The 144,179-nt window shown below is 43.6% G+C and overlaps 3 protein-coding genes across 7 annotated transcripts in view; all 3 read left to right on the top strand.

The window, feature by feature from the left end:
• LOC126544277 (uncharacterized) overlaps positions 1-15,321 on the top strand; it is an 18,439-nt gene extending 3,118 nt beyond the window's left edge. Inside the window, exons 3-8 of one of the 3 annotated variants that reach the window (XM_055078504.2) lie at positions 706-818; positions 2,376-2,444; positions 3,766-3,801; positions 6,415-6,480; positions 11,002-11,130; positions 15,134-15,321. In XM_055078504.2, coding sequence (XP_054934479.1) covers positions 706-818; positions 2,376-2,444; positions 3,766-3,801; positions 6,415-6,480; positions 11,002-11,109 — 392 coding nt within the window. In that variant the 3' untranslated portion in view covers positions 11,110-11,130; positions 15,134-15,321. Of the gene's footprint in view, positions 1-705; positions 819-2,375; positions 2,445-3,765; positions 3,802-6,414; positions 6,481-11,001; positions 11,131-15,117 lie in introns of all 3 variants that reach the window. The other 2 variants (XM_055078505.2, XR_008615325.2) reach the window with 2 other exon arrangements.
• Positions 15,322-51,125: 35,804 nt separating this feature from the next.
• LOC129380125 (uncharacterized) lies at positions 51,126-69,549 on the top strand. The gene is made up of 8 exons (XM_055062510.1): positions 51,126-51,294; positions 52,301-52,414; positions 54,956-55,068; positions 56,626-56,694; positions 58,016-58,051; positions 60,665-60,730; positions 65,249-65,377; positions 69,382-69,549. Exons 1-7 carry the CDS (start codon positions 51,126-51,128, stop codon positions 65,354-65,356), a joined length of 675 nt encoding a protein of 224 aa, XP_054918485.1. The 3' UTR covers positions 65,357-65,377; positions 69,382-69,549.
• A 30,949-nt stretch (positions 69,550-100,498) lies between these two features.
• Positions 100,499-120,836, top strand: LOC126543521 (uncharacterized). 3 transcript variants are annotated; one of them, XM_055078503.2, is made up of 7 exons: positions 100,499-100,607; positions 103,157-103,269; positions 104,828-104,896; positions 106,219-106,254; positions 108,856-108,921; positions 112,435-112,563; positions 120,572-120,836. In XM_055078503.2, exons 1-6 carry the CDS (start codon positions 100,511-100,513, stop codon positions 112,540-112,542), a joined length of 489 nt encoding a protein of 162 aa, XP_054934478.1. In that variant the 5' UTR covers positions 100,499-100,510; the 3' UTR covers positions 112,543-112,563; positions 120,572-120,836. The 3 variants fall into 3 exon arrangements, 2 of the variants coding, with proteins under 2 accessions (XP_054934478.1, XP_054934477.1); XM_055078502.2 differs by lacking the exon at positions 120,572-120,836 and adding an exon at positions 116,537-116,691; XR_008615324.2 differs by lacking the exons at positions 104,828-104,896; positions 120,572-120,836 and adding an exon at positions 116,537-116,691.
• The last annotated feature ends 23,343 nt before the right edge of the window (positions 120,837-144,179 follow it).

Raw genomic sequence — 144,179 nt, 5'->3', positions numbered from 1 at the left:
TGATTGCAAGAGCTTTCAGCGTAAAAATATAAATATAATGTTCTCTTCGATTGGCCGTATTGCTGTAAGCATATAGGTCAGAGAAAAATCCGCAAGCAAAAAAGGTATATCTACCCTGGGAAATAATTTTTATACTGCTACGGACCCTGCACGAAAGTGTTAAATTGTTGCGTAGTTGTAGAGAAGATCTGTGTAGTATCTTTAAATTTCCTTTCCAGGAATTCCCTAGAATTCCTTGCTCTGTTTGTTTATGAAATGTTTGTTTTGAACACACACCTTGTTGCATCTGATACGATAAATTATATGGCAAAATCATATGTATTGGGTGTGGCGGCGCCTGCCTTGCAATCCGTAGTTTCTTCTACGTTTTTGTTATTTCTGTAAAAGATCACGCATCTTTTCTACGGAATAAATGTAGTTTATTATATTTGAAGAGAGCGAGGTGAAACTTCATTGCATGTACTCAGGGCACATGGCGGTGACCATGTTTTCACTTATTAGGTAAAAGCCAGAATTATGTAATGTATTTCATTGAGTTACGTTTGCACTGTTAGAGAATATTACATTTCAACAGAGCTCTGCTGATAATGATCATTCCTACATTGGAAATTTATTCTTCTGCCGTGTCATTTTCTTTTAACCTGCAATGCGTATGCCGCAATGACCTAATTTCATGATTTTGTGCACATTGCATCGTCCGTACAGCTTTTGGGCCACGTCTATTGCGAGCGAAAGCTATGTTCGGAGATGTTGCGCGGTCGTGCGCAAAAGAGATATTAGCGTACGTCAAGAATATTCGATCAGACATGCTACGAAAGGTGTGTATGTACTCATTACGAAATTGCTTTTCTAAATATACTCGTCAAGTCACCTTTCCTCACGTTGCGGCTCGGATTCGCTTGATGATAGTTCGTTCTAGTGTTGAAATTACCCTAAAAGGGATTTTTAATATGTGGGTTCCAGCATTTTTGCAAATTCATTATGAGTGCTAATTTGGTCAACAAATCTAATTGTAGCAGGTTATGCAATAACAACAGCAGACCAAGGACCCCAATTTGGTATACCTGAGATGCATTTTACACAGGCTAACAATAATAATGTTGTAAGTGTAAATTTCGTTTCATATACTTGTAGGGAGGTTTATTTTTTCCTGATCGAGACTTTACAAAAAAGTTGCATATCAAGACATTGTGCATATGTTTAAAAGTTTCAATAACTTTGTAGCTTGAATCGAAGTCGTTAGCTTTTCGACAAGCTTACGTGGAGTGTACAATGTATCCCAATGACCTCCTCTGAAAGCATGTGGTATTTGTTCAATGCTCCTGTACAGAAAGCACGTAACATGGCTGTGCTACAGTCTGCCTCTCTTGTCAGTTTACTATTATATGTAAAAACATTGTAAGTGAATTAAGCAATAGATTTAAGATGTATTTACTTTACCTTATCAACTTCCCTGTGTATAGGCCCATCATCGCAATGCCCACACGCTTATTCTACTCATGTATTTGATTACGTTACATTAAATGTGGAAGCATTGGCTTGTCCTCCTGCCGCACCTCGCTCGCAATATTTGCTTATACAGGACGTTTTTCAGCTGCACCAAATATAGACATATTCTGGGACAGACAGCGAAAATTTAACGCATGTCGTAAAAAACTTATTGTGACGGTCTTCACGTACGGTCATTACTTGGATAGTTACTTAATTTACGGCTCTAATGCCAATCTAGAAAGTGTAGCGCCAGCATTCAAGGCAAATATACTTAATACATATTCTCAAGATTATACCACTTTTGCATTATTCATCTTTACTGTGTCCGACGACATGCATTGGTGTTCCAGTTTCATTCATGGTTGAATGCATAAAACAGCGGTTAAAAAAAGATAATTACAACAATATCGCATATTACAGCAAGTTTGACGGCACAATTATCGTAGTTGCTGCCCGCCAGAGAATTAGTTCCAAGGTTATATGCCTTGCATATCCACTACCTCATATTCAGATTGAAATGTGGGCCGCGAATAACTAAATAAGCTTAATTACAGCAATTCTGAGTTATAACCAATTATGACTTTTATTTCTCGTAGAAGTAATGACCAGCTCATCGAGTATTTGACATCAAGGGTTAGAATTGTGCCATCTTCCACAGGCTCTTTTTAAAAATTTGGAGCACCTACCAAAAAGTACCCTACGTAATGCCGTACAATACCTGTGCGTGGGTGTGTGTCGTTCAACTTTATGCTGTGAAACACCGTAGCGCTGCATTTATACTCACTAACTAAGAATAGCGTCGACACACAATGTCACAGCGTGTTGCCTAAAGAAATTCGCTGCAATCTAGAGACCTGAACACGTGTGTGATCATTGCTCTGCAGCTTATCGCCCTCACCTGCAACCACTACAACTCATGCAGGCACACAGCCCTGGATGGTAACGTTCAGCCGGTATGGCCCTCATTTTCAAACATTGTTCATTCGCGTTACAAAATTCCGACGGCGCCAAATATGGCGCAAAATTTAGCATACGAGTCTCCCTTACTATAATACCAGTAAGAAAACGCGATAATCCTCTTTAGAGAAGTGTTGCCCAGAACCTTGTATTGAATTCTTAATTCAAGAATATTTTGTGTGATGTAATAAGTCACGTTGCGGAGGTGGTGATGTGCGAAACCGTAGCAACCCTGTGACCAAAGTCTTCATTGGGTGAGCATGTACCCAGAAATATGCGAGCAATAATCTAGCACAGCACTAATGGCAATCACAGTCGTAGATCGTCGAAGTCAGACTGGCGGGTGAAGCACCCAGGTTATTTCTACTGGGCTCGTCTGAAATTGTGGTACAATCGTTCGTGCTCGATTGCGTTCTAGAAAGTATGTCACTATTCGATCCGAGTATGCAGTACGTTTACGCAAGGTTCAGCGAGTACACAAACAGTAAGAATCGGCGACCATATTCGAGAAAATTTCGATACACGAAGGCTCGTATTTAAATGAGTGAACATTTTGTAACATATTTTCGCCGATGGGAGACAGTCACGTGAAACACACAAATAAGTACGCAAATATTTCCACAACTTATATAAATGTAAACTAAAGCATTTTGGAGACTGAATGAATCGCGAAGATGAGCGCGTCTTACGCAGGTGAAGGCTGTAAATTTCATTAGGGTATGGATTTAGCAAGTGCGCCAGTACCGTCAAAAAACAAACTAAGCTAGTTGTGTGAAAGCGATCTCCAATAAAAAATAGGGCAAGGAGGCACGTCATACCAAATCGACGCTGGAGTGCACATGGTTATCGTGCAGTACAAAGCAATGGTATGGTCGCAAAGCATGGCGGAAGGCGCTCTTTTCACTATGTTGAGTTCTCCATTATACGTGGTAAGCAAAATACACCTGTAATACCTCAGAAACACTGATGCTTTCGTTCCATATAAAATCAGGAATTAACATGTGCCTTTATGGAAATACTTTAAAATAGAAATACGAAGTCCGGTAGAGAACAGTCTTTTTCGGAGTAATTTCCTGAAAATTGTTTATCCACCTTTAATAAACCTTAAGAAAGCTTCCCGGACAAAAAAGTGCCATCGTGTAAAAAAATTATATTTGTTAGTAATTTATGAGGCTGCAGAATCAAACATTGCTCTTTTGTATTATTGTAACTTTGGGTGAAATTTCTGCCTTGTCGTAAAGCATGACTCCGATCTCTAAAAATTTTAAAATTTCGTTGATTTCCAACTTGATACCGCAAATTATCGTTTCTTTCCAGGTTCTCGAGTGCTTTATCACCGGATTTGATAATAAGGTAAAATTTATGTTTCCAAATATGAAAAAAAAAGAAATGTCTGCAGTTGAAAATTTACACTCCGCACATAGGAATCAAAGTGTGAAGAACACCATTCAGAAAAAAATTTACGCTGGTGAAGTAACCTGGGTAAACTTCAAGTTTTCACACAAAAATGAATTTGCTTAAACTTTGTTCGAAAGAATAGTACGTGCTGATCTAGGCATATAAGAGAGGAAAACTACAAAATGTATAACGCGTCTTGCGCGTAATCATTCAAGGATGCAAAACCACGCCACTACTACTATAAATGACAAGATATGTGTAGGACCAAAAGAAAGCGTATGAGCAGGAGAAGATCGTAGAAGATCCAAATAGCGAAAGAATAAACAAATAACAACGCAGTAGGTGTTTCTTTGTTTTGTTTGTTATTAATGTTATTTGTTATAATAGAAGGGGTTACACTTAATAGACAAAGCCTGGTAACGATTTACGAAACGGTGAACCCTATGTAATGTCATAAGCGACGAACTACGAAATCAATGCGCACCAATGCGCGTAAGATAATTGACGCTAATCGGACATGTCATGTGCCTTATTACATACAATATCTGGTGACGCAATATGTGTGACAAATTCAAGGCAATTTATCTAGCTATATTTAGCCTTGTTTATCAATGTAATCGGCAATACCATCACAAATTTATTGGATCTTCTACGGGATGCACAGGCCAGGTACATCCTATCCCTGCGAAGTTCAACCTCCTTACACGAGCCATGACTGCGCTGTTTTCGACCAGACTTCCATTTTTATTGGTCGCACACCACACTAAATATTTTAACACTTTTATGGATGTATAAAGGATGCTTGGCTTGTCCAATGGATAACCGCCTGACTCTTAGGAGACAATTGGAACACTTTGATAACCGCACTGGAGCCTTTTTTATTACCTTTTTGTCGAAACTAAACATTATGATGGCTGCGACAGACGACACTAAAACAGCATTTATTAGACTTTGATAGCTTTCGCTTTCAAAAGCTTCGGTGAAATAACGAGTTACTTTTTAGTTACTGCCTCTCGCATCGATAGGTGTAGATTTGGGTCGCTGTCACATACATTAACATTTTTATAACTATAATAGTAAAACATTATCCATGGCACAGACCAGCAAACTGAAGGACGCAATCATATTTAACGTGATAGCGTCAAGGGCCCCGTGCCGGATAAAATCCGGCGTTGGCGTCGGTATCCGGCGTCCCGCGTCCAGCGTCAACCATTGTTTCTGGAATAATAATTCCGAACCACGCATATCCCACCACACAGGTCCTCCGTGTAGCGCAAGAATTAGTGAAATATTTGATGTTCTTTAAGCAAAACGCGTCAGAAGAAAAATGAAGTGCGACTTACAGAAAACCTACAGATATGGTAGCGTCGGATTCTAGCTTGAATACGAGAAAACATAAGTCTGTTACGCGGTAGCTCAAACAAAAAAAAAAACCTTTTAACGCGATAGCGTTTTCCAGCTGCGTTTGCATTGGCGCGGAAAATTCGGTTTGTTACGCACGATCAAAAAAATAAAGAAAGTATCCGCAAAGATTTGCTTCGTGCACAGCGTTTGCCGCCAGCGTTTCCTGGTAAACATTAGGGTTACATAAGCTGCAGTTGCCGGGAAGCGTGAGAAGCACTCAGGGATCTTTCAATGCTGACGGGTTTCGCCCTTGAAGGCGAAGCTTAAGCGTCCTCCAAAGTGAAGTTCACTTAAGTGCATGAATCGATAATTTGGCTTATAGCAACACCAATAAAATGACAGTTCGTCTCTACAACCATCCGACAAGCAACTTTATGTATTAGGATAGTAAAGTTGAGCGAATAAGTGTTCATTAATGGTAACGGGTCATGCGAACAGCGAGAACCAAGAGCTCTCTGCATGGTTCTTTCTTGGTCATGGTTGTTTGCCCTGCGCTTTAACATGGAAGACATTGGAGTGCTCAGGAACCCGTATCAGGAGTACGAAATCGCCGTAGAATAAGAAGTGGCTGATCACAAGTGCGATATGCAATTCGATGAGTGCTTTCATAATTAGTATTAAAATCAGCGAAATCGTTTCGGCGTTTTTATGACAGGAGGAGCCAAGTGGCATTTGGTTCTTGCTGCATTACAATTGGCACTGATTAAACGAGCTGCATCTGCGACACTGGCCCTGGGCGAGTGCAAATGACGCCAGTCAGAGAAAGCAATTTTAATCAGTCGGAAGCACTTTCGACAGGCTATCACGCAGAATAATTCAGCAGACCACCATCGATCTTGCTTCCTGTACAGAAAAGAACGTCTACACCCTGTTAGGAATTTGCCATTCTTCCTTACATTTTGTAGTAATTATCTGACACTTTCAGAAAAGCAACGCTATGGAAATCCTCGGCATGCCCCTTATTTGGCCTCTTATTCAATTAAAAATTTTAGTTTCCTTGCCGTTTTGAGTAGGTGCAAAAAGTGACCTGAAAATATATTGTTCAACGTCAAGAAGGTTTTCTCTTGGCGAGTGTCATTGTGTTTTTGCTGTTGAAACAATGTAACGCTGCTGTTCTCTTTGCGTAAAATATATAACAGTGCTGATTGCATTATTTCATTCCAGAGTTCACTCTTTTACAAACACGTCAACGTTACTGATGCCCTCCGTGTTACTGCAGAAGAACTAGTTGTAAGTACCGACATTTCACAAAAGTCAAAGATCTTTTTTTTTTTATTCTGCCACAGACAGTTCATTCAACATCACGTGGCACGATTGCTGTAAATTATTATTCGCAGGTGGTTCACTGACAAAGCTTTGTTCATTTTTTGCGTTGAAGAAAGTGACAAAGGTGACTCCAGCACACGACTAGTAAAATACAGTCGCCGTTGCTTGGTTGACAAGTCCGTCTCAAAACAATAGACGAAAGCATACACGTGTGCGACACAACTTTTTATGGGATATATTGACCTAATTGTGGCGTACGAACATGAAACTTCGCTGAGGACATCACCTAATTGCCGCCGTGATGGCTGACGGATTGATGCTACAGCAGACTGTACTTACGGTCATCTCGTCCTTTTCGTAGGACTTGGGAACATGTTGCGCCATGGATGCCTAGACATTGAGGACTTGCTTTCTGTGTTAGTGTGGAACCACAACAGGTAGAATAAAGCTACTAAAGCAGCGATGCTTGCGAATGCCATAGCCTATATTGAAGGAATGGTGCGGAATGGTAGGAAGCACATAGTGATGACATAACTAGGTGGGACGTCTGTAAAGGGAAACAGCGAGACTTGCCGGGTAGACCTGCCGACGACAGCGATTCACAAGGCATTAGGTTGCCAGAAAACACCCAACGCACAGCCCTCGTCCTCGGACATGGACCGACATGATATGGAATAACAAAAACCAATAATGAGGATTATGTCCTCCTTCAGAGCACCGAAGAAACTTAGGAACAGCCGAACACTGCCCTGCTATCGCATTTCCATTTATCTCAATCTTTTGTACGCTGGTTATTGCATTGTCTCTGCTTGTCAATCTGTTTACTGTTTCCAATGTCTTTTTTACATTAGTTTGAAGGCGAAGAAACTAACTTTCATAATAATTATCTTTTGCTTTCTTTAGATCTGAAGTTAGGTTATTTCGAAGCTTCTTGAACTTCTTAAATTGGTTTACATCGCGCGTACTAACAAAAGTGTGATAAATCTTGTTTTTTCTCTTAATCTTCTGTATAGTGCAGGGTTAATCCAAGGTTTTCTTATTGCTTTCATATTCTTTCGGCCACATTGTAAAGGAAACGCGTCATCATGACTTACTTTTAAGTTCTTGTAAAATTCCTCGTAAGCATCATTAGGATCACTGCAATCATACACGCTAGTCCAATTTATTGCCTCCACTAGCGAAAAAAATTTTTCAAGCGATTTGCCATTTTTCACTCGACATTTGCTAACTTCATGATGTCTGCGTGTGAAGTGATCAGTAACACAAAACAAGGGTAGATGATCGCTTATGTCGCTAACTATCACTGCACGAAACTATTGAATTCGAATTTTAAAATAATACAGCCTGAATATTGACAATAATGATTAGTATTCATTTAATATAATTTCTAAATTACCAAATTATATCTAAGTATTCTTCCCTTCTTAACTACTGCCGCTCGATTCAAGGTCGATCCCCGTAGAGGGTTACCAAACCAAACCAAAACCGGTGAACGCGTGTTGTCACCATTTCTCCTTTGCACTATCAATTTCGGCAGTTACCCTTTTATTCATAACTGAGAAAAGGTACATCAAAAACTAAAGCTCCAGCAACAATTTGATACGAATTTCCGGTAATTGCTCGAACGTTCTTTCCAAAATTTTCAAAAGGACGTACATAGCTAATATGCATTCCCCGGAACTATGCAAATTTTAATTTGGCTTCAATTAGTAGTTGTTATGAAGGAACGCTTAAACCGAAGGGATTTATTTAGCCTGCCATACACCCTTGAGGGGCATGATGCAACATTGATCAAAACCTTCGCATACAGGCACATCAGAGAAAGAGGAGAGCAAAGAGAACACACAGGAATGGACAATGCCACAGTTGATGCACCGATAACGAATCAAGAAATGTAGGCCGCCGTTTAGCATTGAAACGTCGCTCAACGCGAGACGAGGAGCATTACTATATGAAGGATCAGCGACTAGACTGACTAACCGGATACTGAAATGAGGAAATCTGGCAACCGGGAGAATTTCCTAAGCAATAGAAAGAAATGACTATCATCGTAATACCTAAACCGGGGAAAGAAGGAACACTGCAGAATGTCATGCCGGTATCTCTAATCTTCCGCTTACGCATACTTATCAAAAAAGGTTCTTCTTATCAGTCATATTAACTATATCGGAGGACAGGAAGTCCTCCCGCTCAGCATGTACGACTTCAGACAACATCTTTTTTACAAGACATATTCATGAGACTACGAAATGACGGGCTGCAAAACATCCCTACAGGGGGAGAGAACATTCGGGAGAGAACGCTCGACTTAAAAAGCGCTTTTGACACAATCTCTCGCACCCCCATAATTGAAGAGTTCAAAGGAATGGGCTGTGGAATTAAGATACATAATTAAATCAGCTCTATACTCACTGGCTGTGATGTCCCAATATGTATGGAAAACATGCGATCGCCCAAACTCCTAATGCCTAACAGAGGCACATCACAGTGTGCCATCCTCTCGCCACTTCTATTCAATGTCGCAATGAACCGCTTCTCGTGAGAGCTAAAGAAAACGGACGACCTGAACTTCGCGTTTTACTCAGACATAACCTCATGAGCCCCCAATAGATTGTTAGGGCAAAATTAACTGATGGTTCCCCAAGCCCATGCCACACGAAAAAAAAAGACATTACACAGTAGGAAGGCAAGCAAGAGCTTAGCCTCTTCAGAAAAGCTTCGACAATAATCAAGACGTAACGTATACAGACGTAGCTAGATTTAGTACAATTTAGTACAAGACATGCAATAGTGTCAGTTCAAACTTTACGCCAGAGAAAACTTCATACGTCAGCCTCGATACCTACTAGATGCACTGCTACAGCGGAAGCAGTGGCACCCGCAATCACTGCCGCATACAAGGAAAAGTAAGACAGCTGAGCTTGAATAATGTCCGGTTCACAAGTGGCATGTAGAATGTATCTACAAGGCAGCATACCACAAGTCGCCCTTAAGCACATAGATCACACATTGAAAGAAGATCATGCAATTTTATGGCGTCCTGGCCACGAGCGTATCTCGGCAAACGACCAGGCAAACACTGTAGTTCGAGGCTTTATTAACTGAGGTGGAGGTACGCACAACGATGAAAAAGACGTTCCCGAATTTGTCAGAGATATACTTGAGCACCAGCAAACAACCCGACAACAGTGTGCCCCACCGTACAAACTAGATGTAGAGGAGCCGCAGAAATATAGAATACAGACACATGACTGCCTATAATTAGTAAGGTACCATCAATTAAAACCAACATTGTGCAATAACTACTGCTCATAGTGCGGGCACGGGCCTTCATTACTTCACGTAATTACTTGGGAGTGCGGGAAAAGACCTTCATAATATGAATCTACCTTTGGTACTTGAATGGACCAGACGTCAGCAGTCCTATTGCCAACAAGGAAAAAGCCAGCTTTATTTTTATGCCCCAGGCAACAGGGTAAGGAGAAGGGAACACGGGGAGGGAAAATCGATAGCCACCAGATACTGCGTGATAGCCGCCGCGCGCTGCACGCATGGTGTCGTCAGAACAACCTTCTTCCCCACCCCCTCTATAAGGGGAAAACCGCTGAGCAGGCCTTCGCATCCGAGTGGACCACCTCAGAAGGCGAGTGACATCTAATGTCGGTATGCGTGTAGATGCAGGCGACCTTGATGCAGGTGCGTCATCTGGTTCTGGACTGCTCGTGGTGCTTTCCGACCGGATTTCGGTGGGAAGCCGGACGGATGAATTGGGCAACTAAATCTGAGAATGTCGCAATTTCACTTGCTCCAAGTGACGGCGCACGCTCTCCCCCGTAGCGCCCTCTGCCGTTACGAAACGGGCGCCTTGTGTTTCCCGGATCGTGGCCGGTGTGCAGGGCTCTCCGTGTTCAATGTTACGTACCCTCACAGGATCTTCTGTCTACAAGAAGCGGGTGCACATGAGCATGGCTTACGTTCGACCGGAGCAAGAGGTACCACAGAATCGTCTAATCTAGAATGCGGCTGGAAGCCCAGCAGCCGCATTGCAGGTGTTTCTGTGCAGGCCAACGGGATCCTTTGGTAACTCTCCAAGTTTCTTGCCAAACAGGTTTGTAACGACACTTGCCGCGTTTTCTTCAATCCCTGCTTGAGGGTTGGCACAGCCCGTTCTGCCAGCCCATTTGAGTACGAGGTTACGGTGCGGTGCGCAAGTGTACGACGTTATTCAGCTGTACGAAGACGGCGAACTCTTTAGCCGTCTAGATATATGACTTAGGTCGACCTTCTAATAAATGTATGCGGTTTTCGTCCGTATACATTCCCGTGTGAAGTATATGTGTTGTAAAGTACACGATGTAAGTCTTATATTTCAGTTAAAGGTATCATTATGTTTGAATTCAAGCAGTATGTTGGTCGAACCTAAACTGTTGGATTGTGCTATGTGTTGCTGTTTTCGTTTCATTTTTTATCACTTCGGGCATTTAGAACTGCACATGGAAGACTGGCTTCTCTTCAAGAACAATTACGGTCCAAGCCTTGGATGATTTCTTTACCGTCGCAAGACACGGGATACTGTCATATGGCTGGAATTGAAATCAGTCTCAAAGATATCAAGTGAGTGAACATGTACGAATTAGTAAAGCTTCGTCTAACAGGGTCCAGTATCCCACCCGGCTTCCAAAAGAGGCATGATTCAGAGGCCAGCTTTAATGACACTTACAATGAATACATTTAGACAGCCAGATAGTCTAGATTGACGACGCTATCGGTGCATTTCAGTGGTGTCTAAAGGTGCGCTAGAAATAAAAATGGACTTTGGCTTTAAAACAAAGCAGCTCCTTATTTCAAATGATACATAGTTCTTGTCGGTCCTAAGTCCTCGTAGAAAATTGCGTTATGAGAGCGGTGCTGAAGTAAGCGAAGAAGATGAATATGCGCTTGAATATGCATGGAGTACCATGGCAATTGTATGTGCTAGCATGAGGGCGAAGAAGCCAACGGTAGGTGCTGTCTACAGATTAATACGACTACGTGCAGCGGCACATAACGCACAAGTAAACAAGATCCCAAACAGTTCAGTTAAACAATTATTTCGCGCTATTAGTGGCTCTAATCTCTGCGTCGCCCCTTCGTAGCTACAGTGTCGACGCTGCCGAACACACCGACGTTAGAGGGGGTGATAGACGACTACACGCATGCTAGCAATACGAAAGTATTGCCAAAGCAAGGTCATAGCCCCCCTTGTGACTTAAGACAGAATAGCTTACTACAGGAAGGTGAAACAAACTACTGAACGTTGCTTCATTGCGTTCAGGACAAAGTATCGACGTGAATGAAACAGACTTGCTTCTTAGTAATACTTATAGCGTCATCATCTCTCTATCTATCTACGTACCTACCCCCTTACACCAAAGCAGTAACCCAAGTTTTCTACAAGATTGGACCACTAGGCATGCGGTCGTGGTGTTGATGCAGCCGTCGCCGTTCTGTGGTCGTCATGTCAGCTTCGTCATCGCATTCTCGTCATGCCGCCATCGTCAACCGTTCTACACCGAGAGCAAGGGGCCGAGTTGCATAACACCTTCGGCAACAGTCGTAGTCATGCCATCGCGGTCTTTCCGTCGTCGTGAACTTATTGGACATCTGGGTCTTGTAATGCCATGATAAGGAAGCCGTCCTGGTTACGCAGCCATCATTATACTATGGTTATGATGCCATCATTGTCATGCGGTCGTTTTATCTTTGAAATCAGGGCAGAAACGTCATTCCGCTGTCGTCATGCCGTCGTAGTGATACTGCCATTGTTGTTCTATGGAAGGTGTTTTTTCTTTGTCATTCTAACTTAATTGTGCTGTCGTCCTTTAATCGTGATTGCGCAGTCGTCGTCGTGCCGTCGTCGTCATTTATCGCCGTCAGGCTGTCGTTGCCGCACATACGTTGTCGTCGACATACTGTCTGTCCCGGCATCATTATTCCAGTTCCTCACCCGGTTTTCATCATAACGTTCATCGTCACACTATCGTCGTCATGCCTTTGTCCTGATGCCGTAATCGCCGCGCTGTCGTCGTTACATAACTGTCAGCAATTCAGAATTTCCCTTTCATTGTCCTCATAATATCCTCGTCATATTTATTAAGATCAGTGAACATCGCAAAATCGCCGAAGTTGTCCTTTAAAGAGCATCTCAGGAGATCTTTTGATGTCGACCGATCTTAACGAAATTTTGAATATATGTTCTCTTTTGCGCTGTGATTATCAGTAGCAAACTATAAGGCGTCAAGTACCTGATTTTTTTCTTAAAATAAATTTTGAACATTGGTTGCTTTTCCGACTCATGACTTTCTACTGACCACATTGTGTTTGTGACGCGAAAGATTACACCACCACTGTCACTCAAATCGTCGCATAAGTCGCCGCTGTCTAGTTCGGAAACTCTCCAAAAGCTCCCTGTGTCGTCAGGAAGCATCATGAGCTTCGCTTCTTTGGCGTTATCGCTACGTGCACTGCGTTTTCAGCGCGCGTTAAACGTGTTTACATTAAGGTAGTGCAGGACTCAGCATGACTTCATGTCGTGAAGCCACCCATTTCGGTTTCTCTATCCCGTTTATTGCCAATTTAAAATTTTTCATGAATTTCTAAGCCAATTTCACCACCCTATCGGTGACAGGACTATCAATGCCATTTGAAATTGGCAATATATTAACATGTGTAAAAGAACGTGGGAGTAGCTCTATAAAGCATATGAACTATGCATTTGCGGACAGATTTCTCGTTCTGCAGGCATAGAAATGGTTAGGCATTCAATGACTGAGGTGATACGAGATTATGTGTGCCTACTTATTGTTACGATGACCACCGATCAGGACAATAAATACGTTCGTACCTTTGTTCAAAATTCTGTGTAAGCTCTGTGTCGTGTGCTAAATAGGTTCGCTGCTCACCCACCTTCACAGAGTGGAAAGGCTCATGATGTTTATATTATGTCCCTGGTCATGGTAGCAATCATAGGTCTGTCCAGTTTCTATGGATAATAGTTTATTGTGTTTTTAACGTTAGAACGCTAAGGGCTCCGTGTGACAGAAAATGCGGCGTCCACAGCATTCTGCTAAAACACGTTATCCCAAACCACAACAACGCAGGCCATCAAATGGAGTTAATTAAAACCTTCAATTTCTCAACGTAAAATGCGTCAGAAATTTGTAAAGTACTTACACACAACGTACAGTCATGACAACGTCGAATTGTAATTTGATTTTACTAGAAAACAACTTGAACATACGAGAAAACTCCTTTGCTGCACTGAAACCCAAACACAAATGCCTTTTTCCTTGCTTGCAATAGTGTGAGCCATTGATGAGTAACCTCATTTAGACTCTGCATTACGGGGTTATGGGCCATTCATCTGGCCTGGGCTGCCGCCGGGATTGACCGGCCATTGTATATTGTTGGGCCCCGAGTCACAGAATATGCAGTGTCAGCGTAAACGGGATGTGATAACGCTATTGCAGTCCACTTTCAAAGGTGGAGCTTAAGCATCCTCCCATTTTTTACTAATTAAAAAACAAACAAGCGGCTGCTCTTTTTACATTAAGATTTCCGATTGTGTTTGTAGATAACTGGGACGAGGTGCTGCATGCTGCTATTTTTACATAGGAGGCTGGTGCGATTGGCTTAGAAAATGTAATTCGGTTTTTCACTAATAGCTTTTATGTCAATAACATGTATGATCAACTGCAATAGTGGCAGAATGCTTTCTTGTGGCAGTCCTATGGCAAAGTAGGAATTTGTTTCCCTACTGGTACAAAATGACAACTATAGTGTAGGTAAGTTTTTAGGGTGTGAGCTGTCATTCTCCGAATGCCACATAATTCCAAATTTCTCAGCAGTGTTTTGTGGTTGATGCAGCCTAACGCCTTTCAATAACTTCTAAATGCAATTTGGAAGGCATCAATGATTCTTTGGTTTTGTTTTAGCAGACCAGTTTCTGTGGACCTATTTGATAAAAAGCCAAACTGCGGTGGACTAATCACCTCTAACATAATGCAAAACATCATCAGCCATTTGTTATTAACTTTCATGAAGCTTTCAGAAAAAACTTGAAAAAAATTTCGCCTCCGAATGGTCATGTCCTATTTGTCACTACTTTTAAATTGCATGCTGACCTTAGCTATTTCCATTACTTTTTGGAAACAAGCTCTCCATAGTGAAGGCCATACATGTAGGCAACAGATGATGCTAAATTTAATTACATGTTTAGCCAGTGCAATTTCAATCTCCTGAATATCCTGTGCTTTGCTGTTTCTGAATGAATTGAATATAGCACGTAGTGCCGCCTCGAAAATGTTCGTTAGAAGTACCTGCTGAGGGGATTTTATTCTGTAGCTTATTTGGCAAAACTGGGATTTTGCGCCATCTTCATATCTTGAAGAAACTCACTAAATTCATCTGAAAGTTGAGATTTCACACACGTGGTGGCCTAGAAAAATTAGCTCCATGAGTGCCGGTAAGAATGGTGTGTCGTTACGCAATGCGCTGAGTTTATGCCACAGCTGCGCACTGCCCTTACATTGATTTTTACTAAAAGTGTCATTCAAAAAGAAGCGTTTTTCATTTTCAGAAATGTGTTCCTGATTTCATGTTTCCTGGTTTGATGGCCTCCGCTGGATACCCATCGGCAAAAGAAAATTTTCACCATGCTTTAGCCACGCACATGGTTTTCCAGCTGCGTGTATGATTTGCGTGAACCTCCATTCTTGATGCGGAAGAAATAAATGTAAACAACTGATCACACAATTTACGAGAGTATGCCCGGCGGTCAAGTGCTGTAATTTCAAATGAGCCCAAGTTTGAGTCCGAAGCATTGAGTTGTGCTAAGCAGCAGAGGAAATCCACGCCCAGGAGCATAGTTTTACATATTTTACTGGTCGGCAACTGACGGCAGTGGCAGTAGGCCACCTACAGCTGCGACATATAGTCTCACCAAAGGTCTTACGTGGTTGCACAAAGTATGCGGAGGCTCCAGTGATAAATTTAGGGACGCCTTCCAGCATGCGAAACCTTGTCATGAAGTCGTGATCGATGGCACAAGACATCGCTATGCACTAAAAACAAAGTAACAGCCGCTTGGTTTGTAGTAGGGCAGAGGAAGCAGACAACCACACATTCACTGGAGAAGCATGCCGTCCTACCCTCAATGCCCTCCCTGTATCCCGTTTTTTTCTGAGGAGAAGACTCTTTCAATTATGGTGGCCATCAACTAGGCGTAGACGTATAGGGTCAAGAGTTATTGCTATTCTTAACGAGTAGTCTGTAGTCATGCGGCATCAATGTTTGGGTGTTTCGACAGAAAATGGATTTGTCTAGATGCTCCGTGCTCCATTTTTTTTCCGTTACGGGTGCTTTTTGGAACACCTTAACAGAGATTTTAAAGATCATGTATGACCCATGTAGCCCTATTCTACTACTTAAGCTAGAATACTTCAACGGCGGACGATGTTTGGACAATAACTTCAAAATGAATATCTCGCCAATCTACAACATTTTTCTAAATTAGATTGTTCATTGAGCCAGTGACATCAAAAGTCATATCCACATAGAGCGAATGCTGAGGATAACACAAAATTGAAGATATGCGTTTGCAAAATTTATGGCAAACGGCATGGGTATCCCAGTAATTTTGGGCTGCAGTGCACAAAACGGCCTTTGGTAAAGCGAAAAACTAGAACAACAGTTCAACTTTGAGTATGCCAAACTCAAAACTTGTTCAGAGTTCACAATTCCTCGTAAGAGGATATGCTTTCTGAAAAGACTTGGTTCTATTTGTGCATTGCAACTTCTGCGCTAATAAAATTAGCCAAACAGGTTATTCTTGAGTTTGATCTGAAATATTGAAACATGCATCTTTATTTCCAGTGTAGGTATTGTCGGCAATATTGCACAATCTAGCTCAATACCTACATTCATGCTATAAGAAATAGGCAATTTTCAAAAATTCTGTTAGGATTAAAAAAAAACACCCTTTGTATGTAAGCCTACTTTGACTAGCCGCGGCCAGTTAGAATTACTATTTGGTGTCCTTTGTGCGGTGCATCGGGCGTTAAGAGGAGGCACTAGCCCGGGACGGCGGGTAGCCACTGTGTATTTACGCAGTCGCGTGGCCCCAGGGAATAACCTATACCGCTGGATCTGTTGTCTAGGCTTGTAGTCAGGAATAGGTATGCTAGAAATCTTTCTCCTTGTGAACGCCTGGCGGGTTTGTTATGGACGAAGACCCAAACGGAGGGCGACAGTCACACGAAAACAATTTATTCTTAACTAAATATGGCGACGGCCCATAGAAATGGGCAGGTGGATTATCTGGGCAACAATGTTGTGGCGGTGTCAACAATGTTGGCCGCTGATACCACAGAACACCTATACAAACTTAGAGAAGGGAAACTGTACCTTCCACAGTGCTACGGAAATAAGCGTAGCGGTGGCGTCCTGAACTAAACTATGTGACCACAGGTGGCGCTGTACAACAGGAAACGGAAACGGGGTTTTGCACACGCTTTACTAGGTGTTCTGTGGCTTTACTGTGTTTCTGGCTGCTGCGCCTCGATCGTGCTCCCGCCAGTTTAGTTGCTGTGTGGCAAACGCAGCGCCTACATAATGTAATCATCATGTACAATGTACATAATCAAACTGGCGGGAGCACGATCGAGGCACAGCAGAATACATGTAGCGCTGAGTCATATCGAGCTAAGGCACACTCTGAACCGACTTTTAAGGGCATCCCGAGCGGTTTTTCCTTTATTACGCAGCCGTTACGCCGAGTTGTGCCGCCGCGCTCCAGCTGTTGCATTTTGTGTAGGGCTACTGACAGAATGCGGTTTCCAGGTGGCACGATGGCCTCGACTGGAATAAACGCACACGACACCAAAGATTGAGTAAGCCTGAAAATATTTTATTTGCATTTTACAAGTACAACAAAAAGCACACGTCTACGCATCCACACAAACGCGGTTACATAGTCAAGAACAATGTCAAGAAATGGCTCATTAATAAGGGTAGCACAAGCGCACAAGAAAGAAGACCTAAGCTACAAAACGTACGGTCGGCTGCTAAGTATAATGATTTCCCTGTCACCGCGTGTCACTTTTGTACAGCATCTTTACAGCACAACCAGGCCGGGTAGTTTGGCGGAAAGAACGCAACAGCCTACGGCCGTCAGCTGCCTCTTCCTTACGGGTGTCATAATTATCCTAATCTCCGCATCAACGTCGTGCAAGTCCGCATACAGGCATCTGTATCTGAACCATATGTGCCAGCTTAATACATGTGTAGTAAAATTATGATAACCACTGCGTCTTATCAAACGTATTGCTTTTGCAAATGCGCATTACAGCTGACGGAACGACATACTGTAAGTGAAGCACAAGAGAACAAGGACAAAAGGAGGATACAACACTTGAAGCAATGAAGAATTAGTAGGCGTACAGCAAACAAGCGATGACGGAGAACACACAATGATGCATAGGGTGTTCTGTGACATCGGTTTGCGTACTTACGGTGTTATGGAGATCAGTGGGCTCGGCAGCAGCACATCGGACACAATGGTCAACCCATTCTGCTTTGTCGTGCAGGTTCTAGCTTCCTTGCTACAAATGCAAGCACCGCGTACCTGCGCAGAAGAAGGAATTGCCATGCAGCGCCTGGTCATCGACGTATCTGCACGAGACATTGATTGCCCCGTAGACAACATCTTCCAGCCACTCATTGTGGCTACTACGCCTGCGCCGGCATCAGTGACGTCGCATCATAGGCTTCCACCAGCGGGTATAAGAAGCAGCAGCCTGGCGTTCGGAATCAGTGGGCTCGGCAGCAGCACATCGGACACAATGGTCAACCCATTCTGCTTTGTCGTGCAGGTTCTAGCTTCCTTGCTACAAATGCAAGCACCGCGTACTTGCGCAGAAGAAGGAATTGCCATGCAGGACCTGGTCATCGACGTATCTGCACGAGACATTGATTGCCCCGTAGACAACATCTTCCAGCCACTCATTGTGGCTACTACGCCTGCGCCGGCATCAGTGACGTCGCATCATAGGCTTCCACCAGCGGGTATAAGAAGCAGCAGCCTGGCGTTCGGAATCAGTGGGCTCGGCAGCAGCACATCGGACACAATGGTCAACCCATTCTGCTTTGTCGTGCAGGTTCTAGCTTCCTTGCTACAAATGCAAGCACCGCGTACCTGCGCAGAAGAAGGAATTGCCATGCAGCGCCTGGTCATCGACGTATCTGCACGAGACATTGATTGCCCCGTAGACAACATCTTCCAGCCACTCATTGTGGCTACTACGCCTGCGCCGGCATCAGTGACGTCGCATCATAGGCTTCCACCAGCGGGTATAAGAAGCAGCAGCCTGGCGTTCGGAATCAGTGGGCTCGGCAGCAGCACATCGGACACAATGGTCAACCCATTCTGCTTTGTCGTGCAGGTTCTAGCTTCCTTGCTACAAATGCAAGCACCGCGTACTTGCGCAGAAGAAGGAATTGCCATGCAGGACCTGGTCATCGACGTATCTGCACGAGACATTGATTGCCCCGTAGACAACATCTTCCAGCCACTCATTGTGGCTACTACGCCTGCGCCGGCATCAGTGACGTCGCATCATAGGCTTCCACCAGCGGGTATAAGAAGCAGCAGCCTGGCGTTCGGAATCAGTGGGCTCGGCAGCAGCACATCGGACACAATGGTCAACCCATTCTGCTTTGTCGTGCAGGTTCTAGCTTCCTTGCTACAAATGCAAGCACCGCGTACTTGCGCAGAAGAAGGAATTGCCATGCAGGACCTGGTCATCGACGTATCTGCACGAGACATTGATTGCCCCGTAGACAACATCTTCCAGCCACTCATTGTGGCTACTACGCCTGCGCCGGCATCAGTGACGTCGCATCATAGGCTTCCACCAGCGGGTATAAGAAGCAGCAGCCTGGCGTTCGGAATCAGTGGGCTCGGCAGCAGCACATCGGACACAATGGTCAACCCATTCTGCTTTGTCGTGCAGGTTCTAGCTTCCTTGCTACAAATGCAAGCACCGCGTACTTGCGCAGAAGAAGGAATTGCCATGCAGGACCTGGTCATCGACGTATCTGCACGAGACATTGATTGCCCCGTAGACAACATCTTCCAGCCACTCATTGTGGCTACTACGCCTGCGCCGGCATCAGTGACGTCGCATCATAGGCTTCCACCAGCGGGTATAAGAAGCAGCAGCCTGGCGTTCGGAATCAGTGGGCTCGGCAGCAGCACATCGGACACAATGGTCAACCCATTCTGCTTTGTCGTGCAGGTTCTAGCTTCCTTGCTACAAATGCAAGCACCGCGTACTTGCGCAGAAGAAGGAATTGCCATGCAGGACCTGGTCATCGACGTATCTGCACGAGACATTGATTGCCCCGTAGACAACATCTTCCAGCCACTCATTGTGGCTACTACGCCTGCGCCGGCATCAGTGACGTCGCATCATAGGCTTCCACCAGCGGGTATAAGAAGCAGCAGCCTGGCGTTCGGAATCAGTGGGCTCGGCAGCAGCACATCGGACACAATGGTCAACCCATTCTGCTTTGTCGTGCAGGTTAGTGCATACTTACATGCCAAATGTTATCGCAGTGATGACCGTTTCCTACTGCTGCTACCTTGCCCACTTAGTATAAGAAATTTACTTTCGGATGTGTGTTCATTTAGGAAGAGCCTTTTGAACTGTGGCGACATCGAGTCAAATCCAGGTCCTACTGGTACGGAAATGTTGGAGATGATTCTTTCGGGCCAGAGTAATATGACAGCTTCCATCAGCAACATTTTGACAAATCAAGGAAAGATTGAAGCAGATATCGCAGGACTGAACGAAAAGATGAAGTTGTTAGAGGTTCAGATGGCGTCCTTGAATGAACTAAAAGAGCGAATTTGCGAGTTAAAATCAACAACGACTGAGCTGGAAGATAAAGTGACATACCTGCAAGACAAGGTTGATGAACTAGAAAACAGGAGCCGGAGGAATAACTTGATTATTTTCGGAATAAAAGAAGAGAGCAATGAAACTGCTGAATCTCTTATCACGAAGGTGAACGAGAGGCTGTTCCAAGAACAACTAGATGTTACTGTTAAAGGCATAGAGAGATGCCACAGGCTTGGAAGAAAGAGCAAGAATGGTCGCCCAGTAATCATTAAGTTTTTAGACTACCGCGAAAAGGGTTCCGTCCTAAAAGCTTGCTATAAGCTCAAGGGAACAGAATTTTCGATCACGGAAGACTTTTCTTTCGCCGTTCGAAATATTAGAAAGAAGTTGTGGGAAAGCTCAGCGGAAGAGAGATCGAACGGAGCTAAGGTCAAGCTTTTTTTTAACAAGCTGTGTGTAGATGGTACGATGTTTGCTTGGGACTCGGCGAACAATGCTCGCTACAAAATTTCTGAACGAAAGAAATGACCACAAAAGGAAAATAGGAGGACATTAACAATAATTAGTATTAATTGTCGTAGCGTTGTGAACAAAGTCTCCCATCTGGAAGGTATGCTGTTAACGCATAATCCGAACATAGCTGTGCTAACAGAGACATGGTTAGATGAAGAAATATTTGATTCCGAGTTTGTGCCAAGAAACTATAAAGTCTTTCGGAAAGACCGCGACAGAAGAGGTGGCGGAGTGGCTATACTGTTCAAAAGCACATTTCAGATTTTAAAACTGCCTGATGTTGCTACAGTTGAAGCTGTCTTTTGTAAAGTATATGCTAACAATTTCCGATATATCCTTGGTGCTATTTATAGGCCTCCCGGTTCCTCTGTAGCTGTCTTAGATGAAGTTAAGAAATATCTTTATTGCTACACGAAACCAGACGATAAGTTAATTTTAGCTGGAGATTTTAACTTGCCAAACATAAACTGGGATGCTTTTTCTGTTCAATCTCCCCACGCTGTAGGAGATGCTCTGCTTGATATCATGTTTCATTTCGATCTCTTACAAATTGTGAAGAACCCTACTAGAATCCAACAAGATTCTTCATCAATATTGGATTTATTCTTGGTACGAGGCAATATCAAAGAAAACCTTTCATGTAATGTAGTGGCCGGTATTTCTGATCATCAAGCCGTAATCTTGGTAATAGAAGACATATTATTGGAACGAAGGGGTGATATCCGACACTTTCCGAATTTTGCCCGTGCTGACAATGAATCGATTATTGATATCTTAGATCTTCATTATTATAATTTTCTGCACAGCACTTGTAGCGTGCATGACCTGTGGCTTGTTTTCAAAAACATTGTTCGTGACTGCATTCAGCGTTTTGTACCAGTGATATGCAAGAAGTCAGACAATCACAATCCTTGGATTACGCGAGAAACTTTGCAATTGCAGCGCAAGCTAAAGCGATTAAAGAAAAGAATAAAAACATCAAGCTCAGCCTTTTTAGAGGCAAAAATTCATGAAGTTTCAGAGGAATTAAAACAGTGCATTCTGAAAGATAAAGAAAAATACTACAATAAACAACTTCCGGATTTTATAAAAACTGCACCTGAAAAGTTTTGGCGGTCAATTGCACCAGTTTCTCGTTCTACCGATGCATTCATTATAAATGGACAACATGTAAGTGACAATGTCCAGGTTTCAGCAGCATTTAATAACACCTTTAAGAAAGTTTTCACGAAAGATGACGGGCGTCTCCCACCCTTTAGCATGTCCCTTCCTTCCATGCCTGATGTTATAATTTCTGAAGAGGGTGTTTTTAATCTATTATTAAAACTGGATATTAAGAAATCACCTGGACCAGATGATATACCGAATGCCTTCCTTAAACAGTATGCAGAGTGGTGTTCAAAGTATTTGTGCGTCCTATTCACTCGATCATTAAAAGAAGGTGTTCTACCGTGTGATTGGAAAACTGCTAGGATTAAGCCTTTGCATAAAAGTGGAGAGAAGACGTGTATTGAAAATTATCGCCCTATTTCATTAACTTCGACAACGTGCAAATTATTGGAACACATCATTCATAAGCATCTAACTAATTTCCTCGACGAGCATAATGTACTGGCAGCTGTTCAACACGGGTTCAGGCGAGGGTATTCCACATGCACTCAACTGGTCGAAACAATCCATGATTTTGCGACAGCAATCAACGAAGGAAAACAAACTGATGTTATCTTTATGGACTTTCGAAAAGCTTTCGATAAGGTTTCGCACAAGAAACTACTTCACAAACTCAGTTTTATTATAAATAATAAACAGATATTAACAAGGATACAATCGTACCTATCTGATCGCCGTCAGTTTGTCGAACTGCATAGAACTTGCTCCAATTACGTTCCTGTCGATTCTGGTGTTCCCCAGGGATCCGTCCTTGGCCCCCTACTGTTTTTAATATTTATTAATGAGATTGTTAAAAACCTGTCAGTACGTGTTAAGTTATATGCGGACGACTGCGTGCTGTATGAGAAAATAAGTTCGACTGATGATCAAATTAGGCTGAATAATGATTTTGCAAAAATAGTTTCTTGGTGTGAGAAGTGGCAAATGTCAATTAACTTTGAAAAAACCGTATTTATGAGGATAACACTTAAAAATATCCCTCTTCTATATTACTACACTGCTAATAATAATTTTCTTCATGAAGTCACAGAATATAAGTATCTAGGTCTATGGATCTCTGATAACCTTTCTTGGACCAGGCATGTCGACTATGTTTCAGCAACCGCTCTCCGAAAGCTTTTTTTCTTACGACGCTCGCTTAAGCTAGCGACCCCTGCTACACGCCTCCTTGCCTACAACACTATTATTAGACCAATCTTAGAATATGCAGTAATTATCTGGGACCCTTTTACAAAGGTAAACATAAATAAACTTGAAAGAATCTAAAAGAAAGGAGTAAGGTTTATATATAACACTTACGGGCGAGCATCAGTCAGTGACCTCCTCAAAAAAAGTGGTTTACCCTCTATTCCTAACAGAAATCGCATATGTCGCTTAAAGTTTTTCTATCAATTAATTATTAATAATCTCAAAGTTGACACCTCCAATATCCTTACCTATTCCTCGGGGTACCAAACTAGAAATCGCCATTCTCTTTCTATAACACCATTAAATCCGCGAGTTAATTGTTTTAAATATTCCTTTTTTCCAAGGACCATCAGTGATTGGAATAACCTCACGGATGATGTTGTCAGACAGACATCATTACATTCATTTCAAGAGCATTTGAATTGATTGTTGTTAATTGACCTTGTCGCTGTATTCTCTTGTTGAAATTCTATGTGCAATTTTGTTTTCTTTGTGTCTGAAATTCTGTATCTTAACACAATGTTTCCCACCTGCTATGATCTTGTGTACAAGATCGCAGTATTCATAAATAAATAATAAATAAAAAACGGCATAAAAACGTACCTTCAAGCGTACTCCCTCAACCTCCGCCGCATTCATTATGATAATCAACGCCTAAACAAAATGAGGCACTATGTTTTGCCAAGAGTACACCTCTTTACAGCAAGTCCATGTAATAACTCGCAGGCGAAACCAGCATGCTATCGAAAATGTTTTACCGCCGTAGTATTCGAACGCCAACGGCCAGGAAGCACATCGATGCCAATAGGCTGTCGGTGGTTAATCAAGTACAAAAACCTTGACGCTATGACTAAAAAGCAGCTTCAACAATCAAATTTAAAAAAAATCAACTGCCTATTTGCCTGAGGTAACAAAACATCCTTAGACACCTCGATTGTTTATGTCAATGGTTTGTGTAAAGTGAAAAATTCAGCATGTTCAGCGCCCCTAGCAGAAAAAGCACAAATTAAAGTATTCGACCAAATTACAGTAGCTCCACTTGCGCGCTTACGCTGAAACACGCCTCGATTGATTTTTCGCCCTCTGTGGCCATTTGTTGAACTTGAGAGTGTGCGGGGCCTGCTGATACCTCTTTTCGCGCCTTCGCGCGGGGGCGACGGAGCGCCCACGTCAGCGAAGGGACCAGCCGGCCGTGAGTGATCGAAGCTATAAGTAACATAGAATCGAACGGAAGGCATTGCTGTACAGAATTGTGTGGTGCATAGCGTCCTTTTTCGTGGAGCCGGTGAGGCGTGCTCTTATAGGTACAATAACAATCCCGCGCTGTCTCATGCTTCACACTAACAGCTTAATATTTTTTGCCGCTGCGCGAACACTGATCAGTTGTGGGGCGGCTATATGCGCCTGAATTCTCAATGCATATCACTGTCTGCCTCTTTGCGGAACACTGGAGTAGGTGGGTTCCCGTCTCAGCTGACTTTGGGCTATTTGAATAAGAAAAGAAAATTTTTGCAGAGGACAGATTAGTATCAACAGCTTTTAGCCCATAGCCAGCTGCTCTACCGCCACAGTCACAGAGCCAATAATTGGGAGTAGTATGCAGTGTGCCACACTGATTCCCATTGTGAGGGGGATCTGCTCATTTTCTGTGTCCTTTTAATGGTAATGACTATTGCCCGCTTCGTAGCAACTACGATAAAATAAACGGCTGGCTGAACGCTCCCCCGTCAGCCCGGATGTAATTCTCAAGCTATCATTGTTTCAGTTATTAAGAGCACTATGTGGTGTTTGCTCGTTGCAATAATTCGGCGCCATCCCAGACATTGCGGCGGAACGTTCCCACGCGAGCGCCACAAATATTTGCCTATGACTGGTGCATTCGCTCAGACAAGTGAACGAAAAATTATTGGCCAAGAAGTACAATATTTATCATATTCGTGGTCATAATGTCATTCTGTGAGTCTCTCCTTTGCACTTGCACTGTACGCGTGCGCTTTCGTGCCTTTATTTGGAGCGCTTACTCGACGCAGTTGGAACACTCTTGTTTTATTTAGACGCGTGTTTGTTTTGCTTATTGATCCCGTACCACCGCATCACAAAGCTCTGAGAAATCGAATTAAAGCAATCATGTGCTGAAGCAACCCAACCTCCAGGGTTCCCAAGACTTCACCGTATTTTTCCGAAAACATGATGACCGATGTGATTTTCTCGAAGACTTCTGCTATCCAGCTTTCACAAAGGAGGCACGGGTACGACTCGGCAGGAAAATAGGAATGCTTTATTACTGCCAGCCTTCTATTGTTTTCCATTATCATATATTTTTTCAGCCTACTGCGTGACGCTGAATAGCGATAATAAAACACTAGTGTTGAAAACCAGGGCCGTCTATCAGACGGGTTGCGATCACCAACATCTGAGCTTCGGTTTTGTACAAATATAAGGTTGGTAGCGCCAAAAACACGAGGGATATCGCAATTTTTCTAACTTAAACGCTGATGTAGCATGTACAGAGATGTCCCTTTAATATTATTTATTGCGAGCCGACGGCTAACTGCATTAGAAAAAAGTTTATCATGAGACTTTTGTTTGTTAGCACTTTAACTACCCTACTCTTTATTCCACATGTATCGCCAGCCATGACCTGCACCATGCTTCTGAAGGTACAAAACCGTCATTCGTGGGAACTTAAGGGAATGGGTAGTTGTGGCGATTGACGGCTTTATTTTCTACTCGGAAAATATTTTTATGTGAAATTTAGTATGGTCATAGCTAATATCATCTACCCTGAGTAAATTCCCTATCAGTGCTGAACGAGAAAGGCTAGCTTAAATTTATCACAATGCTATCAGTCAGCATTAAAGCACAATGTGTATTTATATGGAAGGGAAATCAAACATTTATCTTAAGCGGACATGAACACATTCCGCCTGACTACGTGGAAACAAAACACTTCGTTCAGGCATGCAAAGTCAAAACTACGAAAAGTGGCCGTGCACTTCTATGGTGACTTTATCTATATTGTAAAGCTTCATACAAACGCTTGAAAACGCTACACGCACGCTCTTTCTACTCCAAAGCAAACTAAATTTGGCAGCACTGCCCCTCTCTAATATAGGAATCATGTTGCAGGACCCATACATAATTTCTTTTAATACGCAGTCGTTCAATATCACTGTTTACAGCGAATTACTTGCTCTACTGTTTGACAGCACTGTGCAAGCGTCGTACGCATGTATCCAAGTATCTTAAGACGGAAATGGAAAGTATCTTATCGGATACAATACGTGCAAAAGTATTTTGTATTGCTTTCTCAAATACTTGTTGCCCAAATATCTTGTACGGTATCCTGATACAATTGCAAAGCATCTCCGCCCAGCCATGACAGACTTGACCTGTGTTAAACCTCTCTACGCCAAGGAGTGGTTTTCCTCCCATGACCCTCTAACCTGGAGGCTTACGAAAAGGGTTCTACTTAAATTGAGGATGACGCAACGGGCTATGGAAAGAAGAATGATAGGTGTAACATTAAGGGATAAGAAAAGAGCAGATTGGGTGAGGGAACAAACGCGCGTTAATGACATCTTAGTTGAAATCAAGAAAAAGAAATGGGCATGGGCAGGACATGTAATGAGGAGGGAAGATAACCGATGGTCATTAAGGGTTACGGACTGGATTCCGAGGGAAGGGAAGCGTAGCAGGGGGCGACAGAAAGTTAGGTGGGCAGATGAGATTAGGAAGTTTGGAGGGTCAACATGGCCACAATTAGCACATGACCGGGGCAATTGGAGAAGTATGGGAGAGGCCTTTGCCCTGCAGTGGGCGTAACCAGGCTGATGATGATGATGATGATGACCCTCTATGTTGGTTGACTCGACGTGTTCTGACAAGGCCCTCTACCCGGGATTAAGGGAGAAAGAGGTTCCCCGGATTGTGGAGGGTATGAGGAAGCCAGCGAGCCACCATGCGTACACACAGCTTCTCTGAACGTTGCTGGATTTTTTGTCTTGGAGCACAACGTTCACCTATAATGATGTATTAAACTTCCCTCATTTGTTTTTACATCGCCTCGTATTTTCTGCCGAAACCTCTCCGATGGACAATCCGGTTTGATCTCCAAGCAAATGCTGTTTAAGGTCACAAAACTAGGTGCCTAAAGTATAGTGAAAGATTTCAGGATGTTTTGTCGCGAAGTGTCACAACGCAGTATTTTGTGCGGTATTTGTACCTATGGTGCACATTGAAGACCAGCCCCCTTTTTAGTCTGCACATTGCTCAGGTCCACATTCACAGCAGTTTTTTGTAAAGGACACTTTGCTATTTTGGAGCTAAAAAAGTAGATATCCTTATGACAGCCGCCAGTGCTCAGATACATAAATTATGTTCTCTTATTATGGCTCTATTGCTGTGAACATATGGTTCAGAGAGAACATCCGTAATCGAAAGACAGCATAAGAGTCGGGAAATGTTATTGTGCTGCGAACCCTGCACGAAAGAGGGATTTATGCTTGGCGGTTGGGAAATCCTGCGTAGTACATTTAAAGTCCCCTTCCTAGGAATTACCTCGGTTTTTTTTACTGGTTGTTTTTTATATTGTCACTATGGAGAAAATTCCTGATTACGTCGAGTATGATAAGTATTATTGTTGCGAGGCGGAGACAAGTATGAATTTTGTTTATGCAAAAGTAATAATGAAGGCCCCAGTTGACTCTAAAACATGGCAGCGTCTTAGCAACAACAACACCTCTTCGTCGTCGTCTCTTGTCTGGGTGTCCTGTTATGCATAGCGACACTGTGCTCAAATTACATGTATTTTACTTGGCGGCCACTCTTGTTGCAGTCCGTAGTATGTTGTAGAACTTCGTTGTTTTTTAAAGAGATCAGGCTCATCTTCTTCGGAACAAATAACTTTTCCGATATTTGAAGCGAGCGAAGCGAAAATTCTTTGCAGGTGGTTTGTACAGGTGGTAAGTATTAATGTTCAACAAAGCACTGCTGATATGGACCATTCCTACATTGCAACCTTATTGTTCAACTGGGTATTTCCTAATCAACTGAATGTGTATTCTCAAATGACCTCATTTGATGTTTTGACGGTGATTGCGTCGACCGTGCAGCTTTAGGACAGCGTCTATTATAAACGAAACTTATCTTCGGGGTTGTTGTGTGGCTGCGTGCAAAAGAGATATCAGCTTACACCAAGAATATCTGATTAGAGGCGGTTGAAAGGGGGCTATGCACTGAGAATGGAATCGCTCTCATAAATGTGTTTGTCAAATCGTCTCTCCTCAGTCATAAATTTGGTTCATGCTAGTTCGTTTTATGGCTTGTAATGAGGGGGTTCCAACATTTATAGAAGTACATTATGAATGCTAATTTGGTCACCAAATCTGGTTCTAGCAGGTTAGAAGACCGTGAGTCTCAATTTGAGATACATCAGATAACTTTTACAAAGGCTAACAATACAAATGCTGTTGACGTAAATGCGGGCTACATAAACATGTAGGCTACTTTTCATTTTTCTCTGAACGAGACCTCACATATAGCTTGTTTATAACGACATTGTACATATGTTTGAAAGACTCAGTAATGTTGTGGCTTGAATCAGAGTCGTTAGCGTTTCAATTAGCTTTCATAGGCACCTATATGGTGTTATATGCCATGCATAACAATGACCCCCTGTGAACCCCGTTTTCTTAAAAGAACGTGTGTACTCATTCCCACGCTGTTTTTTTTTCTAGTTTGTGCATCATCAAGTTCAATATATTGTACCGATCAGAAAGCAGGTTTCATCCATAGGGTTCGCATCTTCGATAATCGGCTTTGCCGCCATGCAATACACCGTTGATCCTGGATCAACCTGCAAAACAAAACTGCCACGTGAGAAATTGTTTTCAGATTTCATGATAGCTATTTCGTAGAATCGATATGTCCATATCAATTCTTGTCCCACTCTCACCAATCAGTTTGATGTTTATGTACCCCACCACGCTTTAGGTATATAGGTAAAAATGTACTAAAATGTGTTGCACACTTCATTGCGTGCTCCAATGTTGAACATTCTTCACTGGACATGTAGCAAACCTGGCCTTTTCCTGTGACTCTGTTAGTCAGCGTCCAAAAGTGTGCCTGCATGAAGCGGTGTTTCAATTTCAGCATAGTTTGTGAACAGCCTAGTCATAAAGGTTGCATGACTTTGAAGTTGTGAGATACCCGGTATACGAATGCACACCTCTTGCATGAGCCCTCAGCATTGTTGGTAGCTTTGAGATAATCCCGTTAATTCTAGCAACAATTACTAACAACAAGTAAACATTACATATTTTGGGAACATAGCAATTTCTATAGTGACACTAATTGTCATTTGACATTTTCTATAGCAGTTGCAGAGTAACTGCTTCTGCGATGAATAAATCAGTGCGCACCACACATGTCTATACGGCGAGATTTACGGTGAGCGCCCTACTGGCTACTGAAACAAGTCAGCTTTGCTATTACCTTTGATACAATTTTGGCATTCATCCTGAATATCTCCATCAGATTTCAAAAACAACCGAATGTAAGAGAATATGAAAACTGAGTTTTTTTTTTTCCGAAATCCAGGCAGCACTACTTCCCTTGCAGTGGGAGCAAGCCTTCAATGTTCAATATACTCTGATCATGCATTCGACTATGTCGCCATTATACATTGTCCAATTGAGGCTTTATTAGTGCAGTAAAGATATAGATGAACTATGTCGCGGAATAACTACCACATGTATCAAGTCTTCTGAACATCTTTACCACAATTTAAATGCTGTTAAATATTGTAGAACAGGATATATTAAAATATAATTTTGTGCCAATTGTAGGAATGTATTCTATGCCATGCAAAACCACTTCAACACAACAAATCAGACTATTTGAGCCCTAGTAAAGTTCCAGAAAGAAAAAAGAGAACTTCTATTAATAAGCGCCTCTTTTGGTTCACAAAGGGGAGAGCGTCTGTTGATTTAAAAACATGCATGCAACTTTCCCTACTGCTGCTCATCTCGCAGAGCTCTGACTGAAGCAATTCACAGACGATAAAAGAGCAGCTTGTCTTCGAGTGCACTGCAAGAAATAGGTTGACCATTGATAAAGTGTTGTCTCCCCACACCACCCGTCTTTTGGTGGCCGAAATATGGGCATTCTGCTTGTTGCCAATTCATCAAAGAAGTCGAAATATTTCAGCAACAAGGCTGCGAGATGTAGTCATGTGCTCCTTCTGTACTCAGTAAAATAAAATGGTTACAGTCTCGGCCCTCATAAAAATTGATGATTTCGTAGCTCAGGAAACGACCAAACACCTCAAAATCCTGATTACGTCCGTGAGACTTCATATTAGGCGTCGGGAGGCGTACGATTTGATGACATTTCAATTAACATGTAAAGTTAGAATTGTATCTCACAAAATATGGAGAGTAAGTGGCAACTCCCGTACTTAATTATGATTAGACGTTTGTGTCCTTGGTAGTGTTGTACACTTTCACACGCGCTAAAGATATTCCTTTTTCAAATGTGCGCTTCTGAGCACGCGAAACGCGCATGTGTTTTGGTGATTAATTAAACCTGCGTAAAGTCCGCTCTGCAGGAGCCTCTCTAAAAGACAAGACCCATTAGCCATTCTGAAAGTACCAGAGACTATAGATTTTCTTCAAGCCGGTGGTTGTAAGAATTTTTCTACAATGCGAGTTTTTGTCAATACATTTGAGCAGGAAATATCTATGAAAGGAAGCTATTGTGCAGAGCTCCCATAATAAGTGTACACTGATCCAAGAAGCAAGATTTGCATGCCTTTCCTTAAGTTTTTTCTTCGAGGTACTAGACAGCTTGGTTAGTTGGTACAGATTCGTGGTGGAGAAGCGCTAACAAACGGACGCAAAACACGCGTGTGGTGGTTGTGGTGCTTGTCATGGCTTGGTGTTCTTTGACTGTTTCGCTGCGCTGCTTCACCATTATATTCCTTCGGGAGACTCAGCGCGCAATCCAATCCAACGAGATGATCTATGCGGCCTGCAGAAGCTTGTTCAGGACGTCACGTTTCTGGTCAAAACTGTATGTACTAAAGTGACAATTGTAATTAAGAAAGCAAACCCTCTGTGCATCCGCCCAGCTATGACCACTTTAAGGCCGATCTTTAGCACACACACAACGTGGTGAAATTCGCGAACAAATTGCGCGTTCAACGTGAAATTGATAGTGTGGAAACGATGCGTTACTTTCACTTTTAAGCTATCAAATAATCTCCAAAAATATCTACCGTTGATGTTCAGGTCATTAGAGATCATTACACCAGTTTTAGTGGCCGCTTCGCCATGGATAGGATCGTCGAGGTCTGTTGCTCTTCGCCTTACATTTCGGGTACGCCGTGGGGTCAAATCACGCCGGCGTCGTGTTGTCGCCGCGCTGTGACATTGCATCCTCACGCTTTCTCGAGGCGGCATCTAACTAGCAACGAGGTGGTATCTGGATCGCTGGGTCATGGGGCTTTGACGCCAGTGTGGAGGGCGAACCTGCTCGCGGGTAACGGCGGCCTTGTTGACTGCTTCAGGCTGGGGCTGCTGTGATTCCGGCTGCACTTCAGGAGCTCCAATGACCACTAGATCACTTTGCGGACGATGCCGGCGATCAAGAACACCTGAGCTTGCGCGACGTAGGGAACGCCCTCAGTAGCTCCTCGTGCACGATTGCTCGGATGGTCTCGCTGAAGTCATCCATTCCTAGTGATTCGACCTCATGTTTCGGTACAATCACTTGACCATCATATTGTGTGTTTAGTATTTCCGGCGTTTTCTCGAAGGCCATGACTTCCGAATGAAATATGACGATGGTCTTGGATTGTTGCGAGCTAGTCCGGCGGACAGATCTTTCTCCATAGCCCTCATTAGGAAACGAACTTTCATCTGGTATGCCGGGGCCAAGAGTGACCAAACAGTCTCCTCTGCAGTGAAAATGGCGACTTTATTAATTAGGGGTTCTAGAAGGACTCCACCCATTTTACTTTGTGCAATCCTCGTAAAGGCCTGAAGAAAGCTGCTTCGAAACAGGTGTAATGACGTCACTGTTGACTCTCGATTCTCAAACGATGCCCGAGCAGATTTATTCTAAGGGAAATAGTAAAGGCGCAGCTCTTCCTGGAAATTCTAGTTGTTGAATGTGAACATTAATTCGTAGGTCTCCAGCCATGTTTCAGGGTCTTCAGAAGATGATCCGTGGAAAGTCGGTAGACCCCGAGGTTGTCCTAATAGGACAGGCGACGCTGTAGCTGTCATCGTACCTACTGACCTGGTGTTGGTCTTTCTGCTCTGCTCGGGTAGAAGTCCGTCGTCCGGGGGGCAGGTATGCTAGCCTGCTGCTAGCTCGGTAACCTGGGCAGGTGTTTGCGTTCCTTTCACGCCTTGGACTAAATTCTAGTTGGGACGGCGAGTCTGGTACTTGGCTAGAAAAGCACTTGCACTAAACTTCACGTTGTAGAGGCGTTCAAGAACAGAGTACCAAACTATGATTACCGAAACATTTTTTTGGCTTAACCTGTGCCCACAAAAGCAAGTGATGCTCGGAGTACAATTATAGCGGCAAACACAGTCTGCAATCGTCGCAATTGGATCTGCAGGTCAAGCGAATCGGCTTTCATACATGACTCGTCGAAATTTCTGCGGTAGTCGCTGGTGCCTGCGTGCCTTCCATAAACTACTACACAGTCTAATTATAAAAGGCTCTGCGAGAGCATACAGAACAGATGGAATCAACGAAAGCGTCCGAGAAAGTTCGAAATCAAGGAGGCTCATCTTGCGGGGAGAGATATTATGAGGTTGTTAGCGGGCGAAATGCAGTCCCTCAGGAAATGATAAATAAGTACACGAGCTACTATAAATTTAGTACTAAAGAGGTATTAGGACAATGACAATAATTACTGTTAAATCACTGTAGGGTAGTCACGCTTATTTCGGGGTAATTACGAAAAGTTAAGTCATGTAAAATTAATTTACCTTAATTTCGTTTGCCTGATCAACATCAGTTAGCGTTAGAAGAATCAAGCATAATCGAGAGTGTTTAACGGTAGTTAAGAATATTTAGCCTAATTTGTAATCTATAACATGAAATTATTTAAGGCTAATCAGTTATAGTTAGGGCAATTAGCATGATTTCAGCCTAATCCAATATAATCACGATTACGATGCCTACCTTGACTCCCTACATAGGGCGCAACACGTTTACAAAAGCGATTTTTGAAACACAGTCTTGCAAGTTCACGTGATATGTATCAAAAGCCGTACGTATCACTTGCGGAAGCCTTAAAAGCAGTGGCCGAGTCGTCATGCTAGCAGCGGTTCCTTACCATGCTGGCGGCTGATACTTCTAAGTCCCACGGCTTCCACGTAGATCCCTTACTTTTCCTCCACTTCCTTTTTCACCTAGCCTATGAAACGTTCATGCGCACCACACTTGAAGGTACATCCTTCATCTAGAGCCCCCATCAAGGTTATTTACGCAGCGCGTTATAAGCGATTGAGAACCGAGTTTCACGGTGTATCGCTTCTAAATATGACAGGAATATAATTGTTACCCATACCAAATGATGCCTTGGTCTCCAGTCTATAGCAATGCGCCGCAGGATGACTGGTCTGTCTCTGTGCCATAACATATTCTATATTTACAACTAAACGTTTCATGCTACACCAGCCGCTTTATGTAAAGCCCCATTGGGGTTTTCGGAGAAAATAAATTATGATGATTATTAAAACAGCTTAGTCTGCAAATTTGTACGCGTATCCGATGCACAGAATAGCAAAGTTTTTGAGAAGCAGTCCAGCAGGGGCACTATGCCATACGGCGACGTTAAAAAGCAGGAATTAAGAATGAAGGCATTCCGCATTGAGATGCAAACAGAAACACAGCGCAGGGGACATGGACGAAGGCGTACGTGGATGACACACGGAAATACTGGCGCATTACAGACTCGATAAAAGAAGGTAGCCACCACCACGTCCCAAACTGAAGATAAAGGCCTCTGTTGCATGGATAAAGTTACAGACAAACAACTTTCCACACGGCACACTGTCCCACGCGCTGTATTCCACGCGTTATAACTACGCCTGCAAAAGATAGTCAGCACCCTGCAGTCTCTGTCATAAGATATCGAAGTGTAGGCACAACGTGACACGGTTTTCGATCCTCCAACCCCCTTCTTCGAAGCAGTGGGAGGACCTGAGGACCAGCTCGTGCACTGAGGACCAGCTACGACTGGTGGACAGAGCGCGATGGGCAGCGAGGGACAATGGCGTCCTGTTGTGAGGACGCCGCCCACCTGGGGGCGACCATCGTCCTCTTTAAATAAACTTCATTTTTCTCTCACACTTACAAGTTAACTGCGTGCGAATTGTCCATTCTCTCGCTTCACTGTATTGAAAAATGTCATTAATACTCGGGTGAGAGGATTCTGGTGTAATTAAGCATATGTAAAATATCCGGCCATGTCTAAGACATACACGGGAGATTTAGGCTGGCGTGTATGCGCACAGAACGAAAGCAATAGTAAATGCGTTACTCTTTTCTATACACATCCTCCGTGTATACCCTTTTAAAGTTCAATTTCTTTCTATTTCTTACAATATCTTATGGTGTTGTAGTCGGCGATTGATTGCAGGGAAGCGAATAAAACACAATGAAGGCAGACACTGTATTGGTTCAATTTAGGGGTCAAATACATATAGTAGGGCCCACGCTTACAGCAAGGCTGTACGTGCAGGGCTCTGTTACGGTAGCTAGCATAATTACATCGTCCTTCAGGTCCAGCGGCGCGTAAGGAGGTTTGGCCCTGCTGTTAAGCGGAAAAGCAGACATGAGCTAGTTCAATTGTGTGATCAGTGAGGGAAACACCGCCACTAGCATCTCAAGTCTAGTCGTACGTCGCGTCTAAAGCGAAAGATATATTTACAGGAAACCTACTATGCTAATGCCGACAAAAAAGAACTGATTTCTAACCAGCGCTATCACTTAGCGAGGAGTTTCACGCGAATGTGACCAAAGACAAGGTCTTTCCCTGTCTTTCCTTTAGTCCCTATCTTAGAAATCAGCGCAAATGTGCATCTACATCACGCAGACTTGCGTGTAATTGATTCTTCATTAGGGGCGTTGCGTGTTTGTGTTTTGTCTAGCACGAGTCAGTGGTGTCAACTATGACAATGGAGAGATAGCTGTACGAAACGCGATAGGTATTTCAGGATCGCCACATACCGTATACCATCGACGCTACGTTGAAGAATGTGTGCGCCATCAGAAGCAGGTGGCCGGGAAGGGCTGATGGGTTGCTTACCGTTAGGCGTATTTGGTAACCACAGCAATAGACGTACACTTTGTGAAAATAAACAAATGAAAAGAGAAAAGTGAGTTGAAAAACAACGTAATGAATGCACTCGTATGATGTGTAAAGAGAACGAGAAAGACAATCACGTGACATGGACGGCTTTATCAAGTTATGGCAACGTTTGTACGTGGCGTCATAACCACCCATAGGCTATATGCCAACCGTCAAATAAGCGTTGTCATACGTTCGCCACAAGCCATGGTGGCCTCATTATGCAGTAGCGCGATGACGCAGTCTTCAAGATCTATTGTAAATAGGATAGACCATTGCCCCCTTATCAACAGAGTGAGGTTATTCTTGAAAGCACAATGTCGAGTGGCCCAGCCGGCCAGTTGCATCTCGGAGGGATATAGAATCTCACCATGGAGGTGATGGCGCCTGACGACACGTGACGGTTCGTCAAAAAGTTTTGTAGAATGCTAATTTATATGAACGGAAATTTTTCACTTGATGTGGAGAACAACGGCTGTCGCGTAAAGGGTAAGGTTGACTTAAAGCAGCTTTAATCACGTGGCTGTTGCATCATAGCGGACTTCCGCGGTCTAGAATCGATAGTCACTTCAGGAGGCTATCGAATGGCAAGAAGGCAGAAGGTTGCAGTAGTACTAAACCATGTAGAAAAACCTTTTGATCAACATGTGAGTGGGCGTGCTATGCTTATCACATCTATCGAAAATCACTAAAGTATGAGCAGTAGCCAAGTAAAATGCGGACATTATGGAAAAGTAGAAACCACTGGAAATCTCAGGAAAGTGCTAGTTTTTTCAAGTGAAAGATAAAATCCCAGAACATTGACATGGTGGCGTTATTTTGGAAAATAGATGGGTGTTTGGAGGAATTCAGCTGAAGCCCGACGGTGCGAAATATGGTTATAATGTGGTCAGAGGTTGTATAGGGTCCCGTAGGGTAAGATGCCTATGCTAGCGCCCAGCACTTGTCGGGCCACTACCAATATAAGGGAGACGCCTGGTCATCAGTTGTTTCACGGTGAGCCCGGGCTGACATTCAGATCTCGGACTCTGTCACACGGGAGACAATGTAATTGATGGTGCCTTTGTTCAATAGCTGGTACCGGTGTTCGTGCGCTAAGGCTGTGAACAAATTCTATCATTTGCCTACTCTTAGCTTTCTGTAGTTGCAAACATTTCTAACAATGTACTTGACAGCCGCAAAACTAATGAATGCAAGTGAATGGAAGGAGGGTGCTATGCCTTAGAGTACGCTGCCAGCCACTTTTGGTTTTAAATATCTGTTAGTCTGATTTGCGGCTATAGGTGGAATGGAACCATGACAAATAATATAGAGAACAAACAAATCTCCCATGTATTACTAAACACATATCTTAAATGGCGGTCTTTCTTCACACAGAGGATAACAGTGACGTGACAGAATTTTGATAACTAACTGGACGAAAGATACATATCATAACCAAAGGTGTAATGAGCCGATGGCAAAATAATGTCATGTATTATTGTGAGCAGCTTGGGCGATAGCTTCCCAACGGACGACAAGACAGAGGCAGATTGCACAATTCCATTGTCGTGGCTTATTTATCAAGGTGCAATACCTCCTTGGTATTGTATCATGCAATTATGTGTGTGTATCTGGAGGTCCGTTATATTCCACCATGTGTCGCGACCTATAGTAGTTGCATACATCAGTTTGATGTTGGCGTAGATGGACCTGGTTAACTTAAAAAGGCAAGGTGGCTATTTTTCACTACCATGCTTCGACGGGGATGCCAAAAAACCACCATTACCATCGTCGTTGGAGTCTGAACGTGGAAACGTTTACCGCTAGAACGTTATCTAGTAAGGCGAGTCTAGCGATGCCATTGGAGGAATTAGAGGACAGTAAATGAGATACAATAGAGCTCAGTGAAGTTAGGAGGACAAAAGAAGCATATACAGTGCTAAAAAGCGGGCACGTACTCTGCTACCGGGGCTTAACGGAGATACGAGAACTAGGGTTCAGATTCCTGATTAATAAGAATATAGCTGGTAACATACAGTGCTTCCATAGCATTAACGAGAGGGTGGCAGGCCTTGTTGTCAAACTTAATAAGAGGTACAAATTGAAGGTCATGCAGGTCTGCGCCCCTACATCCAGTCATGACGACCTAGAAGTCGAAAGCTTCTATGAAGACGTGGAATCGGCGATGGGTCAAGTCAAAACAAAATACACCATTCTGTTGGGCGACTTCAATGCCAAAGTAGGCAAAAAGCGGGCTGCAGAGAAGTCATTGGGGTAAAATGGCATAGGTTCTAAGAATAGCAGGGGAGAGTTATTAGTAGAGTTTGCAGAAGAGTATAATATGCGGATAATGAATACCTTCTTCCGAAAGCGGGATAGCCGAAAGTGGATGTGGAGTAGTCTAAATGGCGAGACTAGAAATGAAATAGAACTTATACTCTGCGTTAACCCTGACGTCCCACAGGATGAGGACGTGCTCGCCAAGATACGCTGCAAAAACCATAGGATGGTAAGAACTCGAATTAGCCTAGACTTCAGGAGGGAACGGAAGAAACTGGTACATAAGAACCGGATAGATGAGTTAGCCGCAAGAGGGAAAATAGGAATTCCGAATCACGCTACAGAACAGGTATTCGGCTTTAACTCAGGAAGAGAACCTTAGTTTTGAAGCAATGAACGACAATCTTATGAGCACCATTAAGGAGTGTACAATAGAAGTCGGTGGTAACGCCGTTAGACAAGATAACACTAAGCTATCGCAGGAGACGAAAGATCTGATCAAGAAACGCCAATGTATGAAAGTCTCTAACCCTACAGCTAGAATATAACTGGCAGAACTTTCCAAGTTAATCAAAAAGTGTAAGACAGCTGACATAAGGAAGTATAATATGGATAGAATTGAAGATGCTCTCAAGAACGGAGGAAGGCTAAAAGCAGTGCAGAAGAAACTAGGAATTGACAAGAATCAGGTGTATGCGTTAAGAGACAGCCGGCAGTATCATCACTAATATGGATGAGAAACTTCAAGTATCTGAGGAGTTTGTAGAGATTTATACAGTACCATTGGCACCCACGACGATAATGGAAGAGAGAATAGTCTAGAGGAGTTTGAAATCCCACAAGTAACGCCAGAAGAAGTGAAGAAAGCCTTGGGAGCTATGCAAAAGGGGAAGGCAGCTGGGGAGGATCAGGTAACAGCACATTTGTTGAAGGATGGTGGGCAGATTGTTCTAGAAAAACTGACTACCCTGTATACGCAATGCCTCATGACCTCGAGCACACCGGAATCTTGTAAGAACTCTAACATAGTACTAATACATAAAAAACGGGATGCCAAAGACTTGGAAAATTATCGACCTTACAGTCATAGAGCTTACAGTCCGTTGCCTACAAAGTATTTACTGAGGTAATCGCCAATAGAATCAGGAACACCTTAAACTGTCAACCAAAGGACCAGGCAGGATTCCGTAAAGGCTACTCAAGAATAGACCATGTTCACACTATGAATCAGGAGATAGAGAAATGTGTGGAATATAAGCAACCCTTATATATAGCTTTCATTGATTGCGAGAAAGCGTTTGATTCAATCGAAACGTCAGCAGTCATGAAGGCATTACGGAATCAGGGTGTAGACGAGCCGTATGTAAAAATACTTAAAGATATCCACAGCGGCTCCACTGCCACCGTAGTCCTCCATAAAGAAAGCAACAAAATCCCTATAAAGAAAGGCGTCAGGCAGGGAGATACGATCTCTCCAATGGTATTCACAGTGTGTTTACTGGAGGTATTCAGAGACCTGGATTGGCAAGAATTGGGGATAAGAATTAATGGAGTGTGCCTTAGTAACTTGCGATTCGCTGATGATATTGCCTCGCTTAGTAACTCAGGGGACCGATTGCAATGCATGCTCAATGATTTGGAGAGGCAAAGCAAAAGGGTGGGTCTGAAAATTAAGCTGCAGAACAGTCTCGGAAGAGAACAGAAGTTTACGATAGGTAGCGAGGCACTGGAAGTGGTAAAGCAATACATCTACATAGGGCTGGTAATGACCGCTCATGCAGATGATGAGACTGAAATAATCACAAGAATAAGAATGGGCTGGAGTGCGTTTGGCAGGGATTGTCAGGTCATGAACAGCAGGTTGCCATTATTCCTCAAGAGATAAATGTATAACAGCTGCGTCTTACCACTACTAACGTACGCGGCAGAAACCTGGAGGCTTCCGAAAAGGGTTCTACTTAAATTAAGGACGACGCAACGAGCTATGAAAAGAAGAATGATGGGTGTAACGTTAAGGGATAAGAAAAGAGTAGATTGGGTGAGGGGAACACACGCGAGTTAATGACATCTTAGTTGAAATCAAGAAAAATAAATTGGCATGGGCAGGACAAGTAATGAGGAGGGAAGACAACCGATGGTCATTAAAGGTTACGGACTGGATTACAAGGGAAGGGAAGCGCAGCAGGGGGCGGCTGAAAGTTAGGTAGGAGGATGAGATCAAGAAGTTTGCAGGGACAACAAGGCCACAATTAGTACATGACCGCGGTAGTTGCAGAAGTATGGGAGAGGCCTTTGCCCTGCAGTGGGCGTAACCAGGCTGCTGCTGCTGATGATGACCATCATCCTCATCATTGTCAACTGCAAGGTACCGTACCACGAACCAAAGGATGTGATACGTACGCCACGTAGTCTGGATAGCTGTGTTTACTCTTCGGTACTCGTTCTCGCGCCTCCTCGCAAGTTACGAACCGCTGCTGAAGAAGCAAATTATAGAGTTCATCCGCGCGGCTTCAACCAGGCGACATCAGGCTCACCAGACCGCTGTACAGATAGCAGGAGAAGCCGCGGCGCAAGCCGGGCTTATCATTAACGTCATTTGCGATAACATTTACGATGTGAGAGGTGCGCCGCGTAGCGTCTATACGTAAGCCCTTGGCATTGTAGTTTCACATTATTACACCATGACGCACCACATGTAGCATTTGCTTGGTTGGTTGGTTAGTTGGAATTTAATAGCGCCAAGGCTATTCAGGCCATGGGTCACAAGTCACAAGACAATATAAAATTCAACGCTAAAGAAGGTAAACCTGCGTTATATTATAGTTAGTTCAGATATTGTAGTGTCTGTTGAAAATCAAACAAGTCAGTAAATTGCATTAGCGGGTTGTCTGCCAGTAATAGTGCAGGGTGTAAACTTATGTAACTCATACAGGTTGCGTAATAGCTTCCCTCTCTGTGTTTGGGTGTGCGGACATGATATAAGGATGTGTATCACTATAAGAGGTTCGTGGTATTTTTTAGAAGTTGTCTGGTTTTCGTTTCGAAGGAGAAAATTGTGCGTCAGATGTGTGTATGCAATCCGAAGTCGACACATGATCACCTCATAGAATCGTTGCTGGTGGCTGCACGACGTCCACTCGCTAGTTTGGGGTTTAGTAGATGCAGCTTCTTGCTCATTCAATGGTCCCATTCATGTTGCCATTGTGACCGCAAGGCATTCTGAATCGCATTGATACTATCCTTATATGGAAGTGTTGTGTATGTTATATCTTTAGATGCTGACATCGATGCGCATCTATCCGCTGCTTTTACCCGGTATCCGAACATAGCTTGGTACCCAGCAAAACCTAATTGATCTGCCCTATTTGTTTCTAGTTACCACGTTTAAATTATCCCCTAAGACGGGTTCACATGCGCATTTCACGTGTAACGCCTTGAGTGTGCCTAATGAATCAGTGTATATAACGGTGTTTTCGTGCTTGTAAGCGATGATCTTTATAAATAGGATTCAGGATTGGGCTCGGCACTACCACAAGAATGCAGACAACTAACCCGCCCGTCGCAGACGTCTCACTTATCGTCCTTCTTCGTGCAGCTTGCTATCAGTATCTTCCTTATCGGTGGGGATGCGCGAACCGGGCTGCTACCGGAGATGATCAGCGGAACGCATATCAACAACACCGATTTCCACGTGCCAGATTACTCCTACCATCTGTGCTGAAACAACCGGCCACGTGGTTCAGCAACCGACGGGCCCTACTAGACACATGACCGACATCGAGCGCCATCTATACTACCGGCTATATATCGTCTTTCTTCACTGCCGGGAACCATTAGGCACGGCAGTACTACAAGAATGCGAGCTCCTAAGCCGACGACACGGTAAACGTTTTAGATCTAGTAGCCCCTTCTTGTTGGTACTGCTACGCCCGCGGCTTATTGCAGTCGCTGATGTTGTTTCCTTTTCATGGAAACTTCTTTTAGTAGCTGGGGCTATAGGAGAGAATCCAGGCCCCGAGTTAAGCCAGATTGCTAAACTAAACGATATCGCAACCGATAAAAATATCAAAGAACATCGGCTAACCGTAATTGAAAAGAAGGTAGACGTCCTCTCCAAACATGAAAAGTAGTAGCATGCGAAAACATCATGTCGCAGTGAGAAAGAGCCTTGAAAAGATTAGAAAGTAGGGTTAATGATTCAGAAAACCAGAGCAGAAGATTAAATCTTATTTTTTACAGACTACCCGAGGTTAAGGGCGAAAACAGCTCTACATTGAAACACAGCATCAATCAAACAATCCACGAATATCAATAATTTTACGAGATGGCCAATGATACTCTGGGCTTGCAACCAGTTGCCATGGAACGAATACATCGCTTATGCACGCCGAATAAAGATAAAAACACACCGGTCATGTTAAATCTACATGTCTCAAGTAACAAATCAACGATACTGAGTAAAGGCTACGAAATCAAGGGTGCTAACTACTCTATAGGTGTAGACTTCAGTCGTAGAGTGCGGAAGAAGAGAACTCTGAGAAAGTACTAAATCAAAATGTTATAAAGGTGAGAAAGTATCCCTATTCTTTGATAAACTGTTCATAAATGACAGCATATTTGCCTGGGATGACGAAAGAAAAATTGAGAGTAACCCGTTCAAAGAAAAAAAAAAAACGCCCAAGGAAGTCGACCAGTAACTCGAAGCCACAAACATTCACAGAATTAACATAACTAAATGTGAACACGAGAAGTATTGCCAATAAAACTGAACCACTAGAAAACCTGTTACTTTAGCACAGCCCTCACATTGTTGCTATTACTGAAAAATGATATTCACCAGAAATATACAGGCACGAAATAGCAGCCCCAAATTACTCAGTTATGCGTAAAGACCGACCAACTCGACTCGGTGGCGTAGCTCTGCTTATTATGAAGCCCTTACCATTTGCATTGATGCCCGACGTTTCAGTTGTTGAGGCGGCATTCTGCAAGAATATATGCGGTGATTGTGCAACTTATCGGTGGCTTTTACAGAAGTCTTCTTTCTGGTCAGGAAAGTGTTATTGCTGTACAGGAGTTTATGCAGAAGCAGGCTAGCAACTGAGTTAGTCTTATGGGAGACTTCAATTTACCTGATATTGACTGCAATAGCTTGCACCACACTTTTTTATTTCTTATTTACACATACTGCAGCCCCATTATGGGGCTATTCCAGGAGTGGGTTAGACAAAAAGAAGTCACACAAATACAAGTAAACGATAACATATAAAAATTCACGAGAAATGAGGCAGATGACACAAATGAAACTCAATATAACAGCAACACTGAGAGCCAGTACAAGAACGAGAATAAGTCAATACACTGTAGCAAGAAAATACATAAAATCAGGTGCAGTTACCTTTTAACAGAAAATTGTTTAGTGGCAGTGACCTAATTGTTCCGCGAATTAAGTTCCAGAATTCAAGAGTACGTGTTAAAAGGCTGCATTTAAATTTTTTACATCACGCAAAGTTAGGCTTAATAATAAGGCTATGGTGACTCCTACTTGACAGAGGAATATCTGAAGGAATATATATGGGATGTGAGACACGATAACAAAAATAGACGATGCAATGCAGAAACTTCAATGACTCAATGTGACGGCGTATGGATAAAGGGGCTAGGTTCAGAGAAGATAAGGCACGAGATAGTGAAAAATGGTGATCATAGCGACGATATATGAAACTAATGGATTTTCGTTGTATGCTCTCGATGGAGTTAATGTCGCACTGCTTATGAGGGTTCCAAACAGGAGAAGCATAGTCCACGATTTGGCGAATTAAAGTTCTATACATTAGTCATTTAGTTCCCTTTGGAGAATTGTTGAAATTGCGCCTCAAATACCCGAGCCTACTGATTGCTTTAGTCCAAAGGAAATTAATGTGTTTTGACCAGGACATGTTGGTGGTAAATATGACGCCAAGATACTTGTATTCCGAGACCTAGTGCAAGGATAAGTCATTGAAAGTGCAATTGATCAATGAAGGAGAGGCACCATTAGAAAATGACATTATCACAGTTTTAGTAAAATTTATATTGATTTGCCAAATTTTGCACCAAGTACAGTAGCTGGCAAATGAGGAATTTAGTTCAAGATGACCTTCTGGTGTGTTAATCACGCGATACAAAACACAGTTCTGCGCATAAAGGCGTATGTGCGAAGTGACGTTTCGAGATAAGTCATTAATCTATAGTAGAAATAGTGAAGGACAAAGAAGTGACCCTTGGGGTACACCAGATGACACGTCCACCAGAATGAGAATTAGTTGAAATATAACATACGAGCTGTGGCCGATGAGAAAGGAAACTGGAAATCCAGCTAACCAAGTGAGAATTTTTCAAGATGAAGTTAAGCTTTATTAAGAGATTAGAATGCAGTACAGTATCGAGAGCCTTGGAAAAATCTAAAAGTATAGTGTCGACCTGGGTGGCGATATCAATCATCAAAGGTATCATCAACGGTATCTGATGATATGCTCTCATCAGATCTATTTTTGAGAGGACGTTAGCGCCATGCAGGCAAGAGGTGAGGTCGTGGACGTGTGGCACTGGATAACGGTCCGGTACAGTCACATGTTTTAGTGCCCTATAATACCCACAAGGACGTCAATCGCTGCCTGTTGATTTGGGGATCATATGCAGAGGCGACGCATATGGAATGGGCGAAGGGCGTACTATGTCGAATTCCATCATATGCGCAAACACCTGTCTGGCTAGCCGTAGCTTATCGGGTGAAAGACGCCGTGGCCGAGCGTGGACCGGTGGTCCTGTGGTTTCTATGTGATGCTGAACATCGTGTTTCACTTCGGCGAATGCTTGTTGCTTTCGCGTCAGCTCTGGGAACTCGTACTCCGGAGGTGAAGCGCGATTCTCCGGACGGACGGAGTAATGTCGGGCTGAGAGGCGGACGCAAGCACGGCTTGCCTTGCACCACTGCATGACATAGAGGATCCTGAAGCCGTTTGTTCGGAACATCAATCAGGAGACCGAAGCATTCCAGAAAATCAGCGCCCATTATGGGGAACTTGACATGAGCGGCTATGAACACCCATCTGAACGTTCGGTTGAAAACGAAGTTCGGGCTGAGTGAACGATGCCTGTATGTTCGTATCGCCGCGTTATTGACGGCTTGGACTGGCGATGCACTAGGGTTCTTCCTTTCGGTTTGTGACGCGAGTATCACGCTCACCTCGGCACCTGTGTCGACTAAGGAACGAGCCCCGTTGTTGCGGACAGAAACAAAAAATACCGAGGGACAACATGAAGGCAATGTAGAAGCACTGGTCGCGCTCAGTGCTTGCCGCGGTCGTTTCACGAATGCGCACAGTGTGGAACACAGTTACGCGCTGCATTTCCGAGCCGTCGATGATACCAGCATATATTCTGTCGTTGAAGTTGTGATAGCGAGGTGTTTGGCTCGCTTATATTTTGTGCTTTCCTGCTTGTGTGCGAACCTGATAACGTCTCCGTGAGTCGAGAAATATATTCACGTATTTGCTGAAGTTCGTCCTGAGCGTGTGGTGCTCACACGGCAGCCAGTGATGTGGGCGTGGTGATTGCCATGAGCCGCTCGGCGACCGCAGGTCTTTCTGCTCTGACAACGACAACGAAGCGGACACATGATGGCAGCTTTTGCAAAAAAAGAAGTTCTCGGTATAATGCTCCGTCTACAGTGTTTGTTGTTTCGCTGCACAATAGTTGCATGTGGCGCAACAGCTGACTGGGAGTACGGTCGCCGAGGTCCGTGTCACGAAGCAATTGCTGTAGTCGCTGCGACTCGGGTGGCGTGACATGGCGGATGAGGGTTTCTTTTAGCATTGCATATGCTTTTCAGCAGGCGGGTCGAGTAAAGGATCCCGTATTTCAGTCGCTATGGGTGGCGGGAGACTGCTTACGACGTAGTGGTATTTGGTAAAGTCTGCTGTGATACGTCGTGGTGCGAACTGCGCTTCTCCTTGAATAAACCTCAGTGCGCGGTCTGCAGTCCAAAAGGTGGGCAGCTTACTGTCGACTGCAGAGACTGTCGGCGTTGGGTCTGTCGTGGACGTCGAAGTCATAGTCGCGGAGTCTGTCGTCGACCTCAAAATCATAGCGACGTTGATGCCCATCCCCGGTGGCTCCGTCCGGGCCACCAATGTTGGAGCGCGCTGCTCGGCTTAGCTAAGCGAGTATGAGCTACCATGCGTCCCGAACAACTGAACTTTTATTCACTACGATTCACAAACCAGGATAAGGACCTAGACTGTTGGTGCGGCGAGATAAAAGAGGATGCGGCTAGAGCCACCAAGGAGGTCACAAACGATCCGGAGGTGGACAGGATGGACAGTAGCCTCGAGCGTCTGCTGGAAGCCAAGCAGGCACTGCTCGCGAGATGGAAGGCTTAGCGCTATTGCAGAAGGCTACGCAAGAAAATTTCCGAGATGAACAAGACGATAGAGGTAGAGGTTCACTGCAAGATGCTATGCAAGCAGCAATGGGACGAGCGGTGCGACTCGTTGGAGGGCCAGCTCAAGGACGGTAAAAGCTGGAATCTCGTCAGGCACCTACTGCACGATGGCAACACCAAATCCAATCAGAAGAAAGCTTTGGCGAAAGCTGTCCATTTGGCCACCGACTCAACTCGAGATGAAACGGTCATGGAGCAGCTCATAGACAAGTAAGTACCTGGCGGCCACGGACGATCCGGTGCCGCCCCTCTTTCCAGAGTAAAAAGAACGCGACGTGCCATTTATGGACGAGGATTTTACCATGGCTGAGATCAAGCGCGTTCTCGCATCCCTCAACGGCAAATCTGCCCCTGGGCCCGATGGGGTCACCAACAAAATGCTCAAGCATCTCGACGACGACTCAATCGAATTCCTTACACACAAGCTGCATGAAATCTGGTGCAGCGGCCTCATTCCAAGAGCTGGAACGCAGTCTACACAGTACTCATACCCAAGCCAGGCAAGGCGCCGAGCATCGAGAATCTAAGGCCCATCTCCCTGACATCATGTGTTGAGAAGATGGCTGAGCACGCCATACTTAAACACCTCACTGACCATCTCGAGTCTAAACAATAATATACAGACAACATGATTGGCTTTCAGTCGGGGCTGTAGACTCAGGACGCCATGAGACTGATCAAGCACCTGATCATTGACTCCACCTCCGCCGACACTAAGGCAATTCTCGGCTTGGATCTGGAAAAGGCTTCTGACAACATATCGGACGCCTTTATTTTCAAGAGCCTGACAGAGTTTAATGTCGGTAAGCGGGCATACAATTTCGTGCGCTCCTTCCTTTCCTTGAGGTCCACTGGACTCAAGATTGACAAGTTTTTGATCCACGAAATTAGGCTTGATCCATAGGGAACACCCCAGGGGGCGGTGACCTCCCCGACGCTGTTCAAGATCTCCCTGATCAAACTGTCGAGGGCCTTGAACAAGATCCCGAACATTAGCCACACCATCTACAGAGACGACATTGTCATGTGGTGCCCCAGCGGATGTGAGGGTCACGTCGAGGGTGCTTTGCAAGAGGCAATCGATGTGACGGAGCGGTATCTTGTCTTCACCGGGCTAAGGTTCTCGCCCGCTAATCCGAGCTCTTGCTCTACACGAAGGGGCCCGGAGGCGGTTCTGACCGGTCCTTGAAGCCAGCAACGGAGAGCCACATTACGTTATTCACCGGTAAGAGCTCCCCAGTACTGCGGGTAGACACTATCAGCGTCCTAGCAATGTTTATCGAGTCGAACGGGGCCCATGGAGCCGCCCTCAAACGCATTTGTTTCAAGACCGAAAGCGCCCTCGGCCTGATCCTAAGAATCGCCAACAGGTACCGCGGAATCAGGGAGGACAATCGGATCCGGATTATCCACGCCTTCGTGCTATGCCACCTCACTAATTTAGGGGCTGTGCACAACTGGCTCGTGTCGGAGCGCAACAAGATCAATGCCCTAGTCAGAAGAGTCTTCAAGCTTGCCCTCGGCCTTCACATCCGAACGCAACAAAAGACCTCCTCAATCCGGGAATTCACAACGTGTTCGAAGAAATTGTTGAAGCTCAAGAGTTTTCTTAGTTTGTCAGACTCTCCGGTACCCCAGCGGGCCGAGCCATACTTGGCAAGCTCGGACGTAACCCCACAGTCGTCGGTCCCGACGTTGTGAGGCTGCCCAACGACGTAAGATCCAAGATTTCCATACACCGGATGCCACGAAATATGCATCCCACCTGCAACTAAGGACGAAGGCGAGACAGGGGTAAAGCTCTCCTCACCAGCACCCGCTTGAACAGGGATCGAACATGCTTCGTACACACTGCTTCATACGCTCCCGAAGAAGCCTTCTCCTCAGTAGTCATCAACTATGATTCCAAACTCCTCAGCTGCGCTACCATCCGCACTTCTAGTTCCAGCGTTGCAGAGCAGGTTGCTATTGCTCTTGCATTGACGGACAGTGTACATGACACGATTTATTCTGATTCCAAGGCCGCTGTCAGGGTCTTTCAGATGGGAATGTTGGCTCTAGAGGCCCTACATATAATCCTAAATGCTAAAAACACCAAACATCACTCATTGGACTGGTTCCCTGCGCACCTTGGAACCATTGAGGGTGCCTCGGTGAACCCCAACGAGGAGGCGCACGAGGCTGCACGAGGCTTGGCTCACCGTGCGCCGGGTAACGCGTCCTCTCCTGCGCGACCCAAGCCTCTCTGCTCGTGCAACGAGATCTGCAAACATAATTATCTATCAAGAAGACTCCTGCCTTTGCCGCACTCCTCGATGTGCAGTGCCCAGTCAGTCACTGTCAAACTTCTGCAAAGAACCACTTAACCGATCCCCGCGGAGCTGCACACAATGTACGCCGAACGGTTCCCAAGCCCGGACATCCCTCTGTGTGGAGATTATGCGGACTTCGAGCATGTCCTGTGGGGCTGCGCCTAGGCCGGTCCCACTTTCACCCAAGAGGAAATGATGAAGCTCATTAGGGCCCAGGACCAGGCCTAAAATCCTGGCTGCCCAGGGGACTCGCGAGAGGGCCGTCAGGTTGCACCTAATGGTCCCCGAGCGGGCCTAGCCAGGTGACGTTGATTTACTCGCGTCTATTGTGGACCAAATAAAGTTGTTTCAATCACTCACTCACTCCGAAGCTCACGAAAAAAAGTCGCCTGGTTCCTCGCGCATGCCCTCTTTGCACTGCGCACCGAAGCGCCGTTTCGCGGTGCTACAATGCTATCGCGTTCCACCCTTAAAGACGAAGCCTAACCGTTTGGCAAAATTTGGCAGTACATTTAACATCCCTTCCGAACGTAAATTTTGTGTGTGTGGTGGACTTCACCCACTATTGCCACAATTATGACAGATACGTTTTACATACATAAAGCGACTCTTTACGCCCCTTTCAGCGATGTCACAACCAACTCTCGTATTTCATTACTTCATTGTCAACCTATTACCTGTAGTCTGGCGCTCTCTGGGCATACTTGTTCCTTGCGCCACAAAACGTCAAATTCGTCGTGTTAGTTGCTAAACAAATTCGCAGTTTCGCCAGAATAGCGCGGGATCGAGTGCGATATCAAATAAGTAGAAAGAACTACGGTCTAATGATAGCAGTTCTATCAGCCATATAAAGTTGGAGAGATTCGCTTGCTAAATTAACCAGCATCATGTTAGTGCACACAGCCACACCGGAACAGATCACAATCGATGACCGCGGACAGTCGCTGTGAAAACGCTGGCGTGAAGGGTGGCAGAAGCAGCGTGCGAAGTGACCTTGATGCTCTCTACCGCTTCAATTCAAACTGAGTGGGGAGAACATAGCCGGGAAAAAAGTATGAGCCGCATGCATATCGCTTTCAATATTGGGCGTGTGCGGCCACGCACATGGGCGCAAATTACAGTCATCAAAAAAATTTTCCGGAACCTAATATTTGCATTTACAACCTTTCCTAATAGATGTAAACAACAATTTGATCGCTTTTACTGACTACTCTTGCAGGCTGTTCGGAAAGAGAACATCATCTGAGAGACCATGGTCTGTCAAGTTGTGTGGTTGACTGTACACAGATGCTGCCGGAGGCGAGCGCCCGTCCCTGTCCAACCCGCGCCACCTCGTCACCTTTCCTTGTTGTGCGTGCAATACACAGCGGCGATCGTCTGTTCCTGTTGCACGCGGTGGCGAAACGCGCAGTTGCTGCTGTAGTGAACATCGCACCCCTGCCTCTCCTCCTCCCGGGGCCTTTAATGCGACGAAGGACGGCGAGTCTCCTCACGACTTTCTTCCCTTGCGTACACCAGATAAAGCCGCCATCGAATGCTTCCATCGCGGGTTTTCACTCGCACGTACAGCATGCGGTACGAGGTGACGGTGTTATCGCCATTAGCCTTGATAGGGAACGTCACGGAGACGGTGTCGCCGAGAGCAAAAGTGTGCCTGGATTTTCCACATATTTTGGTATCGCAATAAAAGCAGCAAGTAATTTTCATACAGACAACGGTCGAAGCAATAACATCGCTTTTACAACCTTCTGCGGCGTACGCATGTTCAGTCGTGAGCAAAGACAGAGACTACTGAATTTCTTTTTAAGCGACAGTTAATCACGATACGTCGATTCGAAGCATGGTTGGCTATAAGGTGCAAGTGGTGATTGCATTGTGCTTATATTAATTATTAGGCAACACCTTCATTTTACTAGCGCGTTTTATGGAGTGTTGCATTGTAATATACCCTCAGGTATTTGCATTCCTACTGCTCAGAGGCGTACGTTTTTAGTGCTCAAAGATAATTTTCAAGGCCTACGATTGCACCTGGCCAAAGCAAAGACACGTTTTTCACATCTTTCATTTTTAACTCTCGACAACAGCGCCCCGAGGCTTCTACCAAATACGAAATAAGAGAAAATATCGTTTTACGTACCGGAAAATCCTGTGATACCGTTAGTATTGATGCAGGGTCCTCGCGCCATTAGTTTTCTGCGTCCCGTTTCTTTCCCTGTAAGCTGAAAAATGGTGTCGACAAACGACGGCACATGCTGTAGTTAATTTTCAGCGAATAAGTGCGAGCACAGACATATTGTAGCCCACTGATAGCATTACAAAATATAAAGACGCGAAATCAACGGACACACACACAAGAGAATAGAATGGGACAGGGCGCCAGCCCTGCCCCCATCTCTTCTCTTGTGTGTGTCCGTTTATTTGGCTTTTTTATATTTTATAAGGAACAGCTACGAACAAGCCCAAAAGGAAGTGCTTTTAAGTCACTGATATCATTCAGAGGCTGCAATGAGCGCAAACTCTACAGCGGTGTTGGTGAGTAAAAACCCCTTGAATTCGCACCGCGTAAATACAAAGGGAGGCAGAATAGTATTTCAGTACTTGCTCTGCAGGACGTATGAATATAAACTTTGATAAGACATAAATATTCTGAGAAAAACCAAAGAACAACGTTACTTTTTGTATCGCGAAATCAATGGTAGTGTATTTTTCACCAGAGAAATTCATGTTGCATCAAATTGCTTGAGCCTAACATGACGCGCCGAGTAAGGGAAATATGGGCACCCGAGTCGGTAAGAGAATAAACAGCGGTGATCGTCTGACAATGAGGCAGCAGAAAGCGTAGCGGTATTTTATTCTTATGCTTACATCAAATGTAAAACTAGAAAGTAATGCACAATTTTAAATGGCGTTCTATGATAACACTTGATAGCCTGCGCCCTGGTAATACCCTTTTGCTGAAGTCGGTGATCCTTTCTCTTTTATTTTCGTGATTGACAATTGTGGTAACTAGCGATTGCGTGCGTTTGGTGCGTGTTGCTTCGCTGCTGTGAGAGAACTTTCAGAACGGAGGTAAACATAGGATAGGCAGCTATTCCAGTAGAGGTGCTGCGATGCAGTACGGCGTTCAGTACGAGAATGTAGTTATGTTTTGAGGAGTGGTTCAAAAAGCCTTTCGCACCTTTGTGAGAAAGTTTCCCATTTGTTTAGGCTTTTCAGCTTCAGAAACAGATCCATTCAAATATGTCGACTGCTAATTTACCCAATATGGAGGGATTGGACACCTAATTGTAGCCATCAAGCCTAGTGCATCAGCCGTTTTAAACGATACTGGTTTGAAATTTCCCTATAAGTACATCTATTAGCTTGCAATGAGCGTTTTATTTGCGCGTGTTGTAGGTTGCCGTACATGTTTGTTTTGAAGATAAAGTACAAGATTAAGAGTTGTTTAAAATCTATGGAGGGGTTCTCCGGTCTCGGTAACGCAACTGGGCCCAAATAATAATACCTAACGCAATTTTATCTCCGGAATTCTCTTTAGAGACTTCGCTAAGGACTATGCATCGTTTCCATGGTGGCATCGTCGTTTTACTCAGCGCCATATTACAGCTGTCAATCATACATCCGGACAAAGCATGCAATGTGCAACTCCCTCGTAAGTAATTCTTTCAGCCAGACGCTGTATTATTGCTGGCGTTCTTAATATGGCATAAGTGAAATGCTATATTTTTAAAAGCTGAGAGGTTTATCTTTTTCTCTAGATTTGGACGTTAATACTTTCTGAATTGAAATTTAGGATAGGAGAGCGCTCCAGCTCCTGAGACATTCAATAACGCAAATATATTGTGTACCTCCATCGTAGTCACGTGGCTTCTTAAACAGTCATGTTTGCTGCAGACAATCCTGATTTATACTTCTGAATTTACAACAGTCCTAGTAAACTACCAGAAAGTATGAACTGAAGTCGAATCTTACACTTTTGTTCATTGCCGTAAGTTGCAACTTCCAAATAATCGGAACTAAATTAAGGTAAAGTTATCCACAAGCATAATTTCCTTCTGTGGCACCACGCATTGGTGTCTCCGGGTTAAGTTTCACATCGTGGAGTTACACAGAGTGCCCCCTATGCATGGTACACGGGCATTCTTTCATTCCACCTCCAAGAAAATGCGGCCGCCATAGCCGGGTTTCAATTCCATGTCCTCGGAATTTTCAGCGCAACTCCAAACCACTGCGCTACCACGGCGAGTAATAATCCAGCATCTCTGAGCCAGTTTCTGATATGTGCCTCTATCGGACGCACATATAACCTAAAGAAGAACGTCTGAAGAATGAATCTAATTTCATAAAATATTCCCATTCCTGCATTGTTTATTTTTCACAGTGAATACTTGAAGCTGTCCACTTCAGCACATTCCAACGCAAAGGAGCTTCCTGCAACTTTGGATAAAAGAAAGTTCAAACGGGGTCACGAAAACATTATTCCGTACTGATGCATGCGGCCTGGCCGCCTCGAGGTTTGGGCCGCTCAACACAGCATTCAACTTTATACGGCGAATTTAGTCGTGTATCCAACCTTCAAAACGTAGTTCATTTCTTCTTGAGGGTATTCTGTAAGTGCCTACCTACTGAACATGTCGCATTCATTGGCTCCTGAACTTCTGTTTAGCTAGGATAAAGTACCAGGGAAAAAGATACAGGTACTCCAAGCAAGTCAGCACTTCAGCGACAGACGAAAAGGAAATGTCCACTACGTGAACGCTTATATAATACCCCCTCCCCCCCCCACCACACACACTTTCTCGTGGCCCGCATCGCAAAAAATGTGTTGTGCTGGAATTATTCGAAGTGAAGAAATACAGCCCACCCTTACGCTAGAGAGTACGTAGTCCATGCGATCGACCAATGGCCAGGATCCCTTACGAAAGACAAGTTCTTGGAATTCGTTACGTTCTCTTTAATATCTTCATTCCCCAAATAATATGCGCACAGATTCCTAGAGTGAGAAATGGCTACGTGTAAGCTGCTACTCCAGCACCTTCGTTCTTAATTATTTTCGTCAAGGATACCCTCAGATAGTAGCAATGAGTTGTTTATTAAGCTACAGCCAAAAGAGGGAGGTGGCCTTTGTGGTTCAATCCCAATGCTGAACATCCTATTTTAGCCTGCCCAACATGTTTGCGTTTGTCGTCATGGGAAAAGAAATCCTATTTAGTTTAAAGAAACACGGACATTTCAACAAACATTTTCTAGTTTCACTTGGAATGGGCGGCGCCCGCATAGACCGACATAAAATCGTGTCTTTCATTTTCACATGGCTGTGCAAGATTTAACATGTTTTGTTTCAAAAAGTCGCTACATAAGAACCTCATATGCGTCTATGTTGCACTTTACCACCATTCTTCTTATTCTGCTAATTGGAGAGATACCACATTGAAATTTGTGTTCTAGAGATGGCACATTGCGGTCTTCGAGCTAGAAGAACCAATTATGATTGCAAGAGCTTTCAGCGTAAAAATATAAATATAATGTTCTCTTCGATTGGCCGTATTGCTGTAAGCATATAGGTCAGAGAAAAATCCGCAAGCAAAAAAGGTATATCTACCCTGGGAAATAATTTTTATACTGCTACGGACCCTGCACGAAAGTGTTAAATTGTTGCGTAGTTGTAGAGAAGATCTGTGTAGTATCTTTAAATTTCCTTTCCAGGAATTCCCTAGAATTCCTTGCTCTGTTTGTTTATGAAATGTTTGTTTTGAACACACACCTTGTTGCATCTAATACGATAAATTATATGGCAAAATCATATGTATTGGGTGTGGCGGCGCCTGCCTTGCAATCCGTAGTTTCTTCTACGTTTTTGTTATTTCTGTAAAAGATCACGCATCTTTTCTACGGAATAAATGTAGTTTATTATATTTGAAGAGAGCGAGGTGAAACTTCATTGCATGTACTCAGGGCACATGGCGGTGACCATGTTTTCACTTATTAGGTAAAAGCCAGAATTATGTAATGTATTTCATTGAGTTACGTTTGCACTGTTAGAGAATATTACATTTCAACAGAGCTCTGCTGATAATGATCATTCCTACATTGGAAATTTATTCTTCTGCCGGGTCATTTTCTTTTAACCTGCAATGCGTATGCCGCAATGACCTAATTTCATGATTTTGTGCACATTGCATCGTCCGTACAGCTTTTGGGCCACGTCTATTGCGAGCGAAAGCTATGTTCGGAGATGTTGCGCGGTCGTGCGCAAAAGAGATATTAGCGTACGTCAAGAATATTCGATCAGACATGCTACGAAAGGTGTGTATGTACTCATTACGAAATTGCTTTTCTAAATATACTCGTCAAGTCACCTTTCCTCACGTTGCGGCTCGGATTCGCTTGATGATAGTTCGTTCTAGTGTTGAAATTACCCTAAAAGGGATTTTTAATATGTGGGTTCCAGCATTTTTGCAAATTCATTATGAGTGCTAATTTGGTCAACAAATCTGATTGTAGCAGGTTATGCAATAACAACAGCAGACCAAGGACCCCAATTTGGTATACCTGAGATGCATTTTACACAGGCTAACAATAATAATGTTGTAAGTGTAAATTTCGTTTCATATACTTGTAGGGAGGTTTATTTTTTCCTGATCGAGACTTTACAAAGAAGTTGCATATCAAGACATTGTGCATACGTTTAAAAGTTTCAATAACTTTGTAGCTTGAATCGAAGTCGTTAGCTTTTCGACAAGCTTACGTGGAGTGTACAATGCATCCCAATGACCTCCTCTGAAAGCATGTGGTATTTGTTCGATGCTCCTGTACAGAAAGCACGTAACATGGCTGTGCTACAGTCTGCCTCTCTTGTCAGTTTACTATTATATGTAAAAACATTGTAAGTGAATTAAGCAATAGATTTAAGATGTATTTACTTTACCTTATCAACTTCCCTGTGTATAGGCCCATCATCGCAATGCCCACACGCTTATTCTACTCATGTATTTGATTACGTTACATTAAATGTGGAAGCATTGGCTTGTCCTCCTGCCGCACCTCGCTCGCAATATTTGCTTATACAGGACGTTTTTCAGCTGCACCAAATATAGACATATTCTGGGACAGACAGCGAAAATTTAACGCATGTCGTAAAAAACTTATTGTGACGGTCTTCACGTACGGTCATTACTTGGATAGTTACTTAATTTACGGCTCTAATGCCAATCTAGAAAGTGTAGCGCGAGCATTCAAGGCAAATATACTTAATACATATTCTCAAGATTATACCACTTTTGCATTATTCATCTTTACTGTGTCCGACGACATGCATTGGTGTTCCAGTTTCATTCATGGTTGAATGCATAAAACAGCGGTTAAAAAAAGATAATTACAACAATATCGCATATTACAGCAAGTTTGACGGCACAATTATCGTAGTTGCTGCCCGCCAGAGAATTAGTTCCAAGGTTATATGCCTTGCATATCCACTACCTCATATTCAGATTGAAATGTGGGCCGCGAATAACTAAATAAGCTTAATTACAGCAATTCTCAGTTATAACCAATTATGACTTTTATTTCTCGTAGAAGTAATGACCAGCTCATCGAGTATTTGACATCAAGGGTTAGAATTCTGCCATCTTCCACAGGCTCTTTTTTAAAATTTGGAGCACCTACCAAAAAGTACCCTACGTAATGCCGTACAATACCTGTGCGTGGGTGTGTGTCGTTCAACTTTATGCTGTGAAACACCGTAGCGCTGCATTTATACTCACTAAGTAAGAATAGCGTCGACACACAATGTCACAGCGTGTTGCCTAAAGAAATTCGCTGCAATCTAGAGACCTGAACACGTGTGTGATCATTGCTCTGCAGCTTATCGCCCTCACCTGCAACCACTACAACTCATGCAGGCACACAGCCCTGGATGGTAACGTTCAGCCGGTATGGCCCTCATTTTCAAACATTGTTCATTCGCGTTACAAAATTCCGACGGCGCCAAATATGGCGCAAAATTTAGCATACGAGTCTCCCTTACTATAATACCAGTAAGAAAACGCGATAATCCTCTTTAGAGAAGTGTTGCCCAGAACCTTGTATTGAATTCTTAATCCAAGAATATTTTGTGTGATGTAATAAGTCACGTTGCGGAGGTGGTGATGTGCGAAACCGTAGCAACCCTGTGACCAAAGTCTTCATTGGGTGAGCATGTACCCAGAAATATGCGAGCAATAATATAGCACAGCACTAATGGCAATCACAGTCGTAGATCGTCGAAATCAGACTGGCGGGTGAAGCACCCAGGTTATTTCTACTCGGCTTGTCTGAAATTGTGGTACAATCGTTCGTGCTCGATTGCATTCTAGAAAGTATGTCACTATTCGATCCGAGTATGCAGTACGATTACGCAAGGTTCAGCGAGTACACAAACAGTAAGAATCGGCGACCATATTCGAGAAAATTTCGATACACGAAGGCTCGTATTTAAATGAGTGAACATTTTGTAACATATTTTCGCCGATGGGAGACAGTCACGTGAAACAAACAAATAAGTACGCAAATATTTCCACAACTTATATAAATGTAAACTAAAGCATTTTGGAGACTGAATGAATCGCGAAGATGAGCGCGTCTTACGCAGGTGAAGGCTGTAAATTTTATTAGGGTATGGATTTAGCAAGTGCGCCAGTACCGTCAAAAAACAAACTAAGCTAGTTGTGTGAAAGCGATCTCCAGGAAAAAATAGGGCAAGGAGGCACGTCATACCAAATCGACGCTGGAGTGCACATGGTTATCGTGCAGTACAAAGCAATGGTATGGTCGCAAAGCATGGCGGAAGGCGCTCTTTTCACTATGTTGAGTTCTCCATTATACGTGGTGAGCAAAATACACCTGTAATACCTCAGAAACACTGATGCTTTCGTTCCATATAAAATCAGGAATTAACATGTGGCTTTATGGAAATGCTTTAAAATAGAAATACGAAGTCCGGTAGAGAACAGTCTTTTTCGGAGTAATTTCCTGAAAATTGTTTATCCACCTTTAATAAACCTTAAGAAAGCTTCCCGGACAAAAAAGTTCCATCGTGTAAAAAAATTATATTTGTTAGTAATTTATGAGGCTGCAGAATCAAACATTGCTCTTTTGTATTATTGTAACTTTGGGTGAAATTTCTGCCTTGTCGTAAAGCATGACTCCGATCTCTAAAAATTTTAAAATTTCGTTGATTTCCAACTTGATACCGCAAATTATCGTTTCTTTCCAGGTTCTCGAGTGCTTTATCACCGGATTTGATAATAAGGTAAAATTTATGTTTCCAAATATGAAAAAAAGGAAATGTCTGCAGTTGAAAATTTACACTCCGCACATGGAAATCAAAGTGTGAAGAACACCATTCAGAAAAAAATTTACGCTGGTGAAGTAACCTGGGTAAACTTCAAGTTTTCACACAAAAATGAATTTGCTTACACTTTGTTCGAAAGAATAGTACGTGCTGATCTAGGCATATAAGAGAGGAAAACTACAAAATGTATAACGCGTCTTGCGCGTAATCATTCAAGGATGCAAAACCACGCCACTACTACTATAAATGACAAGATATGTGTAGGACCAAAAGAAAGCGTATGAGCAGGAGAAGATCGTAGAAGATCCAAATAGCGAAAGAATAAACAAATAACAACGCAGTAGGTGTTTCTTTGTTGTGTTTGTTATTAATGATATTTGTTATAATAGAAGGGGTTACACTTAATAGACAAAGCCTGGTAACGATTTACGAAACGGTGAACCCTATGTAATGTCATAAGCGACGAACTACGAAATCAATGCGCACCAATGCGCGTAAGATAATTGACGCTAATCGGACATGTCATGTGCCTTATTACATACAATATCTGGTGACGCAATATGTGTGACAAATTCAAGGCAATTTATCTAGCTATATTTAGCCTTGTTTATCAATGTAATCGGCAATACCATCACAAATTTATTGGATCTTCTACGGGATGCACAGGCCAGGTACATCCTATCCCTGCGAAGTTCAACCTCCTTACACGAGCCATGACTGCGCTGTTTTCGACCAGACTTCCATGTTTATTGGTCGCACACCACACTAAATATTTTAACACTTTTATGGATGTATAAAGGATGCTTGGCTTGTCCAATGGATAACCGCCTGACTCTTAGGAGACAATTGGAACACTTTGATAACCGCACTGGAGCCTTTTTTATTACCTTTTTGTCGAAACTAAACATTATGATGGCTGCGACAGACGACACTAAAACAGCATTTATTAGACTTTGATAGCTTTCGCTTTCAAAAGCTTCGGTGAAATAACGAGTTACTCTTTAGTTACTGCCTCTCGCATCGAGAGGTGTAGATTTGGGTCGCTGTCACATACATTAACATTTTTATAACTATAATAGTAAAACATTATCCATGACACAGACCAGCAAACTGAAGGACGCAATCATATTTAACGTGATAGCGTTAAGGGCCCCGTGCCGGATAAAATCCGGCGTTGGCGTCGGTATCCGGCGTCCCGCGTCCAGCGTCAACCATTGTTTCTGGAATAATAATTCCGAACCACGCATATCCCACCACACAGGTCCTCCGTGTAGCGCAAGAATTAGTGAAATATTTGATGTTCTTTAAGCAAAACGCGTCAGAAGAAAAATGAAGTGCGACTTACAGAAAACCTACAGATATGGTAGCGTCGGATTCTAGCTTGAATACGAGAAAACATAAGTCTGTTAGGCGGTAGCTCAAACAAAAAAAAAAAACCTTTTAACGCAATAGCGTTTTCCAGCTGCGTTTGCATTGGCGCGGAAAATTCGGTTTGTTACGCACGATCAAAAAAATAAAGAAAGTATCCGCGAAGATTTGCTTCGTGCACAGCGTTTGCCGCCAGCGTTTCCTGGTAAACATTAGGGTTACATAAGCTGCAGTTGCCGGGAAGCGTGAGAAGCACTCAGGGATCTTTCAATGCTGACGGGTTTCGCCCTTGAAGGCGAAGCTTAAGCGTCCTCCAAAGTGAAGTTCACTTAAGTGCACGAATCGATAATTTGGCTTATAGCAACACCAATAAAATGACAGTTCGTCTCTACAACCACCCGACAAGCAACTTTATGTATTAGGATAGTAAAGTTGAGCGAATAAGTGTTCAATAATGGTAACGGGTCATGCGAACAGCGAGAACCAAGAGCTCTCTGCATGGTTCTTTCTTGGTCATGGTTGTTTGCCCTGCGCTTTAACATGGAAGACATTGGAGTGCTCAGGAACCCGTATCAGGAGTACGAAATCGCCGTAGAATAAGAAGTGGCTGATCACAAGTGCGATATGCAATTCGATGAGTGCTTTCATAATTAGTATTAAAATCAGCGAAATCGTTTCGGCGTTTTTATGACAGGAGGAGCCAAGTGGCATTTGGTTCTTGCTGCATTACAATTGGCACTGATTAAACGAGCTGCTTCTGCGACACTGGCCCTGGGCGAGTGCAAATGACGCCAGTCAGAGAAAGCAATTTTAATCAGTCGGAAGCACTTTCGACAGGCTATCACGCAGAATAATTCAGCAGACCACCATCGATCTTGCTTCCTGTACAGAAAAGAACGTCTACACCCTGTTAGGAATTTGCCATTCTTCCTTACATTTTGTAGTAATTATCTGACACTTTCAGAAAAGCAACGCTATGGAAATCCTCGGCATGCCCCTTATTCGGCCTCTTATTCAATTAAAAATTTTAGTTTCCTTGCCGTTTTGAGTAGGTGCAAAAAGTGACCTGAAAATATATTGTTCAACGTCAAGAAGGTTTTCTCTTGGCGAGTGTCATTGTGTTTTTGCTGTTGAAACAATGTAGCGCTGCTGTTCTCTTGGCGTAAAATATATAACAGTGCTGATTGCATTATTTCATTCCAGAGTTCACTCTTTTACAAACACGTCAACGTTACTGATGCCCTCCGTGTTACTGCAGAAGAACTAGTTGTAAGTACCGACATTTTACAAAAGTCAAAGATCTTTTTTTTATTCTGCCACAGACAGTTCATTCAACATCACGTGGCACGATTGCTGTAAATTATTATTCGCAGGTGGTTCACTGACAAAGCTTTGTTCATTTTATGCGTTGAAGAAAGTGACAAAGGTGACTCCAGCAGACGACTAGTAAAATACAGTCGCCGTTGCTTGGTTGACAAGTCCGTCTCAAAACAATAGACGAAAGCATACACGTGTGCGACACAACTTTTTATGGGATATATTGACCTAATTGTGGCGTACGAACATGAAACTTCCCTGAGGACATCACCTAATTGCCGCCGTGATGGCTGACGGATTGATGCTACAGCAGACTGTACTTACGGTCATCTCGTCCTTTTCGTAGGACTTGGGAACATGTTGCGCCATGGATGCCTAGACATTGAGGACTTGCTTTCTGTGTTAGTGTGGAACCAGAACAGGTAGAATAAAGCTACTAAGGCAGCGATGCTTGCGAATGCCATAGCCTATATTGAAGGAATGGTGCGGAATGGTAGGAAGCACATAGTGATGACATAACTAGGTGGGACGTCTGTAAAGGGAAACAGCGAGACTTGCCGGGTAGACCTGCCGACGACAGCGATTCACAAGGCATTAGGTTGCCAGAAAACACCCAACGCACAGCCCTCGTCCTTGGACATGGACCGACATGATATGGAATAACAAAAACCAATAATGAGGAGTATGTCCTCCTTCAGAGCACCGAAGAAACTTAGGAACAGCCGAACACTGCCCTGCTATCGCATTTCCATTTATCTCAATCTTTTGTACGCTGGTTATTGCATTGTCTCTGCTTGTCAATCTGTTTACTGTTTCCAATGTCTTTTTTACATTAGTTTGAAGGCGAAGAAACTAACTTTCATAATAATTATCTTTTGCTTTCTTTAGATCTGAAGTTAGGTTATTTCGAAGCTTCTTGAACTCCTTAAATTGGTTTACATCGCGCGTACTAACAAAAGTGTGATAAATCTTGTTTTTTCTCTTAATCTTCTGTATAGTGCAGGGTTAATCCAAGGTTTTCTTATTGCTTTCATATTCTTTCGGCCACATTGTAAAGGAAACGCGTCATCATGACTTACTTTTAAGTTCTTGTAAAATTCCTCGTAAGCATCATTAGGATCACTGCAATCATACACGCTAGTCCAATTTATTGCCTCCACTAGCGAAAAAAATTTTTCAAGCGATTTGCCATTTTTCACTCGATATTTGCTAACTTCATGATGTCTGCGTGTGAAGTGATCAGTAACACAAAACAAGGGTAGATGTTCGCTTATGTCGCTAACTATCACTCCACGAAACTATTGAATTCGAATTTTAAAATAATACAGCCTGAATATTGACAATAATGATTAGTATTCATTTAATATAATTTCTAAATTACCAAATTATATCTAAGTATTCTTCCCTTCTTAACAACTGCCGCTCGATTCAAGGTCGATCCCCGTAGTGGGTTACCAAACCAAACCAAAACCGGTGAACGAGTGTTGTCACCATTTCTCCTTTGCACTATCAATTTCGGCAGTTACCCTTTTATTCATAACTGAGAAAAGGTACATCAAAAACTAAAGCTCCAGCAACAATTTGATACGAATTTCCGGTAATTGCTCGAACGTTCTTTCCAAAATTTTCAAAAGGACGTACATAGCTAATATGCATTCCCCGGAACTATGCAAATTTTAATTTGGCTTCAATTAGTAGTTGTTATGAAGGAACGCTTAAACCGAAGGGATTTATTTAGCCTGCCATACACCCTTGAGGGGCATGATGCAACATTGATCAAAACCTTCGCATACAGGCACATCAGAGAAAGAGGAGAGCAAAGAGAACACACAGGAATGAACAATGCCACAGTTGATGCACCGATAACGAATCAAGAAATGTAGGCCGCCGTCTAGCATTGAAACGTAGCTCAACGCGAGACGAGGAGCATTACTATATGAAGGATCAGCGACTAGACTGACTAACCGGATACTGAAATGAGGAAATCTGGCAACCGGGAGAATTTCCTAAGCAATAGAAAGAAATGACTATCATCGTAATACCTAAACCGGGGAAAGAAGGAACACTGCAGAATGTCATGCCGGTATCTCTAATCTTCCGCTTACGCATACTTTTCAAAAAAGGTTCTTCTTATCAGTCATATTAACTATATCGGAGGACAGGAAGTCCTCCCGCTCAGCATGTACGACTTCAGACAACATCTTTTTTACAAGACATATTCATGAGACTACGAAATGACGGGCTGCAAAACATCCCTACAGGGGGAGAGAACATTCGGGAGAGAACGCTCGACTTAAAAAGCGCTTTTGACACAATCTCTCGCACCCCCATAATTGAAGAGTTCAAAGGAATGGGCTGTGGAATTAAGATACATAATTAAATCAGCTCTATACTCACTGGCTGTGATGTCCCAATATGTATGGAAAACATGCGATCGCCCAAACTCCTAATGCCTAACAGAGGCACATCACAGTGTGCCATCCTCTCGCCACTTCTATTCAATGTCGCAATGAACCGCTTCTCGTGAGAGCTAAAGAAAACGGACGACCTGAACTTCGCGTTTTACTCAGACATCACCTCATGAGCCCCCAATAGATTGTTAGGGCAAAATTAACTGATGGTTCCCCAAGCCCATGCCACACGAAAAAAAAAGACATTACACAGTAGGAAGGCAAGCAAGAGCTTAGCCTCTTCAGAAAAGCTTCGACAATAATCAAGACGTAACGTATACAGACGTAGCTAGATTTAGTACAATTTAGTACAAGACATGCAATAGTGTCAGTTCAAACTTTACGCCAGAGAAAACTTCATACGTCAGCCTCGATACCTACTAGATGCACTGCTACAGCGGAAGCAGTGGCACCCGCAATCACTGCCGCATACAAGGAAAAGTAAGACAGCTGAGCTTGAATAATGTCCGGTTCACAAGTGGCATGTAGAATGTATCTACAAGGCAGCATACCACAAGTCGCCCTTAAGCACATAGATCACACATTGAAAGAAGATCATGCAATTTTATGGCGTCCTGGCCACGAGCGTATCTCGGCAAACGACCAGGCAAACACTGTAGTTCGAGGCTTTATTAACTGAGGTGGAGGTACGCACAACGATGAAAAAGACGTTCCCGAATTTGTCAGAGATATACTTGAGCACCAGCAAACAACCCGACAACAGTGTGCCCCACCGTACAAACTAGATGTAGAGGAGCCGCAGAAATATAGAATACAGACACATGACTGCCTATAATTAGTAAGGTACCATCAATTAAAACCAACATTGTGCAATAACTACTGCTCATAGTGCGGGCACGGGCCTTCATTACTTCACGTAATTACTTGGGAGTGCGGGAAAAGACCTTCATAATATGAATCTACCTTTGGTACTTGAATGGACCAGACGTCAGCAGTCCTATTGCCAACAAGGAAAAAGCCAGCTTTATTTTTATGCCCCAGGCAACAGGGTAAGGAGAAGGGAACACGGGGAGGGAAAATCGATAGCCACCAGATACTGCGTGATAGCCGCCGCGCGCTGCACGCATGGTGTCGTCAGAACAACCTTCTTCCCCACCCCCTCTATAAGGGGAAAACCGCTGAGCAGGCCTTCGCATCCGAGTGGACCACCTCAGAAGGCGAGTGACATCTAATGTCGGTATGCGTGTAGATGCAGGCGACCTTGATGCAGGTGCGTCATCTGGTTCTGGACTGCTCGTGGCGCTTTCCGACCGGATTTCGGTGGGAAGCCGGACGGATGAATTGGGCAACTAAATCTGAGAATGTCGCAATTTCACTTGCTCCAAGTGACGGCGCACGCTCTCCCCCGTAGCGCCCTCTGCCGTTACGAAACGGGCGCCTTGTGTTTCCCGGATCGTGGCCGGTGTGCAGGGCTCTCCGTGTTCAATGTTACGTACCCTCACAGGATCTTCTGTCTGCAAGAAGCGGGTGCACATGAGCATGGCTTACGTTCGACCGGAGCAAGAGGTACCACAGAATCGTCTAATCTAGAATGCGGCTGGAAGCCCAGCAGCCGCATTGCAGGTGTTTCTGTGCAGGCCAACGGGATCCTTTGGTAACTCTCCAAGTTTCTTGCCAAACAGGTTTGTAACGACACTTGCCGCGTTTTCTTCAATCCCTGCTTGAGGGTTGGCACAGCCCGTTCTGCCAGCCCATTTGAGTACGAGGTTACGGTGCGGTGCGCAAGTGTACGACGTTATTCAGCTGTACGAAGACGGCGAACTCTTTAGCCGTCTAGATATATGACTTAGGTCGACCTTCTAATAAATGTATGCGGTTTTCGTCCGTATACATTCCCGTGTGAAGTATATGTGTTGTAAAGTACACGATGTAAGTCTTATATTTCAGTTAAAGGTATCATTATGTTTGAATTCAAGCAGTATGTTGGTCGAACCTAAACTGTTGGATTGTGCTATGTGTTGCTGTTTTCGTTTCATTTTTTATCACTTCGGGCATTTAGAACTGCACATGGAAGACTGGCTTCTCTTCAAGAACAATTACGGTCCAAGCCTTGGATGATTTCTTTACCGTCGCAAGACACGGGATACTGTCATATGGCTGGAATTGAAATCAGTCTCAAAGATATCAAGTGAGTGAACATGTACGAATTAGTAAAGCTTCGTCTAACAGGGTCCAGTATCCCACCCGGCTTCCAAAAGAGGCATGATTCAGAGGCCAGCTTTAATGACACTTACAATGAATACATTTAGACAGCCAGATAGTCTAGATTGACGACGCTATCGGTGCATTTCAGTGGTGTCTAAAAGTGCGCTAGAAATAAAAATGGACTTTGGCTTTAAAACAAAGCAGCTCCTTATTTCAAATGATACATAGTTCTTGTCGGTCCTAAGTCCTCGTAGAAAATTACGTTATGAGAGCGGTGCTGAAGTAAGCGAAGAAGATGAATATGCGCTTGAATATGCATGGAGTACCATGGCAATTGTATGTGCTAGCATGAGGGCGAAGAAGCCAACGGTAGGTGCTGTCTACAGATTAATACGACTACGTGCAGCGGCACATAACGCACAAGTAAACAAGATCCCAAACAGTTCAGTTAAACAATTATTTCGCGCTATTATTGGCTCTAATCTCTGCGTCGCCCCTTCGTAGCTACAGTGTCGACGCTGCCGAACACACCGACGTTAGAGGGGGTGATAGACGACTACACGCATGCTAGCAATACGAAAGTATTGCCAAAGCAAGGTCATTAGCCCCCCTTGTGACTTAAGACAGAATAGCTTACTTCAGGAAGGTGAAACAAAGTACTGAACGTTGCTTCATTGCGTTCAGGACAAAGTATCGACGTGAATGAAACAGACTTGCTTCTTTGTAATACTTATAGCGTCATCATCTATCTATCTATCTACGTACCTACCCCCTTACACCAAAGCAGTAACCCAAGTTTTCTACAAGATTGGACCACTAGGCATGCGGTCGTGGTGTTGATGCAGCCGTCGCCGTTCTGTGGTCGTCATGCCAGCTTCGTCATCGCATTCTCGTCATGCCGCCATCGTCAACCGTTCTACACCGAGAGCAAGGGGCCGAGTTGCATAACACCTTCGGCAACAGTCGTAGTCATGCCATCGCGGTCTTTCCGTCGTCGTGAACTTATTGGACATCTGGGTCTTGTAATGCCATGATAATGAAGCCGTCGTGGTTACGCAGCCATCATTATACTATGGTTATGATGCCATCATTGTCATGCGGTCGTTTTATCTTTGAAATCAGGGCAGAAACGTCATTCCGCTGTCGTCATGCCGTCGTAGTGATACTGCCATTGTTGTTCTATGGAAGGTGTTTTTTCTTTGTCATTCTAACTTAATTGTGCTGTCGTCCTTTAATCGTGATTGCGCCGTCGTCGTCGTGCCGTCGTCGTCATTTATCGCCGTCAGGCTGTCGTTGCCGCACATACGTTGTCGTCGACATACTGTCTGTCCCGGCATCATTATTCCAGTTCCTCACCCGGTTTTCATCATAACGTTCATCGTCACACTATCGTCGTCATGCCTTTGTCCTGATGCCGTAATCGCCGCGCTGTCGTCGTTACATAACTGTCAGCAATTCAGAATTTCCCTTTCATTGTCCTCATAATATCCTCGTCATATTTATTAAGATCAGTGAACATCGCAAAATCGCCGAAGTTGTCCTTTAAAGAGCATCTCAGGAGATCTTTTGATGTCGACCGATCTTAACGAAATTTTGAATATATGTTCTCTTTTGCGCTGTGATTATCAGTAGCAAACTATAAGGCGTCAAGTACCTGATTTTTTTCTTAAAATAAATTTTGAACATTGGTTGCTTTTCCGACTCATGACTTTCTACTGACCACATTGTGTTTGTGACGCGAAAGATTACACCACCACTGTCACTCAAATCGTCGCATAAGTCGCCGCTGTCTAGTTCGGAAACTCTCCGAAAGCTCCCTGTGTCGTCAGGAAGCATCATGAGCTTCGCTTCTTTGGCGTTATCGCTACGTGCACTGCGTTTTTAGCGCGCGTTATACGTGTTTACATTAAGGTAGTGCAGGACTCAGCATGACTTCATGTCGTGAAGCCACCCATTTCGGTTTCTCTATCCCGTTTATTGCCAATTTAAAATTTTTCATGAATTTCTAAGCCAATTTCACCACCCTATCGGTGACAGGACTATCAATGCCATTTGAAATTGGCAATATATTAACATGTGTAAAAGAACGTGGGAGTAGCTCTATAAAGCATATGAACTATGCATTTGCGGACAGATTTCTCGTTCTGCAGGCATAGAAATGGTTAGGCATTCAATGACTGAGGTGATACGAGATTATGTGTGCCTACTTATTGTTACGATGACCACCGATCAGGACAATAAATACGTTCGTACCTTTGTTCAAAATTCTGTGTAAGCTCTGTGTCGTGTGCTAAATAGGTTCGCTGCTCACCCACCTTCACAGAGTGGAAAGGCTCATGATGTTTATATTATGTCCCTGGTCATGGTAGCAATCATAGGTCTGTCCAGTTTCTATGGATAATAGTTTATTGTGTTTTTAACGTTAGAACGCTAAGGGCTCCGTGTGACAGAAAATGCGGCGTCCACAGCATTCTGCCAAAACACGTTATCCCAAACCACAACAACGCAGGCCATCCAATGGAGTTAATTAAAACCTTCAATTTCTCAAAGTAAAATGCGTCAGAAATTTGTAAAGTACTTACACACAACGTACAGTCATGACAACGTCGAATTGTAATTTGATTTTACTAGAAAACAATTTGAACATACGAGAAAACACCTTTGCTGCACTGAAACCCAAACACAAATGCCCTTTTCCTTGCTTACAAAAGTGTGAGCCATTGATGAGTAACCTCATTTAGACTCTGCATTACGGGGTTATGGGCCATTCATCTGGCCTGGGCTGCCGCCGGGATTGACCAGCCATTGTATATTGTTGGGCCCCGAGTCACAGAATATCCAGTGTCAGCGTAAACGGGATGTGATAACGCTATTGCAGTCCACTTTCAAAGGTGGAGCTTAAGCATCCTCCAATTTTTTACTAATTAAAAAACAAACAAGCGGCTGCTCTTTTTACATTAAGATTTCCGATTGTGTTTGTAGATAACTGGGACGAGGTGCTGCATGCTGCTATTTTTACATAGGAGGCTGGTGCGATCGGCTTAGAAAATGTAATTCGGTTTTTCACTAATAGCTTTTATGTCAATAACATGTATGATCAACTGCAATAGTGGCAGAATGCTTTCTTGTGGCACTCCTATGGCAAAGTAGGAATTTGTTTCCCTACTGGTACAAAATGACAACTATAGTGTAGGTAAGTTTTTAGGGTGTGAGCTGTCATTCTCCGAATGCCACATAATTCCAAATTTCTCAGCAGTGTTTTGTGGTTGATGCAGCCTAACGCCTTTCAATAACTTCTAAATGCAATTTGGAAGGCATCAATGATTCTTTGGTATTGTTTTAGCAGACCAGTTTCTGTGGACCTATTTGATAAAAAGCCAAACTGTGGTGGACTAATCACCTCTAACATAATGCAAAACATCCTCAGCCATTTGTTATTAACTTTCATGAAGCTTTCAGAAAAAACTTGAAAAAAATTTCGCCTCCGAATGGTCATGTCCCTTTTGTCACTACTTTTAAATTGCATGCTGACCTTAGCTATTTCCATTACTTTTTGGAAACAAGCTCTCCATAGTGAAGGCCATACATGTAGGCAACAGATGATGCTAAATTTAATTACATGTTTAGCCAGTGCAATTTCAATCTCCTGAATATCCTGTGCTTTGCTGTTTCTGAATGAATTGAATATAGCACGTAGTACCGCCTCGAAAATGTTCGTTAGAAGTACCTGCTGAGGGGATTTTATTCTGTAGCTTATTTGGCAAAACTGGGATTTTGCGCCATCTTCATATCTTGAAGAAACTCACTAAATTCATCTGAAAGTTGAGATTTCACACACGTGGTGGCCTAGAAAAATTAGCTCCATGAGTGCCGGTAAGAATGGTGTGTCGTTACGCAATGCGCTGAGTTTATGCCACAGCTGCGCACTGCCCTTACATTGATTTTTACTAAAAGCGTCATTCAAAAAGAAGCGTTTTTCATTTTCAGAAATGTGTTCCTGATTTCATGTTTCCTGGTTTGATGGCCTCCGCTGGATACCCATCGGCAAAAGAAAATTTTCAGCATGCTTTAGCCACGCACATGGTTTTCCAGCTGCGTGTATGATTTGCGTGAACCTCCATTCTTGATGCGGAACAAATAAATGTAAACAACTGATCACACAATTTACGAGAGTATGCCCGGCGGTCAAGTGCTGTAATTTCAAATGAGCCCAAGTTTGAGTCCGAAGCATTGAGTTGTGCTAAGCAGCAGAGGAAATCCACGCCCAGGAGCATAGTTTTACATATTCTACTGGTCGGCAACTGGCGGCAGTGGCAGTAGGCCACCTACAGCTGCGACATATAGTCTAACCAAAGGTCTTACGTGGTTGCACAAAGTATGCGGAGGCTCCAGTGATAAATTTAGGGACGCCTTTCAGCATGCGAAACCTTGTCATGAAGTCGTGATCGATGGCACAAGACATCGCTATGCACTAAAAACAAAGTAACAGCCGCTTGGTTTGTAGTAGGGCAGAGGAAGCAGACAACCACACATTCACTGGAGAAGCATGCCGTCCTACCCTCAATGCCCTCCCTGTATCCCGTTTTTTTCTGAGGAGAAGACTCTTTCAATTATGGTGGCCATCAACTAGGCGTAGACGTATAGGGTCAAGAGTTATTGCTATTCTTAACGAGTAGTCTGTAGTCATGCGGCATCAATGTTTGGGTGTTTCGACAGAAAATGGATTTGTCTAGATGCTCCGTGCTCCATTTTTTTTCCGTTACGGGTGCTTTTTGGAACACCTTAACAGAGATTTTAAAGATCATGTATGACCCATGTAGCCCTATTCTACTACTTAAGCTAGAATACTTCAACGGCGGACGATGTTTGGACAATAACTTCAAAATGAATATCTCGCCAATCTACAACATTTTTCTAAATTAGATTTTTCATTGAGCCAGTGACATCAAAAGTCATATCCACATAGAGCGAATGCTGAGGATAACACAAAATTGAAGATATGCGTTTGCAAAATTTATGGCAAACGGCATGGGTATCCCAGTAATTTTGGGCTGCAATGCACAAAACGGCGTTTGGTAAAGCGAAAAACTAGAACAACAGTTCAACTTTGAGTATGCCAAACTCAAAACTTGTTCAGAGTTCACAATTCCTCGTAAGAGGATATGCTTTCTGAAAAGACTTGGTTCTATTTGTGCATTGCAACTTCTGCGCTAATAAAATTAGCCAAACAGGTTATTCCTGAGTTTGATCTGAAATATTGAAACATGCATCTTTATTTCCAGTGTAGGTATTGTCGGCAATATTGCACAATCTAGCTCAATACCTACATTCATGCTATAAGAAATAGGCAATTTTCAAAAATTCTGTTAGGTATAAAAAAAGACACCCTTTGTATGTAAGCCAACTTTGACTAGCCGCGGCCAGTTAGAATTACTATTTGGTGTCCTTTGTGCGGTGCATCGGGCGTTAAGAGGAGGCACTAGCCCGGGACGGCGGGTAGCCACTGTGTATTTACGCAGTCGCGTGGCCCCAGGGCATAACCTATGCCGCTGGATCTGTTGTCTAGGCTTGTAGTCAGGAATAGGTATGCTAGAAATCTTTCTCCTTGTGAACGCCTGGCGGGTTTGTTATGGACGAAGACCCAAACGGAGGGCGACAGTCACACGAAAACAATTTATTCTTAACTAAATATGGCGACGGCCCATAGAAATGGGCAGGTGGATTATCTGGGCAACAATGTTGTGGCGGTGTCAACAATGTTGGCCGCTGATACCACAGAACACCTATACAAACTTAGAGAAGGGAAACTGTACCTTCCACAGTGCTACGGAAATAAGCGTAGCGGTGGCGTCGTGAACTAAACTATGTGACCACAGGTGGCGCTGTACAACAGGAAACGGAAACGGGGTTTTGCACACGCTTTACTAGGTGTTCTGTGGCTTTACTGTGTTTCTGGCTGCTGCGCCTCGAGGTGCTGTGTAGCAAACGTAGCGCCTACATTATGTAGGCGCTGCGTTTGCCACACAGCAATCAAACTGGCGGGAGCACGATCGAGGCACAGCAGAATACATGTAGCGCTGAGTCATATCGAGCTAAGGCACACTCTGAACCGACTTTTAAGGGCATCCCGAGCGGTTTTTCGTTTATTACGCAGCCGTTACGCCGAGTTGTGCCGCCGCGCTCCAGCTGTTGCATTTTGTGTAGGGCTACTGACAGAATGCGGTTTCCAGGTGGCACGATGGCCTCGACTGGAATAAACGCACACGACACCAAAGATTGAGTAAGCCTGAAAATATTTTATTTGCATTTTACAAGTACAACAAAAAGCACACGTCTACGCATCCACACAAACGCGGTTACATAGTCAAGAACATAGTCAAGAAATGGCTCATTAATAAGGGTAGCACAAGCGCACAAGAAAGAAGACCTAAGCTACAAAACGTACGGTCGGCTGCTAAGTATAATGATTTCCCTGTCACCGCGTGTCACGTTTGTACAGCATCTTTACAGCACAACCAGGCCGGGTAGTTTGGCGGAAAGAACGCAACAGCCTACGGCCGTCAGCTGCCTCTTCCTTACGGGTGTCATAATTATCCTAATCTCCGCATCAACGTCGTGCAAGTCCGCATACAGGCATCTGTATCTGAACCATATGTGCCAGCTTAATACATGTGTAGTAAAATTATGATAACCACTGCGTCTTATCAAACGTATTGCTTTTGCAAATGCGCATTACAGCTGACGGAACGACATACTGTAAGTGAAGCACAAGAGAACAAGGACAAAAGGAGGATACAACACTTGAAGAAATGAAGAATTAGTAGGCGTACAGCAAACAAGCGATGACGGAGAACACACAATGATGCATAGGGTGTTCTGTGACATCGGTTTGCGTACTTACGGTGTTATGGAGATCAACGGCATAAAAACGTACCTTCAAGCGTACTCCCTCAACCTCCGCCGCATTCATTATGATAATCAACGCCTAAACAAAATGAGGCACTATGTTTTGCCAAGAGTACACCTCTTTACAGCAAGTCCATGTAATAACTCGCAGACGAAACCAGCATGCTATCGAAAATGTTTTACCGCCGTAGTATTCGAACGCCAACGGCCAGGAAACACATCGATGCCAATAGGCTGTCGGTGGTTAATCAAGTACAAAAACCTTGACGCTATGACTAAAAAGCAGCTTCAACAATCAAATTTAAAAAAAATCAACTGCCTATTTGCCTGAGGTAACAAAACATCCTTAGACACCTCGATTGTTTATGTCAATGGTTTGTGTAAAGTGAAAAATTCAGCATGCTCAGCGCCCCTAGCAGAAAAAGCACAAATTAAAGTATTCGACCAAATTACAGTAGCTCCACTTGCGCGCTTACGCTGAAACACGCCTAGATTGATTTTTCGCCCTCTGTGGCCATTTGTTGAACTTGAGAGTGTGCGGGGCCTGCTGATACCTCTTTTCGCGCCTTCGCGCGGGGGCGACGGAGCGCCCACGTCAGCGAAGGGACCAGCCGGCCGTGAGTGATCGAAGCTATAAGTAACATAGAATCGAACGGAAGGCATTGCTGTACAGAATTGTGTGGTGCATAGCGTCCTTTTTCGTGGAGCCTGTGAGGCGTGCTCTTATAGGCACGATAACAATCCCGCGCTGTCTCATGCTTCACACTAACAGCTTAATATTTTTTGCCGCTGCGCGAACACTGATCAGTTGTGGGGCGGCTATATGCGCCTGAATTCTCAATGCATATCACTGTCTGCCTCTTTGCGGAACACTGGAGTAGGTGGGTTCCCGTCTCAGCTGACTTTGGGCTATTTGAATAAGAAAAGAAAATTTTTGCAGAGGACAGATTAGTATCAACAGCTTTTAGCCCATAGCCAGCTGCTCTACCGCCACAGTCACAGAGCCAATAATTGGGAGTAGTATGCAGTGTGCCACAATCATTCCCACTGTGAGGGGGATCTGCTCATTTTCTGTGTCCTTTTAATGGTAATGACTATTGCCCGCTTCGTAGCAACTACGATAAAATAAACGGCTGGCTGAACGCTCCCCCGTCAGCCCGGATGTAATTCTCAAGCTATCATTGTTTCAGTTATTAAGAGCACTATGTGGTGTTTGCTCGTTGCAATAATTCGGCGCCATCCCAGACATTGCGGCGGAACGTTCCCACGCGAGCGCCACAAATATTTGCCTATGACTGGTGCATTCGCTCAGACAAGTGAACGAAAATTTATTGGCCAAGAAGTACAATATTTATCATATTCGTGGTCATAATGTCATTCTGTGAGTCTCTCCTTTGCACTTGCACTGTACGCGTGCGCTTTCGTGCCTTTATTTGGAGCGCTTACTCGACGCAGTTGGAACACTCTTGTTTTATTTAGACGCGTGTTTGTTTTGCTTATTGATCCCGTACCACCGCATCACAAAGCTCTGAGAAATCGAATTAAAGCAATCATGTGTTAAAGCAACCCAACCTCCAGGGTTCCCCGGACATCACCGTATTTTTCCAGGAACAAGATGACCAATGTGAATTTCTCGAAGACTTCTGCTATCCAGCTTTCAGCAAGGAGCCACGGGTACGACTCGGCCGGAAAAAAAGGATGCTTTATTACTGCCAGCCTTCTATTGTTTTCCATTATCATATATTTTCTCATCCTACTGCGTGACGCTGAATAGCGATAATAAAACGCTAGTTGTGTTCAAAACCAGGGTCGTCTATCAAACGGGTTGCGATCACCAACATCTGAGCTTCGGTTTTGTACAAATATAAGGTTGGTAGCGCCAAAAACACGAGGGATATCGCAATTTTTCTAACTTAAACGCTGATGTAGCATGTACAGAGATGTCCCTTTAATATTATTTATTGCGAGCCGACGGCTAACTGCATTAGAAAAAAGTTTATCATGAGACTTTTGTTTGTTAGCACTTTAACTACCCTACTCTTTATTCCACATGTATCGCCAGCCATGACCTGCACCATGCTTCTGAAGGTACAAAACCGTCATTCGTGGGAACTTAAGGGAATGGGTAGTTGCGGCGATTGACGGCTTTATTTTCTACTCGGAAAATATTTTTATGTGAAATTTAGTATGGCCATAGCTAGTATCATCTACCGTGAGTAAATTCCCTATCAGTGCTGAACGAGAAAGGCTAGCTTAAATTTATCACAATGCTATCAGTCAGCATTAAAGCACAATGTGTATTTATATGGAAGGGAAATCAAACATTTATCTTAAGCGGACATGAACACATTCCGCCTGACTACCTGGAAACGAAACACTTCATTCAGGCATGCAAAGTCAAAGCTACGAAAAGTGGCCGTGCACTGCTATGGTGACTTTATCTATATTGTAAAGCTTCATACAAACGCTTGAAAACGCTACACGCACGCTCTTTCTACTCCAAAGCAAACTAAATTTGGCAGCACTGCCCCTCTCTAATATAGGAATCATGTTGCAGGACCCATACATAATTTCTTTTAATACGCAGTCGTTAAATATCACTGTTTACAGCGAATTACTTGCTCTACTGTTTGACAGCACTGTGCAAGCGTCGTACGCATGTATCCAAGTATCTTAAGACGGAAATGGAAAGTATCTTATCGGATACAATACGTGCAAAAGTATTTTGTATTGCTTTCTCAAATACTTGTTGCCCAAATATCTTGTACGGTATCCTGATACAATTGCAAAGCATCTCCGCCCAGCCATGACAGACTTGACCTGTGTTACACCTCTCTACGCCAAGGAGTGGTTTTCCTCCCATGACCCTCTATGTTGGTTGACTCGACGTGTTCTGACAAGGCCCTCTACCCGGGATTAAGGGAGAAAGAGGTTCCCCGGATTGTGGAGGGTATGAGGAAGCCAGCGAGCCACCATGCGTACACACAGCTTCTCTGAACGTTGCTGGATTTTTTGTCTTGGAGCACAACGTTCACCTATAATGATGTATTAAACTTCCCTCATTTGTTTTTACATCGCCTCGTATTTTCTGCCGAAACCTCTCCGATGGACAATCCGGTTTGATCTCCAAGCAAATGCTGTTGAAGGTCACAAAACTAGGTGCCTAAAGTATAGTGAAAGATTTCAGGATGTTTTGTCGCGAAGTGTCACAACGCAGTATTTTGTGCGGTATTTGTACCTATGGTGCACATTGAAGACCAGCCCCCTTTTTAGTCTGCACATTGCTCAGGTCCACATTCACAGCAGTTTTTTGTAAAGGACACTTTGCTATTTTGGAGCTAAAAAAGTAGATATCCTTATGACAGCCGCCAGTGCTCAGATACATAAATTATGTTCTCTTATTATGGCTCTATTGCTGTGAACATATGGTTCAGAGAGAACATCCGTAATCGAAAGACAGCATAAGAGTCGGGAAATGTTATTGTGCTGCGAACCCTGCACGAAAGAGGGATTTATGCTTGGCGGTTGGGAAATCCTGCGTAGTACATTTAAAGTCCCCTTCCTAGGAATTACCTCGATTTTTTTTACTGGTTGTTTTTTATATTGTCACTATGGAGAAAATTCCTGATTACGTCGAGTATGATAAGTATTATTGTTGCGAGGCGGAGACAAGTATGAATTTTGTTTATGCAAAAGTAATAATGAAGGCCCCAGTTGACTCTAAAACATGGCAGCATCTTAGCAACAACAACACCTCTTCGTCGTCGTCTCTTGTCTGGGTGTCCTGTTATGCATCGCGACACTGTGCTCAAATTACATGTATTTTACTTGGCGGCCACTCTTGTTGCAGTCCGTAGTATGTTGTAGAACTTCGTTGTTTTTTAAAGAGGTCAGGCTCATCTTCTTCGGAACAAATAACTTTTCCGATATTTGAAGCGAGCGAAGCGAAAATTCTTTGCAGGTGGTTTGTACAGGTGGTAAGTATTAATGTTCAACAAAGCACTGCTGATATGGACCATTCCTACATTGCAACCTTATTGTTCAACTGGGTATTTCCTAATCAACTGAATGTGTATTCTCAAATGACCTCATTTTATGTTTTGACGGTGATTGCGTCGACCGTGCAGCTTTAGGACAGCGTCTATTATAAACGAAACTTATCTTCGGGGTTGTTGTGTGGCTGCGTGCAAAAGAGATATCAGCTTACACCAAGAATATCCGATTAGAGGCGGTTAAAAGGGGGCTATGCACTGAGAATGGAATCGCTCTCATAAATGTGTTTGTCAAATCGTCTCTCCTCAGTCATAAATTTGGTTCATGCTAGTTCGTTTTATGGCTTGTAATGAGGGGGTTCCAACATTTATAGAAGTACATTATGAATGCTAATTTGGTCACCAAATCTGGTTCTAGCAGGTTAGAAGACCGTGAGTCTCAATTTGAGATACATCAGATAACTTTTACAAAGGCTAACAATACAAATGCTGTTGACGTAAATGCGGGCTACATAAACATGTAGGCTACTTTTCATTTTTCTCTGAACGAGACCTCACATATAGCTTGTTTATAACGACATTGTACATATGTTTGAAAGACTCAGTAATGTTGTGGCTTGAATCAGAGTCGTTAGCGTTTCAATTAGCTTTCATAGGCACCTATATGGTGTTATATGCCATGCATAACAATGACCCCCTGTGAATCCCGTTTTCTTAAAAGAACGTGTGTACTCATTCCCACGCTGTTTTTTTTTCTAGTTTGTGCATCATCAAGTTCAATATATTGTACCGATCAGAAAGCAGGTTTCATTCATAGGGTTCGCATCTTCGATAATCGGCTTTGCCGCCATGCAATACATCGTTGATCCTGGATCAACCTGCAAAACAAAACTGCCACGTGAGAAATTGTTTTCAGATTTCATGATAGCTATTTCGTAGAATCGATATGTTCATATCAATTCTTGTCCCACTCTCACCAATCAGTTTGATGTTTCTGTACCCCACCACGCTTTAGGTATATAGGTAAAAATGTACTAAAATGTGTTGCACACTTCATTGCGTGCTCCAATGTTGAACATTCTTCACTGGACATGTAGCAAACCTGGCCTTTTCCTGTGACTCTGTTAGTGAGCGTCCAAAAGTGTGCCTGCATGAAGCGGTGTTTCAATTTCAGCATAGTTTGTGAACAGCCTAGTCATAAAGGTTGCATGACTTTGAAGTTGTGAGATACCCGGTATACGAATGCACACCTCTTGCATGAGCCCTCAGCATTGTTGCTAGCTTTGAGATAATCCCGTTAATTCTAGCAACAATTACTAACAACAAGTAAACGTTACATATTTTGGGAACATAGCAATTTCTTTAGTGACACTAATTGTCATTTGGCATTTTCTATAGCAGTTGCAGAGTAACTGCTTCTGCGATGAATAAATCAGTGCGCACCACACATGTCTATACGGCGAGATTTACGGTGAGCGCCCTACTGGCTACTGAAACAAGTCAGCTTTGCTATTACCTTTGATACAATTTTGGCATTCATCCTGAAGATCCCCATCAGATTTCAAAAACAACCGAATGTAAGAGAATATGAAAACTGAGTTTTTTTTTCTCCGAAATCCAGGCAGCACTACTTCCCTTGCAGTGGGAGCAAGCCTTCAATGTTCAATATACTCTGATCATGCATTCGACTATGTCGCCATTATACATTGTCCAATTGAGGCTTTATTAGTGCAGTAAAGATATAGATGAACTATGTCGCGGAATAACTACCACATGTATCAAGTCTTCTGAACATCTTTACCACAATTTAAATGCTGTTAAATATTGTAGAACAGGATATATTAAAATATAATTTTGTGCCAATTGTAGGAATGTATTCTATGCCATGCAAAACCACTTCAACACAACAAATCAGACTATTTGAGCCCTAGTAAAGTTCCAGAAAGAAAAAAGAGAACTTCTATTAATAAGCGCCTCTTTTGGTTCACAAAGGGGAGAGCGTCTGTTGATTTAAAAACATGCATGCAACTTTCCCTACTGCTGCTCATCTCGCAGAGCTCTGACTGAAGCAATTCACAGACGATAAAAGAGCAGCTTGTCTTCGAGTGCACTGCAAGAAATAGGTTGACCATTGATAAAGTGTTGTCTCCCACACCACCCGTCTTTTGGTGGCCGAAATATGGGCATTCTGCTTGTTGCCAATTCATCAAAGAAGTCGAAATATTTCAGCAACAAGGCTGCGAGATGTAGTCATGTGCTCCTTCTGTACTCAGTAAAATAAAATGGTTACAGTCTCGGCCCTCATAAAAATTGATGATTTCGTAGCTCAGGAAACGACCAAACACCTCAAAATCCTGATTACGTCCGTGAGACTTCATATTAGGCGTCGGGAGGCGTACGATTTGATGACATTTCAATTAACATGTAAAGTTAGAATTGTATCTCACAAAATATGGAGAGTAAGTGGCAACTCCCGTACTTAATTATGATTAGACGTTTGTGTCCTTGGTACTGTTGTACACTTTCACACGCGCTAAAGATATTCCTTTTTCAAATGTGCGCTTCTGAGCACGCGAAACGCGCATGTGTTTTGGTGATTAATTAAACCTGCGTAAAGTCCGCTCTGCAGGAGCCTCTCTAAAAGACAAGACCCATTAGCCATTCTGAAAGTACCAGAGACTATAGATTTTCTTCAAGCCGGTGGTGGTAAGAATTTTTCTACAATGCGAGTTTTTGTCAATACATTTGAGCAGGAAATATCTATGAAAGGAAGCTATTGTGCAGAGCTCCCATAATAAGTGTACACTGATCCAAGAAGCAAGATTTGCATGCCTTTCCTTAAGTTTTTTCTTCGAGGTACTAGACAGCTTGGTTAGTTGGTACAGATTCGTGGTGGAGAAGCGCTAACAAACGGACGCAAAACACGCGTGTGGTGGTTGTGGTGCTTGTCATGGCTTGGTGTTCTTTGACTGTTTCGCTGCGCTGCTTCACCATTATATTCCTTCGGGAGACTCAGCGCGCAATCCAATCCAACGAGATGATCTATGCGGCCTGCAGAAGCTTGTTCAGGACGTCACGTTTCTGGTCAAAACTGTATGTACTAAAGTGACAATTGTAATTAAGAAAGCAAACCCTCTGTGCATCCGCCCAGCTATGACCACTTTAAGGCCGATCTTTAGCACACACACAACGTGGTGAAATTCGCGAACAAATTGCGCGTTCAACGTGAAATTGATAGTGTGGAAACGATGCGTTACTTTCACTTTTAAGCTATCAAATAATCTCCAAAAATATCTACCGTTGATGTTCAGGTCATTAGAGATCATTGCACCAGTTTTAGTGGCCGCTTGGCCATGGATAGGAACGTCGAGGTCTGTTGCTCTTCGCCTTGCATTGCGGGTACGCCGTGGGGTCACATCACGGCGGCGTCGTGTTGTCGCCGCGCTGTGACATTGCATCCTCACGCTTTCTCGAGGCGGCATCTAACTAGCAACGAGGTGGTATCTGGATCGCTGGGTCATGGGGCTTTGACGCCAGTGTGGAGGGCGAACCTGCTCGCGGGTAACGGCGGCCTTGTTCATTGCTTCAGGCTGGGGCTGCTGTGATTCCGGCTGCACTTCAGGAGCTCCAATGACCACTGGATCACTTTGCGGACGATGCCGGCGATCAAGAACACCTGAGCTTGCGCGACGTAGGGAACGCCCTCAGTAGCTCCTCGTGCACGATTGCTCGGATGGTCTCGCTGAAGTCATCCATTCCTAGTGATTCGACCTCACGTTTCTGTACAATCACTTGACCATCATTTTGTGTGTTTAGTATTTCCGGCGTTTTCTCGAAGGCCATGACTTCCGAATGAAATATGACGATGGTTTTGGATTGTTGCGAGCTAGTCCGGCGGACAGATCTTTCTCCATAGCCCTCATTAGGAAACGAACTTTCATCTGGTATGCCGGGGCCAGAGTGACCAAACAGTCTCCTCTGCAGTGAAAATGGCGACTTTATTAATTAGGGGTTCTAGAAGGACTCCACCCATTTTACTTTGTGCAATCCTCGTAAAGGCCTGAAGAAAGCTGCTCCGAAACAGGTGTAATGACGTCACTGTTGACTCTCGATTCTCAAACGATGCCCGAGCAGAGTTATTCTAAGGGAAATAGTAAAGGCGCAGCTCGTCCTGGAAATTCTAGTTGTTGAATGTGAACATTAATTCGTAGGTCTCCAGCCATGTTTCAGGGTCTTCAGAAGATGATCCGTGGAAAGTCGGTAGACCCCGAGGTTGTCCTAATAGGACAGGCGACGCTGTAGCTGTCATCGTACCTACTGACCTGGTGTTGGTCTTTCTGCTCTGCTCGGGTAGAAGTCCGTGGTCCGGGGGGCAGGTATGCTAGCCTGCTGCTAGCTCGGTAACCTTGGCAGGTGTTTGCGTTCCTTTCACGCCTTGGACTAAATTCTAGTTGGGACGGCGAGTCTGGTACTTGGCTAGAAAAGCACTTGTACTAAACTTCACGTTGTAGAGGCGTTCAAGAACAGAGTACCAAACTATGATTACCGAAACATTTTTTTGGCTTAACCTGTGCCCACAAAAGCAAGTGATGCTCGGAGTACAATTATAGCGGCAAACACAGTCTGCAATCGTCGCAATTGGATCTGCAGGTCAAGCGAATCGGCTTTCATACATGACTCGTCGAAATTTCTGCGGTAGTCGCTGGTGCCTGCGTGCCTTCCATAAACTACTACACAGTCTAATTATAAAAGGCTCTGCGAGAGCATACAGAACAGATGGAATCAACGAAAGCGTCCGAGAAAGTTCGAAATCAAGGAGGCTCATCTTGCGGGGAGAGATATTATGAGGTTGTTAGCGGGCGAAATGCAGTCCCTCAGGAAATGATAAATAAGTACACGAGCTACTATAAATTTAGTACTAAAGAGGTATTAGGACAATGACAATAATTACTGTTAAATCACTGTAGGGTAGTCACGCTTATTTCGGGGTAATTACGCAAAGTGAAGTCATGTAAAATTAATTTAGCTTAATTTCGTTTGCCCGATCAACATCAGTTAGCGTTAGAAGAATCAAGCATAATCGAGAGTGTTTAACGGTAGTTAAGAATATTTAGCCTAATTTGTAATCTATGACATGAAATTATTTAAGGCTAATCAGTTATAGTTAGGGCAATTAGCATGATTTCAGCCTAATCCAATATAATCACGATTACGATGCCTACCTTGACTCCCTACATAGGGCGCAACACTGTTTACAAAAGCGATTTTTGAAACACAGTCTTGCAAGTTCACGTGATATGTATCAAAAGCCGTACGTATCACTTGCGGAAGCCTTAAAAGCAGTGGCCGAGTCGTCATGCTAGCAGCGGTTCCTTACCATGCTGGCGGCTGATACTTCTAAGTCCCACGGCTTTCACGTAGATCCCTTACTTTTCCTCCACTTCCTTTTTCACCTAGCCTATGAAACGTTCATGCGCACCACACTTGAGGGTACATCCTTCATCTAGAGCCCCCATCAAGTTTATTTACGCAGGGCGTTATAAGCGATTGAGAACCGAGTTTCACGGTGTATCGCTTCTAAATATGACAGGAATATAATTGTTACCCATACCAAATGATGCCTTGGTCTCCAGTCTATAGCAATGCGCCGCAGGATGACTGGTCTGTCTCTGTGCCATAACATATTCTATATTTACAACTAAATGTTTCATGCTACACCAGCCGCTTTATGTAAAGCCCCATTGGGGTTTTCGGAGAAAATAAATTATGATGATTATTAAAACAGCTTAGTCTGCAAATTTGTACGCGTATCCGATGCACAGCATAGCAAAGTTTTTGAGAAGCAGTCCAGCAGGGGCACTATGCCATACGGCGACGTTAAAAAGCAGGAATTAAGAATGAAGGCATTCCGCATTCAGATGCAAACAGAAACACAGCGCAGGGGACATGGACGAAGGCGTACGTGGATGACACACGGAAATACTGGCGCATTACAGACTCGATAAAAGAAGGTAGCCACCACCACGTCCCAAACTGAAGATAAAGGCCTCTGTTGCATGGATAAAGTTACAGACAAACAACTTTCCACACGGCACACTGTCCCACGTGCTGTATTCCACGCGTTATGACTACGCCTGCAAAAGATAGTCAGCACCCTGCAGTCTCTGTCATAAGATATCGAAGTGTAGGCACAACGTGACACGGTTTTCGATCCTCCAACCCCCTTCTTCGAAGCAGTGGGAGGACCTGAGGACCAGCTCGTGCACTGAGGACCAGCTACGACTGGTGGACAGAGCGCGATGGGCAGCGAAAGAGAATGGCGTCCTGTTGTGAGGACGCCGCCCACCTGGGGGCGACCATCGTCCTCTTTAAATAAACTTCATTTTTCTCGCACACTTACAAGTTAACTGCGTGCGAACTGTCCATTTTCTCGCTTCACTGTATTGAAAAATGTCATTAATACTCGGGTGAGAGGATTCTGGTGTAATGAAGCATATGTAAAACATCCGGCCATGTCTAAGACATACACGGGAGATTTAGGCTGGCGTGTATGCGCACGGAACGAAAGCAATAGTAAATGCGTTACTCTTTTCTATACACATCCTCCGTGTATACCCTTTTAAAGTTCAATTTCTTTCTATTTCTTACAATATCTTATGGTGTTGTAGTCGGCGATTGATTGCAGGGAACCGAATAAAACACAATGAAGGCAGGCACTGTATTGGTTCAATTTAGGGGTCAAATACATATAGTAGGGCCCACGCTTACAGCAAGGCTGTACGTGCAGGGCTCTGTTACGGTAGCTAGCATAATTACATCGTCCTTCAGGTCCAGCGGCGCGTAAGGAGGTTTGGCCCTGCTGTTAAGCGGAAAAGCAGACATGAGCTAGTTCAATTGTGTGATCAGTGAGGGAAACACCGCCACTAGCATCTCAAGTCTAGTCGTACGTCGCGTCTAAAGCGAAAAATATATTTACAGGAAACCTACTATGCTAATGCCGACAAAAAAGAACTGATGTCTAACCAGCGCTGTCACTTAGCGAGGAGTTTCACGCGAATGTGACCAAAGACAAGGTCTTTCCCTGTCTTTCCTTTAGTCCCTACCTTAGAAATCAGCGCAAATGTGCATCTACATCACGCAGACTTGCGTGTAATTGATTCTTCATTAGGGGCGTTGCGTGTTTGTGTTTTGTCTAGCACGAGTCAGTGGTGTCAACTATGACAATGGAGAGATAGCTGTACGAAACGCGATAGGTATTTCAGGATCGCCACATACCGTATACCATCGACGCTACGTTGAAGAATGTGTGCGCCATCAGAAGCAGGTGGCCGGGAAGGGCTGATGGGTAGCTTACCGTTAGGCGTATTTGGTAACCACAGCAATAGACGTACACTTTGTGAAAATAAACAAATGAAAAGAGAAAAGTGAGTTGAAAAACAACGTAATGGATGCACTCGTATGATGTGTAAAGAGAACGAGAAAGACAATCACGTGACATGGACGGCTTTATCAAGTTATGGCAACGTTTGTACGTGGCGTCATAACCACCCATAGGCTATATGCCAACCGTCAAATAAGCGTTGTCATACGTTCGCCACAAGCCATGGTGGCCTCATTATGCAGTAGCGCGATGACGCAGTCTTCAAGATCTATTGTAAATAGGATAGACCATTGCCCCCTTATCAACAGAGTGAGGTTATTCTTGAAAGCACAATGTCGAGTGGCCCAGCCGGCCAGTTGCATCTCGGAGGGATATAGAATCTCACCATGGAGGTGATGGCGCCTGACGACACGTGACGGTTCGTCAAAAAGTTTTGTAGAATGCTAATTTATATGAACGGAAATCTTTCACTTGATGTGGAGAACAACGGCTGTCGCGTGAAGGGTAAGGTTGACTTAAAGCAGCTTTAATCACGTGGCTGTTGCATCATAGCGGACTTCCGTGGTCTAGAATCGATAGTCACTTCAGGAGGCTGTCGAATGGCAAGAAGGCAGAAGGTTGCAGTAGTACTAAACCATGTAGAAAAACCTTTTGTTCAACATTAGAGTGGGCGTGCTATGCTTATCACGCCTATCGAAAATCACTAAAGTATGAGCAGTAGCCAAGTAAAATGCGGACATTATGGAAAAGTAGAAACCACTGGAAATCTCAGGAAAGTGCTAGTTTTTTCGAGTGAAAGATAAAATCCCAGAACATTGACATGGTGGCGTTATTTCGGAAAATAGATGGGTGTTTGGAGGAATTCAGCTGAAGCCCGACGGTGCGAAATGTGGTTATAATGTGGTCAGAGGTTGTATAGGGTCCCGTAGGGTAAGATGCCTATGCTAGCGCCCGGCACTTGTCGGGCCACTACCAATATAAGGGAGACGCCTGATCATCAGTTGTTTCACGGTGAGCCCGGGCTGACATTCGGATCTCGGACTCTGTCACACGGGAGACAATGTAATTGATGGTGCCTTTGTTCAATAGCTGGTACCGGTGTTCGTGCGCTAAGGCTGTGAACAAATTCTATCATTTGCCTACTCTTAGCTTTCTGTAGTTGCAAACATTTCTAACAATGTACTTGACAGCCGCAAAACTAATGAATGCAAGTGAATGGAAGGAGGGTGCTATAGCTTAGAGTACGCTGCCAGCCATTTTTGGTTTTAAATATCTGTTAGTCTGATTTGCGGCTATAGGTGGAACGGAACCATGACAAATAATATAGAGAACAAACAAATCTCCCATGTATTACTACACACATATCTTAAATAGCGGTCTTTCTTCACACAGAGGATAACAGTGACGTGACAGAATTTTGATAACTAACTGGACGAAAGATACATATCATAAGCAAAGGTGTAATGAGCCGATGGCAAAATAATGTCATGTAATATTGTGAGCAGCTTGGGCGATAGCTTCCCAACGGACGACAAGACAGAGGCAGATTGCACAATTCCATTGTCGTGGCTTATTTATCAAGGTGCAATACCTCCTTGGTATTGTATCATGTAATTCTGTGTGTGTATCTGGAGGTCCGTTATATTCCACCATGTGTCGCGACCTATAGTAGTTGCATACATCAGTTTGATGTTGGCGTAGATGGACCTGGTTAACTGAAAAAGGCAAGGTGGCTATTTTTCACTACCATGCTTCGACGGGGATGCCAAAAAACCACCATTACCATCGTCGTTGGAGTCTGAACCTGGAAACGGTTACCGCTAGAACGTTATCTAGTAAGGCGAGTCTAGCGATGCCATTGGAGGAATTAGAGGACAGTAAATGAGATACAATAGAGCTCAGTGAAGTTAGGAGGACAAAAGAAGCATATACAGTGCTAAAAAGCGGGCACGTACTCTGCTACCGGGGCTTAACGGAGATACGAGAACTAGGGTTCAGATTCCTGATTAATAAGAATATAGCTGGTAACATACAGTGCTTCCATAGCATTAACGAGAGGGTGGCAGGCCTTGTTGTCAAACTTAATAAGAGGTACAAATTGAAGGTCATGCAGGTCTGTGCCCCTACATCCAGTCATGATGACCTAGAAGTCGAAAGCTTCTATGAAGACGTGGAATCGGCGATGGGCCAAGTCAAAACAAAATACACCATTCTGTTGGGCGACTTCAATGCCAAAGTAGGCAAAAAGCGGGCTGCAGAGAAGTCATTGGGGTAAAATGGCATAGGTTCTAAGAATAGCAGGGGAGAGTTATTAGTAGAGTTTGCAGAAGAGTATAATATGCGGATAATGAATACCTTCTTCCGAAAGCGGGATAGCCGAAAGTGGATGTGGAGTAGTCTAAATGGCGAGACTAGAAATGAAATAGAACTTATACTCTGCGTTAACCCTGACGTCCCACAGGATGAGGACGTGCTCGCCAAGATACGCTGCAAAAACCATAGGATGGTAAGAACTCGAATTAGCCTAGACTTCAGGAGGGAACGGAAGAAACTGGTACATAAGAACCGGATAGATGAGTTAGCCGCAAGAGGGAAAATAGGAATTCCGAATCATGCTACAGAACAGGTATTCGGCTTTAACTCAGGAAGAGAACCTTAGTTTTGAAGCAATGAACGACAATCTTATGAGCACCAAAAGCGTGGCAGTTTGGGCGAGTTGGTATGTCATAACTGTTTAAGGCTAGTAGCGCCGCTCAGGACGAGCAAAAAAGGACAGAGGTAGGGGTAATCAAAGGGAGCGGAAAACAGGGTTTTCCGCTCTGTTTTCCGCTCCCTTTGATTACCCCTACCTCTGTCCTTTTTTGCTCGTCCTGAGCGGCGCTACTAGCCTTAAACAGTTATGAGCACCATTAAGGAGTGTACAATAGAAGTCGGTGGTAACTCCGTTAGACAAGATAACACTAAGCTATCGCAGGAGACGAAAGATCTGATCAAGAAACGCCAATGTATGAAAGTCTCTAACCCTACAGCTAGAATATAACTGGCAGAACTTTCCAAGTTAATCAAAAAGTGTAAGACAGCTGACATAAGGAAGTATAATATGGATAGAATTGAAGATGCTCTCAAGAACGGAGGAAGGCTAAAAGCAGTGCAGAAGAAACTAGGAATTGACAAGAATCAGGTGTATGCGTTAAGAGACAGCCGGCAATATCATCACTAATATGGATGAGAAACTTCAAGTATCTGAGGAGTTTGTAGAGATTTATACAGTACCATTGGCACCCTCGACGATAATGGAAGAGAGAATAGTCTAGAGGAGTTTGAAATCCCACAAGTAACGCCAGAAGAAGTGAAGAAAGCCTTGGGAGCTATGCAAAAGGGGAAGGCAGCTGGGGAGGATCAGGTAACAGCACATTTGTTGAAGGATGGTGGGCAGATTGTTCTAGAAAAACTGACTACCCTGTATACGCAATGCCTCATGACCTCGAGCACACCGGAATCTTGTAAGAACTCTAACATAGTACTAATACATAAAAAACGGGATGCCAAAGACTTGGAAAATTATCGACCTTACAGTCATAGCGCTTACAGTCCGTTGCCTACAAAGTATTTACTGAGGTAATCGCCAATAGAATCAGGAACACCTTAAACTGTCAACCAAAGGACCAGGCAGGATTCCGTAAAGGCTACTCAAGAATAGACCATGTTCACACTATGAATCAGGTGATAGAGAAATGTGTGGAATATAAGCAACCCTTATATATAGCTTTCATTGATTGCGAGAAAGCGTTTGATTCAATCGAAACGTCAGCAGTCATGAAGGCATTACGGAGTCAGGGTGTAGACGAGCCGTATGTAAAAATACTTAAAGATATCCACAGCGGCTCCACTGCCACCGTAGTCCTCCATAAAGAAAGCAACAAAATCCCTATAAAGAAAGGCGTCAGGCAGGGAGATACGATCTCTCCAATGGTATTCACAGTGTGTTTACTGGAGGTATTCAGAGACCTGGATTGGCAAGAATTGGGGATAAGAATTAATGGAGAGTGCCTTAGTAGCTTGCGATTCGCTGATGATATTGCCTCGCTTAGTAACTCAGGGGACCGATTGCAATGCATGCTCAATGATTTGGAGAGGCAAAGCAAAAGGGTGGTCTGAAAATTAAGCTGCAGAACAGTCTCGGAAGAGAACAGAAGTTTACGATAGGTAGCGAGGCACTGGAAGTGGTAAAGCAATACATCTACATAGGGCTGGTAATGACCGCTCATGCAGATGATGAGACTGAAATAATCACAAGAATAAGAATGGGCTGGAGTGCGTTTGGCAGGGATTGTCAGGTCATGAACAGCAGGTTGCCATTATTCCTCAAGAGATAAATGTATAACAGCTGCGTCTTACCACTACTAACGTACGTGGCTGAAACCTAGAGGCTTCCGAAGAGGGTTCTACTTAAATTAAGGACGACGCAACGAGCAATGAAAAGAAGAATGATGGGTGTAACGTTAAGGGATAAGAAAAGAGTAGATTGGGTGAGGGGAACACACGCGAGTTAATGACATCTTAGTTGAAATCAAGAAAAATAAATTGGCATGGGCAGGACAAGTAATGAGGAGGGAAGACAACCGATGGTCATTAAAGGTTACGGACTGGATTACAAGGGAAGGGAAGCGTAGCAGGGGGCGGCTGAAAGTTAGGTAGGAGGATGAGATCAAGAAGTTTGCAGGGACAACATGGCCACAATTAGTACATGACCGCGGTAGTTGGAGAAGTATGGGAGAGGCCTTTGCCCTGCAGTGGGCGTAACCAGGCTGCTGCTGCTGATGATGACCATCATCCTCATCATTGTCAGCTGCAAGGTACCGTACCACGAACCAAAGGATGTGATACGTACGCCACGTAGTCTGGATAGCTGTGTTTACTCTTCGGTACTCGTTCTCGCGCCTCCTCGCAAGTTACGAACCGCTGCTGAAGAAGCAAATTATAGAGTTCATCCGCGCGGCTTCAACCAGGCGACATCAGGCTCACCAGACCGCTGTACAGATAGCAGGAGAAGCCGCGGCGCAAGCCGGGCTTATCATTAACGTCATTTGCGATAACATTTACGATGTGAGAGGTGCGCCGCGTAGCGTCTATACGTAAGCCCTTTGCATTGTAGTTTCACATTATTACACCATGACGCACCACACGTAGCATTTGCTTGGTTGGTTGGTTAGTTGGAATTTAATAGCGCCAAGGCTATTCAGGCCATGGGTCACCAGTCACAAGACAATATAAAATTCAACGCTAAAGAAGGTAAACCTGCGTTATATTATAGTTAGTTCAGATATTGTAGTGTCTGTTGAAAATCAAACAAGTCAGTAAATTGCATTAGCGGGTTGTCTGCCAGTAATAGTGCAGGGTGTAAACTTATGTAACTCATACAGGTTGCGTAATAGCTTCCCTCTCTGTGTTTGGGTGTGCGGACATGATATAAGGATGTGTATCACTATAAGAGGTTCGTGGTATTTTTTAGAAGTTGTCCGGTTTTCGTTTCGAAGGAGAAAATTGTGCGTCAGATGTGTGTATGCAATCCGAAGTCGACACATGATCACCTCATAGAATCGTTGCTGGTGGCTGCACGACGTCCACTCGCTAGTTTGGGGTTTAGTAGATGCAGCTTCTTGCTCATTGAATGGTCCCATTCATGTTGCCATTGTGACCGCAAGGCATTCTGAATCGCATTGATACTATCCTTATATGGAAGTGTTGTGTATGTTATATCTTTAGATGCTGACATCAATGCGCATCTATCCGCTGCTTTTACCCGGTATCCGAACATAGCTTGGTACCCAGCAAAACCTAATTGATCTGCCCTATTTGTTTCTAGTTACCACGTTTAAATTATCCCCTAAGACGGGTTCACATGCGCATTTCACGTGTAACGCCTTGAGTGTGCCTAATGAATCAGTGTATATAACGGTGTTTTCGTGCTTGTAAGCGATGATCTTTATAAATAGGATTCAGGATTGGGCTCGGCACTACCACAAGAATGCAGACAACTAACCCGCCCGTCGCAGACGTCTCACTCATCGTCCTTCTTCGTGCAGCTTGCTATCAGTATCTTCCTTATCGGTGGGGATGCGCGAACCGGGCTGCTACCGGAGATGATCAGCGGAACGCATATCAACAACACCGATTTCCACGTGCCAGATTACTCCTACCATCTGTGCTGAAACAACCGGCCACGTGGTTCAGCAACCGACGGGCCCTACTAGACACATGACCGACATCGAGCGCCATCTATACTACCGGCTATATATCGTCTTTCTTCACTGCCGGGAACCATTAGGCACGGCAGTACTACAAGAATGCGAGCTCCTAACCCGACGACACGGTAAACGTTTTAGATCTAGTAGCCCCTTCTTGTTGGTACTGCTACGCCCGCGGCTTATTGCAGTCGCTGATGTTGTTTCCTTTTCATGGAAACTTCTTTTAGTAGCTGGGGCTATAGGAGAGAATCCAGGCCCCGAGTTAAGCCAGATTGCTAAACTAAACGATATCGTAACCGATAAAAATATCAAAGAACATCGGCTAACCGTAATTGAAAAGAAGATGACGTCCTCTCCAAACTTGAAAAGTAGTAGCATGCGAAAACATCATATCGCAGTGAGAAAGAGCCTTGAAAAGATTAGAAAGCAGGGTTAATGATTCAGAAAACCAGAGCAGAAGATGAAATCTTATTTTTTACAGACTCCCCGAGGTTAAGGGCGAAAACAGCTCTACATTGAAACACAGCATCAATCAAACAATCATCACGAATATGAACAATTTTACGAGATGGCCAACGATACTCTGGGCTTGCAGCCAGTTGCCATGGAACGAATAGATCGCTTAGGTAGGCCGAATAAAGATAAAAACAGACCGGTCATGTTAAATCTACATGTCTCAATTAACAAATCAACGATGCTGAGTAAAGGCTACGAACTCAAGAGTGCTAACTACTCTATAGGTGTAGACTTATGTCGTAAAGTGCGGAAGAAGAGAACTCTGAGAAAGTACTAAATCAAAATGTTATAAAGGTGAGAAAGTATCCCTATTCTTTGATAAACAGTACATGAATGACAGCATATTTGCCTGGGATGACGAAAGAAAAATGAGAGTAACCCGTTCAAAAAGAAAAAAAAAAACGCCCAGGGAAGTCGACCAGTAACTCGAAGCCACAAACATTCACAGAATTAACATAACTAAATGTGAACACGAGAAGTATTGCCAATAAAACTGAACCACTAGAAAACCTGTTACTTTAGCACAGCCCTCACATTGTTGCTATTACTGAAAAATGACTTTCACCAGAAATATACAGGCACGAAATAGCAGCCCCAAATTACTCAGTTATGCGTAAAGACCGACCAACTCGACTCGGTGGCGTAGCTCTGCTTATTATGAAGCCCTTATCATTTGCATTGATGCCCGACGTTTCAGTTGTTGAGGCGGCGTTCTGCAAGAATATATGCGGTGATTGTGCAATACTTATTGGTGGCTTTTACAGAACTCTTCTTTCTGGTCAGGAAAGTGTTATTGCTGTACAGGAGTTTATGCAGAAGCATGCTAGCAACTGAGTTAGTCTTATGGGAGACTTCAATTTACCTGATATTGACTGCAATACCTTGCACCACACTTTTTTATTTCTTATTTACACATACTGCAGCCCCATTATGGGGCTATTCCAGGAGTGGGTGAGACAAAAAGAAGTCGCACAAAAACAACTAAACGATAACATATAAAGATTCACGAGAAATGAGGCAGATGACACAAATGAAACTCAATATAACAGCAACACTGAGAGTCAGTACAAGAACGAGAATAAGGCAATACACTGTAGCAAGAAAATACATAAAATCAGGTGCAGTTACCTTTTAACAGAAAATCGTTTAGTGGCAGTGACCTAATTGTTCCGCGAATTAAGTTCCAGAATTCAAGAGTACGTGGGAAAAAGCTGTATTTAAATTTTTTACATCACGCAAAGTTAGGCTTAATATTAAGGCTATGGTGACTCCTACTTGGCCGAGGAATATCTGAAGGAATATATATGGGATGTGAGACACGATAACAAAAATAGACGATGCCATGCAGAAACTTCAATGACTCAATGTGACGGCGTATGGATAAAGGAGCTAGGTTCAGAGAAGATAAGGCACGAGATAGTGAAAAATGGTGATCATAGCGACGATATATGAACCTAATAGATTTTCGTTGTATACTCTCGATGGAGTTAATGTCGCACTGCTTATGAGGGTTCCAAACAGGAGAAGCATAGTCTACGATTTGGCGAATTAAAGTTTTATACATTAGTCATTTAGTTCCCTTTGGATAATTGTTGAAATTGCGCCTCAAATACCCGAGCCTACTGATTGCTATAGTCCAAAGGAAATTAATGTGTTTTGACCAGGACATGTTGGTGGTAAATATGACGCCAAGATACTTGTATTCCGAGACCTAGTGCAAGGATAAGTCATTGAAAGTGCAATTGATCAATGAATGAGAGGCACCATTAGAAAATGACATTATCACAGTTTTAGTAAAATTTATTTTGATTTGCCAAATTTTGCACCAGGTACAGTAGCTGGCAAATGAGGAATTTAGTTCAAGATGACCTTCTGGTGTGTTAATCACGCGATACAAAACACAGTTCTGCGCATAAAGGCGTATGTGCGAAGTGACGTTTCGAGATAAGTCATTAATGTATAGTAGAAGTAGTGAAGGACAAAGAAGCGACCCTTGGGGTACACCAGATGACATGTCCACCAGAATGAGAATTAGTTGAAATATAACATACGAGCTGTGGCCGATGAGAAAGGAAACTGGAAATCCAGCTAACCAAATGAGAATTTTTCAAGATGATGTTAAGCTTTATTAAGAGATTAGAATGCAGTACAGTATCGAAAACCTTGGAAAAATCTATAAATATAGTGTCGACCTTGGTGGCGATATCAGTCATCAAAGGTATCATCAACGGTATCTGATGATATGCTCTCATTAGATCTATTTTTGAGAGGACGTTAGCGCCATGCAGGCAAGAGGTGAGGTCGTGGACGTGTGGCACTGGATAACGGTGCGGTACAGTCACATGTTTTAGTGCCCTATAATACCCACAAGGACGTCAATCGCTGCCTGTTGATTTGGGGATCATATGCAGAGGCGACGCATATGGAATGGACGAAGGGCGTACTATGTCGAATTCCATCATATGCGCAAACACCTGTCTGGCTAGCCGTAGCTTATCGGGTGAAAGACGCCGTGGCCGAGCGTGGACCGGTGGTCCTGTGGTTTCTATGTGATGCTGAACATCGTGTTTCACTTCGGCGAATGCTTGTTGCTTTCGCGTCAGCTCTGGGAACTCGTACTCCGGAGGTGAAGCGCGATTCTCCGGACGGACGGAGTAATGTCGGGCTGAGAGGCGGACGCAAGCACGGCTTGCCTTGCACCACTGCATGACATAGAGGATCCTGAAGCCGTTTGTTCGGAACATCAATCAGGAGAGCGAAGCATTCCAGAAAATCAGCGCCCATTATGGGGAACTTGACATCAGCGGCTATGAACACCCATCTGAACGTTCTGTTGAAAACGAAGTTCGGGCTGAGTGAACGATGCCTGTATGTTCGTATCGCCGCGTTATTGACGGCTTGGACTGGCGATGCACTAGGGTTCTTCCTTTCGGTTTGTGACGCGAGTATCACGCTCACCTCGGCGCCTGTGTCGACTAAGGAACGAGCCCCGTTGTTGCGGACAGAAACAAAAAATACCGAGGGACAACATGAAGGCAATGTAGAAGCACTGGTCGCGCTCAGTGCTTGCCGCGGTCGTTTCACGAATGCGCACAGTGTGGAACACAGTTACGCGCTGCATTTCCGAACCGTCGATGATACCAGCATATATTCTGTCGTTGAAGTTGTGATAGCGAGGTGTTTGGCTCGCTTATATTTTGTGCTTTCCTGCTTGTGTGCGAAACTGATAACGCCTCCGTGAGTCGATAAATATATTCACGTATTTGCTGAAGTTCGTCCTGAGCCTGTGGTGCTCACACGGCAGCCAGTGATGTGGGCGTGGTGATTGCCATGAGCCGCTCGGCGACCGCAGGTCTTTCTGCTCTGACAACGACAACCAAGCGGACACATGATGGCAGCTTTTGCAAAAAAAGAAGTTCTCGGTATAATGCTCCGTCTACAGTGTTTGTTGTTTCGCTGCACAATAGTTGCATGTGGCGCAACAGCTGACTGGGAGTACGGTCGCCGAGGTCCGTGTCACGAAGCAATTGCTGTAGTCGCTGCGACTCGGGTGGCGTGACATGGCGGATGAGGGTTTCTTTTAGCATTGCATATGCTTTTCAGCAGGTGGGTCGAGTAAAGGATCCCGTATTTCAGTCGCTATGGGTGGCGGGAGACAGCTTACGACGTAGTGGTATTTGGTAAAGTCTGCTGTGAGACGTCGTGGTGCGAACTGCGCTTCTCCTTGAATAAACCTCAGTGCGCGGTCTGCAGTCCAAAAGGGGGGCAGCTTACTGTCGACTGCAGAGACTGTCGGCGTTGGGTCTTTCGTGGACGTCGAAGTCATAGTCGCGGAGTCTGTCGTCGACCTCAAAATCATAGCGACGTTGATGCCCAACCCCGGTGGCTCCGTCCGGGTCACCAATGTTGGAACGCGCTGCTCGGCTTAGCTAAGCGAGTATAAGCTACCATGCGTCCCGAACAACGGAACTTTTATTCACTACGATTCACAAACCAGGATATGGACCTAGACTGTTGGTGCGGCGAGATAAAAGAGGATGCGGCTAGAGCCACCAAGGAGGTCACAAACGATCCGGAGGTGGGCAGGATGGACAGTAGCCTCGCGTGTCTGCTGGAAGCCAAGCAGGCACTGCTCACGAGATGGAAGGCTTAGCGCTATTACAGAAGGCTACGCAAGAAAATTTCCGAGATGAACAAGACGATAGAGGTAGAGGTTCACTGCAAGATGCTATGCAAGCAGCAATGGGACGAGCGGTGCGACTCGGTGGAGGGCCAGCTCAAGGACGGTAAAAGCTGGAATCTCGTCAGGCACCTACTGCACGATGGCAACACCAAATCCAATCAGAAGAAAGCTTTGGCGAAAGCTGTCCATTTGGCCACCGACTCGACTCGAGATGAAGCGGTCATGGAGCAGCTCATAGACAAGTAAGTACCTGGCGGCCACGGACGATCCGGTGCCGCCCCTGTTTCCAGAGTAAAAAGGGCGCGACGTGCCATTTATGGACGAGGATTTTACCATGGCTGAGATCAAGCGCGTTCTCGCATCCCTCAACGGCAAATCTGCCCCTGGGCCCGATGGGGTCACCAACAAAATGCTCAAGCATCTCGACGACGACTCAATCGAATTCCTTACACACAAGCTGCATGAAATCTGGTGCAGCGGCCTCATTCCCAAGAGCTGGAACGCAGTCTACACAGTACTCATACCCAAGCCAGGCAAGGCGCCGAGCATCAAGAATCTAAGGCCCATCTCCCTGACATCATGTGTTGAGAAGATGGCTGAGCACGCCATGCTTAAGCACCTCACTGACCATCTCGAGTCTAAACAATAATATACAGACAACATGATTGGCTTTCAGTCGGGGCTGTAGACTCAGGACGCCATGAGACTGATCAAGCACCTGATCATTGACTCCACCTCCGCCGACACTAAGGCAATTCTCGGCTTGGATCTGGAAAAGGCTTCTGACAACATATCGGACGCCTTTATTTTCAAGAGCCTGACAGAGTTTAATGTCGGTAAGCGGGCATACAATTTCGTGCGCTCCTTCCTTTCCTTGAGGTCCACTGGACTCAAGATTGACGAGTTTTTGATCCACGAAATTAGGCTTGATCCATAGGGAACACCCCAGGGGGCGGTGACCTCCCCGACGCTGTTCAAGATCTCCCTGATCAAACTGTCGAGGGCCTTGAACAAGATCCCGAACATTAACCACACCATCTACAGAGACGACATTGTCATCTGGTGCCCCAGCGGATGTGAGGGTCACGTCGAGGGTGCTTTGCAAGAGGCAATCGATGTGACGGAGCGGTATCTTGTCTTCACCGGGCTAAGGTTCTCGCCCGCTAATCCGAGCTCTTGCTCTACAAGAAGGGGCCCGGAGGCGGTTCTGACCGGTCCTTGAAGCCAGCAACGGAGAGCCACATTACGTTATTCACCGGTAAGAGCTCCCCAGTACTGCGGGTAGACACTATCAGCGTCCTAGCAATGTTTATCGAGTCGAACGGGGCCCATGGAGCCGCCCTCAAACGCATTTGTTCCAAGACCGAAAGCGCCCTCGGCCTGATCCTAAGAATCGCCAACAGGTACCGCGGAATCAGGGAGGACAATCTGATCCGGATTATCCACGCCTTCGTGCTATGCCACCTCACTAATTTAGGGGCTGTGCACAACTGGCTCGTGTCGGAGCGCAACAAGATCAATGCCCTAGTCAGAAGAGTCTTCAAGCTTGCCCTCGGCCTTCCCATCCGAACGCACACAAAAGACCTCCTCAATCCGGGAATTCACAACGTGTTCGAAGAAATTGTTGAAGCTCAAGAGTTTTCTTAGTTTGTCAGACTCTCCGGTACCCCAGCGGGCCGAGCCATACTTGGCAAGCTCGGACGTAACCCCACAGTCGTCGGTCCCGACGTTGTGAGGCTGCCCAACGACGTAAGATCCAAGATTTCCATAAACTGGATGCCACGAAATATGCATCCCACCTAGAACTAAGGACGAAGGCGAGACAGGGGTAAAGCTTTCCTCACCAGCACCCGCTTGAACAAGGATCGAACATGCTTCGTACACACTGCTTCATACGCTCCCGAAGAAGCCTTCTCCTCAGTAGTCATCAACTATGATTCCAAACTCCTCAGCTGCGCTACCATCCGCACTTCTAGTTCCAGCGTTGCAGAGCAGGTTGCTATTGCTCTTGCATTGACGGACAGTGTACATGACACGATTTATTCTGATTCCAAGGCCGCTGTCAGGGTCTTTCAGATGGGAATGTTGGCTCTAGAGGCCCTACATATAATCCTAAATGCTAAAAACACCAAACATCACTCATTGGACTGGTTCCCTGCGCACCTTGGAACCATTGAGGGTGCCTCGCTGAACCCCAACGAGGAGGCGCACGAGGCTGCACGAGGCTTGGCTCACCGTGCGCCGGGTAACGCATCCTCTCCTGGGCGACCCAAGCCTCTCTGCTCGTGCAACGAGATCTGCAAACATAATTATCTATCAAGAAGACTCCTGCCTTTGCCGCACTCCTCGATGTGCAGTGCCCAGTCAGTCACTGTCAAAGAACCACTTAGCCGAGCCCCGGTGAGCTGCACACAATGTACGCCGAACGGTTCCCAAGCCCGGACGGCCCTCTGTGTGGAGATTATGCGGACCTCGAGCATGTCCTGTGGGGCTGCGCCTCTGCCGGTGCCATTTTCACCCACGAGGAAATGATGAAGCTCATTAGGGCCCAGGACCAGGCCTAAAATCCTCGCTGCCTAGGGGGCTCGCGAGAGGGCCGTCAGGTTGCACCTGATGGTCCCCGAGCGGGCCTAGCCAGGTGACGTTGATTTACTCGCGTCTATTGTGGACCAAATAAAGTTGTTTCAATCACTCACTCACTCCGAAGCTCACGAAAAAAAGTCGCCTGGTTCCTCGCGCATGCCCTCTTGGCACTGCGCACCGAAGCGCCGTTTCGCGGTGCTACAATGCTATCGCGTTCCACCCTTAAAGACGAAGCCTAACCGTTTGGCAAAATTTGGCAGTATATTTAACATCCATTCCGAACGTAAATTTTATGTATGTGGTGGACTTCACCCGCTATTGCCACAATTATGACAGATACGTTTTACATACATAAAGCGACTCTTTACGCCCCTTTCAGCGATGTCACAACCAACTCTCGTATTTCATTACTTCATTGTCAACCTATTACCTGTAGTCTGGCGCTCTCTGGGCATACTTGTTCCTTGCACCACAAAACGTCAAATTCGTCGTGTTAGTTGCTAAACAAACTCGCAGTTTCGCCAGAATAGCGCGGGATCGAGTGCGATATCAAATAAGTAGAAAGAACTACGGTCTAATGATACCAGTTCTATCAGCCATATAAAGTTGGAGAGATTCGCTTACTAAATTAACCAGCATCATGTTAGTGCACACAGCCACACCGGAACAGATCACAATCGATGACCGCGGACAGTCGCTGTGAAAACGCTGGCGTGCAGGGTGGCAGAAGCAGCGTGCGAAGTGACCTTGATGCTCTCTACCGCTTCAATTCAAACTCAGTGGGGAGAACATAGCCGGGAAGAAGGTATAAGCCGCATGCATATCGCTTTCAATATTGGGCGTGTGCGACCACGCACATGGGCGCAAGAACAGTCATCAAAAAAATTTTGCGGAACCTAATATTTGCATTTACAACCTTTGCTAATAGATGTAAACAACAATTTGATCGCTTTTACTGACTACTCTTGCAGGCTGTTCGGAAATAGAACATCATCTGAGAGACCATGGTCTGTCAAGTTGTGTGGTTGACTGTACACAGATGCTGCCGGAGGCGAGCGCCCGTCCCTGTCCAACCCGCGCCACCTTGTCACCTTTCTCTGTTGTGCGTGCAATAGACAGCGGCGATCGTCTGTTCCTGTTGCACGCGGTGGCGAAACGCGCAGTTGCTGCTTTAGTGAACATCGCACCCCTGCCTCTCCTCCTCCCGGGGCCTTTAATGCGACGAAGGACGGCGAGTCTCCTCACGACTTTCTTCCCTTGCCTACACCAGATAAAGCCGCCATCGAATGCTTCCATCGCGGGTCTTCACTCGCACGTACAGCATGCGGTACGAGGTGACGGTGTTATCGCCATTAGCCTTGATAGGGAACGTCACGGAGACGGTGTCGCCGAGAGCAAAAGTGTGCCTGGATTTTCCACATATTTTGGTATCGCAATAAAAGCAGCAAGTAATTTTCATACAGACAACGGTCGAAGCAATAACATCGCTTTTACAACCTTCTGCGGCGTACGCATGTTCAGTCGTGAGCAAAGAGAGAGACTACTGAATTTCTTTTTAAGCGACAGTTAATCACGATACGTCGATTCGAAGCATGGTTGGCTATAAGTAGCAAGTGGTGATCGCATTGTGCTTATATTAATTATTAGGCAACACCTTCATTTTACTAGCGCGTTTTATGGAGTGTTGCATTGTAATATACCCTCAGGTATTTGCATTCCTACTGCTCAGAGGCGTACGTTTTTAGTGCTCAAAGATAATTTTCAAAGCCTACGATTGCACCTGGCCAAAGCAAAGACACGTTTTTCACATCTTTCATTTTTAACTCTCGACAACAGCGCCCCGAGGCTTCTACCAAATACGAAAGAAGTGAAAATATGGTTTTACGTACCGGAAAATCCTGTGATACCGTTAGTATTGATGCAGGGTCCTCGCGCCATTAGTTTTCTGCGTCCCGTTTCTTTCCTTGTAAGCTGAAAAATGGTGTCGACAAACGACGGCACATGCTGTAATTAATTTTCAGCGAATAAGCGCGAGCACAGACATATTGTAGCCCACTGATAGCATTACAAAATATAAGGACGCCAAATCAACGGACACACACACAAGAAAATAGAACTGGACAGGGCGCCAGCCCTGCCCCCATCTCTTCTCTTGTGTGTGTCCGTTTATTTGGCTTTTTTATATTTTATAAGGAACAGCTACGAACAAGCCCAAAAGGAAGTGCTTTTAAGTCACTGATATCATTCAGAGGCTGCAATGGGCGCAAACTCTACAGCGGTGTTGGTGAGTAAAAACCCCTTGAATTCGCACCGCGTAAATACTAAGGGAGACAGAATAGTATTTCAGTACTTGCTCTGCAGGACGTATGAATATAAACTTTGATAAGACATAAATATTCTGAGAAAAACCAAAGAACAACGTTACTTTTTGTATCGCGAAATCAATGGTAGTGTATTTTTCACCAGAGAAATTCATGTGGCATCAAATTGCTTCGGCCTAACATTCCGCGCCGAGTTAGGGAAATATGGGCACCCGAGTCGGTAAGAGAATAAACAGCGGTGATCGTCTGACAATGAGGCAGCAGAAAGCGTAGCGGTATTTTATTCTTATGCTTACATCAAATGTAAAATTAGAAAGTAATGCACAATTTTAAATGGCGTTTTATGATAACACTTGATAGCCTGCGCCCTGGTAATACACTTTTGCTGAAGTCGGTGATCCTTTCTCTTTTATTTTCGTGATTGACAATTGTGGTAACTAGCGATCGCGTGCGTTTGGTGCGTGTTGCTTCGCTGCTGTGAGAGAACTTTAAAAACGGAGGTAAACATAGGATAGGCAGCTATTCCAGTAGAGGTGTTGCGATGCAGTACGGCGTTCAGTACGAGAATGTAGTTATGTTTTGATGAGTGGTTCAAAAAGCCTTTCGCACCTTTGTAAGAAAGTTTCCCATTTGTTTAGGCTTTTCAGCTTCAGAAACAGATCCATTCAAATATGTCGACTGCTAATTTACCCAATATGGAGGGATTGGACACCTAATTGTAGCCATCAAGCCTAGTGCATCAGCCGTTCTAAACGATACTGGTTTGAAATTTCCCTATAAGTACTTCTATTAGCTTGCAATGAGCGTTTTATTTGCGCGTGTTGTAGGTTGCCGTACATGTTTGTTTTGAAGATAAAGTACAAGATTAAGAGTTGTTTAAAATCTATGCAGGGGTTCTCCGGTCTCGGTAACGCAACTGGGCCCAAATAATAATACCTAACGCAATTTTATCTCCGGAATTCTCTTTAGAGACTTCGCTAAGGACTATGCATCGTTTCCATGGTGGCATCGTCGTTTTACTCAGCGTCATATTACAGCTGTCAATCATACATCCGGACAAAGCATGCAATGTGCAACTCCCTCGTAAGTAATTCTTTCAGCCAGACGCTGTATAATTGCTGGCGTTCCTTATATGGCATAAGTGAAATGCTATATTTTTAAAAGCTGAGAGGTTTATCTTTTTCTCTAGATTTGGACGTTAATACTTTCTGAATTGAAATTTAGGATAGCAGAGCGCTCCAGCTCCTGAGACATTCAATAACGCAAATATATTGTGTACCTCCATCGCAGTCACGTGGCTTCTTAAACAGTCATGTTTGCTGGAGACAATCCTGATTTATACTTCTGAATTTACAACAGTCCTTGTAAACTACCAGAAAGTATGAACTGAAGTCGAATCTTACACTTTTGTTCATTGCCGTAAGTTGCAACTTCCAAATAATCCGAACTAAATTAAGGTAAACTTATCCACAAGCATAATTTCCTTCTGTGGCACCACGCATTGGTGTCTCCGGGTTAAGTTTCACATCGTGGAGTTACTCAGAGTGCCCCCTATGCATGGTACACGGGCATTCTTTCATTCCGCCTCCAAAAAAGTGCGGCCGCCATAGCCGGGTTTCCATTCCATGTCCTGGGAATTTTCAGCGCAACTCCAAACCACTGCGCTACCACGGCGAGTAATAATCCAGCGTCTCTGAGCCATTTTTTGATATGTGCCTCTATCGGACGCACATATAACCTAAAGAAGAACGTCTGAAGAATGAATCTAATTTCATAAAATATTCTCATTCCTGCATTGTTTATTTTTCACACTGAATACTTGAAGCTGTCCACTTCAGCACATTCCAACGCAAAGGAGCTTGCTGCAACCTTGGATAAAAGAAAGTACAAACGGGGTCACGAAAACATTATTCCGTACTGATGCATGCGGCCTGGCCGCCTCGAGGTTTGGGCCGCTCAACGCAGCATTCAACTTTATACGGCGAATTTAGTCGTGTATTCAACCTTGAAAACGTAGTTCATTTCTTCTTGAGGGTATTCTGTAAGTGCCTACCTACATAACATGTCGCATTTATTGGCTCCTCAACTTCTGTTTAGCTAGGATAAGGTACAAGTGAAAAAGATACAGGTACTCCAAGCAAGTCAGCACTTCAGCGACAGACGAAAAGGAAATGTCCACTACGTGAACGCTTATATAATACCCCCTCCCCCCCCCCCCCCCACACACACACTTTCTCGTGGCCCGCATCGCAAAAAATGTGTTGTGCTGGAATTATTCGAAGTGAAGAAATACAGCCCACCCTTACGCTAGAGAGTACGTAGTCCATGCGATCGACCAATCGTCAGGATCCCTTACGAAAGGCAAGTTCTTGGAATTCGTTACGTTCTCTTTAATATCTTCATTCCCCAAATAATATGCGCACAGATTCCTAGAGTGAGAAATGGTTACGTGTAAACTGCTACTCCAGCACCTTCGTTCTTAATTATTTTCGTCAAGGATACCCTCAGATAGTAGCAATGAGTTGTTTATTAAGCTACAGCCAAAAGAGGGAGGTGGCCTTTGTGGTTCAATCACAATGCTGAACCTCCTATTTTAGCCTGCCCAACATGCTTGCGTTTGTCGTCATGGGAAAAGAAATCCTATTTAGTTTAAAGAAACACGGACATTTCAACAAACATTTTCTAGTTTCACTTGGAATGGACGGCGTCCGCATAGACCGTCATAAAATCGTGTCTTTCATTTTCACATGGCTGTGCAAGATTTAACAGGTTTTGTTTCGAAAAGTCGCTACATAAGAACCTCATATGCGTCTATGTTGCACTTTACCACCATTCTTCTTCTTATTCTGCTAATTGGAGAGATACCACATTGAAATTTGTGTTCTAGAGATGGCACATTGCGGTCTTCGAGCTAGAAGAACCAATTATGATTTCAAGAGCTTTCAGCGTAAAAATATAAATTTAATGTTCTCTTCGATTGGAAGTATTGCTGTAAGCAAATAGGTCAGAGAGAAATCCGCAAGCAAAAAAGGTATATCTACCCTGGGAAATAATTTTTATACTGCTACGGACCCTACACGAAAGTGTTAAATTGTTGCGTAGTTGTTGAGAAGATCTGTGTAGTATCTTTAAATTTCCTTTCCAGGAATTCCCTAGAATTCCTTGCTCTGTTTGTTTATGAAATGTTTGTTTTTAACACACACCTTGTTGCATCTAATACGATAACTTATATGGCAAAATCATATGTATTGGGTGTGGCGGCGCCTGCCTTGCAATCCGTAGTTTCTTCTACGTTTTTGTTATTTCTGTAAAAGATCACGCGTCTTTTCTACGGAATAAATGTAGCTTATTATATTTGAAGAGAGCGAGGTGAAACTTCATTGCATGTACTCAGGGCACATGGCAGTGACCATGTTTTCACTTATTAAGTAAAAGCCAGACTTATGTAATGTATTTCATTGAGTTACGTTTGCACTGTTAGAGAATATTACATTTCAACAGAGCTCTGCTGATAATGATCATTCCTACATTGGAAATTTATTCGTCTGCCGGATCATTTTCTTTTAACCTGCAATGCGTATGCCGCAATGACCTAATTTCATGATTTTGTGCACATTGCATCGTCCGTACAGCTTTTGGGCCACGTCTATTGCGAGCGAAAGCTATGTTCGGAGATGTTGCGCGGTCGTGCGCAAAAGAGATACTAGCGTACATGAAGAATATTCGATCAGACATGGTACGAAAGGTGTGTATGTACTCATTACGAAATTGCTTTTCTAAATATACTCGTCAAGTCGCCTCTCCTCACGTTGCGGCTCGGATTCGCTTGATGATAGTTCGTTCTAGTGTTGAAATTACCCTAAAAGGGATTTTTAATATGTGTGTTCCAGCATTTTTGCAAATTCATTATGAGTGCTAATTTGGTCAACAAATCTGATTGTAGCAGGTTATGCAATAACAACAGCAGACCAAGGACCCCAATTTGGTATACCTGAGATGCATTTTACACAGGCTAACAATAATAATGTTGTAAGTGTAAATTTCGTTTCATATACTTGTAGGGAGGTTTATTTTTTCCTGATCGAGACTTTACAAAGAAGTTGCATATCAAGACATTGTGCATACGTTTAAAAGTTACAATAACTTTGTAGCTTGAATCGAAGTCGTTAGCTTTTCGACAAGCTTACGTGGAGTGTACAATGCATCCCAATGACCTCCTCTGAAAGCATGTGGTATTTGTTCAATGCTCCTGTACAGAAAGCACGTAACATGGCTGTGCTACAGTCTGCCTCTCTTGTCAGTTTACTATAATATGTAAAAACATTGTAAGTGAATTAAGCAATAGATTTAAGATGTATTTACTTTACCTTATCAACTTCCCTGTGTATAGGCCCATCATCGCAATGCCCACACGCTTATTCTACTCATGTATTTGATTACGTTACATTAAATGTGGAAGCATTGGCTTGTCCTCTTGCCGCACCTCGCTCGCAATATTTGCTTATACAGGACGTTTTTCAGCTGCACCAAATATAGACATATTCTGTGACAGACACTGAAAATTTAACCCATGTCGTAAAAAACTTATTGTGACGGTCTTCACGTACGGTCATTACTTGGGTAGTTACCTAATTTACGGCTCTAATGCCAATCTAGAAAGTGTAGCGCGAGCATTCAAGGCAAATATACTTAATACATATTCTCAAGGATTATACCACTTTTGCATTATTCATCTTTACTGTGTCCGACGACATGCATTGGTGTTCCAGTTTCATTCATGGTTGAATGCATAAAACAGCGGTTAAAAAAAGATAATTACAACAATATCGCATATTACAGGAAGTTTGACGGCACAATTATCGTAGTTGCTGCCCGCCAGAGAATTAGTTCCAAGGTTATATGCCTTGCATATTCACTACCTCAAATTCAGATTGAAATGTGGGCCGCGAATAACTAAATAAGCTTAATTACAGCAATTCTCAGTTATAACCAATTATGATTTTTATTTTTCGTAGAAGTAATGACCAGCTCATCGAGTATTTGACATCAAGGGTTAGAATTGTGCCATCTTCCACAGGCTCTTTTTAAAAATTTGGAGCACCTACCAAAAAGTACCCTACGTAATGCCGTACAATACCTGTGCGTGGGTGTGTGTCGTTCAACGATATGCTGTGAAACACCGTAGCGCTGCATTTATACTCACTAAATAAGAATAGCGTCGACACACAATGTCACAGCGTGTTGCCTAAAGAAATTCGCTGCAATCTAGAGACCTGAACACGTGTGTGATCATTGCTCTGCAGCTTATCGCCCTCACCTGCAACCACTACAACTCATGCAGGCACACAGCCCTGGATGGTAACGTTCAGCCGGTATGGCCCTCATTTTCAAACATTGTTCATTCGCGTTACAAACTTCCGACGGCGCCAAATATGGCGCAAAATTTAGCATACGAGTCTCCCTTACTATAATACCAGTAAGAAAACGCGATAATCCTCTTTAGAGAAGTGTTGCCCAGAACCTTGTATTGAATTCTTAATCCAAGAATATTTTGTGTGATGTAATAAGTCACGTTGCGGAGGTGGTGATGTGCGAAACCGTAGCAACCCTGTGAGCAAAGCCTTCATTGGGTGAGCATGTACCCAGAAATATGCGAGCAATAATCTAGCACAGCACTAATGGCAATCACAGTCGTAGATCGTCGAAATCAGACTGGCGGGTGAACCACCCAGGTTATTTCTACTCGGCTCGTCTGAAATTGTGGTACAATCGTTCGTGCTCGATTGCGTTCTAGAAAGTATGTCACTATTCGATCCGAGTATGCAGTACGTTTACGCAAGGCTCAGCGAGTACACAAACTGTAAGAATCGGCGACCATATTCGAGAAAATTTCGATACACGAAGGCTCGTATTTAAATGAGTGAACATTTTGTAACATATTTTGGTCGATGGGAGACAGTCACGTGAAACACACAAATAAGTACGCAAATATTTCCACAACTTATATAAATGTAAACTAAAGCATTTTGGAGACTGAATGAATCGCGAAGATGAGCGCGTCTTACGCACGTGAAGGCTGTAAATTTCATTAGGGTATGGATTTAGCAAGTGCGTCCAGTACCGTCAAAAAACAAACTAAGCTAGTTGTGTGAAAGCGATCTCCAGGAAAAAATAGGGCAAGGAGGCACGTCATACCAAATCGACGCTGGAGTGCACATGGTTATCGTGCAGTACAAAGCAATGGTATGGTCGCAAAGCATGGCGGAAGGCGCTCTTTTCACTATGTTGAGTTCTCCATTATAAGTGGTAAGCAAAATACACCTGTAATACCTCAGAAACACTGATGCTTTCGTTCCATATAAAATCAGGAATTAACATGTGGCTTTATGGAAATACTTTAAAATAGAAATACGAAGTCCGGTAGAGAACAGTCTTTTTCGGAGTAATTTCCTGAAAATTGTTTATCCACCTTTAATAAACCTTAAGAAAGCTTCCCGGACAAAAAAGTGCCATCGTGTAAAAAAATTATATTTGTTAGTAATTTATGAGGCTGCAGAATCAAACATTGCTCTTTTGTATTATTGTAACTTTGGGTGAAATTTCTGCCTTGTCGTAAAGCATGACTCCGATCTCTAAAAATTTTAAAATTTCGTTGATTTACAACTTGATACCGCAAATTATCGTTTCTTTCCAGGTTCTCGAATGCTTTATCACCGGATTTGATAATAAGGTAAAATTTATGTTTCCAATTATGAAAAAGAAAAAGAAATGTCTGCAGTTGAAAATTTACACTCCGCACATAGGAATCAAAGTGTGAAGAACACCATTCAGAAAAAAATTTACGCTGGTGAAGTAACCTGGGTAAACTTCAAGTTTTCACACAAAAATGAATTTGCTTAAACTTTGTTCGAAAGAATAGTACGTGCTGATCTAGGCATATAAGAGAGGAAAACTACAAAATGTATAACGCGTCTTGCGCGTAATCATTCAAGGATGCAAAACCACGCCACTACTACTATAAATGACAAGATATGTGTAGGACCAAAAGAAAGCGTATGAGCAGGAGAAGATCGTAGATGATCCAAATAGCGAAAGAATAAACAAATAACAACGCAGAAGGTGTTTCTTTGTTGTGTTTGTTATTAATGATATTTGTTATAATAGAAGGGGTTACACTTAATAGACAAAGCCTGGTAACGATTTACGAAACGGTGAACCCTATGTAATGTCATAAGCGACGAACTACGAAATCAATGCGCACCAATGCGCGTATGATAATTGACGCTAATCGGACATGTCATGTGCCTTATTACATACAATATCTGGTGACGCAATATGTGTGACAAATTCAAGGCAATTTATCTAGCTATATTTAGCCTTGTTTATCAATGTAATCGGCAATACCATCACAAATTTATTTGATCTTCTACGGGATGCACAGGCCAGGTACATCCTATCCCTGCGAAGTTCAACCTCCTTACACGAGCCATGACTGCGCCGTTTTCGACCAGACTTCCATGTTTATTGATCGCACACCACACTAAATATTTTAACACTTTTATGGATGTATAAAGGATGCTTGGCTTGTCCAATGGATAACCGCCCGACTCTTAGGAGACAATTGGAACACGTTGATAACCGCATTGGAGCCTTTTTTATTACCTTTTTGTCGAAACTAAACATTATGATGGCTGCCACAGACGACAGTAAAACAGCATTAAATAGACTTTGATAGCTTTCGCTTTCAAAAGCTTCGGTGAAATAACGAGTTACTTTTTAGTTACTGCCTCTCGCATCGATAGGTGTAGATTTGGGTCGCTGTCACATACATTAACATTTTATAACTATAATAGTAAAACATTATCCATGGCACAGACCAGCAAACTGAAGGACGCAATCATATTTAACGTGATAGCGTCAAGGGCCCCGTGCCGGATAAAATCCGGCGTTGGCGTCGGTATCCGGCGTCCCGCGTCCATCGTCAACCATTGTTTCTGGAATAATAATTCCGAACCACGCACATCCCACCACACAGGTCCTCCGTGTAGCGCAAGAATTAGTGAAATATTTGATGTTCTTTAAGCACAACGCGTCAGAAGAAAAATAAAGTGCGACTTACAGAAAACCTACAGATATGGTAGCGTCGGATTCTAGCTTGAATACGAGAAAACATAAGTCTGTTACGCGGTAGCTCAAACAAAAAAAAAAAATCTTTTAACGCGATAGCGTTTTCCAGCTGCGTTTGCATTGGCGCAGAAAATTCGGTTTGTTACGCACGATCAAAAAAATAAAGAAAGTATCCGCAAAGATTTGCTTCGTGCACAGCGTTTGCCGCCAGCGTTTCTTGGTAAACATTAGGGTTACATAAGCTGCAGTTGCCGGGAAGCGTGAGAAGCACTCAGGGATCTTTCAATGCTGACGGGTTTCGCCCTTGAAGGCGAAGCTTAAGCGTCCTCCAAAGTGAAGTTCACTTAAGTGCACGAATCGATAATTTGGCTTATAGCAACACCAATAAAATGACAGTTCGTCTCTACAACCATCCGACAAGCAACTTTATATATTAGGATAGTAAAGTTGAGCGAATAAGTGTTCATTAATGGTAACGGGTCATGCGAACAGCGAGACCCAAGAGCTCTCTGCATGGTTCTTTCTTGGTCATGGTAGAAACATGGAAGAAATTGGAGTGCTCAGGAACCCGTATCAGGAGCACGAAATCGCCGTAGAATAAGAAGTGGCTGATGACAAGTGCGATATGCAATTTGATGAGTGCTTTCATAATTAGTATTAAAATCAGCGGAATCGTTTCGGCGTTTTTATGACAGGAGGAGCCAAGTGGCATTTGGTTCTTGCTGGATTACAATTGGCACTGATTAAACGAGCTGCATCTGCGACACTGGCGCGGGGCGAGTGCAAATGACGCCAGTCAGAGAAAGCAATTTTAATCAGTCGGAAGCACTTTCGACAGGCTATCACGCAGCATAATTCAGCAGACCACCATCGATCTTGCTTCCTGTACAGAAAAGAACGTCTACACCCTGTTAGGAATTTGCCATTCTTCCTTACATGTTGTAGTAATTATCTGACACTTTCAGAAAAGCAACGCTATGGAAATCCTCGGCATGCCCCTTATTTGGCCTCTTATTCAATTAAAATTTTTAGTTTCCTTGCCGTTTTGAGTAGGTGCAAAAAGTGACCTGAAAATATATTGTTCAACGTCAAGAAGCTTTTCTCTTGGCGAGTGTCATTGTGTTTTTGCTGTTGAAACAATGTAACGCTGCTGTTCTCTTGGCGTAAAATATATAACAGTGCTGATTGCATTATTTCATTCCAGAGTTCACTCTTTTACAAACATGTCAACGTTACTGATGCCCTCCGTGTTACTACAGAGAAACTAGCAGTAAGTACCGACATTTTACAAAAGTCAAAGATCTTTTTTTTATTCTGCCACAGACTGTTCATTCAACATCACGTGGCACGATTGCTGTAAATTATTATTCGCAGGTGGTTCACTGACAAAGCTTTGTTCATTTTTTGCGTTGAAGAAAGTGACAAAGGTGACTCCAGCACACGACTAGTAAAATACAGTCGCCGTTGCTTGGTTGACAAGTCTGTCTCAAAACAATAGACGAAAGCATACACGTGTGCGACACAACTTTTTATGGGATATATTGACCTAATTGTGGCGTACGAACATGAAACTTCCCTGAGGACATCACCTAATTGCCGCCGTGATGGCTGACGGTTTGATGCTACAGCAGACTGCACTTACGGTCATCTCGTCCTTTTCGTAGGACTTGGGAACATGTTGCGCCATGGATTCCTAGACATTGAGGACTTGCTTTCTGTGTTAGTGTGGAACCACAACAGGTAGAATAAAGCTACTAAGGCAGCGATGCTTGCGAATGACATAGCCTATATTGAAGGAATGGGGCGGAATGGTAGGAAGCACATAGTGATGACATAACTAGGTGGGACGTCTGTAAAGGGAAACAGCGAGACTTGCCGGGTAGACCTGCCGACGACAGCGATTCACAAGGTATTAGGTTCCCAGAAAACACCCAACGCACAACCCTTGTCCTCGCACATGGACCGACATGATATGGAATAACAAAAACCAATAATGAGGAGTATGTCCTCCTTCAGGGCGCCGAAGAAACTTAGGAACAGCCGAACACTGCCCTGCTATCGCATTTCCATTTATCTGAATCTTTTGTACGCTGGTTATTGCATTGTCTCTGCTTGTCAATCTGTTTACTGTTTCCAATATCTTTTTTACATTAGTTTGATGGCGAAGAAACTAACTTTCATAATAATTATTTTTTGCTTTCTTTAGGTCTGAAGTTAGGTTATTTCGAAGCTTCTTGAACTTCTTTAATTGGTTTACATCGCGCGTACTAACAAAAGTGTGATAAATCTTGTTTTTTCTCTTAATCTTCTGTATAGTGCAGGGTTAATCCAAGTTTTTCTTATTGCTTTCATATTCTTTTGGCCACATTGTAAAGGAAACGCGTCATCATGACTTACTTTTAAGTTCTTGTAAAATTCCTCGTAAGCATCATTAGGATCACTGCAATCATACACGCTAGTCCAATTTATTGCCTCCACTAGCGAAAGAAATTTTTCAAGCGATTTGCCATTTTTCACTCGATATTTGCTTACTTCATGATGTCTGCGTGTGAAGTGGTCAGTAACACAAAACAAGGGTAGATGATCGCTTATGTCGCTAACTATCACTCCACGAAACTATTGAATTCGAATTTTAAAATAATACAGCCTGAAAATTGACAATAATGATTAGTATTCATTTAATATAATTTCTAAATTACAAAATTATATTTAAGTATTCTTCTCTTCTTAACTACTGCCGCTCGATTCAAGGTCGATCCCCGTAGTGGGTTACCAAACCAAACCAAAACCGGTGAACGAGTGTTGTCACCATTATTCCTTTGCACTATCAATTTCGGCAGTTACCCTTTTATTCATAACTGAGAAATCGTACATCAAAAACTAAAGCTCCAGCAACAATTTGATACGAATTTCCGGTAATTCCTCAAACGTTCTTTCCAAAATTTCCAAAAAGACGTACATAGCTAATATGCATTCCCCGGAACTATGCAAATCTTAATTTGGCTTCAATTAGTACTTTTTACGAAGGAACGCTTAAACCGAAGGGATTTATTTAGCCTGCCATGCACCCTTGAGGGGCATGATGCAACGTTGATCCAAACCTTCGCATACAGGCACAACAGAGAAAGAGGAGAGCAAAGAGAACACACAGGAATGGACAATGCCACAGTTGATGCACCGATAACGAATCAAGAAATGTATGCCGCCGTCTAGCATTGAAACGTAGCTCAACTCGAGACGAGGAGCATTACTATATGAAGGATCAGCGACTAGACTGACTAACCGGATACTGAAATGAGGAAATCTGGCAACCGGGAGAATTTCCTAAGCAATAGAAAGAAATGACTATCATCTTAATACCTAAACCGGGGAAAGAAGGAACACTGCAGAATGTCATGCCGGTATCTCTAATCTTCCGCTTACGCATACTTTTCAAAAAAGGTTCTTCTTATCAGGCATATTAACTATATCGGAGGGCAGGAAGTCCTCCCGCTCAGCATGTACGGCTTCAGACAACATCTTTTTTACAAGACATATTCATGAGACTACGAAATGACGGGCTGCAAAACATCCCTACAGGGGGAGAGAACATTATTGCAGCGCTCGACTTAAAAAGCGCTTTTGACACAATATCTCACACCCCCATAATTGAAGAGTTCAAAGGAATGGGCTGTGGAATTAAGATACATAATTAAATCAGCTCTATACTCACTGGCTGTTATGTCCCAATATGTATGGAAAACATGCGATCGCCCGAACTCCTAATGCCTAACTGAGGCACACCACAGTGTGCCATCCTCTCGCCACTTCTATTCAATGTCGCAATGAACCGCTTCTCGTGAGAGCTAAAGAAAACGGGCGACCTGAACTTCGCGTTTTACTCAGACATCACCTCATGAGCCCCCAAAGGCTCGTTAGGACAAAATTAACTGATGGTTCCCGAAGCCCATGCCACACGAAAAAAAAAGACATTACACAGTAGGAAGGCAAGCAAGAGCTTAGCCTCTTCAGAAAAGCTTCGGCAATAATCAAGACGTAACGTATACAGACGTAGCTAGATTTAGTAAAAGACAACTAAATCTGAGAAAGTCGCAGTTTGACTTGGTTCAAGTGACACCGCACGATCTCCCCTGTAGCGCCATTTGCCGTTACCATCCGGGCGCCTTGTGTTTCCCGGATCGTGGCCGGTGTCCAGGGCTCTCCTTGTCCAAAGTTCCGTACCCCCACTGGATCGCCTGTCTACAAGAAGCAGGGCACTTCAGTATGGCTTACGTTCGACGGGAGCAAGATGTACCACAGCGCTGCCTAATCTAGAACGCGGCTGGAACCGCAGCAGCCGCATTGAAGGTATTTGTGCGCAGGCGAACGGGTTCCTTCGACAATTGTGCAAGTTCCTTGCCAAACTGGTATCTCACGACACTTGCCGGCTTTTATTTAATTCCTGCTTTAGGGTTCGCAAAACCCTTTCTGCCAGCCCATTTGACTTCGGGTGTTACGGTGCGGTGCGCAAGTGTGGGACGTTATACAGCCGCACAACGACGGCGAACTCTTTAGCCGTGTATGTATACGACTTTGGTCGATTTCTAATAAATGTATGCGGTTTTCGTCTGTATACATTCCCGTATGAAGAATATTTGCGCTAAGGTAGACGATGTAAGTTTTACATTTCAGTTAAAGGTATCATTAGGTTTGTATTAAAATGGTATATTGGTCGAACCTGAACTGTTGAATTGTGCTATATGTTGCTGTTTTTGTTTCCTTTTTTATCACTTCGGGCATTTAGAACTGCACATGGAAGACTAGCTTTTCTTCAAGAACAATTACGGTCCAAGCCTTGGATGATTTTTTTACCGTATCAAGACAAGGCATACTGTCATATGGCTGGAATTGAAATCAGTCTCCAAGATTTCAAGTGAGTGAACATCTACAAATTAGTAAAGCTTCGTCTTACAGGGTCCAGTATCCTACTCTGCTTTTAAAAGAGGCATGATTCTAGAGGTCAGCTATAATGACAGTTACAACGAATACATTTAGACAGCTAGATAGACTACATTGACGACGCTATCGGTACATTTCGGTGTGGTCTAAAAGTGCGCTAGAAATAAAAATGGACTTTGGCTTTGAAACAAAGCACCTCCTTATTTCAAATGATACATAGTTCTCGTCGGTCCTAAGTCCTCGTAGAAAATTGCGTTATAAGAGCGGTGCTGAAGTAAGCAAAGAAGATGAATGTGCGCTAGAATATACATGGAGTACCGTGATAATTGTATATCCTAGCATGAAGGCGAAGAGGCCAACGGTAGGTGCTTTCTACAGATTAATACAACTAAGTGCAGCGGCACTTAACGCGCACGTAAGCAAGATCCCAAACAGTTCAGTCAACCAATCATTTCACGCTATTCTTGGCTCTCATCTCTGCGTCGGCGCTTCGTAGCTACAGTGCCGACGCTACCGAACACGCCGACGCTAGAGGGAGTGATGGACAATGACACGCATGCCAGCAATACGACAGTATTGCTAAAGCAGGGTCATTCGCCCCCCCCCCTTGTTACTTAAGACAGAATAGCTTACTTCAGGAAGATGAAACGCCAAAACACAGAACGTTGATTGATTGCGTTCAGGACCAAGTATCGATGTGAATGAAAAATGCTTGCTTCTTTGTAATAATTATAGGTTCTTCACCTATCTATGTATCTACGTACCTATCCTCTTGCACCAAAGCAGTAACCCAAGTTGTATACAAGACTGGACCACTGGGCATGCGGCCGTGGTCTTTATGCAGCTGTCGTCGTTCTGTGGTCGTCATGCCAGCTTCGTCATCTCGATCTCGTCATGCCGCCGTCGTCACACGTTCTACACCGAGCAGTGCGAGTTGCATAACAGCTTTGGCAACAGTCGCAGTGATGCCATCGTGGTCTTTCCGTCGTCGTGATCATATTGGACAGCCGGCTCTTGTAATGCCATGATAAGTATGCCATCGTGGTCACACAGCCATATTATACTATGGTCGTGATGCCATCGTTGTCATGCGGTCGTTTTATCTTTGACATCAGGGCAGAAACGTCATTCCGCTGTCGTCATGCCGTCGTAGTCATACTGCCATTGTTCTATGGAAGGTGTTTTTGCTTCGTCATTCTAACTTAATTGCGTTGTCGTCCTTTTATCGTGATTCCGCCGTTGTCGTAGTGCCGTCGTCGCCATTTGTCGTCGTCAGGCAATCGCTGCCACACATACGTTGTCGTCGACATGCTGTCTGTCCCGGCATCATTAGTCCAGTTCTTCACCCGGTTTTCATCATAACGTTCATCGTGACGCTATCGTCGTCATGCCATTGTCCTGATGACGTCATCGCTGCGCTGTCATCGTTACAGCACTATCTGAATTTCCTTTTCATTGTCCTCATGCTATCGTCATCATATTTATTAAGATCAGTGAACATCGAAAAAATCGCCGAAGTTGTCCTTTAAGGGCAACTCAGGCGATTATTTTATGTCGACCGATCTTAACGAAATTTTGAATATATGTTCTCTTTTGCACTGTGATTATCAGTAGCAAACTATAAGGCGTCAAGTACCTGAATTTTCCAGAAAATGGATTTTAAACATTGGTTGCGTTCTTGGCTCATGACTTTTTACTGACCACCTTGTGTTTGTGACGTGAAAGATTACGCCGCCACTGTAACTCAAATCGTCGCATAAGTCGCCGCTGTCTAGCTCGGAAACTCCCCAAAAGCTCCCTGTGTCGTCAGGAAGCATCGTGAGCTTCGCTTCTTGGGCGTTAGCGCTACGTGTACTGCGTTTTTAACACGCGTTATACGTGTTTACGTTAAGGTAGTGCAGGACTCAGCGTGACTTCACGTAGTGAAGCCACCCATTTCGCTTTCTCAGTCTCGTTTATTGCTTATTACAAATTTTTGATGAACGTCTAAGCCAATTTCACCACCCTATCGGTGACAGGACTGTCAATGCCATTTGAAAATGACAATATCTTAACATGTTTAAAAAGACGTCGCAGTTGCCCTGTAAAGTATTTCTCGTTCTGCAGGCATAGAAATGGTAAGGCATTTAATGACAGAGGTGATACCTCACGATGACCACCGATCAGAACAATAAATATGCTCGTGCCTTTGTTCGAAATTCTGTGTAAGCTCTGTGTCGTGTGATAAATAGCTTCGCAGCCGACCCACCTTCACAGAGTGAAATGGCTCATGATGTTTATATTATGTCCCTGGTCATGCCGGCAATAATACATCTGTCCAGTTTCTGTGAATAATAGTTTTTTTGTGTTTTAACATTAGAACGCTAAGGGCCCCGTGTCACAGTAAATGCGGTGTCCGCAGTATTCTGCCAAAAACATTATCCGAAACCGCAACCACGCAGGCCATCCACATGGAGGTAATTAAAACCTTCAATTTCTCAAAGTAAAATGCGTCAAAAATTTGTAAAGCCCTACTTACACACAACGTACAGTCATTACAACGTTGAACTGTAATTTGATTTTACTAGAAAACAATTTCAACATGCGAGAAAACAACTTTGCTGCACCGAAACCCAAACACAAAGTCCTTTTTCCTTGCTTACAAAGGTGTGAGCCATTGATGAGTAAGTGCATTTAGACTCTGCACTACGGGGTTATGGGCGATTGATCTCGCCCGGGCTGCCGCCGGCATCGACCAGCCATTGTATATTATTGGGCCCCGAGTCGCAGAATATCCAGTGTCAGTGTCAGCGTGAACGGGATCTGATAACGCTATTCGATTCCACTCTCATAGGTAGAGATTAAGCATCCTTCTATTTCTTACTAATTCAAAAACAAACACTTTTCTGCCCTTCTTACATTGAGATTTCCCATTGTGTTTGTTGATAACTGGGACGAGGTGCTGCATGCTGCTATTTTTACATAGGAGGCTGGTGCCATCGGCTTACAAAATGTAATTCGGTTTTTCACTAATAGCTTTTATGTCAATAACATATATAATCAACTGCAATAGTCGCAGAATGCTTTCTTGTGGGACTCCTGTGGCAATGCCGCTAAAAGTAGGAATCTGTTTCCTTACTGCTACACACTGACAACGATAGTGTAGGTAAGTTTTTAGGGTGTGAGCGGCCATTCCCCGAATGCCATATAATTCCAACTTTCTCAGCAGTGTTTGATAGTAGATGCGGCCGAACGCCTTCCAATAATTTCTAAATGCAATAGCATATTCTTCTTTGTTTTCGAAGGCATCAATGATTTTTGGTTTTGTTTTAGCAGATCAGTTTCTGTGGACCCATTTGATAAGAAGCCGGACTAATCAGCTGCAACGTAATGCAAAAAATCATCAGTCATTTGTTATTAACTTTCATGAAGCTTTCAGAAAAACTCGAAAAAAATTGGGCCTCTGAATGGTCATGTATCTTTTGTCACTACTTTTAAATTGCATGCTGTCCTTGGCTATTTCCATTACTTTTTGTAAAGAACCTGTCGATAGTGAAGGTCATACATGTAGGCAACAGATGATGCTACATTTAATTTCATGTTTAGGGAGTGCAATTTGAATGTCATCAATATCCCGTGCTTTGCTGTTTGTGAATGAATTAAACATAGCACGTAGTGCCGCCTCGAAAATGTTCGTTCGAAGTACCTGCTGCAGGGATTTTATTCTGTAGCACATTTGGCAAAACTGGGATTTTGCGCACACATCTCCATATCTTGAAGAAAGTCATTAAATTCATCTGAAAGTTGAGATTCACGCACGCGGTGGCCTAGAAAAATTAGCTGCATGAGTGCCAGTAAGAATGGCGTTTCGTTAAGCAATGCGTTGGGTTTATGCCACAGCTGCGCACGGCCCTTACTGTGATCTTTACTAAAATGGTCATTCAAGAAGAAGCGTTTTTTATTTTCAGAAATGTGTTCCTGGTTTGATGGCCACCGCTGGACACCCATACGCAAAAGAAATTTTTCAGCATGATTTAGCCACGCACCTGGTTTTCCTGCTGTGTGTGTAGTTTGCGCGCACCTCCATTCTTTATGCGGAAGAAATAAAAATTAACAACTGATCACACAATTAACGAGAGTATGCCCGGCGGTCAAATGCTGTAATTTCATATGAGCTGCAGTTTGAGTCCGAAGCACTGAGTTGTACTACGCAGCAGAGGAAATCCACACCCAGCAGCATAGGTTTACATATTTCACAGGTCGGCAACCGGCGGCCGTGGAAGTAGGCCACCTGCAGCAGCAACATATGGTATAACTGAAGATCTTCCGTGGCTGCACAAAGTATGCCCAGGCTCCAGTGATAAATTTAGGGACGCCTTTCAGCATGCGAAACAGGAAAACCTTGTCATTAGGTCGTGATCGATGGCACAAGACATCGCTATGCACTAAAAAGAAAGTAACAGCCGCCTGGTTTGCAGCAGGGCACAGGCAGCAGGCAACCACGCATTCACTGGAGAAGCATGCCGTCCTCCCCTCAATCCCCTCCCTGTATGCCATTTTTTTTCTGAGAAGACTCTTTCAATTATGGCGGCCATCAACTAGGCGTAGACGTATAGGGTCAAGAGTAATTGCTATTCTTAACGAGTAGTCTGTAGTCATGCGGTATCACTGTTAGGGTGTTGCGACAAAAAATGGATTTGTCTAGTTGCCCCGTGCTCCATTTATTTCCGTTCTTGTACGGGTGTTTTATTGTAACACCTTAAGAGAGATTTTAAAGATCATCCATGACATGTAGCCCTATTCTACTACTTAAGCTAGAATACTTCAATGGCGGGTGATGTTTGGACAATAACTTCAAAATGAATATCTGACCAATCTACAATGTGTTTCTTGATTAGCTTTTACACTGAGCCAGTCACTTCAAAAGTCATATCCACATAGAGCGAATGCTTAGGATAACAGAAAATTCAAGATATGCGTTTGCAAAACTTGCGGCAGAAGGCATGGCTGTCCCAGTAATTTTGGGCTGCAATGCACAAAACGGCGTTTGGTAGAGAGAAAAACTAGACCAACAGTTTAATTTTACCCAAACTTTCAGTACGCCAAACTCCAAACTTGTTCAGAGCCCGCAATTCCTTCTAAGAGGATATGCCTTCTGGAAATACTTGGTTCTATTCGTGCATTGCAATTTCTGCGCTAATCAAATTAGCCAAACAGGTTATTCCTGAAATGATCTGAATTATTGAAATATGCATCTTTATTTGCAATGTAGGTATTGTCGGCAATATTGCGCAATCTAGCTCAATACCTACATTCATGCTATAAGAAATAGGCAATCTTCAAAAATTCTGTTAGGATTAAAATAAAATAACCTGTGTATGTAGGCCTAGTTTGACTAGCCGTGGCCATATAGAATGACTATTTGGTGTCCTTCACGCGGTGCATCGGGCGTTAAGAGGAGGCACTAGCCCAGGACGGCGGGTAGCCACTGTGTATTTACGCAGTATTCTAGCCCCAGTGCATAACCTATACCGCTGGATCTGTTGTCTAGGCTTGTAGTCACGAATAGGTCTGCTAGAGATCATTCTCCTTCCGAACGCCTAGCGGGTTTGTTATAGATGAAGACGCAAACCGCGGGCGACAGTCACACGTGAACAATTTATTCGTAACAAAATATGGTGACCGCCCACAGAAATGGGCAGGTGGATTATTTGGGCAACAATGGTATGGCGGTGTCAACAATGTTGGCCCTTGATACCTCTTTTCGAGCCTTCGCGCGGGAGCGACGGAGCGCCCACGTCAGCGAAGGGACCAGCCAGCCGTGAGCGATCGAAGATATAAGTAACATAGAATCGAACGGAAGACATTGCTGTACAGAATTGTGTGGTGCATATCATCCTTTTTCGTGGAGCCCGCGAGGCATACTCATATAGATAAAATAACAATCCCGCGCTGTCTCATGCTTCACACTAACAGCTTAATATTTTTTTCGGCTGTGCGAACACTGATCAGTGGTGGGGCGGCTATATGCGCGTGAATTCTCAGTGCATATCACTGTCTGCCTCTTTGCGGAACACTGGAGTAGGTGGGTTCCCGTCTCAGCTGACTTTGGGCTATTTGAATAAGAAAAGAAAATTTTTGCTGAGGGCAGATTAGTATCAACAGATTTTAGCCCATAGCCAGCTGCTCTACCGCCACATCACAGATCCAATAATTGGGAGTAGTATGCAGTGTGCCACACTGATTCCCATTGTGAGGGGGATCTGCGCATTTTCGTGTCCTTTTAATGGTAATGACTATTGGCCGCTTCGTAGCAACTACGATAAAATAAACGGCTGGCTGAACGCTCCCCTCCCAGCCCGGATGTAATTCTCAAGCTATCATTGTTTCAGTTATTAAGAGCACTATGTGGTGTTTGCTCGTTGCAATAATTCGGCGCCATCCCAGACATTGCGGCGGAACGTTGCCACGCGAGCGCCACAAATATTTGCCTATGACTGGTGCATTCGCTCAGACAAGTGAACGAAAAATTATTGGCCAAGAAGTACAATATTTATCATATTCGTGGTCATAATGTCATTCTGTGAGTCTTTCCTTTGCACTTGCACTGTACGCGTGCGCTTTCGTGCCTTTATTTAGAGCGCTTACTCTACGCAGTTCGAACACTCTTGTTTTATTTAGACGCGTGTTTGTTTTGCTTATTGATCCCGTACCACCGCATCACAAAGCTCTGAGAAATCGAATTAAAGCAATCATGTGTTAAAGCAACCCAACCTCCAGGGTTCCCCGGACATCACCGTATTTTTCCAGGAACAAGATGACCAATGTGAATTTCTCGAAGACTTCTGCTATCCAGCTTTCAGCAAGGAGCCACGGGTACGACTCGGCCGGAAAAAAAGAATGCTTTATTACTGCCAGCCTTCTATTGTTTTCCATTATCATATATTTTCTCATCCTACTGCGTGACGCTGAATAGCGATAATAAAACGCTAGTTGTGTTCAAAACCAGGGTCGTCTATCAAACGGGTTGCGATCACCAACACCTGAGCTTCGGTTTTAAACAAATATAAGGTTGGTAGCGCCGAAAACACGAGGGATATCGCAATCTTTCTCATATAAACGCTGATGTAGCATGAACAGAGATGTCCCTTTAATTTATTTATAGCGAGCCGACGGCTAACTGCATTAGAAAAAAGTTAATCATGAGACTTTTGTTTGTTAGCACTTTAACTACCCTACTCTTTATTCCACATGTATCGCCAGCCATGACCTGCACCATGCTTCTGAAGGTACAAAACCGTCATTCGTGGGAACTTAAGGGAATGGGTAGTTGCGGCGATTGACGGCTTTATTTTCTACTCGGAAAATATTTTTATGTGAAATTTAGTATGGCCATAGCTAGTATCATCTACCGTGAGTAAATTCCCTATCAGTGCTGAACGAGAAAGGCTAGCTTAAATTGATCACAATGCTATCAGTCAGCATTAAAGCACAATGTGTATTATATGGAAGGGAAATCAAACATTTAAATTAAGCAGACATAAACACATTCCGCCTGACTACCTGGAAACAAAACACTTCATTCAGGCATGCACAGTCAAAGCTACAAAAGGTGGCCCTGCACTCCTATGGTGACTTTATCTATATTGTAAAGCTTCATACAAACGCTTCAAAACGCTACACGCACGTTCTTTCCACGCCAAAGCAAACCAAATTTGGCAGCACGGCCCCTTTCTAATGTAGCGGTCATGTTGCAGGACCCATGCATAATTTCTTTCAATACTCAGTCGTTTATTATCACACTGTTTACAGCGAATTGTTTGCTCTACTGTTTGACAGCAATGTGCAAGCGTAGTACGCATGTATCCAAGTATCGTAAGACGGAAATGGAAAGTATCTTATCAGATACAATAAGTGCAAAAGTATTTTGTATTGGTATCTCAAATACTTGTCCAAATATCTTGTACGGTATCATGATACAATTGCAAAGCATATTTGCCCAGCCATGACAGACTTGGCCTGCGTTCAACCTCTCTACGCCAAGGAGTGGTTTTCATCCCATGACCCTCTATGTTGGTTGACTCGACGTGTCCTGACAAGGCCCTCTACCCGGGATTAAGGGAGAAAGGGGCTGCCCGGATTGTGGAGGGTATGAGGAAGCCAGCGAGCCACCATGTACAGACACAGCTTCTGTGAACGTTGCTGTATTTTTTGTCTTGGAGCACAACGCTCACCCATAATGATGTATTAAACTTCGCTCATTTTTTTACATCGCCTCGTATTTTCTGCCGAAACCTCTCTGATGGACAATCAGGTTTGATCTCCAAGCAAACGCTCTCGAAGGTCACAAAACTCGGTGCCTAATGTATAGTGAAGGATTTCAGCATGTTTTGTCGCGAAGTGTCCCAACACAGCATTTTGTGCGCTGCTTGTACCTATGGTGCGCATTAAAGACCAGTCCCCTTTTTAGTCTGCACATTGCTCAGGTCCACATTGACAGCACTTTTTTGTAAAGGACGCTTTGCTTTTTTGCAGCTAAAGAAAGTAGATATCCTTATGACAGTCGCCAGTGCTCAGATACATAATTTATGTTCTCTTTATTTGGCTCTATTTGTGTGAACATATGGTTCAGAGAGAACATCCGCAATGGAAAGACAGCATACTAGTCGGGAAATATTGTTCTACGAACCCTGCCGGAAAGAGGGATTTATGCTTGCTGGTTGGGAAATCCTGCGTAGTACATTTAAAGTTCACTTCCTAGGAATTCCCTCGATTTTTTTTTCTCACTGGTTGTTTTTTATGTTGTCATTAAGGAGAAAATTCATCATTACATCGAGTATGATAAGTATTATTGTTTCGAAGCGGACACAAGTACGAATGTTGTTTATGCAAAGGTAATGCTGAAGGCACTAGCTGACTCTAGAACATGGCAGCGTCTTAGCGACAGCAACACCTCTTCGTCGTCATCTCTTGTCTGGGCGTCCTGTTCTGCATCGCGACACTGTGCTCAAATTACACGTATTTTACTTGGCGGCCTCTGTTGTTGCAGCCCGCAGTATTTTGTAGAACTTCCTTATTTTTGAAAGAGATCAGGCTTATCATTTTCGGAACAAATAACTTTTCCGATATTTGAAGCGAGTGAAGCGAAAATTCTTTGGCATGTGGTTTGTACAGGTGGTAAGAATTAATGTTCGAAACAGCACTGCTGATATGGACCATCCCTAGATTGCAACCTTATTGTTCTGCTGGGTATTTCTAAATCAACTGAATGTGTAGACTCAAATGACCTCATTTTATGTTTTGACGCTGATTGCGTCGACCGTGCAGCTTTAGGACAGCGTCTATTGCAAACGAAAGTTATCTTCGGGGTTGTTGCGTGGCTGTGTGCAAAAGAGATATCAGCTTACACCAAGAATATCCGATTAGAGGCGGTTGAAAGGGGGCTACGCACTGAGAATGGAATCGCTCTCATAAATGTGTTTGTCAAATCGTCTCTCCTCAGTCATAAATTTGGTTTATGCTAGTTCGTTTTATGGTTTGTAATGAGGGGGATCCAACATTTATAGAAGTACATTATGAATGCTGATTTCGTCACCAAATCTGGTTCTAGCAGGTTAGACGACCGTGAGCCCCAATTTGAGATACATCAGATACCTTTGACAAAGGCTAACTATACAAATGCTGTTGACGTAAATGCGGGCTACAGAAACATGTAGGCTACTTTTCATTTTTTCTCTGAACGAGACCTCACAAATAGCTTGTTTATAACGACATTGTACATATGTTTGAAAGGCTCTGTAATGTTGTGGCTTGAATCAGAGTGGTTAGCGTTTCAACTTGCTTTCATAGGCACCTATATGGTGTTATATGCCACGCATAACAATGACCCCCTGTGAACCCAGTTTTCTTAAAACAACGTGTGTACTCATTCCCACGCTGTTTTTTTTTCTAGTTTGTGCATCATCAACTTCAATATATTGTACCCATCAGAAAGCAGGTTTCATCCATGGGGTTCGCATCTTCGATAATTGCCTTTGCTGCCTTACAATACATCGTTGATCCTGGATCAACCTGCAAAACATAACTGCCACGTGAGAAATTGTTTTCAGATTTCATGATAGCTATTTCGTAGAATCGATATGTCCGTATCAATTCTTGTCCCACTCTTAACAATCAATTTGATGTGTATGTACCCCACCACGCTTTAGGTATATTGGTAAAAATGTACTAAAATGTGTTGCACACTTTATTGCATGCTCCACTGTTGAACATTCTTCACTCGGCATGTAGCAAACCTCGCCTTTTCCTGTGACTCTGTTTGTCAACGTCCAAATGTGTGCCTGCATGAAGCGGTGTTTCAATTTCAGCATAGTTTATATAGGTATAAGAACGCACACCTCTTGCATGAGCCAACAGCATTGTTGGTAGCTTTGAGATAATCCCGTTAATTCTAGCAACAGTTACTAACAATAAGTAAAGGTTATATATTTTGGGACAATAACAATTTTTTCAGTGACCCTAGTCGTGATTTAGCATTTGCTATAGCAGTTGCAGGGTAGCTGCTTCTGCGATGAATAAATCAGTGCGCACCACACATGTCTATACGGCGAGATTTACGGTGAGCGTCCAACTGGCTACTGAAACCAGTCAGCTTTTCTTTTACCCTCGATACAATTTTGGCACTCGTCCTGAATATCCCCATCACTTTTGAAAAACGAACGAATGTAAGAGAATATGAAAACTGAGTTTTCTTTCTCTGAAATCCAGGCTTTATTAGTGCAGTAAAGATATAGATAAACTGTGTCGCGAAATAACTACCACATGTATCAAGTCTTCTGGAAATCTTTACCCCAATTTAAATGCTGTCAAATATTGTAGAACAGGATATATTACAATATAACTTTGTGCCAATTGTAGGAGTGGTATTTATTCCATGAAAAACCACTTCAACACAACGAAGCAGACTATTTGAGCCCTGGTAAAGTTCCAGAAAGAAAAAGGAGAACTTCCATTATTAAGCGCCTCTTTCCGTTCACAAAGGGGAGAGCGTCTGTTGATTTAAAAACATGCATGCAACATTCCCTACTGCTGCTTATCTCGCAGAGCTCTGACTAAAGCGATTCACAGGAAATAAAAAAAGCAGCTTGTCTTCGAGTGTACTGCAAAAAATAGATTGACCATTGATAAAGTGTTGTCTCCACACACCACCCATATTTTGGTGGTCGAAATATGGGCCTTCAGCTTGTTGCCAATTCATCAAAGAAGTCGAAATATTTCAGCAACAAAGCTGCGAGATGTAGTGATGTGCTGCTTCTGTACTCAGCAAAATAAAATTGTTACAGTCTCGGCCGTCGTGAAAATGGATGATTGAGTAGCTCAGCAAATGCCCAAACAGCTCAAAATCCTGATTACGTCCCTGAGACTTCGTATTAGGTGTCTGGAGGCGTAAGATTTGATGACATTTCAATTAACATGTAAAGTTAGAATGGTATCTCACAAAACATGGAGAGTAAGTGGCAACTCCCGTACTTTAATATGATGAGACGTTTGTGTCCTTGGTAGTGTTGTACACATTCACACGCGCTAAAGATATTCCTTCTTGAAATGTGCGCTTCTGAGCACGCGAAACGCACATCCGTTTTGGTGATTTATTAACTCTGCATAAGAACGCAGAGTTTCAGGAGCCTCTCTGAAAGAGGCTCCTGAAAGAGGCTCCTGCTCTATTAGCCATTTTGAAAGTACTAGGGACTATACATTCTCTTCAAGCCGGCGGTGGTAAGAATTTTGGTACAGTGCGAGGTTTTGTCAACGCATTTGAGCAGGAACTATCTATGAAAGGAAGCTATTGCGCAGACCTCCCATAATAAGTGTACACTGATCCAAGAAATCAAGATTTGCGTGCCTTTCCTTAAGTTTTTTCTTCGAGATACTAGAGAGCTTGGTTAGTTGGTACAGATTCGTGGTGGAGAAGCGGTAACAAACGGACACAAACACGCGTGTGGTGCTTGTGGTGCTTGTCGTGGCTTGGTGTTCTTTGACCGTTTCGCTGCGCTGATTCACCATTATATTCTTTCGGGAGACTCAGCGCGCAATCCAGTCCAACGAGACGATCTATGCGGCCTGCAGAAGCTTGTTGAGGACGTCACGTTTCTAGTCAAAACTTTATGTACTAAATTGACAATTGTAATTAAGAAAGCAAACCATCTGTGCATCCGCCCAGCTATGACCGCTTTAAGGCCGATCTTAACACGTGGTGAAATTCGCGAACAAATAGCGCATTCCACGTGAAATTGATAGTGTGAAAATGGTGCATTAATTTCACTTTTAAGCTATCAAATGATCTCCAAAAATATCCACCGTTGATGTTCAGGTCACAAGAGATCATTGCACCAGTTTTAGTGGCCGCTTGGCCATGGATAGGAACGTCGAGGTCTGTTGCTCTTCGCCTTGCATTGCGGGTACGCCGTGGGGTCACATCACGGTGGCGTCGTGTTGTCGCCGCGCTGTGACACTGCATCGTCACGCTTTCTCGAGGCGGCATCTAACTAGCAACGAGGCGGTATCTGGATCGCTGGGCCATGGGGCTTTGACGCCAGTGTGGAGGGCGAACCTGCTCGCGGGGAACGGCGGCCTTGTTCATTGCTTCAGGCTGGGGCTGCTGTGATTCCGGCTGCACTTCAGGAGCTCCAATGACCACTAGATCACTTTGCGGACGATGCCGGCGATCAAGAACACCTGAGCTTGCGCGACGTAGGGAACGCCCTCAGTAGCTCCTCGTGCACGATTGCTCGGATGGTCTCGCTGAAGTCATCCATTCCTAGTGATTCGACCTCATGTTTCTGTACAATCACTTGACCATCATTTTGTGTGTTTAGTATTTCCGGCGTTTTCTCGAAGGCCATGACTTCCGAATGAAATATGACGATGGTCTTCGATTGTTGCGAGCTAGTCCGGCGGACAGATCTTTCTCCATAGCCCTCATTAGGAAACGAAGTTTCTTCTGGTATGCCGGGGCCAGAGTGACCAAACAGTCTCCTCTGCAGTGAAAATGGCGACTCTATTAATTAGGGGTTCTAGAAGGACTCCACCCATTTTACTTTGTGCAATCTTCGTAAAGGGCCGAAGAAAGCTGCTTCGAAACAGGTTTCATGACGTCACTGTTGACTCTCGATTCTCAAACGATGCCCGAGCAGATTTATTCTAAGGGAAATAGTAAAGGCGCAGCTCTTCCTGGAAATTCTAGTTGTTGAATGTGAACATTAATTCGTAGGTCTCCAGCCATGTTTCAGGGTCTTCAGAAGATGATCCATGGAAAGTCGGTAGACCCTGAGGTTGTCCTAATAGGACAGGCGACGCTGTAGCTGTCATTGTACCTACTGACCTGCTGTTGGTCTTTCTGCTCTGCTCGGGGAGAAGTCCGTGGTCCGGGGGGCAGGTATGCTAGCCTGCTCCTAGCTCGGTAACCTGGGCAGGTGTTTGCGTCCTTTTCACGCCTCGGACTAAATTCTAGTTGGGACGGCGAGTCTGGTACTTGGCTAGAAAAGCACTTGCACTAAACTTCACGTTGTAGAGGCGCTCAAGAACAGAGTACCAAACTATGATTACCGAAACATTTTTTTGGCTTCACCTGTGCCCACAAAAGCAAGTGATGCTCGGAGTACAATTATAGCGGCAAACACAGTCTGCAATCGTCGCAATTGGATCTGCAGGTCAAGCGAATCGGCTTTCATACATGACTCGTCGAAATTTCTGCGGTAATTGCTGGTGCCTGCGTGCCTTCCACAAACTACTACACAGTTCGTGTCACGCACACAGTCTAACTATAAAAGGCTCTGAGAGAGCATACAGAACAGATCAACGAAAGCGTCCGAGAAAGTTCGAAATCAAGGGGGCTCATCTTGCGGGGAGAGATATTATGAGGTTGTTAACGGGCGAAATGCAGTCCTTCAGGAAATGATAAATAAGTACACGAGCTACTATAAAGTTAGTACTTAGGAGATGTTAGGACAATGACAATAATTACTGTTAAACCACTGTAGGGTAGTCACGCTTATTTCGGGGTAATTACGAAAAGTGAAGTTATGTTAAATTAATTTAGCTTAATTTCGTTTGCCTGATCAACATCAGTTAGCGTTAGAAGAATCAAGCATAATCGAGAGTGTTTAACAGTAGTTAAGAATATTTAGCCTAATTTGTATTCTATAACATGAAATTATTTAAGGCTAATCAGTTATAGTTAGGGCAATTAGCATGATTTCAGCCTAATCCAATATAATCACGATTACAGTACTTGAGCCCATCAAAAGAAAGAAAAAGGGACCGAGCGAATTTCGCCATCATATTACCAGATGCGTTCGAGTACGTCAGAGATGTATGTCTGCAAGACGATGGACTGGAAAGGATGACAATTCTGACAAGTCGGGCTAGGGAGTTCTTGCAGAACATTTCGGTGATCGGCTTTTTCCGTACGTCCGACTATTTTTGCGGTTAGCACTGTACATATGTAACATCCCTAACGGTATGTACACTTTGCATCGCAGTAATAACACTTTCCGACTCAAACTGCGATGTATTCCTAATATTGTAACATCATTATTCTTCTTTATGTCCTGCGTTTTTATTCAATTACATAAAAATAGGAAATAGTGTTGATCACCACCCGCTGCACGAACTTGTATGAGGTGTTTTGCAATTAAACGAAAAACGTAATATCTGCAGACTGTTGCAAAATAATTACCAACTTTAGCCTGCATGTGAAAAGAAAGCATTGAAAAGTGCAAGACTTCCTGACAGCTGAAGCGTCAAGTGTAAACCACTGTATCTAAGAATGACAGATTATATCACAATCCTAAAAGCTCCACCTAATAAGACATTAAGAGTTGGCAATGTGGTATTGCACGTGGCTGCAAATTATATGCACTTTCGCGAACATACCGTAATTACTTCAATAATTTCACTTTCCCTGCAAATTCACGTAAGATATTTGACCGCTTCAGACGCACTTACAGATGCACTATGCTGGACTGGGATATCTAGTGTTTTGGGTAGGGTCGCGCATTTGCAATGTTTCTTGTTTCATTCATTGAAAACATGCAACATTTAGCTATTTCTTAATTGGGCACCCTTAATCAACATTCAGTATCTTGCAAGAAGTGGAGTTTAGTTGTAATTGTCTTCTTTTGGCTTAACACAACATATCATTCAGATTGGTTCTGCGGTTCTTTTAGGTGAGCATTTGTTGATTCAGATGTTTCCTATTCGGAAGTTGGAATCGGCCGAGACATAATGTGTCGTCTTAAGATTGGTCCTGTTATAATAGAGTTGATAGACTGCTGATAATTTAATATGGAACATTGCAAACGGTAGTCGACGCGTAAGGGAAAACTCCATGAAGTAGTATTACCTTGGGACCCTTCATCTCATATTCTATGAACACGAAGTTCTGGCGAGGCATATGAAATACTGTAATTTCAGCAAGTTTATTGTAATATCGTGACTAAATTTGATGGCTATGCAAGGTTAAACTCGACGCAGCTTCCACGTGCGACGGTTTCGTGATTGCCCAGACGCGGAAGGCAAAAGCCGCGAAATAAGGAAACTTTACATCCAGTGGCGTGTTTTGCCTTATTTAAGTGTTCCTAATGGGGTGTCTATGTTTTCCCTTCACCAGCAGAAACTATTGTGGATGAAAACACAGCACCATTTTCAGAAGCGCTCTCACCTGTGTGCGCTTCACCTTCGTAGCTTTTCCTTCATTGCCATAAAGCGTTGTCCGCGAATATAGCAATAAAATTCATCAAGAGATAAATAATTCTTTTTTATTCAAGGGAAGAAACAATATTTCAATTATCTTAAGTATGCGAAAAGTATGGACTCACATTAGGGTTGCAGGTAATGTATGAAAATGACGAAGCGGGATAACATTAATAAACATTTTATCAAAAATGACACGCATGGTAACCGATATAAGTACATTTTAATGCTTCAATATCTCTACACACTGGGACACACTGCGAATTTACCTAACTTGTGGCAGATGAAGGGGAGAACACAAGGAAGACCCTCAGGTGAACAAAGTGGACGACCTTCTTCCTATGATTTCCAGTGTGCAAATGTAAACCAGTTTGTGCTGATTGCATGCAACTACACCGAATTTGAAAAAAAGGACGCACCATACATTCTGAGATTTAGATGTTTTCGAGATGATTTTAGACTTCACGTGAAATATCAAAGTTTCATACTTTAGTACAGATAAATTCAACAAGTTTGAACCAGAATTATAAGCACTCTACAGAATAATGAACATGTACCAGTATAGATAACTCTCTTTAGGTTTAGTCCACTAAGTAGCTCACTATAGTTGGGAACGTACGTTTAGTGAAGGGCACTATTGTGGTAATGAAGAAGTTGATGCTAATATGCCAAGCTTCAGAGAAGTATTAAATGTGCACATGAGTTGAGACGTTGACAGACCTCGGGTAACTTTTTTCGTGGCATAGAACACAATCGCTAGCATACAACTAGATGGTATCATAGATGTCAAAAGGCATGTCCTTTATCTAAAGCGAAAATTATTTATGCAGATCAACACCAATATTTGAAGCCATATGAGGACAGGTTTCAGTCAAAGGGAGAGTAATAAACCGAATACAAATAACAGCGATGCATTTAGTTTTTCTGCATACCATCCTACTCAGCATGGAATCTCCTGAAATGTTTATCATTCATCACCGCAATGCCCAAAACTTTATTTTCATTCAGTACCTATTTTTATATTACACACTTCAGCACTCACAAGCTGTGCGAAAATGTGAGGGCCAAATCAGGCAGAAGCTCAATTTTAAACCTCTCCCGCTATGATAATAAGATGGCGAAGACTATATCTTAAGCTTTTAAAGGGAATAATCATAATCGCACGCGTATGGGCACAGAAGTACGACAAGTACCTAACTACATTTAATAATTGTGCACGTTTCGTGCGTGGCACATACACATTCTTGAGGATTTGCCAAGAATTAGAACACACCCAGTGGGACATTGGGAATGGGTAAATAAAAAGTAAATTGAGTAAGTGCACGAATGTCTTGTGGATCACGCGCTATTCCCGAAGACAGCGGGCTTCAATTATTATCTATGAGTCAATGTTAGGTATTCAATTTTTATGTTGGAATTTATTTTCTTGTGTAGAACAGAGGTGCACTTACACCCACTACTCTGTCCGTCAGGAGAAAGTGATTGTATTAGCCTGTTTGCTGGTACTGGCATTCGGCGCACATCTGCACATTGTATACGCATCCACCAACATATCAACCGGCCAACTCATCGAGGCAGCAACCGCAGCCGCAGCAGCCACACCAAACGCGGTGTGGGTAGGTAAATAAGGCTTGAATCTAAATTAGTAAAGAACTGAGTATTAACTGCTCAGACACATCTCATAAAAGACCTAGTGGGGAAGAGTCAACGGAGTTGAAATCAACCTATTAATGGTGATGAAAAGCAAGAATCCAGCATTAACTGTAAGGGTCACTGATAAATTAAGTAAGAAATCTGCAGCAAGAAACAGTATGACAAGACTGCTGTATTTTTGCAGAGTGGCTGGCTGGGCTGGTCGGTTATCCACAGTTGTGCGGGAGCAGCACAGATCCGACACACATGCTAAAAGGAGACGAGGACAAGAGCATGCTTGAGACTCAATATTAATTGCTGGATATGCAAACTATGACAATTTCATAAAAAACTGCAATTCTTGAAAGTAGGCAATACGGTGCCTTAGGTAATTGTGAACGATAGAGCTTTGCTGAATTGTTTCATGCACGGGATACGTTAACGTTGTCGTATACCCATGTATAAAGTTTGCATACCTCCCACAAAACGTTATTAGCAAAACCAGTAATCTCGTCTTGACTTCGTGCTTTTGTCACGTCCGCACTGTTCAGGCTCGACTGCGCTGTTACAGCGACCGTACGAACGTGGTAACCAGGACGAACCCAGCGGCGTACCGCAGCGACAACTTGCCATTCTCGAAAAATACGAGTACACATATCACAGCAATCGTATCATCGCAACCAGCACACGGAAGACGAAGGCGACATTATGACAAAAGCGGTAGAAACAATGCGACAAAGAGCGGGACGATGACCACGCTTTAACCAATATCTAGCGTAGCTAAATGCTTTCACTGTGAGACAAGCACCATCATTAATTACTGAGTTTAAAACCGCGCTGCTAACTACCGTGCCTTACTCCTCTTAAAATTCTCAGTCCATTAGATCTTGCTTAACTTCTTAAATCATTCCAGGCCCTTCATAACGTTGGCACATAACGAGTGAGTATATATGCATAATAGTAGGCAGTGGAGCAAGGGTAGGCGATATCTATCAACAATGACTAACATATCTAGCATAACGACTAAGCTCCCAAATGACTCATTCGATCAATCGATGGCCCTCATCTCCCAGTAGCTAGCGAACACCTGACCAAGGCAGCGGTCGGACCTGTAACGCAGCAGAGGGTGCTAAGAATCTCTGGACCTGGACAGTCCACCAATGGAAACTGACCTTGGCAACCTTTAGCACCCGAACTCTGTGGAGTGAGACTAACTTCGCAGGACTCTTTGAGGAACTATCAGACATTGTTTCGGATACGATTGACCTTAGTGAGATTTCAAGAACTGGTGAATCTTGTACAGTGCTAACGGCCTTGTCCTCTGCTATAGAGGTCTTCCCGATAAGAAGCAACACAGGGTAGGATTCCTAATCTATAAAGACACAGCGGGCAACATTGACGAATTGTATGGCATAGATCAGAGGGTAGCAGTATTAAAATGAAACTTAATAAGAAGTATAGATTAAAGACAGTACAAGCCTACGCTCCGATATCTAGTCATGATGACGACGAAGTAGATCAGTTTTATAAAGCGGTTGAATTAGCGATGAGTAAAGGGCTAACTCAGTGTACCTTAGTAATGGGCGACTTCAATGGAAAGGTGGGTAAAAAGCAGGCTGGTGAAGAAGCAATCAGCAAATATGCTGTCGATTCTAGGAACGCTAGAGGAGATATGATAGCCTAATTCAAAGAAAGGAATCAGCTGCAAATAATGAGCACCTTCTTCAGGAAGCGTAGCAATACAACGTGGACCTCGAAAGGCCATGATAGTGAAACAAGAAATTAAATTGAGTTCATACTTTGTGCTAATCCCAGCTTAGTGCAGGATGTAGAAGCGTTAAATAGATCAGGTGTAGTGATCATGGGTTAGTGAGGGCTAGGGTTCACCTTAATTAAAAGAGATAAAGATGAAAATTCTTCAAGAAGAAACAGGCCAACCTAGAAGCATTAAGGGTAAAAGCAGACAAATTCAGGCTGGTACTTGCATACAATTATGCAGCCCTAGAACATAAAGATCAAGATGACACAGAGGAATAGAATGGAGCCGTAATGAGGTTGGCTTCAGAGGCATCAATTGAAGTGGGTTTTGAGGCCCCAAGGCAAAGTAACAGTAAAGCTCTCCAAAGTAAAGTAAAGCTCTCCAACGTAACAAAGGACCTAATAAAGAACCGACAAAGAATGAGTGACCACCTCAGGAGCTAGCCTCAGCTGTCTAAACTGATCAACAAGGAGAAAATTAGGGATGTTCAAAATTATAACGGAAGAAATACAGAGGAAGCCATAAAAGATGTACGCACCATGAAATCATTGAGAAGCAAACGCGGCATACGACAAAACAAGATGTATGGACTGAAGTATGGTCCGGGTAATATAGTCAGCAATCTCAAAGATATAGCAAAGCAGCGGAAGAATTTTCTGCTTACCTGTACAGTAACCAGATGAGCCACGATATGTTGTAGTATTGAACAGGTTACAGAGACTCCTATAACTAGCGATGAGGTTAGAAAGGCCTTGCAAGACATGAAACGGGGAAAAGCGGCAGGACAACATAGAATAACAGTAAAGATAAGATGAAGGAGACCTAATGCCTTAAAAACTGGCGGCTCTCTATACGAAGTGTCTGTCGACTTCAAGGGTCCCAGAAAAGTGGAAGAATGCAAACATTACGAGTATACTTACACACATAGAGGGAGACGTTAAAGAATTGAAACAATATTAGGCCAATTAGCTTACAGCATTATATAAAGTAGTCACCAGGACTATTTGTGGTTGAATAAGGGCTACACTGGACTTTAGTCAACCAAAGGTGTACAATCAGTGCATTTTAACGGTGCTAACATACGGAGCAGAAACTTGGAGGACTGACAGAAAAGCTTGAGGACAAGTTAAGGACCGCGCAAAGAGTGAGGGAACGAAGGATGCTAGGTATACGTTCAGACAGAAAGAGGCCGGTTTGGATCAGAGAGGAAAAGGGTATTGCCTGTATTCTAATTGACATGAAGAGAAAAAAAGGAGCTGGACAGGCTGTGTAATGCGCAGGTTAGATAACCTTTGGACCACAATGGTTACATAGTGGGTGCGAAGAGAAAGGAAGCGCAGTCGAAGCCGGCAGAAGACTAGGTGGTGCGATGAAATGAAGAAATTCGTGAGCGCTAGTTGGAAGCACTTGGCGCAGGTCAGGCGTAATTGGAGATTGCGTGGAGAGGCCTTCCTCCTGCAGTGGATATAAAATAAGCTGACAATGATGATGGGCATACGACCATACTTCCGGAAATCTGATCTTCAGCTTTTCAGCTCTCTTCGTCTTTTAGCTTTCTTGTTTATCTTTCTTGGTTTTATCTCTGTCTTGTACTTTTTTATTACCTATTTAGGTGTGAATTTCGAGTGTCGCACTGTAGAACCACTGAAGAATGTTTCACTAAAATTGGATTTCTTTAGGGTATCATCACTTTGCACAGCTATATGACTTGACAGCAATCAGTATTGCTTCTACGATACAGGTAGCCTACCCGAGGAAAGCAAGGCGCAGAGGTCCCTGTTTTTTCCTACAGCGTTCATTTTCCTGATGGGCAAAAAATGAGTTCTCGGAAACTGATGCGACATCAATGTCGTTTGTACAGCAGGAAGAGGCATCCATGAGCATCTTTATAGTTCCAGGAAGCTCAGTCATTCCAGACAACGAACTCACACCGCTGCTCCTAAGTAAGCACAAGTGATAGTGCTTGAAAACGATGTCCGCCCGGAGAAGTTTTAGCAGAAAAGTAGAGGTATATTCTTGATTTGCTGCAATAGTGCAGTATGAGAGGACATACTTTTCAGAAAGAAATTTTATGTTCATTTTCAGTCGCGCCTTTCTTTTAGAAAAATAGACTTGATGGACTTCATTACCTGTGTTGATGGCAGCAGTTTTCAAACTTTATCATTGTTTCTGCCATAATTCACTCAAATCTTGAAAATAATTGTAGTTCGCAATTGTGACACACTATACCAGGCGTACTTTGCTCAACTCGAAGCAAGCAAGTTTAATATTGATGAAGTTGCAAGTTCCTTACTGGATTTAGCGGCGTTCTTTTTTCTTCTTAGACCATAGTCATTTCTTATGACTTGACTAAATCACGCAAAATAAATATTTTTGTCATTTTCATTTGTTTCGAAACCTGCAAATGCAAGGCAGATTCCTTTTCAAGGTTGTTAAGGGTTTACCTAAATCAAATTGGAAGCAATTTTCTAATAGTTAGGGGAACGGAGTGAGTGTATGTCTTCTATAATTTTGTAGAGCCATGTTCTAAGGCTATTCCAAAATTTCTGCAATACATATCGCTCAGTGATTGTCTTTTGTCCAAATAATGCAGTTGTCACTGAGCAGCATTTTTGCCTTTGAGTTGTCACATTTTTAACAGTATACTGGGACTCGGTTTCGTAGCTAGAAATCAAGGGGCAGGTGGTGTTGCTTCACTTGTTGGATCTTGCTTGAAATTCAGCGCGAAACTTTTCTAGGTTCGTAACAGGGCTGATACTTTCTGTCAGCAGAGAGCTTCATACCTATAAAATAATAAGTCACGCAATTATTCAGCTGTTCCTGTAACTGAATGCGAGCCATGCAAACAGGAACGCAATAAATAGCGAAATAGAGCACGCACATTGTTCCTTGTTACGTGTTTTCACGCTTGGCTGAAATTTGGATCTGTGACCATTCCATCTACTTTCATTTCATCTAAGCACCAGTTGTTCCTTTCCGTATATTTCCATGAACAAATAGAGAGCCAGTGGACAAAAGCTGACCATCCACAGCATGAGAGGATGTTTGCCAAGAAAGAAGCATAATTTTTGAATGTATGTCCCCCTAGCAGTAGTTCCCAGCTTGTCGTGTGGTTGCCTGTGCTTGACCATCGCGACGGACGCAGTGCGCAACTACGTCAATTGCAATAGAAGGGAACTATTATGTTCTTTCAGTGGTTTTTTCCAAAGTATGACAACAGAATTAATCTAATTTGCGAAAATAAAAAGAAATGTGACGATTCACATTTCAACAAGATCAGTCCATAAAAACGGTATCATTTGGACGTAATTCAACCACAGAACGTTCTGTGTCATAAAATACATACACCTATCTCGTTCTGCCTAGCACTAGAAAACTGTTGCAAATATGCTGTAAGTACATGTATAGCCGTCTGGGTTTCCTTGGCGCCCACGTAATTCCAGGCCACCAAAGAAACCCCCTTGTGGGAAGAAATATGTAAGGGCATCTGTCATGGGTGCTGTTGATATCGTGTGCGAAATTCCGCTTACATGCGGAAAGGTCTCGTTCAGACAAACAGCTCCTTGTATCAATGATTGAGCACGAGAACATGAGTGATGTGTTAAGAATAAAGTCTTATTGCATTTACCGTAGCATTGGCGGTCTTGATTCTGTGAGACATCACTGCCTAGCATTGGAATTCCAGGCAAGAGCTAAACGAACTACTACAATTGTATTATTATGCTTGCCCTTCTCTTACTTGTCCTTCAATTGCGGCCTTTTTTGCCATTACCATATCCTTCTGAGGCTAACCAGTCGAACATTTGTCCAATATATTGGCAACCAAACACAGCGCGTCAAGGCAATGGAAACAGATTTTGCCTCCTAGACACAGCTTATCCGCCTGCTACTAGGACCCGTGCTGTCATCTATTGACTCTACGGTCAAAGTCACTCTGTTTCCCACGTTTCCAGGAGAGTTGAAAATGTCGGAACTGAGTGCGAGCGCCTTTTCTAGCTGCCGCCTAAGAAAGAAGTGAATTTATACGTTTTTTTGCATGTGATTAGGCATATTTACTCCTTGGTTTGGGTTGGTAAGAACTCAAGGGAAACAGAACGGTGTATTTCAGCTACGAATGCGGTAGTTTTCGTCAGTGCGTGATGTATTTTACAATGCCCAATATATTGGACATTGGGTCTCAATGTCATCAAAAATATGACAGTACGCACATGTAGTCTGTATGCGCTACTTAGCAAATACCAGATATTTGGGTGCAATAACGTGCAATTAGGAACTTCCTCGACACAGTTGAGACAATGCATGCCTCGAAAGCCCAATACTGATGACCTAAAAAATTTGGGCTTGTGACACCAAGTGGCCTTATTTTGGATTTTGAAAGGAACGAAGTACACTTTGCACCAAGGAAGTCCTGGAATTGGAGAGCCAGCCGTGCTCAGGCTTAAAACCACTCTCGCTCCTGGAACATACCTCTTGTTTGAAAGATACTTCACGGCTAGTCTGTTGCTTGATAAACTGGCAGTGAAGGATACATCTGGTACCAGACCAGTGAAGAACAATCGAATTCCAAAAGGTGCGAACCTGTCTAGCGAAAGTGAGCTTAAAGTTAAGGGACAAGCAACTTGAAAGATGGTGTTGAGAGATGATGGGCAAAAAATTATTTAGTTATTTAATTATTACCAATTTAGTTGGTAAGGCAACAAAGCCATAACATTTATGTCATCTGTTCTCGGAAAGCATCCTTATGACACGCCTGGAGAAAAAAGGCCTGAATCTTTTCAGGCCAAGTATTGTATGTTTGTACAAAAAGAATATGGGAGTTGTTGACACGACCAATCGCATGATCAGCTATTACCAAATGAAGGCGTTATGGCCAACCTCTTATGGCAAAAGAATGGTCAGCAAGAAGTTTTTTGCACTTGACGGACATGACCTTAAGTAACTCATGGTTACGCTACAGAACATGTATGCGCTACCAGCCTGAACAACTCAGGGACACGTTCCAGTTTTGTATTTTGGCGTCTCTGTGGGAGAGGCTACGGTCACTGAAGAACTGCGAATTCCCACAGACGACAGTGATTCATATAGGCAGCCACCCAAAAAGCGGGCTCCACCGCGTCCTCTTCAAATCCGATGAAAAACAATCGGTCATTTGCCGCGACCTTTTGAAGCTCCGAATGCTGCTCGCAGCAGAATGAATGGTTGAATAATGGAAAGCAAGTTATTTCGCACGAAGTGTCAACTTTTCTATTGCATCACAAAGTAGTGGCGGCGCTTTGAGGAAGCCCATTACTCCGAATAAAAAAGATTTATAAGCTTGTATCTTGTTTGACACTATTGATTTGTACTTTCATTATTGTAGCAGCTGCAAACAAAAGTTGAGTTTTGTTGCAAGATCCTTTGTTTCAGCCACTGACTCCAATAACGCCATTCCGTATGTTGACGGAAAACTACCCCCTAGAGGCCCAATGTCCAATATATTGGACACTGTGCTAAGTCCAAATAACGCATCAGACAGCAAAACTCCATAACACTTTTCAGCTACGCATTCCAAAATCGCATTTCTGAAAGTTTAACAAAAGTCCGGGAACCTAAATTCACTCTGGGCCTCAGGTGGGAAGCCTGCCATATAAAAAAGAACGAGAAGACCTCCTGATACAGGTTCTTTTCTTTGATTGTTGCAGATTGTTCCTGAAGGTGGAGCCTCCGAGAACTCAATTGAGGATAGAGCCGTTTCTTCCGAAGCCCACAAGACACATTTAATGGAACAAACAAAAGTATAAACACATAAAATAACCATTCATTGAAAAACTTGTCAACAGAAACAAAATGCAGGAACGTAAATACAGTAAATAAACACAGTTATGGATAGATTATGAGTGCAGCCATTCATGTAAACGTTCGACGCGGAGGGGAGGAGACGAGGCGGCCAAAGATGTGGCGTTGGGGTCACCACAATGTCGATGTAGTCGACCGATGATCGAACAACCAGAGCGCAGCTCCGGCTTGAAGAGGGAACGCAGGCGGCTTGGTGGAACGGGCAGATGGAGGCGGCGTCTCGGCCATGCAGCTGGGTGCAAACTCGGGCCCGTAGCCTGACTGCTTGCCCTCTGTCTACGGGCGCAGAAGTTCGTCGGCCTCGGGTAGACTAGTTCACCGGCCGTGCTCAGAAAAGTTGCGACGTCTGGCAACAGGATGGCAGGAGGCCCCGGTCGGGTGAAGCCCTGTAGGCTCTGGTCTGAAACCCGATAGCCCGCCTTTAGCTCCTCGCCCGGTGACAGACCTTCACCCTTGCGTCACTTTCTCAAACTTTCCCCCTCTTCTGCCAGCGCACCTCGTTTTTCTGCCATTATAGCTGATTTGTCTTTTCCTGATTGACCCCCGATAATTCCGAGCACTTTACTGATTGGGTGATTTTCAGTTTTGTGTTATTTTTTTACGCCACGCATTCGCGTGCTTGACGCTCCTCGACGTCGTCGTATCGAGCACTGAATTCGCCACCGCGCAAGAAATCTGTTGTCCTCTTCTTTCTCTTCTTGCACCACGGTACTGTTTCGCGCAATTCACACATCACAAAAGCCCCTGATTTTCTGATGTAAAAACTGCGGCTTGTGCGCCAGAAGTCCCGCACATAACCCTTTTAATTCCACACGAAAGTTCACAGAGCGCACTGAGGCCGACACTCATCATGACGCATCTGTTCTGCACCCAGTCCACTGTGAGTTCAACACATTATGCTGATGGGTTCAAAATAAATTTCAGTAAGCACGCGAAGCACAACACTCATTATTTCACAAGCTCAAGCAAGCGCACATTTCAATGCATTCTTTTCAGTCGAAGGTAAAGTATTCATAAAATGGCACAGGGTATCTATCAGCAACCTCATGTTACCCTTACCCCCATTAGGCTAATAGCACGTCTCTTATGCGTTTGAGACGACAGCGACGTACCACTGCGAAGTGGTTTCGCAACTCGAATCCTCTGCTCTTGCGGATTACCTGGCTCAAACACTTAGCTGACTCAGCATCCTCGACTTGGCCATGATTGCCATCTGAACTACCTTCATGTACACCGGAAGTTTATCTGACCTTCCCTTGAGATGAGGTCTCCTAGTGGCCTCCACGATGAGAGCTCCATGGGCCCACCAACAGTGCTGACTATGTGACAAGAAACGTCGTAAACAATACGCGAGGCGCTTGGATGCAGTCGTCCAACTACTTTTGTGCAATGATTTCCGTGCTCTTTGCCGTCCGTCCGCGACTGATCAGATGTGGCATTTAGTCGGACATTGTATGAAATCTTTGCTGTGCAATGTATTGTCGCAGTCTGACGTCCGCTCATACCGTGTCTACAATTTAAAGGGATATAGAATAAAACTCCAAGAATATTGAGTAGGAATCACAATTGCATTCCTGAGACACTATTGCTCTTGTATATTGTGATTATCCGGGTTAGTTTTGAGAGAATGGCTTATTTGGGGCGCTCTGTGAGTGGCCACCGCGTCACACGCAACGCGCTCCCGACAACAAGCCGGCTGATCTGACGTCACATCTACCTTCAGCAGCGTCCAGGCGAACTGACCGGTTGAGCGCTGTTTGGTTTTCCCCGTGTTGCGCCGGGTACAATGCTAAGTTCTAGTGAGCGTGATGGCATGAGCGGGTATTATGGCTCCTTGTTCCATGAGTGGGCTACTGAACGACAACACACGTAGAGGTACGATCCGTACGCGTCCTCTAGCCTCTATGACGACTACTCGCCGTAGCAGTCCCCCACCATGGGGTCGAGGGAGCCTGGCTTATATGTTATGGCACCGCTGCTAGTGCGTAAAACTTTATTGAAGGTTGCCTATACACGATATACACTCCGTGAGTGCAACAAATAACATGTAAATATCTTTGACGCGTATACACCTCACCATATCTACACCATAGGCACAGGTAAGGCCGGTGGCGTGAGCATACCAGACGGTTGCCTACTCCCGCACAGTGGGTGCTTTACGCATGAAAGTAGCCCTGCTATTGAGGATAAATGCTATGAAGGAACGGCTGAGGATTGAGGCCAGACACGTGCACTGAGTGAAATCGCGTTTTTGCATATTAAGCATCGCCATAAACAGGGAGCGTCCCGTTATTCACTGAGAGAAAGGGTGCATCCGCTACGTTGCTTGAGCGCATAAATCAAAATCTAAACACGGGGAAAAAAGCTCTTATCAGGCAGCTGCAAGGAACACAAGTTGCGAGCAGGTAACGTCCCATTGGACCACGAATATTCTCTGGACATCAAGATTAAATCCGAACGTCCAGGTCTCGGTCAGGACGTCCAATGTATAATTTGACGAAAATTATTTCGGGATGTCCTAAATAAGACATCCTTCGGACATCCACACGATTGAACAACTGGGATGTAAGAAAATCCCAACATAGTCCTTTGAATTAATGATGGAAATTTTCATAGGAATGTCCCATACCGACCATACGTGGAACCAACAGATACGATCCAACACGTACTACGTGATCACATCACGAAATGTTAAGTCTCTTCCATGGGTACCTTCAGCGCACGCTCTTTCGAAAATATGTCAGCGAGCAACGGGAAGTTGCTGCACCAAGGATCAAACTTCCAATACAGGCGATAAACGGAGAAGTTGCAATGAACGACCGAAACTGCAATAGCATATCGGGAGGAAATGTCAGAAACCGGCAGGCAGAACGTCGAAATAGCTGCACATTACTACCTACCGCAAGGCGCAATTGAATCAATCGTGTCGTACGCTCCTAGCTCTCCGAACATGTCGCGATCGCCGAGAACTGAAACCTCTGCAACGGCTGAAACCCCTGCCTTAAAAGAGACGAGTGGCTACCTTTACCCTGTCGAATCGCAACTGTCTATTGCATGCACGCTTTGCGCCGATTTGCGCGTAGTCGGTCACATGACTTAATGCCGTGGTTTATTGGATCCCTTCAACCCACTCTGCAGGCTCAGAACGCCTCAAGGCTGCTGGGTTGGTGCGCTACGCGCTCTCGTACACTCAATTCACGCGTTTTCTCTGAACGTGGTGGTTGTTTCGTGGGCTCATAAGTTCCAGCGTGAACGTGAACATTTTCGTCGTGCGCTTTGGAGCTTCATTTGAATGAATGTATGAGTGAATGAATGAATTTAATAATGTTTATTTAATGGAAAAAGCGAAATAACCTTTGTCAAAGAGGCTGAGAAAAAAGCACAAATGCCTGATTAAGTGTCACGTCCCTTCCCCGACACGTTCCCAGTGCACAAAACACTCAAGCACACAGAGTAAGCATGGTACACAAAGTGGATGCATACACAAGAAATTGAAAGCACATAAAATACGTAACAGAAATATTGAATGCGATTTGTATGCTTAAGAATGAACTGTCATACCTGAAGAGACACAAAATATATGTTCAGTTTTTTTTTTGCTTAAAAATGCTTAGGGACGGTGATTCATTTATCATCCCCAGTAAGCCAGGGTGCTGCAGAAAATCAGCGACTATGAATATTTCCTTTTGCATGCCGTAATTTTTCCGGATCTTGCCCTTGTTGTAAGTTGCGTGGCTTGTATTGTACATATGCTCATTCTGAAGGTATGCTCTGAAAAAGGCGCTGTTATGGAATCTTTCTGCGGTTATGAAGTTTTCTGCGGTTAAAATGAAATTCTTCTTGAAAAATGGAGCGAAATGGCTTCTATATTGCGCGTTCTGAATTACACGAATCATGCGTTTCTGCAAGGTTAGTAAACTATGGACGTTGGTTTATGCCGTGGTACAACAGACATTACCGTGGTAAAGTTTCTTTAATCTAGAAGGTAACAGATGCTTTAATTTATTAATAACAGTGATGGATTTTGCAATGCTGGTTTTAACGCTGCTGACATGACTGGAAAAGTGCAAATTTTTCAAACGTAACACCAAGGAAGCTGTGGGACGTAGCGCGTATAATTACTTCATCACGAAATTTTATTACTAAGCTATCATCAATACCCTTGTTACGAAGCCAAACAATCATCTATTTGGTCTTTTTGGTCTTTAATTCCAACTTATTTGCTCTAAGCCGTGCAGGAATATTACTGAGTCATATATTTGTTGCCTCCTCGAGAGTAATCAAGCTTCCACCAGACAAAAAGATGTTAGTGTCATCAGCATACATGATTATGTCAGCTGTTAGAAGCACGCTTGTGATGTCATTAATGCATAACAAAAAAAAGGAAGCACCTCTAGGATGGACCCCTGCGGAACACCGTATTTGATTCCACCCATTGCTTATTTGGAATGACATATGTCTGTGTGCTGTAGTCGGTTAGTTAAATAATTTTTCACTAGGTTAAGAGCAGTTCCCCTAATGCCGTACTCAATCAATTTTTGTAACAGAATATCGTGTTTAATGAAATCGAATGCCTTTTTTAAAATAAAGAAATATTCCAATTTTCGCGGCGCCTATCAAGGGATAAGTAAAAGTTCGTGAAGTCAGTGTTTTCCATTAGCAGTCCTGCTGCCTTTTGGACTAAAGTGTAGTCGTGTCTGAGCATAATCGAATGACCCGCATTGTGCATTGCCATTCTTTTCGGCGACGGTAACATCACTCGGTGAATGGCCATCCGTTGTGCTATGTTTGGTCTCATGGTACTGCTTTTCTGCAAATTTGTGAGCCTATACTTTGTCCTATGTTTCTGCGCAATGCTGAGATCCGCTCAAAAAATTTCTGAATGCGAAACTTTAGAAACGCTAACTCCTCCCATGTAGTCCACAACATGGGTCTGCGAGAGCTATTGTGTCTTTCCAGAACAGTGGTGCATAACGACAAAGACAGTTTTAATAACAATTACTATACCCGATACACACTGTCGGGAATAGCCTTCCTTGAGCTAGGCTTGCGTTTTCTTCGCGTAACCGCGATAGCGAGAGCAATGGTACAACTGCGTAAGATTGAAATAGCAGAAATTTTTTACGCAGTTGTATCACGGTCGGGGCACTTGCTGCCCATTGAGGCCGGCAACGCTGCTGAATTTTAACACGCCTTTGTATAGGACTGCTACGTTTCTCTTCCCAAACGGTGCGACGTACGCTTCTTGGGATAACGAAACTTTCTGCGACTTGTTAGATTTCTGCTTACTTACACGTGATTGGATGCTTGTATGGTAGTCAGATCAACGGAAGTGTACTGCTCAGCTGTCTGTGACGAGCGAAAGGTTTCTGCCGACTTAATTGCGCGTTCGCACGTTGTAGTATTCTTTAGTACATAACAGTGAAAGTATTTCTCAGTTGGCTGTTTCTTTCAGACGATCGTAGTGTAACCACCTCGCTTAAACTTTGGTACGTGTGCTGTTGGCGTTTTGTTTGCGTAACCGCGATTGCCAAAGCAATAAAAAAACTGCGTACGTTCGGCATAACAGAACTTTGTTGTCGTTTTGATCACGATCTGAGAATTTGTTGGCCAAGATGGCCGGTCGGGCTGCTGAAGTCAAGCACGCGTGTATTTACCGCTAGTATTGTTTTATGCTAACAGTGTCGTGCCCATTGTCGTAATAACGAAACATCTGGCCGACTGGTTAGACTCCTACTTATTTACAAGTTAACGGATGCATGCTAGTATGGTGCTAGTAGGTCAACTTCACGTCTCACCTCTGTAACGACGAAGCGTGTGCGCTGATTAGCTCGTTCGCAAGTGGTCGCATTTTTTATGATATGAAAGCTTGTAATATATGACTCTGTTACGCGCTCGTAGTGAGTAACTGTGTCGCTTAAGCTTCGTCCGCCATTCGCGTCTTGTTTGCTTAACGATCGCCATAACTATCGTAAAAAGTGCGTAAGGGTGGATTAATTGAATTCGCTTTACTTATTTATTTCGATAGTCTTAATGTCACGTAAGGCGTTAGAAAGTGGAGTGCGGCTTTATGCAGTAATTGGAAATTGTTGCTTTGAAAGATGATGGCACAGCTTGTCGCTCTCCTTGAAATGAACGAATAATCGTGCAGGTTTGTACGGGAAGTTCGGACGCAGAATACAGATGTAGGAATCTGTATCACGATTGGAGCACTTGCTGCGTGTGATGGTTAATTGACCTGCCGCAATGCTGAACAATACCATGCTTGTTTTTACGGCTGGTAACCGTGGTTAAGTTCAGCCGTGTGGCCGGCCAATTAACCGTCACGTGCAGCATATATATGTTGGTGCCAAACAATGCCATGCACACTCTTCGAAATAAGAAAACTTTTGGGCGACTTCTTAGGCCGCTGCCCATTCGCATGTGGTCGGATGCATGCTATTATGATGGTAACAAGATCAAGCTAAGGTCACACGTTCCTGTAACCATCGAAACATTTACACTACATGAACTACAGCTCATTCACGCGTGGTCGTATTCTTTCGTATTCCTCATGGGGAAATTTAATCGATCTTTGTTTGCTGCTAAATTTGTGTCGTGCACCCACCCTCACTGATAAACTTTGTCACTGC

This window comes from Dermacentor andersoni, chromosome 10 (assembly GCF_023375885.2).
Source record: "Dermacentor andersoni chromosome 10, qqDerAnde1_hic_scaffold, whole genome shotgun sequence".
NCBI classification, from domain to species: Eukaryota; Metazoa; Arthropoda; class Arachnida; order Ixodida; family Ixodidae; genus Dermacentor; species Dermacentor andersoni.
The sequence above is the reverse complement of the archived record's forward strand: the minus strand, read 5'-3'. Positions and strand labels throughout refer to the sequence as shown.

What these genes read in the sequence shown, in the direction of transcription:
- LOC129380125 (XM_055062510.1), top strand. Translation starts at nt 51,126, where the DNA reads ATGGGACAGGGCGCCAGCCCTGCCCCCATCTCTTCTCTTGTGTGTGTC. An exon ending in ATGCAATGTGCAACTCCCTC is followed by an intron (nt 52,415 to 54,955) that starts GTAAGTAATTCT and finishes TCGTCCGTACAG; the next exon opens with CTTTTGGGCCACGTCTATTG. An exon ending in TTACTGCAGAAGAACTAGTT is followed by an intron (nt 60,731 to 65,248) that starts GTAAGTACCGAC and finishes TCGGGCATTTAG; the next exon opens with AACTGCACATGGAAGACTGG.
- LOC126543521 (XM_055078503.2), top strand. Translation starts at nt 100,511, where the DNA reads ATGCATCGTTTCCATGGTGGCATCGTCGTTTTACTCAGCGTCATATTA. An exon ending in GATCAGACATGGTACGAAAG is followed by an intron (nt 103,270 to 104,827) that starts GTGTGTATGTAC and finishes ATTGCTCTGCAG; the next exon opens with CTTATCGCCCTCACCTGCAA. An exon ending in TGGATGGTAACGTTCAGCCG is followed by an intron (nt 104,897 to 106,218) that starts GTATGGCCCTCA and finishes GTTTCTTTCCAG; the next exon opens with GTTCTCGAATGCTTTATCAC.